The sequence below is a fragment of the Jaculus jaculus genome, chromosome 1 (genome assembly GCF_020740685.1).
Source record: "Jaculus jaculus isolate mJacJac1 chromosome 1, mJacJac1.mat.Y.cur, whole genome shotgun sequence".
Taxonomy (NCBI): Eukaryota; Metazoa; Chordata; class Mammalia; order Rodentia; family Dipodidae; genus Jaculus; species Jaculus jaculus.
Genome location: NC_059102.1, coordinates 1,350,803 through 1,494,981, shown reverse-complemented (window position 1 = coordinate 1,494,981; position 144,179 = coordinate 1,350,803). Strand labels below are relative to the sequence as shown.

General features: G+C 46.7%; 1 protein-coding gene and 1 pseudogene across 7 annotated transcripts; both read left to right on the top strand.

Moving 5' to 3' along the window:
* The first annotated feature begins 38,934 nt into the window (after window positions 1-38,934).
* Window positions 38,935-40,068, top strand: LOC123455300 (annotated as a pseudogene).
* A 4,161-nt stretch (window positions 40,069-44,229) lies between these two features.
* Window positions 44,230-120,408, top strand: LOC101612920 (PWWP domain-containing protein 2B). Of its 7 annotated transcripts, none has more exons than XM_045141668.1 (11): window positions 44,230-44,349; window positions 45,459-45,709; window positions 49,239-49,369; window positions 53,224-53,282; window positions 62,555-62,710; window positions 71,691-72,057; window positions 74,648-74,797; window positions 76,962-77,052; window positions 83,785-83,903; window positions 104,121-105,511; window positions 119,665-120,408. In XM_045141668.1, the coding sequence occupies exons 2-11, from the start codon at window positions 45,506-45,508 to the stop codon at window positions 119,676-119,678; spliced, it is 2,682 nt and encodes an 893-aa protein (XP_044997603.1). In that variant the 5' UTR covers window positions 44,230-44,349; window positions 45,459-45,505; the 3' UTR covers window positions 119,679-120,408. The 7 variants fall into 7 exon arrangements, with proteins under 7 accessions (XP_044997603.1, XP_044997607.1, XP_044997608.1 ...); XM_045141672.1 differs by lacking the exons at window positions 104,121-105,511; window positions 119,665-120,408 and adding exons at window positions 84,958-85,084; window positions 85,987-86,192; XM_045141673.1 differs by lacking the exons at window positions 104,121-105,511; window positions 119,665-120,408 and adding exons at window positions 84,958-85,084; window positions 85,581-85,646.
* Window positions 120,409-144,179: the final 23,771 nt, after the last annotated feature.

Here is a 144,179-nt window from a genome sequence, read left to right as displayed (position 1 = left end):
CTCTACAGCCCTGCTCTCTGCCAGACAAAGCAGGCGAGATATCACAAAGGCTCCCCTCTTTCAGGGAATTTACTGAACTGTACCATCACATTTAATAAACTATTTTCAAGGCAAAAAAAAAAAAAAATGTAGGGCTAGCCGAGGACATAGTGATGAAAACAAGACACTGGAGATGTCACCCACTAGGTTCAGGTGGAATGCAATATCAGAGGAACCTATGGAGGGTGCACTGCAGGGACCCAGGGATCCTCCAAATGAGAAGCAGCATAGGCCTGGCACCCAAGGAGCATGCCAATGGCAGCTGACTGCAGCTGCACATGGTAGCCCCATCTGTAGAAACCTCCCAGATCTCCTTTCTCAGCCATTCAGAAAGGCTAGATGGAGCAGTTCGGGACAGCCCATTCAGGAGAAGTGAGGCGAATTCCGCATCCAGGGGGCCTGGCAGTGGGATTGGGGTTGGTGTCCAGCCACGCCCTGTCATCACCTGCTGCTTGGGAAGCTTTATGTTTGTTGTAAAATGGAGTTCTTAATTACTTACAATCAGGGCCGGCTATTTTTTGAGACTGTTTATTTTTGCATGTTTTTTTTAAAAAACTTATTTATTTGCATGTTTGTGTTGTGTGAGTGTATGGGCACACTGCTGATGATGAATGCCAGGCTCATGCACCACTTTCCGTGTCTGGCTCTATGTGGGGGCTGGGGAACTGAAGCCTGGCCAGCAGGCTTTGCAGGCGCCCTTATCCATGAAGCTGGCCCTTCAGCCTCTCTTTTTCATGTTGTACAGACATTATTGGGACTTCAGATGTATGGGTGACTGATGGCTGGGGCAAAGCTCTGTCACTTAACCGCTATGAGGCCTAACCTCCCTAAGCTCGAGTCTCCATATCAGTAATCAAATAGCCTGCCCCAGATAAGCACCCACCTGGAGAAAGAAAGGCTTAGAGCACCTCACTACTAGTTAAGTGAACCAGTGCTCACCTGCCACCTTCCCATTTCTGTTCCTTTTTTTAAAATTATTTTTATTGACAACTTCCATAGTTGTAAACAACATCCCATGCTAATTCCCTCCCCCTAGTTTCCCCTTTGAAACTCCACTCTCCATCATATCCCCTCCCCTCTCAATCAGACTTTCTTTTATTCTGATGTCATGATCTTTTCTTCCTATTATGATGGTCTTGTATAGGTAGTGTGTCAGTCACTGTGAGGTCCATTTCTGTTCTTAAAAATCATGTTTTCTTACAAATGTCCTCCTGTCTCTGATGTGCTTTGGACTGTCTACAGAATTCCATAAATAAACAGAACAGGGGCTCACGATTCGCAGGTCCTCCTCTGGGCCAGGCTTTCCACACATCCTTGAGACTCACTTGCTCCCACCTCTGCTGCTGACCTTCCATTTGCTAGCTGCAGGCAGGAAGTGCAGGCGCAGAGTATGGAGTCCTGTGGCCATGCAGTCCAGACACAATCTCAAGACATGGCTCACCTAGGGTCTAGGTATGTATGGTAGAGTTGGGCCCAAGCCTCTTTGATGACAAAGCTGGTCCTTTCCCAAGCTGTCTTCAGGCATGTTCATGTAGGACGTCATGCAGGAGCCTCCACAATGAGAAACCATGCTATCACCCATGCCATTCAAAAGTAGACCTGGGCCTGGGTATAACTGTTGGTGGGATGCTTGCCTGGCATTCATAAAGCTTTGGATTCAGTTCCCAGCACTGCATAAACTGGGGTGTGGTGTCACATGCCTATATTCTCAGCCCTCAGAGATGGAGGTTGGAGGATCATAGTTCAATACCATCTTTGGTGACATATGAATTAGAGGTCAGCCTGGGCTTCCTGAGATCCTGTCTAAAAAATTAATAATAATAATTTTTGAAAAGCAAACCCTGATTTAAACTCCTCTGTCATATCTTCCTTTGTGGTGTTGTCTGGGTTCCAAGAGCTTTAGGTGTGCCAATGTGACTTCTCCAGAGACATTATCAGGTGGATGTGAGCCTATCTAGACCACGACTCCCTCAGAGAGCCTCGTGAGTCTCCATGCCCACCCAGCTATTGTGACACAACAGAGGTGACCAAAAGTTGACTGCTCTCTCAGGAGTACCCAATATCACCTTAAGTTAAAATCAAGCCGCAGGGGCTGGAGAGGTGGCTTAGTGGTTAAGGCGTTTGCCTGCAAAGCCAAAGGATCCCGGTTTGATTCTCCAGGACCCATGTAAGCCAGATGCACAAGGGGACACATGCATCTGGAGTTTGTTTGCAATGGCTAGAGGCCCATTCTCTCTCTCTCTCTCTCTCTCTCTCTCTCTCCCTCCTTCTTGCAAATAAATAAATGAGAGGAGGAGACTTCTGGTTAAGATGGTGGCATAGGTACTACGCCAAAGCAGCCTAGGGGGGAAAAAGACCAAAAAAACTCAGCAAAATACACACTTTAACTAAAAAGTGAAGTGTGTAGGAAATTGAAGCGGCAGCGGAGAAGTAGAAGAGATCCAGAGCATCCAGGGCCTACACAGGCCAGCAAAAGCGCCCCGGCAGCTCCGCCAACAGCAGCGGCGGCAGCGACAGTGAACCAAAAAGTCACCAAACTCGGCTCCAGCCACAGGAAAAGCCAGGTTCAGGGAGCTTCCACTCACACTGGAGTTCTCTGCAACTCAAGAAACATGAAGGGAGAGTGGCAGTGAGCAATGGAGGAGCAGACCATGAGGTAGAAGAAGACGTGGAACAGCGAGAGAACTAGAGCAGCTGCGGCTCCCTCCCCTCCCCCACCACCTGAGCCCAGCTTCAGCCAACAGAGCAGTGGTCCCGACACCGGCCACACCAACTTGAGCCAACAGTGGGACCCAAGCAGGAGAAGAGTCCAGCAGCAACATCATGCTTCCAGCACCAGTAATAGCGTCCACAGCAGCAGCAGATCCAGTAGCAGCAGCAGCGGCAGACCCAGCAGCAGCAGCTTCAGCAGCAGCGGTGGCTCCAGCAGTGGCAGCTACAGCAGAGCAGCAGAGGCAGCAACAGAGGCAGCAGCAGCAGTGGACCAGCAAAAGCAGCTTCAGCAGCAGTGGATACAGACCCAGCAGTGGCAGCTTTAGCAGCAGCAATTCCAGCAGCAGGTGTGCTGATCTGCAGTGCTACAGTTGCCAGGCTCAGTTTGCCCCACAGGAAAAGCCAGTGCCCAGCTCCAGAAATCAGAACAGCAGCCCAACGAACCAGCCAGCAACTTGACTGAGACCAAAATTATCCAAGGTAACTGGGATTGCACCAGGGAAGGGTCTCACTTGGTCACAAGCTGACTTGGATCCCTCAACAGACCAGAAATCTTAACCTCTTTGTTGATAGAGGATCTGGCTGTTATAATAACTATTCTTGCATACACACTTGGGGCTGTTTTGGATTGAATGTGTACAGTGTTTAGTTAACTTTTAGAATCTACCTGTATTTTATTCTACTCAGCCTTCTTGAATACACCCAAAGCAGGGAAACTCAACCCCTAGGAACACCTTTGTAGATACTCTGAGAGTCTTAAGAGCCACACCTAACATCTTAAGCTCCTACACTGAAAATATATAACATCAAATCAACTGATACAGCTAAGAATACCCAGCTAGCTAGAAAATCCAAGCATTAACTTAATCCAAGATGCAAAAATATATACATTATATTTTAAAGGGGAAAGTGTGGGGAGGAGGGAGGGAATTACCATAGGATATTTTTTTATAATCATGAAAAATGCTAATAAAAATTAAATATATATATATACATTATAATACAAGAAACACTAAAAAGCAAGACAATATAAATCCACCTAAAAGCATTAATGCATCAGAAATGACCTCCAGTGAGAATTAGTTAGAGGAAATGCCTGAGAAAGAGTTCAAAAGAATGATTGTAAATATGTTCAAAGAGGTCAAAGAACAAATCAAAGGAATCAAAGAAGAAATCAAAGAGGAAATCAAAAGAATCAAAGAGGAAATCAAAGAAGACGCAGGACACCAATTTAATGAAATAAAGAAGGCAATACAAGATATAGATAAGGAAATAGAAATAATAAAGAAAAACCAGTCTGAATTACTAGCAATGAAGAACACAGTTAATGAAATAAAAAACTCTGTAGAAAATCACAACAGTAGGATGGATGAAGGAGATGACAGAATATCTAAGCTAGAAGACTAGGTGGCAGATCTAATACAGTCCAACAAAGAGAAAGACAAACTTACAGAAAAGTATGAGTGGGAATTTCAAGATATTCGGGACACTATGAAAAGATCAAATATAAGAATTCAGGGCATAGTAGAAGGAGAAGAATTCCACTCCAAAGGCATAGTAGGCATCTTCAACAAAATCATAGAAAAAAATTTCCCCCAAATTGGGAAAGAGGTGCCAATGCAGATACAGGAAGCCTTTAGAACCCCAGCCAGACAAAACCTGGAAAGAACCTCTCCTCACCATATTATAATCAAACTTCCAAACACACACACCAAAGAAAAAATATTGAAAGCAGTTAGAGAGAAAAATCAAGTTACCTACAAAGGCAAGCCCATCAGGATTACAGCAGATTATTCCACACAAACTTCAAAAGCCAGAAGAGCTTGGAGTGATATATTCTGAAAGATAACAACTGTCAACCAAGGTTACTTTATCCTGCAAAGTTATCCATTCAAATAGATGGAGAAATAAGGACATTCCATGACAAAAGCAGGTTAAAGGAGTATTTGAAGACAAAACCAGCTCCATAGAAAATACTTGATAGAATCCTCCATGCTGAAGAAAAGGAAAAGCACACATATAAGGAACCTAGTAAAAACAAGCAATACTCAAATACTAGTTAACAGAAGAGAGCACAGGTATAACTGGAACCACACAAAAAAAATGGCAAACATAAATACACACCTTTCAATAATATCTCTTAATATCAATGGCCTCAATGCCCCAACCAAAAGACATAGGTTTGCAGACTGGGTTAAAAAGCAGGATCCTACAATTTGTTGTCTTCAAGAAACTCACCTTTCTACAAAGGATAGATATTATTTTAGGGTGAAAGATTGGAAGACGATGTTTCAAGCAACTCGGCCTAGAAAATAAGCAGAGGTTGCTATCCTAATATCTAACAAGGTAGACTTTAGTCCAACGTTAGTCAAGAAAGATAAGGAAGGTCACTTTATATTGATTAAGTGCACACTCCAACAAGAGGACATTACAATCCTAAACATATATGCACCTAACATGGGGGCTCCTAAATTCATCAAACAAACACTATTAGAACTAAGGTCACAGAAAACACCAAACACAGTGGTGGTGGGTGACTTTAACACCCCACTCTCATCAATTGACAGGTCATCCCAGGAAAACATAAACAGAGAGGCATCTAGACTAAATGAGGTCATAGAAGGAATGTACCTAACAGATATATACAGGACATTTTGTCCAAAGGCTGCAGAATATACATTCTTTTCAGCAGCGCCTGGAACATTCTCTAAAATAGACCACATATTAGGACACAAAGCAAATCTTAACAAATTCAGGAAACTTGAAATAATCCCTTGCATTCTATCTGACCACAATGGAATTAAACTACAAATCAGTAGCAAGGAAGGCTATAGGGCATACACAAAATCATGGAAAATAAACAATACACTACTAAATGATGAATGGGTCAATGAAGAAATCAAGAAGGAAATCAAAAAATTTATAGAGTCAAACAATAATGAGAACACAACATACCAAAATCTCTGGGACACAATGAAGGCAGTTCTAAGAGGTAAATTTATAGCCTTAAGTACCTATATTAAGAAATTAGAAAGGTCGCAAGTAAATGACCTAATGTGTCACCTTAAAGCCTTGGAAAAAGAAGAACAAGGCAAACCAAAAATCAGTATACGGGAAGAAATAATAAATATTAGGGCAGAAATCACTGAAATAGAAACAAACAAACAAACAAAAAATCCAAAGAATTAATGAAACAAAGAGTTGGTTCTTTGAAAGGATAAACAAGATTGATAAACCCTTAGCAAATCTGACCAAAAGAAAGAGAGAAGAGACACAAATTAATAAAATCAGAGATGAACAAGGTAACATCACAACAGATTCCAGAGAAATTCAAAAAATCATAGGGACATACTATAAAGGCATATACTCCACAAAGTATGAAAATCTGAAAGAAATGGATGATTTCCTTGATTTATATGACCTACCTAAATTAAATCAAAATGTGATTAATCACTTAAATAGACCTATAACAAACATGGAGATCTGAACAGTTATCAATAATCTCCCAGCTAAAAAACGCCCAGGCCCAGATGGATTCACTGCTGAATTTTACCAGACCTTTAAGGAAGAGCTAACACCATTGCTTCTTAAGCTTTTCCAGGAAATAGAAAAAGAAGGAATTCTACAAAACTCCGTCTATGAGGCCAGCATCACCCTGATACCAAAACCAGGCAAAGATAGAACAAAAAAAGAAAATGACAGACCAATCTCCCTCATGAACATAGATGCAAAAATTCTCAACAAAATATTGGCAAACAGAATACAAGGGTATATAAAAAATATCATTCATCCTGACCAAGTAGGCTTTATCCCAGAGATGCAGGGATGGTTCAATATACTCAAATCTATAAATGTAATACATTATATAAATGGGTTGAAGGACAAAAATCACATTATCATCTCATTGGACGCAGAGAAAGCGTTTGACAAAATGCAACATCCCTTCATGATAAAAGTCCTACAGAGACTGGCAATAGAAGGAACATATCTCAATATAATAAAGGCTATTTATGACAAGCCTATAGCCAACATATTCCTAAATGGGGAAAAACTGGAAGCTTTTCCACTAAAATCAGGAACAAGACAAGGGTGTCCACTGTCCCCACTTTTATTTAATATAGTTTTGGAAGTCTTAGCCATAGCAATAAGGCAAGAGACACACATAAAAGGAATACAAATTGGAAAGGAAGAGATCAAGTTATCATTATTTGCAGATGACATGATTCTATATATAAAGGACCCTAAAGACTCTACTAGCAAACTGTTAGAGCTGATCAAAACCTACAGCAATGTAGCAGGATACAAAATAAATACACAGAAGTCAGTAGCCTTCATATATGCTAACAACAAACACACAGAGGAGGAAATCAGAGAATCACTCCCATTCACAATTGCATCAAAAAAAAAAAATAAAGTACCTTGGAATAAACCTAACCAAGGAAGTAAAGAATCTCTACAATGAGAACTTTAAAACACTCAAGCAAGAAATTGCAGAAGACACTAGAAAGTGAAGAAACATCCCTTGTTCCTGGATTGGAAGAATCAATATTGTGAAAATGGCAATCTTACCTAAAGCAATCTACACATTTAATGCAATCCCTATCAAAATTCCAAAGGCTTTCTTCATGGAAATAGAAAAGCAATCCAAAAATTCATTTGGAATCACAAAAAACCTCGTATATCTAAAACAATACTGAGCAACAAAAATAAGGCTGGTGGTATCACTATACTGGATTATAACCTATACTACAGAGCCATAGTAAGAAAAACAGCATGGTACTGACACAAAAACAGACATGTAGATCAGTGGAACAGAATAGAGGACCCAGATGTGAGCCCAAGTAGCTATAGCCACCTGATATTTGATAAAAATGCCAAAAAGGCTCATTGGTGAAAAGACAGCCTCTTCATCAAATGGTGTTGGGAAAACTGGATATATATCTGCAGAAGGATAAAAATAGATTCTTCTCTCTTGCCATGCACAAGAATTAAGTCCAAATGGATTAAAGACCTTAACATCAGACCTGAAACTTTGAAACTGCTAGAGGTAAAAGTAGGGGAAACCCTTTAACATGTTGGTCTTGGCAAAGACTTTCTGAATACAACCCCAATTGCTCAGGCAATAAAACCACAGATTAATCACTGGGACCTCATGAAATTACAAAGATTTTACACTGCAAAGGCCACAGTGAGAAAAGCAAAGAGGCAACCTACAGAATGGGAAAAAAATCTTCGCCAGCTATATATCTGATAGAGGATTAATATCTAGAATATACAAAGAAATCAAAAGTTAAATAATATGGAATCATACAAGCCAATCAAAAAATGGGCTATGGAGCTAAATAGAGCATTCTCAAATGAAGAAATAGAAATGGCGTATAAGCATCTAAAAAAGTGTTCTACCTCACTAGTCATCAGGGAAATGCAGATTAAAACTACATTGAGGCCCTGGCACACCCATTCTGTCTGTCTCTCTGTCTCTTTCTCTGTCTGTCGCTCTCAAATAAACAAAGGAAAAAAAAAACTACATTGAGGGGGCTGGAGAGATGGCTTAGTGGTTAAGCGCTTGCCTGTGAAGCCTAAGGACCCTGGTTCGAGGCTCGGTTTCCCAGGTCCCACGTTAGCCAGATGCACAAGGGGGCGCACGCGTCTGGAGTTTGTTTGCAGAGGCTGGAAGCCCTGGCGCGCCCATTCTCTCTCTCTCTCCCTCTGTCTGTCTTTCTCTCTGTGTCTGTCGCTCTCAAATAAATAAATAAATAATAAAAAAAACCTACATTGAGATTCCATCTCACTACTGTTAGATTGGCCACCATCATGAAAACAAATGATCATAAATGTTGGTGGAGATGTGGAAAAACAGGAACCCTTCTACACTGCTGGTGGGAATGCAATCTGGCTCAGCCATTGTGGAAATCAGTGTGGAGTTTCCTAAAACACCTAAAGATTGATCTACCATATAACCCAGCAATAGCACTCCTAGGCATATATCCGAAGGACTCATTTCCTTAGAAGAACGTGCTCAACCATGTTTATTGCTTCTCAATTTATAATAGCTGGGAAATGGAACCAGCCTACATGTCCCTCAACTGATGAGTGGATAATGAAGATGTGGCACATTTATACAATGGAGTTCTACTCAGCGGTAAAGAAAAATGAAGTTATGAAATTTGCAGAAAAGTGGATGGACCTGGAAAGGATTATGCTAAGTAAGGTAACCCAGGCTCAGAAAGCCAAGTTCCACATGTTCTCTCTCATATGTGGATCCTAGCTACAGATGATTGGGCTTCTGTGTGAGAAGGAAAATACTTAGTAGCAGAGGCCAGTAAGTTAAAAAGGAGATATAAAGGGAAGAGAAAGGAAGGGAGGAGGGTACTTAATAGGTTAATATTGTATTTATGTAAGTACAATGATTGAGATGGGGAGGTAATGTGATGGAGAATGGAATTTCAAAGAGGGAAGTGGGGGGAGGGAATTACCTTGGGATATTTTTTTATAATCATGGAAAATGTTAATAAACATTTAAAATAAATAAATAAATGATACATATTTAAAAAAATTAAACTGCAAAATCTTCCTGGTAGCTTGCGAGGGTGAAGATCCCGTAGAGAAGAGAGACTAGGGAAAGGAAGCCTTCCTTCTCTCACCACCAGCCTCTCCTAGCTCCTGAAGCAGTTTTGTTCTGGAATCTTTAGAAAAGGGCTGACTAGATTCTCCTCCACATCATCTGGATTTGGCAGCCTGATCCTCTTTTCAGAACAGGCTTAGAGTCTCATTTGCTTTGGATACTATGAAACAAAGGCAAGTTCTGCAGCATACAAGTCTTTGGAGTGTTAAGGAAGTACTTTCCTATTTGGAGACATCCACCTGCCTGTTCTGGGGACACCCTAGTAGATGCTACCTGGGAAGGTTCAGACCTTTCCAGTTGTCATATTTGCCACTGATCCAGTATAGTTTTCTCCAGAAAGGTGATAACCCCAATGTCAAGGTCAGTGCCACAATGACTAATGATTTATGTGAAGCAGACAGCCATCCAACCTCCATCACCAGGTGGGAAGATGCTCATCTGGGCCAATGGAACACTCAGATCAGAGCTTGCCTGGGACAAAGGAACCTACCAGGGGAAATGCAGTCATCCTTGCTTGACCTGTCCTCAGGCACTCTGTCACAGTCAGGTTCGCATTGCTGGCAGAAATCACCCGACCAAGAGCAATTTGTGGGAAAAAAAAAAAAGGTTTATTTTGGCTTACAGACTTGAGGGGAAGCTCCATGATGGCAGGGGGGAATGATGGCATGAACACAGGGTGGACATCAACTCCTGGCCAACATCAGATGGACAACAGGAGAGTGTGCCAAACATTGTGACACTGGCCCCTGATCTTCTCACTGCAGCTCACCAGCCTGGAGGCTTTGCCCTCTGCCAGCTTTGCCAGTTCCAAGAGGACAATTCTGGAGACTCCAAAGGTAGAAGCTCTGTGATGGCAGGGGAAACGGCGGCATGAGCAGAGGGTGGACATCACCTCCTGACCAACATAAAGTGGACAACATCAGCAGGAGAGCATGCCAAACACTGGCAAGGGGAAACTAGCTGTAATACCCATAAGCCCACTCCCAACAATACACTGTCTCTAGGAGGCATTAGTTCCCAAATCTCCATCAGCTGGAAACCTAGCATTCAGAACAGCTAAGTTTACGGGGGACACCTGAAACAAACCACGACACACTCCATACATGTTCTCCTGGGTCATAGGTGTCATTATCCTTGATCAAGTTTTCTTAAGGCCCCAGAAAGGATCTCTGTGGAGACATCATTTTCACATTAAAAAAAATTTAGAGCCAGGTGTAGTGGCACACACCTTTACCACCAGCACTCATGAAGCAGAAGTAGGAGGATTGCCAGGAGTACAAAGCCACCCTGAGACTACATAGTGAATTTTGTGTCAGCCTGGGCTAAAGTAATACCCCACCTTGAGAAAACAATTTCTTTTTTTGGTCCAGGTGTGGTAGTGCAAGTCTTTAATCCCAGCACTTGGGAGGCATAGGTAGGAGGATCGCTGAGAGTTTGAGGCCACCTTGAAACTGTATAGTGGGTTCCAGGTCAGCCTGGACTAGAGTGAAACCCTACCTCGAAAAACCAAAAGAATTTAAAAAAATTTTTTTTAATTTGAGAGAGAGAGAGAACTGGCATGCCAGGTCCTCAGCCACTACAATCAAATGCCGGATGCTTGTGCCACCTAGTGGGCATGTGCAACTTTGCACTTGCTTCACCTTTGTATTTGGTCTATGTGGGATCTGGAGAATAGAACATGGCTCCTTAGGGTGAGCACTTTAACCACTAAGCAATCTCTCCATCCCTTTTTTAATTGTTTGGTTTTGGGATTTTTTTGCTTTGTTTGGTTTTGTTTTTGTTTTTCACGGTAGGGTCTCACTCTAGCCCAGGCTGACCTGGAATTCACTATGTAGTCTTAGGGTGGCCTTGAACTCATGGTGATCCTCCTACCTCTGCATCCAGAGTGCTGGAATTAAAGGCATGCACTACCACACCCAGCCCCTTTTTAAATTTTTTATGAGACTGAGAAGGAGGAGAGAATTGGTGAGCCAGGGCCTCTAGCCACTGCAATCAAATTCCAGACTGTGTGCCACCTTGTACACATGTGTGACCTTGTGTGTCTGGCTTATGTGGGTTCTGGGGAGCAAACCTGAGTCCTTAGGCCTCGCAGACAAGCACTTTAACCTCTAAGCCATCTCTCTGGCCCACATTTTGAAATCTTGATGTGGGGGCTGGGAAGATGATAGCTTAGTGGGTAAGAGTGCTTGATGTGCAAGCACAAGGACCTGAGGGGACCTGAGTTCAATCTCTAGCACTATGTAAAAAGCCAGGTGTGGATACTTATGCCTGTAGATCCAGTCCTGCAGAGGACAGAGACAGGAGAATCATTAGCACTCATTGGTCTGCCAATCTGACCAAAAGTGGTGGCTCCAGGTTCAGTGGATTCAGAGACTCATCTCAAAGGAAGCAGCACAGAAGAGCGATAGAAGGCAGCCAGCATTCTCCTTTAACCTCTGCGTGAGAGCACATGGGGTGCTTGCACATCTACATGCACACATGCATACACTGTGCACACACACACACACACACACACACACACACCATACATACACCATTCCACAACACCATAATACTACACAGAAATACAGAGAGAGAGAGAGAGGAGACTGATGTAGTGAGAGAATCTCCTGTTCTGCTGAGCTGGTCTGAGGATGGTTCCAGAGGCTCAGAGCTGGGGTCAGGTCACCAGCTCTTTTGCTGGTGCTGCAGCAACTGCCCTGCTACCCATTTCAGTGTGTATAAAACTAGGGTAATAATCCAGCTTCCTAGCACTGTGGAGATGATATTAAGCTTTGTCAGACATGCTCAGCATCTCACCTAATACTGCTCACTTGGTGCTCAGAGGCACTGGACAGAACATTCCCATTGCCATCTCCTCTTCATGTGAGATTCAAGTGACTGCAAAGCTCACAAATGTAAACTGTCTCATGATGCTTTTGAAACCCATGAGTGATCCAAGGGGGTTCGGGCTAGGCACAGGACTGAAGATGGTGATGTTGGAAGCCCTGTACATGAGTAGCTAATGCCCTGTTATGTACCTAACTAAGCTGCAACTTTCCTGTTATTATGGGAAGTGAGTGCATTCAAGAGGAAACATGTAACAGGTGAGTGTCCTGAAGTCCAGCAATAAAACACCCACTTGAGCAGCCATGCTTTTGTTCTGGTTGAGCTGGCCCTGGGCTTGTTGCCTGGACAGGACTCATGGGTAGGCAGAGAGAAGCTCGTCAAGGGCTAGTCTTGGGCAGCTTCAGTATACCTCAGTATTTGACGGCAGTGAGCAGTGGCAGCCGGCAGGTGGCACCATTCAGCGCTATAGCTTCTGTGCAGGCCTGGTAACTGGATCCTTAGCGCTCCAGCTGATATAGCTCTTGTGCAAGCCTAGGAAGTTGAGCTTCCTCAGCCCAGAGCAGCAGCCAATGATACAGCTCTAGGTCCTGGGACATCAGAGACCCTTGGTCCTAAAGAGTCGATGTGACCAGGACCTGCAGGTGCTCTCCTAGCTCTTGTATCCCTTCAACTCTAGTCTTGAGGTGTCTTGCGGTGGTTTCCGTAGCCCACCACTCCACCTCTTGCAGCTCGGCTCTGCCTCTTCTTCATGCAGCTGGGAACTTCTACAGCTCGGATGCTGGCTGCTCAGCTATTGCCACCAAAGCCCGTCACCATTTCAGTTCCACTGTCTCTGCTGCTGCTTTCTTCACATTACCAGCTCTGCCCACAGGACTGAAAGGAAGTTAGGAAAGATGGCTGGAGATAAGCTTCTTACTGGGCCTAGTGTCACACTGGAGACAGCACAGAGGGGTCTTCAGCCGGCTCACTAAGTGACCATATGCTTTCCAATCGCAGCACATGGCACATGCAAACATGGAGGTCTGCGTTTGCACCAATCTCAATGCACCTTATGTATCAGCTACTTTCTCATTGCTGGGACAAAAGACTGGATCAGAGGCAACTTACAGAAGGAAAAGGTTTTATTTCACTCACAGTTCCAGGTTACAGTCCATCACAGCACAGAAGATGGTGGGCGCTGGTCACATTCAGCACAGTGAGGAAATAGAGCAGAGCAATGAATGTTGTTCCTCAGCCAGCTCTCTCCTCTTTTTTTTTTTTTTCAATTTCATTTATTTATTTATTTACAAACAGAGAGAAATAGAAGAGAGGCAGAGAGAATAGGTGCACCAAGGCCTCCAGCTGCTGCAAATGAACTCCAGATGCATGTGCATCTGGCTTTATGTGGGTACTGGGGAACTGAACTTGAGTCATCGGCTTTGCAGGCAAGCGTCTTAACCATTTAGCCATCTCTCCAGCCCTCTCTCCTCCTTATACAGTTTAGGACCCCAGCCCATATAATGATGCTACCCACAGTTAGAGTCCTCCCACCTCAATGTAACCAGTACAATTCCTCAGAGGCATGCCTAGAGGCTAACCTAATCCCCATAGGTGATTCTAGATCCTGTCAAGTAGACATTCAACATGAACCATCATACCTCACATGTAAATGAATGTTTGTGTTTGCACCAATCATAACACTACCTCTTTAAAAACTTTTTAATTTCTGTAAAATTTATTCTGTATATTTAAATATACTCTGGAACAATATGAGATGATAATCAAAGTAACTGGACAAAATAAATAAATCTTATTGTTGCTACTTCAGCCCTTAACATTTTATTTTATTTTTAAAAATTTTTGTTGTTGTTTATTTTTATTTATTTATTTGAGAGCAACAGACAGAGAGAGAAAGAGACAATGGGTGCACCAGGGCTTCCAGCCACTGCAAAAGAACTTCAGATGCATGCACCCCCTTGTGCATTTCGCTACGTGGGTCCTGGGGAATCAAGCCTCAAACCAGGGTCCTTAGGCTTCACAGGCAAGCGCTTAACCACTAAGCCATCTCTCCAGCCCAACATTTTATTTTTTAATAGCAGCTTTGAATATATTGTTGAAAGTGAATAAACAGAGTTATTAGAAAGTAGGGATTCAATGGAGCTAAATAGAGAGTTCTCAAAGGAAGAAATACGAATGGCATATAAGCATCTAAAAAAATGTTCATCAGGGAAATGCAGATTAAAACTACATTGAGATTCCATCTCACTCCTGTCAGATTGGCCACCATCATGAAAACAAATGATCATAAATGTTGGCAGGGATGTGGAAAAAAAGGAACCCTTCTGCACTGCTGGTGGGAATGTAATCTGGTCCAGCCATTGTGGAAAACAGTGTGGAGGTTCCTAAAACAGCTAGAGATTGATCTACCATATGACCCAGCTATAGCACTCCTAGGCATATATCCAAAGGACTCATCTCATTTCCTTAGAAGTACATGCTCAACCATGTTTATTGCTGATCAATTTATAATAGCTGGGAAATGGAACCAGCCTAGATGTCCCTCAACAGATGAGTGGATAATGAAGATGTGGTACATTTATACAATGGAGTTCTACTCAGCGGTAAAGAAAAATGAAGTTATGAAATTTGCAGAAAAGTGGATGGACCTGGAAAGTATTATACTAAGTCAGGTAACCCAGGCCCAGAAAGCCAAGCGCCACATGTTCTCTCTCATATGTGGATCCTAGCTACAGATGACTGGGCTTCTGTGTGAGAATGAAAATACTTAGTAGCAGAGGCCAGTAAGTTGAAAAGGAGACATAAAGGGTGGAGAAAGGAAGGGAGGAGGATACTTAATAGGTTGATATTGTATATATGTAATTACAATGATTGTAACGGGGAGGTAATATGATGGAGAATGGAATTTTAAATGGGAAAGTGTGGGGGGAGGGAGGGAATTACCATGGGATATATTTTATAATCATGGAAAATGTTAATAAAAATTAAAAAAAAAAAAGAAAGAAAAGAAAAGAAAAAAAGAAGAAAGTAGGGATTCATAGTGCCGGACATCTACTCACTTATCTTCATCTGTTGCCCACAGTGGTAGAAAAACTTGATACTCATTTAACAATTGAAAGGACAGGGAAAGTACTTGGGAGAAGGCTGCAGAAGACTCCAAAAACAGGGTCAGCCTGCAAGCCACTTACAAAGGCAGGGGGCTGTGAAGAAGGAGGGAAAAGTAAAATAAAAATAAGAAGAAAAACCAAAACACACCAGTGAAGATACTCAACGGTGGACACGGCAAGCCTTATAATTGGCCAGCCAGGCCAAATGAGCCAACAGGTGCATAGTGGCACGACTATCATGGTGGAAAACAACTGCCCTCTAATTGGATGGAGGTCCATTCCATAGGAGGAAATACATCCCTGATACTGAAAACTTAAGACAGGGGTAGTCATGATCCCTAGGGGTATAACATCTGCTGCTGTCTGGCTAAATGTATATAATAAGCTTATAACTTCCCAGTAAGCACTTCTGTTAATGTTCATACCCTTATGTTAATGCTACTCTCACTTTTGGTAGAGAATCTTCTCATTTCAGATGGCAGTGACCTTGGGATGACTCAGAAGATATCATAGTGCTGGAAAGAAGTGACCAGAGTGCTCAGTACTGCAATATCTCTATCACACCTTCCAAGGCTCAGGTTCTAATGCTGAAGAGGCGGCAGAAAGAACGTAAGAGCCAAAGGAAGGGTAGGACTCCTTACAATGTGCTCACCCCAGAAATAAAATGGCCTGGATATCCATGACCTCTCAGTGCCTGACACTACCTACACAAGACCATCATAATAGGAGGAAAAGATCATGACATCAAAATAAAAGAGAGACTGATTGAGATGGGGAGGAAATATGAGGAGAATGGAGTTTCAAAGGGGAAGGGGAGGGAAGGGAGGGTATTATCATGGGATATTTTTTATGATCATGGATGCTGTTAATAAAAATTTGAAAAACAACCCACAACAACAAAAAACCCTCATTGTGTCTCTAGGAGTTAGTTTCACTACAGTGCTGAACTGTCTACTGTCCATAGGAAAACTTAAAAATACGAGGGATGCCAGGGACCTTTCATTACTAGTATTTTAAATTAAAGGTGTAGCTTTAAACATATTATTTCTCAGATATGCTAAGCCATGTAAGGCCCTATGACAATAAATTACAGGTACCCTGAAATTATTAAGTGAAAGAAGATTTGGTGAACACACTGTCTGAGTGCCTTAGCTAACCTCTTCAAGTAAAATGATAAAAGGTTTAAATTACAGCTTCAACATGTGCTCAGAAGAGTGATACAGTATCCTGGCAACATTGATAGCATCCCTTTATTACAAATGTAAAATGTGCACTTGACTGAATAAATAATTCTGGCTACAAGTGGGCCCATAGTTTATGTGCTCATGTTCAGTGGAGTAGGTCTGCAGTGCAGGCTGACTTTCACCATCCTTTCTGGCTCTTGGAAGTAAGTCAGGAGGGCACTTACCATGAGTGAAGACAATGAAGACAAAAGCAGGCAGCCAGTTCCTCATCACCCATCTAGTGTGATGAACTTCAAGAAGTGGACTTCTGGAAGCATGTTGGTTTCTGAGCCATGGCACATACGTGCCCAACTTTATCAAAATATGGGGGCTGGAGAGATGGCTTAGGTGCTTGCCTGTGAAGCCTATGGACCCACGTTCAATTTCCCAGAATCCACATAAGCCAGATGCACGTGATGGTGCATGTGTCTGAAGTTCATTTGCAGTGGCTAGAGGCCCTGGCACACCTACTCTCTATCTGCCTCTCTCTCACTCTCTCTCTCTTTTTCTGTCTCAAATAAATAAATAAAACTGTAGGGAGAAAGAAATATCACCAGTGAAGATACTTAACAGTGGACACTGCAAGCCTTATAATTGGCCAGCCAGGCCAAATGAGCCAATGGGTGCAATAGTGGCACATCTGTCATGGTGGAAACCAACTGCCCTCTAATTGGACTAGAGGCCTACTCCATGGGGGGGAATACATCCCTGATACTGAAAACTTAAAAGAGGGGTAGTCATGAGCCCTAGAGGTGTAACATCTGCTGATGTCTGGCAAAATGTATCAACTATGCTTATCAAACTGCTCAGTAAGCACTTCTCTTAATATTTATACCCTTATATTAACGCTACTCTCACTTTGGGTAGAGAATCTTCTCTTTTCAGATAGCAGTGACCTTGGGATGACTCATAGTCATAGTGCTGGAAAGAAGTGACTGGAGTACTGAGTAACTTCTCTATCATACCTTCCAAGGCTCAGGTTCTAATGCTGAAGAGGCTGCAGAAAGAATGTAAGAGCCAAAGGAAGGGTAGGACTCCTTACAACATGCTCCTCCAGACACAAAATGGCCTGGATATCCATGACCTCACTGTGCCTGACATTACCTACACAAGACCTTCATAAGAGGAGAAAAATAAAAGAGAGACTGACTGAGATGGGGAGGGGATAAGATGGAGAATGGAATTTCAAAGGGGAAAGTGTGGCGGGGAAGGGAGGTTATTACCATGGGATATATATATATTTTTTTAATTTTTATTTATTTATTTGAGAGCGACAGACACAGAGAGAAAGACAGGTAGAGGGAGAGAGAGAGAATGGGCGCGCCAGGGCTTCCAGCCTCTGCAAACGAACTCCAGACGTGTGCGCCCCCTTGTGCATCTGGCTAACGTGGGACCTGGGGAACCGAGCCTCGAACCAGGTTCCTTAGGCTTCACAGGCAAGCGCTTAACCGCTAAGCCATCTCTCCAGCCCACCATGGGATATTTTTTATAATCATGGAAAATGTTAATAAAAATTGAGAAAAAAAAAAACTGTAGCAAGCTGAGCATGTAGAAGTGAGCAGAATTCAAAAGAAACTACATAGTCCAAGATTCGAGTTATTGAGTAGCCAGTAAGACCTGGCCTAAAACATTGAATAGTCTCGAAATCATTGAAAACCCTCCTGTAGTCTATGGCTATTCCTCCCTGAAGGCGCCCGATCTCGTCTGAAGGCCTCCTGTTGGTACTGATGCCTCTACCAAATATGGCTTTACCAAGATTACTGCTGAAAACCCAATTCATAATCTTTTTACAATGTCCAGATTTCATATTATGCATCCAATTTTGTGTGCCAAGGAATGAGCAGTTTGTGGCTCTCCTTGTCTGGAATCACATCATACACTTCTTGCACTGAATAGCCTTAACATCTCTGGTGCTGATTAATTGTGTAGATTCTGAAGGTCATTCTTGCCTATACCCCTCAGGCAAAATTGAGGTATGCGGTGGGAGAGTTCTGCTGTCAGCATACCACAGGAAGCTGCCTCTGAAATTGCACACAGGCCCTGGAACTGAGGTCCAGCCAAGTCAACTTTCCAATTCGGACAGCATTTGGGGACCACCCATTAGCACCCCTTTACTGGTTTATGCTGCCATGATCACCACTATGAAACTGTTCCCCACCTCAAACCATTACCTCTTAGCACCAGTCAGAGGAGTCCCTGTGCTGGCTCCCCCTTAGACATAGGTGTCACCTAGAATTCACCAAGACCTGTAACCTTAAAAAGAACCCAGGTTTTATTTCCTGGGACCCACATAAGAGTGACATATGCGTTTAGAGTTTGTTTGCAGTGACCAAAGGCCCTAGCATGCCCATTCTCTCTCTGTCTCTGTCTCTCTTGTAAATAAATAAAAATTATTTTTTAAAAAATTGTGTATAATGTACAGTCCTGCTGGGGTTAGGTCTGCATCTTTAGGAGCAAGAGCAAGTAGCTATGACTATCTCAAGGCAATGTTCAAAACTGACACACTGGGATGAGGGTAGTCAGCCAGCAACAAGAGGGAGAGTCCAGCAGTTGCCAAAAAGGGAGTCTTATTACCCTCTCCACCAATACTGATTGACAGGAAATAAACATCAGCAGGTGTTTACAGTAAGAAGTTATCAAACTAATAGTGGTTTTATTTTTAGCAAAGTTTAACACCTGATCAGTGCCCAGGGAAGAGTAGGTCCTCTTCATCTATCTCTGTCTGACTCCACTACGTGCTGCCCACACCCATCTCCCTCCTCTCCCTGTCCTGGGCTCCTCATCTGTCTCTCTCTTACCCCGGCCAGCAGGGAGTTGAACAAGGACCGGAGGGGAAGTTAACCTGAATGGGAGAAGGCAAACAGACACAAGAAGGAGACCATGCTAGGTGTTTGTCAAGGCCTCACGATTTATTCAGGCAGACATAGCTTATATATAGAAGACAGAACTTTTTTGACAATGTTTAAAGCCTAAGATCAGTTTCACCAGGGTAGTATGTTAATCCCTCTGTCAGGCGCCCACTCCACCTAGGCTGTATACTAAACAGTGCCTTAGAATCAGGTGCTCACTCTGCCTAGGCTGTATACTAAACAATGCTTTAGGATCAGGAGCTTACTCTATCTAGGCTGTATACTAAACAATGCCTTAGGATCAGGAGCTTACCCTATCTAGGCTACATACTAAACAATGCCTTAGGATCAGGAGCTTACTCTATCTAGGCTGTATACTAAACAATGCTTTAGGATCAGGAGCTTACCCTATCTAGGCTACATACTAAACAATGCCTTAGGATCAGGAGCTTACTCTATCTAGGCTGTATACTAAATAAGGCCTTAGGATCAGGAGTTTACTCTATCTAGGCTGTATACTAAACAATGCTTTAGGATCAAGAGATTAGGAGATTAGAGATCACCCTTAGCTCCCAAGGTCAAAGAGCAGCTGCAGATCACGAGATCTCCTTTGTATTAAGAGATAAGAGAACACCCTTAGTTCCCAAGGTCAAAGAGCAGCTGCGGCTCCCAACCACCTTTAATCCCAGCACTCAGGATGCAGAGGTAGGGTAGGAGGATCACCTTAAATTTGAGGCCATCCTGAGGCTACATAGTGAATTCCAGGTCAGCCTGGGCCAGAGTGAGACCTACCTCAATCCCCCCCCCCCACCAAAAAAAAAGACTTGGACACGGGGCCTGGTAGATAGCTCATTAGGTAAGAGAAATTGCCCCAAAAGCATTTGGGCCTGAGTTGGATCTCCAGCACCCCTGTAAAAAACTGGCCATACACATCTGTAACCATCCGGAGGAGGAAGGCACAGAGAGGAGAGGCTTAATAGTCATCTAGACTGACTAAGGAACATGGAACTCCAGGTTTTGAAGTTCTGTGTCAAGGAAACAATGCAGAAGAGTGATTGAGGACATTGGATGTCTGCTAAGACCTCTGCACATATGCACATGTACATGCTTACACTATATATACATACATAAGCCACACACACATACTAAAAAATAAAGACTTGTCTCATTCTATCTGCCTCTTTCTCTCCTAAATAAAAATAAATAAATAAATAACTTTTTTTTTTTTTTTTTAATCCAGGTGTAGGTGATGCACACCTTGGATCCCAGCACTCAGGAGGCAGAGGTAGGAGGATCGCCATGAGTTCGAGGCCAACTTGAGACTACATAGTGAATTCCAGGTCAGCCTGAGCTAGAGCAAGACTCTACCTAAAAAAAATGAATAAATAAGTAACATTTTTAAATAAAAGGGCCAGAGAGATGATTTAGCAGTTAAGGTGCTTGCCTGCAAAACCAAAGGACCCATGTTCAAAGCTTTTCTATTTGTATGTAAATTAAACCCGGCCAGGTATGGTGGTGCATCCTTTTAATCGTAGCACTCCAGCACTCCAGGAGATAGAGGTAGGAGTATCACCATTCAAGTTCAAGGCCATCCTGAGACTACATAGTGAATTCTGGGTTAGCCTGGACTATAGTGAAACCCTACTTTGAAAAAATCAAAAAATAAAATAAAATAACCCAGCACTCGGGAGGCAGAGGTAGGAAGATCGCTGTGAGTTTGAGGCTACCCTGAGAATGCAGAGTGAATTCCAGGTGAGCCTGAGCTAGAGTAAGACTCTACCTCGAAAAGCCAAATAAATAAATAAACTAATGCTGGTTAAGTGGTGCCGCAGTGTCTCCAGCAGAGCCTGCAGACCAACCAATCCCAGCTTTCACTCTATTGCTTGTGTCTTTCTTTCCTTACCCCCACTTTCTTTGGTGGGGGGTTATTTTCTTTTTCCTTTGAGGTAGGCCCTTGCTCTAGTTCAGGCTAACCTGGAATTCACTAATCTCAGGTTGGCCTTGAACTCACAGAGGGATGAAAGGTGTGCACCACCATACCTGGCTCTTTTTTCCTGCTAACCCTTGAGTTGCCCCAACAGAGCATAGCCATGCTCATTGCAACAGTTGGTGCCAGTACAGGGACTCAAGGACCCTGGACCCAGAGACCTGAAGGGAAACTTCCAAGAAATCAGTCTTGAGGTTGCTCTCCAGTAATGTGCCACACACAGTAAGAAATGAAAGAAATGAGGAGGGCACAGTTTAGAGTCATGCGTAAAATATAGGACAAGCTCAATCAGAGGGTAAGGAAAAACTTAACAAGCTCATGTGCTTTCTGCTTTAAAGGGAAAATGACATGGAATTCTACAGATATAAAATTTTGGTCACTTTAATTTTTCATTATATTTTTGATATACCAACTTAAAGTGTGAATGTGTGTGAATGTGAATATTTTAATAACATATTAAAAAGCCTTATAAGTACAGATTCATAAACATAAGTACTCCTAATTTTTTAAAACCTATAAAAAGGTTATCTTTAGATTTACTGTGTTTCATGAAATCATAAATGTTACTTGCTTGAATGCTATACTACTAATTAGAGTCTTCAGGTGAATATTTCATCAGACTATAAAGTTTGATATTAGATGCATAAATTTTGATCATTTTCTTTCTTTCTTTTTTTATTTTTTCTAGGTAGGGTCTCATTCTAGTCTAGACTGACCTGGAATTCACTCTGTAGTCTCAGGGTGGCCTTGAACTCACAGCCGTCCTCCTACCTTTGTCTCCCGAGTGCTGGAACTAAAGGCATGTGCCACCATGCCTGGTTGATTTTGATCATTTTCTTCCAAAACAGGTTTTACAATAATTGTATTTAATTTTTCAATGATCATAGCTAATAAAAATATTAAATATCCCTAATATACATTAAAGGTTCTTTAGTTAGATTGATTACAAGGGTTATCTTTTTCAGGATTGATGTACAAGTAATAAATGTGAAGTATTATTTTATAAGCTTGTTGGGAATTTTTATGTTAAATGTTTTTTTCACAATGGAGATTTTAAAACATACAATTCCAGAAAACAATGACACTCAGGATTTGAGTGGGCCAATTTGGGTATAGTAGTAAAGATAATATACATATGCTACATGTGTATAATATATATATCTTGTGTGTGTGTGGCAAAGTTTTATTGGGTAGTAAGAAAAAAGAGGAAAGCTGGCATGCCAGGTCTGCATCCCAGAGTTTAGGATCTCAAGATGCAGCCCATATCTGTTGGGAGTGTCAGCTTTTATTGGAAATAACCACATGATGTTTATAGTAAAAGTAGGATGGGGAGTTAAACCACAAAATTACATACTGCTAAACAAGGGGGGGGACTATTACAAGTCACAAGGTTACATAGGTCATATAGGCAGAATTTAGGCAAGAAACATTCTATGTAATCACAAAGATCTCTAGAAACAAAGAGATACAGGGAGATCATGGTACTTTGCATAGAGTGATCATCCCATTCCTTAGGCAACAGTAAACATCTGCATTGCATAGAGGGATCATCCCCTTCCTTTCACATTCCATTTTCTATTTTCCCCTCTGATATGACACTAAGTCAAATCCTTGACTCGTAAATAACAGTGTCTGGAGGGTTTTCATCTAAGGGGTGTATTGTGTCTGCAATACCATGAGTTTAACAGAATTTATTCTATTCTTTATATATCTACTTAGAGCATTGATAATGCAGGGTCCTATGGTAAGGCTTAAGAGCAGTACTATTAGGGGCCAGCAATAGATAAAAGACAAGGGAAGTTAGCCATGGAGACCAACTGAACAGAGACTGAAACCAATTCCTAGTGGCTTGTCTTTGATGTTCTCCTTCTTTGAGATTTTCTCTAACTAAAGCCAGTGTATTTCAGATCATTCCAGACTGCATACAAGCAACAAGTTTTACCTAAAGCCATACATAGGTCCCCTGGTTCCAATGTCCCAGTACAGTGTCTCTTGATCCGAACTCTATCCGCAAGCTGAAAGGGACTGGGACAAACAGGGTATGTCTGAAAAGCAGCCTTGATTGTTGGAACAAAGACTGCTGGACTCTTTGTAAGACTTGGATAGAAAGAAGCCTTTCATTAGTAAAGACAGTTATCTGTTCAAGACCCATCCTGGGCAGGTTGGAGGGAGAGGTTCCATACATAATTTTAAATGGAGTAATTCCTTTTACATAAGGGGTACACCTGGCCCTTCACAGCGAAAGGGAAGGAGTCCCACCTATCCTTCGCTGGTCTCTAGGGTTAATTTAGTTAGTTTCCTTCAAGGTTCGATTTATCCTTTCTTCCTGTCCTGAAATTTGGGGATCTTAGGCACAATGTAATATTATATAATATCAAATTTATTTACAAATAAATGATCATGTAGATCAATGATCATGTAGATCATGTCAGTACAGGTTCCTTCTAAAGGCTGAGAATACAAGGATTGAGACAATGACTTATTTCTGTTTTATGCTCTCCTTGGGTAATTGACATATTTTAATAAATATATTTGCCTATAGAGACTAACCATTAAAAAATGTTTTATTAACTGGGTGTGGTGTTGCATGCCTTTAATCCCAGCACTTGGGAGGCAGAGGTAGGAGGATCTCCATGAGTTCGAGGCCACCCTGAGATTACATAGTGAATTTCATGTGAGATTGGGCTAGAGTGAGACCCTACCTTGAAAAACAAACAAAACAGTTTTGTAGTAAGAATGCCAACAACAGGTCTGGAGAGATGGCTTAGCAGTTAAATGCTTGCCTGTGAAGCCTAAGGACCAGGGTTCGAGGCTAGATTCCCCAGGACCCACATTAGCCAGGTGCACAAGGGGTCGCACACGTCTGGAGTTCGTTTGCAGTGGCTGGAAGCCCTGACACACCCATTCTCTCTCTCTGCCTCCTCTCTGTCTGTCACTCTCAAGTAAATAATTAAAAATAAACAAAAAATATACTTAAGAATGCCAACATGTTATAACTACCCTGTTTGGGGGATCACTTAAATGTTATGAAGAAAATTTGGTCTTTGTGACTAGGGATATCTGTGTGTGTGTGTGCGTGCATGCGAGCGTGTGTAATGTATATAGTCTATATTGCTGATATGGTAATATTGACTTGTAAGTGAGTACTCATAAATTTAAAAAAATAGTAAGTTATCTTAAATCTTAGTTTAAGACATTATTCAAGAGATCCTGATACTAAGCTAGCACTAGGGTAATTAAAGACCCTCTAAATTAGGATGGCCAGCTTTTAATGTTGAATGGCCTCCAGAGGGAACTCTCAAAGTAACTAAGATTATAGGCAGAGATAAATGTGATATTCTCCTACCCTTAAAAAAAAAAGTAGGACTTCCGGTTAAGATGGCAGCATAGGTACCACGCCAAAGCAGCCTGGGGGGGGAAAGACCAAAAAAACTCAGCAAAATACACACTTTTACTAAAAAGTGAGGTGTATAGGAAATTGAAGCGGCAGCGGAGAAGTAGAAGAGATCCAGAGCATCCAGAGCCCGCACAGGCCGGCAAAAGCAGCCCCGGCAGCTCCGCCAACCGCGGCGGTGGCAGAGCAACAGAAAGCGGCCAGACTCGGCTCCAGCCGCAGGAAAAGCCAGGTGCAGGAGCTTTCCTTCACACCGCGCTCTCCGCAACTCAGGAAACATGAAGGGAGAGCAGCAATGAGCAACAGAGGAGCAGACCACGAGGTAGAAGAACACATGGAACAGTGAGAGAACCAGAGCAACTGCGGCTCCCTCCCCTCCTCCACTGCCTGATCCCAGCTCCAGTGAACAGAGCAGTGGTCCCATGACCCGACCACACCAACTTGAGCCGACAGCGGGACCCAAGCAGGAGCAGAGTTTGGCAGCAACATCAGTGGCTCTGGAACTGATAACAGCAGTAACAACTCCTGTCGTGGCAGCAGCAGCAGATCCAGGAGCGGCAGCAGTGGCAGATCCCGCAGCAGTAGCTTCAGTGGCAGCAGTGGCAGTGGACACAGCAGCAGCTTAAGCAGCAGGGCTGGCTCCAGCAGTGGCAGCTACAGCAGCAGCAGAGGCAGCAGCAGAGGTGGGCTAAGCAGCAGGAGCTTTAGCAGGAGCGGCTACGGACCCAGCAGTGGCAGCGTTAGCAGCAGGAGTTCCAGCAGCAGGTGTACTGATCTGCAGTGCTTGAGTTGCCAGGCTCGGTTTGCCCCACAGGAAAAGCGAGTGCCCAGCACCAGAAATCAGAACAGCAGCCCAACGACCCAGCCAGCAACTTGACTGAGACCAAAATCATCCAAGGTAACTGGGATTGCACCAGGGAAGGGTCTCACTTGGTTGCAAGCTGACATGGATCCCTCAACAGACTAGAAATCTTAACCTGTTTGTTCATAGAGGATCTGGTTGTTATAATAACTACTCTTGCGTACATACTTACGGCTGTTTTTGATTGAACGTGTACAGTGTTTAGTTAACTTTTAGAATCTACCTGTATTTTATTCCACTCAGCCTGCTTGAATACTCCCATAGCAGGGAAACTCAACCCCTAGGAACATCATTGTAGACTCTCTGAGAGTCTTAAGAGCCACACCTAACACCTTAAGCTCCTACCCTGAAAATATATAACATCAAATCAATTGATACAGCTAAGAATACCCAGCTAGCCAGAAAATCCAAGCATTAACTTAATTCAAGATACAAAAATATATACATTATAACACAAGAAACACTAAAAAGCAAGACGATATAAATCCACCTAAAAGTATTAATGCATCAGAAATGTCCTCCAGTGAGAATGAGTTAGAGGAAATGCCTGAGAAAGAGTTCAAAAGAATGATTATAAATATGTTCAAAGAGGTCAAAGAACAAATCAAAAGAATCAAAGAAGAAATCAAAGAGGAAATCAAAGGAATCAAAGAAGACGCAGGACACCAATTTAATGAAATAAAGAAGGCAATACAAGATATAGATAAGGAAATAGAAATAATAAAGAAAAACCAGTCTGAATTACTAGCAATGAAGAACACAGTTAATGAAATAAAAAAACTCTGTAGAAAATCTCACCAGTAGGATGGATGAGGGAGAGGACAGAATATCTAAGCTAGAAGACCAGGTGGCAGATCTAATACAGTCCAACAAAGAGAAAGACAAACTTATAGAAAAGTATGAGTGGGAATTTCAAGATATTCGGGACACTATGAAAAGATCAAATATAAGAATTCAGGGCATAGTAGAAGGAGAAGAATTCCACTCCAAAGGCATAGTAGGCATCTTCAACAAAATCATAGAAGAAAATTTCCCCCAAATTGGGAAAGAGGTGCCAATGCAGATACAGGAAGCCTTTAGAACCCCAGCCAGATAAAACCTGGAAAGAACCTCTCCTCACCATATTATAATCAAACTTCCAAACACACACACACCAAAGAAAAAATATTGAAAGCAGTTAGAGAGAAAAATCAAGGTACCTACAAAGGCAAGCCCATCAGGATTACAGCAGATTATTCCACACAAACTTCAAAAGCCAGAAGGGCTTGGAGTGATATATTCAAAGTTCTGAAAGATAACAACTGTCAACCAAGGTTACTTTATCCTGCAAAGTTATCCATTCAAATAAAAGGAGAAATAAGGACATTCCATGACAAAAGTAGGTTAAAGGAGTATTTGAAGACAAAACCAGCTCCATAGAAAATATTGATAGAATCCTCCATGCTGAAGAAAAGGAAAAGCACACATATAAGTAACCTAGTAAAAACAAGCAATACTCAAATACTAGTTAACAGAAGAGAGCAAGGATAGAACCGGAACCACACACACAAAAAAAAGGCAAACATAAATACACACTTTTCAATAATATCTCTTAATATCAACGGCCTCAATGCACCAACTAAAAGACATAGGTTTGCAGACTGGGTTAAAAAGCAGGATCCTACAATTTGTTGACTCCAAGAAACTCACCTTTCTACAAAGGATAGACATTATCTTAGGGTGAAAGGTTGGAAGACGGTGTATCAAGCAAATGGGCCTAAAAAACAAGCAGAGGTTGTGCTACAGTCCAGTTCGCATTGCTGGTAGAAATCACCCAACCGAGAGCAGCTTCTGGGAAAAAGAGATTTATTTTGGCTTACAGGCTCGAGGGGAAGTTTCACGATGGCAGGGGAAAACAATGGCATGAGCAGAGGGTGGACATCACCCCGTGGCCAACATAAGGTGGGACACAGCAACAAGAGGGTGTGCCAAACACTGGCAAGGGGAAACTGGCATTAATACCCATAATCCCGCCCCCAACAATACACTCCCTCCAGGAGGCAATAATTCCCAAATATCCATCAGCTGGGAACCTACCATTCAGAACACCTAAGTTTATGGGGGACACCTGAATCAAACCACCACAGGTTGCTATCCTAATATCGGACAAGGTAGACTTTAGTCCAACGTTAGTCAAGAAAGATAAAGGAAGGTCACTTTATATTGATTAAGGGGACACTCCAATAGGAGGACATTACAATGCTAAACATATATGCACCTAACATGGGGACTCCCAAATTCGTCAACCAAACACTATTAGAACTAAGGTCACAGATAACACCAAACATAGTGGTGGTGGGTGACTTTAACACCCCACTCTCATCAATTGACAGGTCATCCCAGGAAAAAATAAACAGAGAGGCATCTAGACTAAATGAGGTCATAGAAGGAAAGCACCTAACAGATATATACAGGACATTTACTCCAAAGGCAGCACAATATACATTCTTTTCAGCAGCACATGGAACAATTTCTAAAATAGACCATATATTAGGACACAAAGCAAATCTTAACAAATTCAGGAAACTTGAAATAATCCCTTGCATTCTATCTGACCACAATGGAATTAAACTACAAATCAGTAGCAAGAAAGGCTATAGAGCATACACAAAATCATGGAAACTAAACAATACACTACTAAATGATGAATGGGTCAATGAAGAAATCAAGAAGGAAATCAAAAAATTTATAGAGTCAAACAATAATGAGAACACAACATACCAAAATCTCTGGGACACAATGAAGGCAGTTCTAAGAGGTAAATTTATAGCCTTAAGTGCCTATATTAAGAAATTAGAGAGGTCGCAAGTAAATGACCTAATGCGTCACCTTAAAGACTTGGAAAAAGAAGAACAAGGTAAACCAAAAATCAGTATACGGGAAGAAATAATAAATATTAGGGCAGAAATCACTGAAATGGAAACAAACAGACAAAAAAATCCAAAGAATTAATGAAACAAAGAGTTGGTTCTTTGAAAGGATAAACAAGATTGATAAACCCTTAGCAAATCTGACCAAAAGAAAGAGAGAAGAGACACAAATTAATAAAATCAGAGATGAACAAGGCAACATCATAACAGATTCCAGAGAAATTCAAAAAATCATAGGGACATACTATAAAGGCATATACTCCACAAAGTATGAAAATCTGAAAGAAATGGATGATTCCCTTGATTTATATGACCTACCTAAATTAAATCAAAATGAGATTAATCACTTAAATAGACCTATAACAAACATGGAAATCTGAACACTTATCAATAATCTCCCAGCTAAAAAAAGCCCAGGCCCAGATGGATTCACTGCTGAATTTTACCAGACCTTTAAGGAAGAGCTAACACCATTGCTTCTTAAGCTTTTCCAGGAAATAGAAAAAGAAGGAATTCTACCAAACTCCTTCTATGAGGCCAGCATCACCCTGATACCAAAACCAGGCAAAGATAGAACAAAAAAAGAAAATTACAGACCAATCTCCCTCATGAACATAGATGCAAAAATTCTCAACAAAATGTTGGCAAACAGAATACAAGAGTATATCAAAAAGATCATTCACCCTGACCAAGTAGGCTTTATCCCAGAGATGCAGGGATGGTTCAACATACTCAAATCTATAAATGTAATACATTATATAAATGGGTTGAAGGAGAAAAATCACATGATCATCTCATTAGATGCAGAGAAAACATTTGACAAAATCCAACATCCCTTCATGATGAAAGTCCTACAGAGACTGGCAATAGAAGGAACATATCTCAATATAATAAGGGCTATTTATGACAAGCCTACAGCCAACATATTCCTAAATGGGGAAAAACTGGAAGCTTTTCCACTAAAATCAAGAACAAGACAAGGGTGTCCACTGTCCCCACTTTTATTTAATATAGTTTTGGAAGTCTTAGCCATAGCAATAAGGCAAGAGACACACATAAAAGGAATACAAATTGGAAAGGAAGAGATCAAGTTATCATTATTTGCAGATGACATGATTCTATATATAAAGGACCCTAAAGACTCTACTAGCAAACTGTTAGAGCTGATCAAAACCTACAGCAATGTAGCAGGATACAAAATAAATACACAGAAGTCAGTAGCCTTCATATATGCTAACAACAAACATACAGAGGAGGAAATCAGAGAATCACTCCCATTCACAATTGCATCAAAAAAAATAAAGTACCTTGGAATAAACCTAACCAAGGAAGTAAAGAATCTATACAATGAGAACTTTAAAACATTCAAGCAAGAAATTGCAGAAGACACTAGAAAGTGGAGAAACATCCCTTGTTCCTGGATTGGAAGAATCAATATTGTGAAAATGGTACTCTTACCTAAAGCAATCTACACATTTAATGCAATCCCTATCAAAATTCCAAAGGCTTTCTTCATGGAATTAGAAAAAGCAATCCAAAAATTCATTTGGAATCACAAAAAACCTCAAATATCTAAAATAATACTGAGCAACAAAAATAAGGCTGGTGGTATCACCATACCGGATTTTAACCTATACTACAGAGCCATAGTAACAAAAACAGCATGGTACTGGCACAAAAACAGACATGTAGATCAGTGGAAGAGAATAGAGGACGCAGATGTAAGCCCAAGTAGCTATAGCCACCTGATATTTGATAAAAATGCCAAAAATACTCATTGGAGAAAAGGCAGCCTCTTCAGCAAATGGTGTTTTGAAAACTGGATATGTATCTGCAGAAGGATGAAAATAGATTCTTCTCTCTCGCCATGCACAAGAATTAAGTCCAAATGGATTAAAGACCTTAATATCAGACCTGAAACTCTGAAACTGCTAGAGGAAAAAGTAGGGGAAACACTTCAACATATTGGTCTTGGCAAAGACTTTCTGAATACAATCCCAATTGCTCAGGCAATAAAACCACAGATTAATCACTGGGACCTCATGAAATTACAAAGATTTTGCACTTGAAAGGACACAGTGAAAAAAGCAAAGAGGTCACCTACAGAATTGGAAAAGTCTTCGCCAGCTATATATCTGATAGAGGATTAATATCTAGGATATACAAAGAACTCAAAAAGTTAAATAATAAGGAATCAAACAAGCCAATCATAAAATGGGGTATGGAGCTAAATAGAGCATTCTCAAAGGAAGAAATACAAATGGCTTATAAGCATCTAAAAAAATGTTCTGCGTCACTAGTCATCAGGGAAATGCAGATTAAAACTGCCTTGAGATTCCATCTCACTCCTGTTAGATTGGCCACCATCATGAAAACAAATGATCATAAATGTTGGTGGGGATGTGGAAAAACAGGAACTCTTCTACACTGCTGGTGGGAATGCAATCTGGTCCAGCCATTGTGGAAAACAGTGTGGAGGTTCCTAAAACAGCTAAAGATTGATCTACCATATGACCCAGCTATAGCATTCCTAGGCATATATCCAAAGGACTCATCTCATTTCCTTAGAAGTACGTGCTCTACCATGTTTATTGCTGCTCAATTTATAATAGCTGGGAAATGGAAGCAGCCTAGATGTCCCTCAACTGATGAGTGGATAATGAAGATGTGGCACATTTATACAATGGAGTTCTACTCAGCGGTAAAGAAAAATGAAGTTATGAAATTTGCAGAAAAGTGGATGGACCTGGAAAGGATTATTCTAAGTGAGGTAACCCAGGCCCAGAAAGCCAAGTGCCACATGTCCTCTCTCATATGTGGATCCTAGCTGATGATTGGGCTTCTGCGTGAGAAGGAAAATGCTTGGTAGCAGAGGCCAGTAAGTTAAAAAGGAGACATAAAGGGAAGAGAAAGGAAGGGAGGAGGGTACTTAATAGGTTGATATTGTATATATGTAAGTACAATGATTGTAATGGGGTGGTAATATGATGGAGAATGGAATTTCAAAGGGGAAAGTGTCGGCGTGGGGAGGGAGGGAATTACCATGGGAATTTTTTTTTATAATCATGGAAAATGTTAATAAAAATTTAAAAATTTTAAAAAAAAGTATCTGGGCATGGTGGCACACGCCTTGAATCCCAGCACTCAGGAGGATCGCTGTGAGTTTGAGGCCACCCTGGGAGGACATAGTGAATTCCAGGTCAGCCTGAGCAAGGGTGAGACCCTACTTCGAATAAAAAAATAAATGATGAAATAAATAAATGAAAAAAAGTAAAATAGTGAGGTCAAGGAGCTGACCTGGAACCCTGAGAAAAATTCAAAACTCTCCCTGGAACAGTCAGACCAAAGGCTCAAGGCCAGAGAGCCTCCTCCACCACCGCCACCACACATACACCTGCCTCCACATACACTCTCCAGTAAATTGGGATGAGGGGCTGGCTGGCAGGGCCTGGGAATGGCTAGGCCCAAGTCCATGGTATGAGATACACTGTTGTTTGGCTGCTGGGAGTTCCGTCGCTCCACAGCCTGACACTGGGAAGGGGTTGAGTTGTCCCTCAACAAACCAGGGTGAAAGTCATGCTGCAAATTTATGCAAAGGCCTCTGAGCCTCATGTGGATAAGATACTAGATCTGAGGGGGTTTTCACACTGAAGCTGATTCTGGCTTTATGCTAATGCCAGGAGTGACAACCTTTGTTCTTCCATGGCTTTTGGCTATGACATAAATGTTGTATCTGTTTCAAAGTTTGTTTTGTCTCCCATTATTTTTCTTTGGCAAAATGTAGTGGAAAAGAAGCTGAAAGCTGGACTGATGCACTAAGTCACCGTGAGAGTTAACTGTTCAGGAGTTGAACTTACTTCTGTCAGTAGCTGAAAGAATCCCAAAGAGAGAACTGTTCAAGGGGGATCCAGAGGAATGATAAGAGAGGACAGTTTAGACTAAAATAGGGAAAAACAGCTCATAGTTAGGGTGACCCGACTACATGATCCATATGCATGTTGATTCATGGATATGTTTTGAAAAATTGTTTTGAATCATACAGGCTGCACAAGCTAACTGTCACATCCTGCTTCTGTAAACCAGCTGCCCATTTGCTCACTCACCCCTCCCCTCGGCTATGAACATTATAAAATGAAAGTAAAACCTCAGTTTAACACCAAAGTAGCTTTGGGGAGCGATCCCAACTCCGGGAAATTAACTCTTCTATTTTCACTCATGCTGGCATTGGAGTGATCTTTTCAGAAAGGTTCTGCAACAAAAACGTAAAGATTTAAGTGTTTATATATTGTTGGTTTTAACCTGTTTTCATGTTTTTAAAATGTGTTACAAAAAAGTCTCATGTAAATATGTTATCTTAAATACAAGCGTTAGATTATGCCCTAGTGTTTAAAAATAAAAATGTTTTAATGCTTTTAAGAATTTATTTCATTACTGGACGTGGTGGCACACGCCTTTAATCCAGCACTCAGGGAGGCAGAGGTAGGAGGATTGCCGTGAGTTTGAGGCCACCCTGAGACTCTATAGTGAATTCCAGGTCAGCCTGGGCTAGAGTGAGACCCTACCTTGACAAAAAACAAAAAACAAAAAAAAACAAAAAAAAATGTATTTCATGGGACTGAGGAAATGGCTTAGTGGTTAAGGCATTTGCTTACGAAGCCTAAGGACCCTGGTTTGATTCCCCAGGACCCATGTAAGCCAGATGCACAAGGGGCACATGCATCTAGAACTCGCTTGCAACGGCTAGAGGCCCTGGCATGTCCATTCTCTCTTTCTATCTGCCTCTTCCTCTAGCTCTCAAATAAATAAATAAATGAAATATTTAAAAAAATTAAAAACATATTTCATAGCCTGGCATGGAGGCGCACACCTTTAATCCCAGCACTCTGGAGGTAGAGGTGGGAGGAACGCTGTGAGTTTGAGACCACCCTGAGACTACATAGTGAATTCTAGGTCAGCCTGGGCTAGAGTGAGACCTTACCTTGAAAAACCAAAAAGAAAAAAAAATGTATTTCATAATATCTGTTCTCAAACCAACAGGTAATATAGCCCGTATGTGTATACTGGTAAATATTACAAAAACAAGTCTAGTTGTCACTTTTCCTTAATTACATTTATAAAGAAGTTTTTGGTGACATAAACTTTAAATATACATACTAAAATTGTTTAATTCTGAGCTAGAGAGATTGCTTAGTGGTTAAGGCATTTGCCTGTGAAGCCAAAGGACTCAGGTTCGATTCCCTAGGGCCCACGTAAGCCAGATGCACAAGGTGGCTCATGGGTCTGGAGTTTGTTTACAATAGCTGAAGGCTGTGGCATGCCCATACTCACTCTCTCTCTCTCTCTCCCACATATACACACACACATACACACACACATCTATCTCCTGTCTATCTCTTTTTCTCTCAAATAAATAAAATGAAATAAATAAAAATGTTTAATTCTAAGTTTTTCTGCTAAGGATGTTTCTCTGTAGAATTTTAATGACAGAATGGTCAAATCCTTGCTAGATTACACCAATAAGCTTACATCTCTGTCAATTGATAATGACATAAATCAATTATGTGCATTTTTTCTTAACAGTCCTATAAAAATGATTAACACAAGTGGTGTGTGAGATGCAGAGACGGCTTAGCGGTTAAGGCAGCAAAACTTACCTATTTTTTTGTTTTTGTTTTTTGAGGTAGGGTCTCACTCTAGCCCAGACTGACCTGGAATTAACTATGTAGTCTCAGGATGGCCTCAAACTCATAGCAATCCTCCTACCTCTGCCTCCTGAGAGCTGGGGTTAAAGGCATGCGCCACCACACCCAGCTCTAAAATATTTTTTTAATAAAAGGAGATAAGATTTAAAAAATGAAACCCAGGGCTGGAGAGATGGTTTAGCAGTTAAGCGCTTGCCTGTGAAGCCTAAGGACCCCGGTTCGAGGCTCGGTTCCCCAGGTCCCACGTTAGCCAGATGCACAAGGGGGCGCAGGTGTCTGGAGTTCGTTTGCAGAGGCTGGAAGCCCTGGCGCGCCCATTCTCTCTCTCTCCCTCTATCTGTCTTTCTCTCTGTGTCTGTCACTCTCAAATAAATAAATAAAACATTTAAAAAAAATTAAAAAAAAAATGAAACCCAGATCTTCTCAGCTTAATTAAGCTCAAGCCTAGAAAAAGCTCCTAAATCTTGCTTATTCCATCATTTAAATAACTTATTGTGAGAAACTGACCATTCTTCTACCTCTCCTAGTCAAATGCCTGTATGTCTAACACGCTGTGATGCTTAATCTTCTGTTCTGTCCTCTCTTCTTGTTCTTGCTTACACTTGGTAGACTGTTATGTGCTGCTTAAAGATGTTATATGCTGCCCGTGAGTTCAGCAAAGAGTTCCCTATTTTGGATCCAAACAAATTTTAAATCAATATGTGTTTCCCAATGACTCCTCATAGATCATTCTGGACCTGTGATAAATGAGAGCAGGGGCTGGAGAGATGGGTCAGTGGTTAAGGTGCTTGCCTGAAAAGCCTAATGACCCAGGTTCAACTCTCCAGTACCCATGTAAACCCAGATGCACAAAGAGGTGCATGCATCTGGAGTTCATTTGCAGCAGCTAGAGGCCCTGGTGCACCTATTCTGTCTCTCTGTCTCTATCTCTGCTACTTGCAAATGAACAAATGATGTTTTAAAAATAATCAGGACAAGGGAGACACTAATCTGAATTTTCTTTTTGCCCTTAGTTACCTAAAGTCATCTCAGTTAGACATTCTCACTAGACAAAAAGGTCAAGTGGGTAAACTAAGTAAAAGTATTTGATCAGGTTACAGACTCCTTAAGTAGGAAAATCATCAGGCTTACCTGGAGAGTATACCAGACTAGAAACAAGAAATTTGGCTCATGGTTTCTGAAGAAAGAAGACTCCAAAGTCATCACTATTCTAATTAAAAACTCTATAAACCAGGCATGGTGGTGCATGCCTTTAATTCCAGCACCTGGAAGGCAGAGGTAAGAGGGTTGCTGTGAGTTCAAGGCCAGCCTGAGATTACAAGAGTGAGTACCAAGTCAGCTTGGGCTAAGGTGAGATCCTACCTAGAAGGAAAAAAAAAAAAAAACTTCATTAAACTAATGTGTTCTGGATCGAAAATTTAGTTCTAACAGGGGCTTTAAAATTTCCAACAAAAAGGCTGGAGAGATTGCTCAGTAGTTAAGATACTTGCCTACAAAGCCTAATGACCTGTATTCAAATCCCCCGTACCCACATGAAGCCAGATACACAAAATAATGTATGTGTCTGGAGTCTATTTGCAGTGGCTGGAGGCCTTGAAATACCTATTTCCTTTGTCTATCTCTCTTCTATCTCTGCTTGCAAATTAAAAAAAAAACAAACAACTTTTTATTTTTTATTTTTTCTTCTCAATTTTTATTAACATTTTCCATGATTATAAAAAATATCCCATAGTAATACCCTCCCTCCCCCCGCAACTTTCCCCTTTGAAATTCCATTCTCCTATCAAAAAAAACTTTTTTAATTGCCAACAAAAATTGGGTAAAATAAAACATTTAGATAGATAAAATATGTCTACTTGATGTCAAGGTTAAAATTTTACTGATGTTAATTTGCTCATGATTTAAGGGTTATGAAAACTGGCTTAATATATTTAGGTACTCAGCCAAGTTAGTTATGTTCCTCTATTTCTCAAGGTTTTTACGATTGGAGAAACTGAGTCTTAAGATAAAGGCTCACTTGTTATCGTTTAATTTCCTAAGATTCTCATGCCTGAAAACATTGTGGCTTTACAGATAGGTCCTGTTTTCTTTATGCTAATCCTATCAAATAGTCATTAGTAGGTCTATCATTTAAGTTTAAATAATTTAATTTCAGTCATTGTGACATTTTCCCTCCTGTTAAGTAAATTATGTTGGGATAGTTTGCCTAAGCTTTATCTACTTTAAGTCATGGGTAAAACATAAAATTGCTTTATGTTAAACAAAATCTCTAGTATACATTAGATTAATGGCTATGCAAGATTAAGCCAAAAATATTGTTGGTCCAAAAACATTTTCTCTTTTCAAAACACATTTGTCAAGGGTTGTATTAATGCTCAGCTGTTCTAGTTCAAAAATAACTTACATGTAATCCAATGGTTTTAGTCAAGACTTTGCTTAAGTAATTGTTTCATTTCTGCTATCTCAAGTTCATTGATTATAGGTAAATTGATTCTTAGGGTACGTCCCCTGCTCCAGGATAAAGCCTCAAATTCACAAGATCTTCATCAGAACAAGATGATCTCAAGGTCGACTGTTCTGATTCCAGCCTTCCCGGGGCAGTTGGCGCCCACACAGGTGTCCAGACTCATCCAAGTTGTTTTCAAACACCGGCGCCAAGAATTTATGCTATCTTCCTTGTCGTTTTCTGACACATTCTAAGTCAAGTTAATTAGTTTAAATCTGTTAAGAGCATTGTTCTCAGGACTGGTAACAAGTTCGGCCTATACTTATAGTTGTTAGATACTTGAAGGATAAGGCATGCCTGCTTTCTATGCTTCATATATGACCTACACTGGCACAGGACAACAAACTTCTATGTCAGGCAAAATGAGTTTAAGCTTTTATGCCATTCTTTGGATTTGTTTCACTAATCAGATGTGCTATATATCTACACCCTTCAAAGTCACAAGGCTCTGGGGAAAATGAAACCTGAGTCTTATCAGGGCGTCCAGGTGCCCGGCTGGGGGAAGGAAGCAGCCTCACTCCTGCCAGTCTGGAGGCAAGATCTAGGCTTGCTGCCACCTCCGGGGTCCAGGGGCCCTTAGTCATGCCTGACAGCTCAAGCCTGCTTAAACCTCCAGTGGCCCAGGGCCTTCAACCATGTCAACCGATTATAAATGGATCCCTACAGGTAAACAAGGCCTTTTGTATGGCTCTTCACTCTCCTGAACTTCCAGGTCCCTGCTTTGGTAAGCCCCCCATGTGGGCTCTCTATCCCCTCCTGCTTTCCACAGGGCAGGAGTTCTCTGTACTTTTCTTCCCTTAATCTAATAAAGTCTCTTAAGCTTTACCCTCTGGTTTATAGATTTAATTCTTTAAATTCATAAGACAGGGATTTGGGGTGCCCTAAATTTATTGGTTCATTGGCATTGACAGAGAGCTTCAAAACTCCTGTAATGCTAGGATTTTTACTCTTGCTACTAAAAATATACTGCTGTTTTTCAGTCAGATATAGATGGGTTTGAGGAACAACCTCTGGCTTAGAATTGGTCTTCATGGCTTGCATCTAAGAAATAAACAAGGGGGAGATGTAGAGAGCCACAACCAATAGGAGCCACTGACATAGCCTAGCCACGTCTGTCTCCAGCTGAACTGGCAGAGATGGGAGCGGGGCACAGCCCCTGCTTAACTCCTCCTCTTAGATTGCTTGTATGGGCCTGACCTTGTGCAGAAGACAGTTTGTGCAGAAACAGTCTGTAGCTGCCTCATTCCTGCCTTGTCTGATCTTGCACCTCCACCCAATCCCATGCTTTAAAAAATATATTTGATAAAGTTGTTGCCAGAGCTTTTCTGCTTGCTAAATTAAACCAGTGCTGGTTAGGTGATACTGCAATGTCTCCAGTGCAGCCTGCAGACCACCCAATCCAAGTTTTCACTCTGTAACTTGTGTCTGTCTTTCCTTCCAATCCTTGAGCTGCTTCTAACAGGTCATAGCCGTGCTGGTCGCAGCATTGGTACACTGAATTTCCCTGGGTTACTGAGATGAGCTCAGCCCTTTAGATAATCAGAAAAGTTCATAAGCATCCATCATATTCCCTTTTACATGCAGCCTAGGCTGGTCTCAAATGAACTATGTATCCAAGGCTAGCTTTAAACCCCTGATCCTACTGCTTCTAACTCCCAAGTAGGATTACACTCATGCACCACACTTCCCTTTAGCAGTGTCTACAGCTCAAGCCCTGAGCATCTAGCAGAACCTGGCAAGATGCCATCAGCATCTCAGCAAAGCCTGGTCTTCAGTGAACCTCAGGGCTCCACCCCATGCAATTCTGAAGAGATACATAACAGCGTGAGTCAACAGCAAACAAGTTCAGCTTAGCTGGAATGAGAATGGTGGAACAGCCCAGAAATTAACCAATTGAGCAAAGTTTAGAATAATCATGTTTAGGATTCTTAAAGAGAACAAAGAGAAATAAAGTATCCATGAAAATTAAAGAGATTATAAAGCAAAAACTGGAATGAAGTAAGAAATGGGTATTTAAAAAGGGAAATCAGAAGTGTAAAATGAGGTCATTTAAAAAGCTCAATAGAGGCAGAGCCGAAAATGGGAGCCGAGTGCAGCGTCTGAACCGTACACCGATCTCCTCTCCGCGCTCTCTCTCCACCTCGCTCTCGCCGCCTGCCCACCTTCCTTCCCACCGGCCCACGGCCACCCAGAACGCCTTCCACCATGGCCACCTCAGCAAGTTCCAACTTGAACAAAGGCATCAAGCAGATGTACATGGCCCTGCCTCAAGGCGAGAAAGTCCAAGCCATGTATGTCTGGATCGATGGTACCGGAGAAGGGCTGCGCTGCAAGACCCGCACCCTGGACTGTGAGCCCAAGTGTGTAGAAGAGTTGCCGGAATGGAATTTTAATGGCTCTAGCACTTTCCAGTCTGAAGGCTCCAACAGTGACATGTACCTCCTCCCAGTTGCCATGTTCCGTGACCCTTTCCGCAAGGATCCCAACAAGCTGGTGTTCTGTGAAGTTTTCAAGTATAATCGGAAGCCTGCCGAAACCAATTTAAGGCACACCTGTAAGCGGATCATGGACATGGTCAGCAACCAGCACCCCTGGTTTGGAATGGAGCAGGAAGACACTCTCATGGGGACGGATGGGCACCCCTTTGGTTGGCCTTCCAATGGCTTCCCTGGGCCCCAAGGCCCATATTACTGTGGCGTGGGAGCTGACAAAGCCTATGGCAGAGACATCGTGGAGGCTCACTACCTGGCCTGCTTGTATGCCGGAGTCAAAATCACAGGAACAAATGCAGAGGTCATGCCTGCCCAGTGGGAATTCCAAATTGGACCCTGTGAAGGAATCCGCATGGGAGATCACCTGTGGGTGGCCCGCTTTATCTTACATCGTGTATGTGAAGACTTTGGCATGATTGCAACCTTTGACCCTAAGCCCATTCCTGGGAACTAGAACGGCGCAGGCTGCCATACCAACTTCAGCACAAAGGCCATGCGGGAGGAGAATGGCCTGAAGTACATTGAGGAGGCCATTGAGAAACTCAGCAAGTGGCACCAGTACCACATCCGTGCCTACGATCCCAAGGGAGGCCTGGACAATGCCCGCCGCCTGACTGGCTTCCACGAGACCTCCAACATCAACGACTTTTCCGCCGGTGTTGCCAACCGCAGCACCAGCATCCGCATTCCCTGGTCTGTTGGCCAGGAGAAGAGGGGTTATTTCGAAGACCGGCGCCCTTCTGCCAACTGCGACCCCTTTGCAGTGACAGAGGCCATCATCCGTACGTGTCTTCTCAACGAGACCGGCGACGAGCCCTTCCAGTACAAAAACTAAGGGGACTATGCTTCCAGCGACTGAGCCCTTCCCAGCTCTTCATCCCACTGCAACTCTCCCTCTCCCTAGTGTCTTAATTATCCTCATTACTCAAAAGTGGGATTTCAAGGTCTTTGTATTCCTCATGCCCAGTGAACCTTGCTTTTCCTTGGTCAGGATAGAGGGGTCAAGTTTTTAATCTCCATGTACCCGGCCCCCGTTTTCTTCCTTTCTAATGTGTGGGTGGGGGCAGGGAAAGGTGGTGACGCTTCTCTCTGGAGGTGAGCTTGTTTGGTAGATGTCACCTCCGCACAAAGCAGCGTGTGAAGGAGGGGAGAACTTCCTCTAAAGGACAGCTGGAAAGGCAGGCCTGACTACTTAGGATGGCATGTCTCCTTCAATTCTTAAGATTAAACCAACTCTCACTAGTGGAGGTTAGGAGAAGAGCAAGAACTGGGGGTTAGTTTACCTCTTGTGTTTCTCTTGCTTGGAGCCACCCACACCCTTCACAAACAGCAGCTCAGCGACAACAGATGGCTGTCCTACCTTAAGAGAAGAAAAGTTCTTTACTGCTTGGTCCTCCATTTATAACACGAAGCAAAAGTAATATTTTTATATTTAAATGTAAAAACAAAAAATTATATAAGGGTTGTGGATATGTGTGTTTTTCTAAAGAAAACAAACATCCTGGTCACTGAGTGCCAAATGTGAGGTAAATTATTTGGTTCAAGGGTCCCCTTTGTAAGTAAAGGAAGTAGCAGTGGGGAGCATAGTACTAGAAAAATTGGTTATTTGGGACTGTTCCTCATTTTACCAGGATTTCCCTGCCCATTTTTTGCAGGCGATAGGTACACATTAGTTGCAGTCTCTGAGCCCCGTGTCTAACTCTAAAAGACACACACGCACTTGTCCACACGTGGGTTTAGAAGTATGAGTTGGCTGGTCAACTTTGTTACTGACAAGGGGGTGTTGGGGTTATTTTTTGGTGGGATTTTAGCATGTCACTAAAGCAGGCCTTTTGATATATTAAATTTTTTAAAGCAAAACAAGTTTTAGATTTTAATCAGATTTGTAGGGTTTCTAAGTCTAGTTTTACAGAATTGCCTGTTTGCTTCAACTGTCTTTCCACTTGCTTCTTGGCGGAGCTGGGGACAGACCTGGAGTTAAAACACTTGTAATTTTGTATTCTAGTGTCTTGTTCTCCCAGCAAAATGTTCTTGTTTGTTAAAATTCCTAGGGAGTAGTCTTTCCTATCATAATAAACTCGCTCCGCCCCGTCAAAAAAAAAAAAACTCAATAGAAGAAACCAACTGCAACTGAGTGGAGGTGTTTCAGTGAGCTGGAGAACAATCCACAAGAATACAGAATGCTAACGCTCTGGATGGGGACTTAGGAGCAACACTGAGCACTAAGCGCCTTCCACTAACTTCAGTCAAGGTTAGCATGCAGACATGCAATGAGACAACCAGTAAGTCAGGAAGGGCAGGAGCGCAGAGTATAGATCTCACCAAGCACGCCATACAGGCTGCACCCAGACACTGAAGCAAGATCCCAGAGAAGCAAGAATCAAGAGCATATTTCTTCTTTCCAGTGGCTGTTGGGCTGCCAGCAGACTTCTTAGCAGCAGCCAGCAAGTAAGTCCTTTAAAAATCTGATAGGAAATAGCTGCCAACATGGAACACTGCACCAGCTAAACAGTCATTTGAGAATTAGATCAAAATAAAGACCACATATTCACAAACTTAAGAAGAATAGCCCAGAAACACTCGCCAAGAGAACTACTAAACAGAAGCATTTTAGTTGGACAATGAGTAAGCATTGAAAACCGCAAGATAAGCTCCTACCTATATTTGACTATTGAACACAAGAACTTGAGGCATTAGGAAAAGTGGTTGGAAAATGAAGTTTTATTAGATATACTGTTGCTGAGACCCCATTTTTTCCCCTTGGAGCACTCTCCACTCTGTCGCCTTGCTCTGGTCCCAGAGACTGACCCTCGGCTCTACCATGCCTGGCACTGGTTACTGCTCAGCCTTATCATTCCCCAGGGTGATCCCATGCCTTCCCCACACAGGGCAAAGTGACTAACCCCCCCCCCCCAAGCCTATGCCATCATTTTTTTTTTTCTAATTAAGAGGAGCTGACAGGGTTGGGCATGATGCTGCACGCTTTTATTCCCAGCACTGGGGAGGCAGAGGTAGGAGGATCTCTGTGAGTTTGAGGCCACCCTGAGACTACATAATGAATTCCAGGTCAGTCTGGGTTAGAGTGACACTCTATTTTGAAACCAACACCTCCACAAAAAAGAATAAAATAAGAGGAGCTGACAGAGGGAGAAGCTCAGGGCTAGGTGAATTGTCCCAAGGCCTTAAGATCTGCTGAACCTGGGTAACTAACATGAACCTTAGTCCCCTGCCTATCAGAATGCTCTTGACAATCACACTGTGCCTGTCAATTCTCTGTAGAAAGCCTGAAAGATGCCCCTTTGATGGTATGAATGGCCAGACAGGAATGCCCTGTCCTCTTGACCTCTCAAAGCTTCTATAAACAACTCTTGGCCACAATCTTTTCCAATCTGTAACCACAGAACTCAACGTTCAAGGAAGTACAATTGCTTACACTTTTGCATGTGGGTGGGACACTGTAAGAAAGTCCTGCGATGGCAGACCACCTAGCCACACCCATGTATGGTTGGACCACTAGACCCCTGTTATGCCCAGTTCTCGGCACCCCCAGTGACCACCAAGGAGAACCAAACACGTATGCAAGGGCAAGGAGCTTTACTTGGGGCTTAAGCTCGGTCTCTTGACTTCACCAATGCAGTGGATCGTACAAGATCCCTGAGTAGTGGGAGGGTAGGGTTTTTATAGGGATTTGAACACAGAAGAATGGGGTGGGTACATGAGTGGTTGATTTAAATAGCGTATTCTTCTGGTTGGCTTAGGATTTTGATAGGCAAAGTTGACAGGCTGGGGCTAGGAGAATTGAACTTACTATGACTACAGGAATGTATGGTGTAATCAGTTTCCAGTTAAGTGTTAAACTCAGCCTTACTGGAAGATAAAAACTTAGACCTTGCTGGGAAACAGAAACTTAGGCCTACTGAGGACTCTGAAGCCTGTCATGGCATCCATCTGGTTCCTGAGTCCTTCAACCCCCATGTCTCTCTTAGGTGTAAGCAACTTCATCCCTACTTGTTTAAGGATATTTTCTTACAACCTACCCTCCATCCACCAATCCTCCCTTCTGGTGTAAGTCATTTACTAGTAAACTAATCCAATTTTTTGAGTCAAGCCTAACAGACTGGCCTTTTTTTTTTTAATGAGGGGGGGGGGAGGGAGAGAATTGGCATACCAGGGCCTAGAGCCACTGTAATCAAATTCCAGACACCCGTGCAACCTTGTCCACATGTGAGACCTTGTGTGTCTGGCTTATGTGGGACTTACGGGGTAGAACATGAACCCTTAGGCTTCACAGGCAAGTGCCTTACTGACTAAATTAACTCTCCTGCCCTCCAATAAGTTTTTGTTGTTGCTCTGGTCATCCACTTTAGTTCCTTTTTATACTCCCAGCATGGTTCTTGCTTTCACTTAAACGTGTTCTCCAAGATTATTTTGGCATGTACGCTTCCTGGCTTCATTATAGGAACCTCCCCAGGCCAGTCTGTTTCCAGAGGCTGCGCTTGGATTTGTTCACGTATTATTCATTAAAAACCTTGGCACTCACTGAACACCGGAACCCAGACGTTCCCCACTCCGTCCGTCGTCCCCCCCCCCCCCGCCGCGTCCCCCTTTGAGATCTGGGCTGAGCTTCAGGCACCTTTGGGTCTGGTCTTAGGCAGGATCGGGTTCACCCAGCCGGGTACCCACTCCCTCCCTTTCTCCTTCCTGGGGTAAGGAGTGGTTTGGTGGGGTGTGGCCCTGGCTGACAGCCTCCCAGAATCCCGTGCAGGTTTCTCAGTGGGCCGCCGCATCCGCCGAGTTTCGTTGCTCGGGACCATCCTCGAGCCTAGGGAGCTGCGGAACCGGGTCACTGCGTGCACCGGGGTCCGGAAGGACAGCGTGGAGTCAGCCCCCGCCCCACGCGCGCCGTCCGCTCCAACGCGCCCCGCATCCCAACCCGCGCCCGGAGCGCATCCTAAGCGGCGTGCGCATGCGCCCCACATCCCCGCCCCAATCCTCGCTGAACACCCGCAGGCTTCCGTGGCGTCTCCATGGCGACCTCGTGGTACGGGTGTCCATTGTCCCGCAGTGCCCGCGCCTCTGGACGGCCGGCAGCCGGCGAGTCGGAGGCAGGCTGCAGGTGGGCGGCACGCGGGGATGCAGACCTCGGGGCTGAGGGTGGGCTCCGGATGATGGGCGGAGCCTCGGGGTTGCGGGCGGGGTGTCGGGGGCGGGAGGTTGGCTGTGGACTGTCACCCTGTGTGGCCCGTCCGGGCCACCCCAGTCAGGTGTGACAAGCCAGGCTAAGTCGGCCGGAATATGCCGTCTCCCACCCACCGTGCAGACCTGGGCTCTCCATTCGTTGGGTGCCCTTGGGGCACCTCCTTAACCAGAAAATTCTCCTCCCTAAAGAGTGAGGCCAACACACGTGTCAGTCATAGGGCTGACCATCGGGCAGTGCAGAGATGGACTCCTGTAAGCCCATACGCATTACAGTCTTTGAGCTTCGTTTTTGCAAAGTACACGTGAGGACGTGTGCCTTTCTGGATGGCTTCAAAGACCGGAGCTGTGTTGAACAAAAACATTGCTGGACGTTAAGAAGAAGGATTCTCCTTGAACGGGTTTCCCCAGTGCCCACATACGTGCGCATGCTTGTGCCGGCCTGATATGGCCTGGATTAAAATAGGAATGGATGGCTGGCTTCTAGACTGAGCTCAGGGTCTTGGCTGCAGCAAGTGGCACTGAACCACAGTGGGAATAGGAAACAGGCTTCCCAAGGCCCCTCCCCCATTTTACAGTTGGTTTTCAGACTTTAAAATGAATGCCCTGATCTGTTTTTTAATACCTAACATAACTGTTCTTATGAGCATCATTTTGTTTTCCAGGAATTGAAAGTCAAATCTTAGCCAGCTGTGGTTGTGTGTGTTTTCCTGCAATCCCCACACTTAGTATGTGGAGGCAGGAAGAGTTCAAAGCCAGCCTCAGCTGCAGTGAATTGGTGACCAACCTGGACAACAAAAGACCATTTCTTGTTTGTTTATTTAAGTTAAATTTTGTAACTGTTACACACCACAAGGAAAGAATTTTAATGTGAACTTTCTTGTGTTCCAATGTTTTACAAATTTAAGTGTCAAAATCATAATGTTTTTAGCAAATTAAGCCACTGCATATATGCGGCAGCTAGTTCCCTCTCTGTATGGATGGATCAATGTGACTCCTGGTTGCTAGGACACCCTTTCCCGTTTCCAGGTGACTCCAGACCAAGGAGGATGAGAGGTGCCACTTGAGGGCAACAGATGGAGGCCAGCAGCACCTACACAGAGGCCTCACAGGCCACCGATGAGGAGGAGGATGCTGGTGTAGCCGGGAGCTTGCCTGCCTCCCCTTCGGAAGAGAATCACAGGCATTTTGAGAACATCTTTTCTTGCTCACCAATTTTAGACTTGAGTCAGAGAGGCCTATACCATCTGGGAGAGTTCTTTAAAATTCCCAGCCTTCAAGTAAGTGTCCTGTTCCCCTGGGGTGTTGCACACAAGCACCTGTGGACAACAGCGAGAGATTTAGTGTTGCACTCTTGTGAGGAGAGGTGAATTATGGAATGAGACTAAAGAAGGGTTAATCGGGTTTTTGCAGGCTGATCATAACAAAGAGTGATTGAGAGCCAGGCATGGTGGTGCAAGCCTTTAATCCCAGCACTCGGGAGGCAGAGGTGGGAGGATCATGTGAGCTCGAGGCCACCTGAGACTACATAGTGAATTCCAGGTCAGCCCGAGTTAGAGCGAGACCCTACCTTGGAAAACAAAACAAAACAAAGCAAAGCAAAGCAAAGCAAAGCAAAACAAAAACAAAACAAAACAAAACAAAACAAAAAAAGAAAGAGCAATTGAGATGCAGTGCCAGGCGATGCAGAGACAGGGCATCTATTAGGATGGTGTAATCCTCTGCCCTGCAGGGTGTCCTTCTCCATGGGAAGGTCTCAGGCTCAGAACAGCCTGGGTAGACACAACTACTTACGTGCCCTGGGACTCTGAGGAATGCACACATCTTTCTAAAGTCTCCAGGTGATGTTGAAACAGAGTTTCTCTCACTGTCTTCGACTTTACTGGTCTTACACACTACTTTTATTTGTGCCAGGCCCTTCTGTAGGGGAGTCCCTAGTGAATGCTTTCATATTCCTGTGCTTCCTGCTGTAAGGTTCCTGTAAAGTTTGGCATTAATGACAGAGAGGGAAAAGGGTGCTGGCACTGCCCTTGTGTCTCAGAATTTCCTGAAGTCTCACTGGACTGCATCTGGAGTCTGAAAGTGATGATATTGACTTGTCATCAAAAAGGGAGGGATGACACGTGCAGACTGTCTGGAAGGAGGGTGGCGCTTGCATCACTGAAGCCTGCTGTTTCTACCTGCCTGTTTTTCTGCCAGGACCAGCTCTAGTCTAGCTCTTTCTTCTATCCTCCCTTCTTTCTTTCCTTCCTTCTTTTCTTTCTTTCTTCCTTCCTTTTCACTTTTGTTTTGTTTTACTGTTTTGGGGAGACAGGGTCTTGCTTTGTGGCCCAGTGTAGCCTCAAACTCACAATCCTCCTGGCCTGAACAGGCTGTTTCTTTAAATTAGTGCCCACCTTCAGGAGTGCAGTACTAGCTACCGAAACCCACCCCTTGGGGCTCCAGTAATTCCCATGTCACTTATAAAGAAGCAGATGTTGTCAGCTCCAAATCCAGCTGGGTTGATGTTCTTGTTGCCTTTGCTCTCATGGAAGGAAGAAATTCCAAAGTCCTTCTGTTTTAACAAACTCTTCATAACTCTCAGTACCTTTTAGAGGACAGGTGTCTGTGAATTTATTGCAGAGACAAAGGCACTAACTACTCAGAGTTGTAGACGGTTGGAGGTCATAGGCTGCGTTTTGCAGCCATGCAGCAGTCAGTCCCTGAAGTGGTAAACTGCACGTTGGGAACACTGATGTTCAGAGTACAGGGAAAGAGCTCCTCTTCCCATTGCACACCTGGGCAGAAGAGCACCACAACACATGCTCCACCAGCTCCAGATGCAGAGCAGACCCTGCCTTGCTAGGTGTGTCAGGAAAGGAGAAGATTTATCATCCCTGAAATTCATTTTCCTGCGGTCAGAAGGATTTGCAGTTTCCAACCTGAGCACCAGAGTTGGCTCACTGTAAGAGGAAAAAGAACGAGCCTGAACAGTTAAAGTCTCGCTGCAGCAGAGGGCCACTGGTCACCATCGAGGCATGTGTGCTCACACACATCTGTGGGAGAGCATACACCCTCACGTGTCTGGAGACAGTCATGCATGCAGATGGAGGCATATGTGTACATGTGCATGGGAGTATGCATTCTCAGGGACCTGTAGTTGCATATGTGTGTGATGGTGTATGAATTCTTGGGTACATGTCTGATGCTGTCCCTTGGCAAGGGTGGATACAGATATAAATAAAGACAATAATGTTGGTAGGTACAGCATGTAAAAGCAACATTAATGAAGTTATTTTAAAATTTGTGTATAATCCAGCCATGCTATGGCATGCCTTTAATCCCAGCACATGAGAGCAGGATCACTATGAGTTCGAGATCAGCCTGAGACTACATAGTGAATTCCAGGTCAGACTGGGCTAGAGCAAGAACCTACCTCGCAAAACAATGAAAACAATATGTCTCTATATCTATGTATAGATATAGATATATGTATGTATGTATGTCATGTTCCATCTTTCCCAAATTTTTTTTTTAATTTTTAAATTTTTGTTGACATTTTCCATGATTATAAAAAAAATCCCATGGTAATTCCCTCCCTCCCCACCCCCACACTTTCCCCTTTGAAATTCCATTCTCCATCATATTACCTCCCCATTACAATCATTGTACTTACATATATACAATATCAACCTACTAAGTAACCTCTTCCCTTCCTTTCTCTTCCCTTTATGTCTCCTTTTTAACTTACTGGCCCCAAAAATATTAAATAGAAAATTTCAGAATAATTCATGTTTTAATAACTTACAATTCTATCATATTAGTTATTGATAATGTCCTACTGTGCCCATTTTATTCATTAATCCTCATCGTGGGTGTGAATAGATAAGAAAACAGTGTGTGCCTGATTCTGTTTATAGTTTTGGGGTATCTACTGGAGGCTTGGATTGTTACCCTAGGGAATGGGGACAAATGTGTACACAGGGCTCGGATCAGGCCACAGGCATTGGTCTCCTACCTTGTCTCATGAATGATGGTGACCTGAAGTGACACCAGGCCATGTGGCCAGGCGTGGCTCTTCCTGCTTGCTCACTGGTCTGATGAGAGTGTGTAGCCCCATGGGCCAGGAAGGAGGAAAATGAGGTTTTTAAAAATATATATATATATATCTGAGAGGGAGAAAGAAGCAGAGAGAGAGAGAATGGGCACGCCAGGACCTCCAGCCACTGCAAACGAACTCCAGAGGCATGCGCCCCCTTGTGCATCTGGCTTATATGGGTCTGGAGAATGGAACTCTGAACCTTTTGCTTTGCAGGCAAATGCCTTAACCACTAAGCCATCTCTCTAGCCCCAAGGAAAATGAGTTTTAAACCACGGATTTAAGTTTGGTATTGTAGAGTATTTAATAAAGTCAAGTAGGGAAAGCCGGGCATGTTGGCACATGCCTTTAATCCCAGCACTCGGAAGGCAGAGGTAGGAGGATCACCATGAGTTGGAGGCCACCGTGCGACTACATAGTTAATTCCAGGTCAGCCTGGACCAGAGTGTGACCCTACCTCAAAAAACCAAAAAATAAAAATTAAAGAAAGGAGTGAAGTAGTAGGGAATGTTCAGGAAGTCCAGCTCTGAAAGAGTCTCTTCTTTTCTTTATTTCTGATTCTTGGGTCTACTGTTCAAATTCATTAGGAACAACAACAAAAAAAATTAAATTGGCATATTGTTAGGGCTGTTTTATAGACCTTTGGAAATGCTTTTGGGTGTTTCCTTTGTAAACCTTCATTTAATCTTTAATTTGGCTGACCACATCTATGGTTCCCCCTCCTGTGGAAGCAATTGTACCTGCAGAGGAATGCACTCTCTAGGATTCCCAAGGACTTCTTCCAGATGCTGCCCAACCTGACCTGGCTGGACCTGCGCTATAACCAAATCAGAACACTTCCTTCTGGAATTGGCTTACACAAGTAAGTTGTGTCTGTATCTCTATGTTTTCCGATGTGATCTTGTACACAGGCAATCATCTTAACTTTGACTCTTGACATGTGCATTTTTATCTTAAAAAGAAGCCAGGGACTTTTTTATTGACAGTTTTTATACATGTATATAATGCATTTTGTTCATAATCCCCTCCCTTTACCTTCTTTTTCGCCACTTCCTGCTCACTTCTATTGAATCCCTTCTTTCCAATTTATCCTTCTACTTTGATGTCCTTTTTAACTTTTGGGGTGTGTGTAACCACTGAGTTTAATTAAAGTAGCATACATGAGCATGGGTAGGCACACCATTCACCACAGCATGCACAACTTACTAGTGGCTAAAGAAAATGCTCTGCTGGGCGTGATGTCACATACCTTTAATCCCACCACTTGGGAGGCAGAGGTAGGAGGATCGCCAGGAGTTTGAGGCCATCCTGAGATTACATAGTGAATTCTAGGTCAGCCTGGACTAGAGTGGGACCCTACCTTGAAAAACAAACAAAGAAAATGTCTCCCCCTCCCCCAGCAATATTAACTACCAATAACTCCTCAGGAGATATAGGGGTTGCATGCCCTTCTCCACTAACCTAGGAGGTTTGTAGAGGTAGCTCAGTGGTTCCATGAGTGACTGTCCCAGGCTTCTCTAACAGTGACTGTCATGGGCCTCTTTGGCACAGTCCAAGGTGACAGTAACCACAGTATCTTTGCTGGACAGTCCAAGCTGTTTCTGTGGCCACAGGTTCCTCCCAGAGTCTGCTGTGGGCAGCTGCCTAAAGGTCACACAACTCCAGTGAACTCACTGTGGCCATGCAGCTGCTAATCAGCCTCGTGGAAACCTTGTTTGATATTGATAAATTCTCCTCCTTTGGGGAAGCTGAGAATTCTCAGCCAAGCAGCATGAATTATTCTGCTACATCCCTGCCTCTTGGATTTCCAGAGTTTCCTCAAACTCCAGTTTTACCCAACCTTGACAGCCACACTTCCACCTGGGCCCCACCCCAGTTGCCAGACACGTCACCTCCTTCTCCAAGCCCATTCTCCATGCATGTCTTCCTATGCCAGTGTTATTTCAGTGTTTGTCCACACTCACTTCACTCTATTCTCTTGCCTCCCTGCACCTGGGCAGAAGGAAGAGGGCAGGCAAAGATCCTGGGGCAGGCATGTACCTGTCAGGTGCCAGGTTCAACAAAGACACCCATGTGATAAAGGAGAGCCAGGGCTATGGTAAGAGATGCAGCTGAAGAGAGTTGTCAGAGCTTGGGGCCATGTTCTCATCTTCAAAATTTGCTTTGAAAGAACTGGGAAGTCACAAGAGAGGCTGAGTGGAAAGGGGTGGACTTGAACTTAGCCCAGGAGCACCCACCACACAGCAGAGGCTATAGGGTGAAGGAAGAAGGAGGGGGATAGCTGGGAAGCCTGAGGTAGGCCTAGGGGGAATAGAGAGGTGGTAGGATTGGAGTAGACATGGGCTGGAGAAGAGGTTATATTAGTCTAAAGAGCTAAAGCACATTAATTAGAAATTTAAGTAATTATGGGCTCATTAAAAGACATGGTTAAAAAGCATAATTAAAATAATGGCAGTATCAGCATCTCCCAACCCCACGCAGGGTTTTGATCTGTGAACATGCATGCTTGCAGAACACTCTGCAGTCAACGGGCCAGTGTGGTACACAGATTTATGCAGATGCTTATCAGTGATGTGTGACAGCCAGTGGACGAACTTGGATTGCTGGACAGAACATGAGGGGTTAACACTTGAGCAGTCATCTCAAATGTATTTTAGTAAATTATTATCATACAATGCAGCAAAGTCCCCTGTATGCTTTCAATTTAGTATTTGGTAAATATTCCCCCCATCACCAAGAAGAATCCCCTTGGCTTTGGTGTTGGAGAAGCCCAGGATATGTGGCAGAGTCGGCTGTGTCTATAGCCTGGTTCTCGTCACAGGGACCAGGAAGGTGCATTCCTGCTGGCTGTTTCCTTATGAGCAGATTTAAAGGGTGCTACAGCAGAACTGACCAGCTGAGTCAGCAAGGGTGAAATGATCCATCTTTATACACGTCAAGAAAAGTTTGTTCACAAAGCTTCAAATTAGGGCTGGAGAGATGGCTTAGCAGTTAAGTGCTTGCCTGTGAAGCCTAAGGACCCTGGTTCGAGGCTTAATTCCCCAGGACCCATGTAAGCACAAGGAGACACACGTGTCTGGAGGCCCTGGAGCGCCCATTCTCTCTTTCTCTTTCTCTCTCTCTGTCTCTGCCTCTCTCTCTCTCTCAAATAAATAAAATAAAAATAAATTTTTCTTAAAAAAGCTTCAAATTAGTCCTGGATATGGTGTTTCATGGCTGTAATCTCACCACTTGGAAGGCAAAGGCAAGAGTAGGGCTGTGAGTTTGTGGCTAGGCTGGTCTCTACAAGATGTTTCAGGTCAGCCAGGAAAACAGTGTGATATCCTGTCTCAGACAATAAAGACTACAAAAAAAAAAAAAAAAAAAAAGAAAAATTGCTAGCCATGATGGCAGCACTCAGGAGGCAGAGGTAGAAGGATTACTGTGAATTCAAGGCCAACCTGGGGCTACAAAGTGAGTTCCAGGTCAGCTTAGACTAGAATCAGACCCTGTCTTGAAAAAAAAAAACAAAAACACAACCCACAGACAAGAAAAAAAAATCTTCAATTAACGAGGAAATCCAAGAATGTAATGCCATGGTGGCCAAGAAAGCCAGCAGGGAGAGCTTGCTTCCAGGGGGCATACCCTGCTGTGGCAGCAGGGTCTTCTCCACAGTGCCAGGCAGTGGTACATGGCTACCTGCTTGCTCCTTGCCTCAACATGCCTGCTCTCTGCTGCAAAGCAGCCAGTGAGGTGAGCCTTGATTCCTCTTAAAGAGGGCTTGGGCATTTGTGTGCAACAGAGGTTTCCTACACACCCACCGTAAAATACCAAGATTGCCCATGGCACATTTCAAGAAAAGCAGGCATGCAGCAAGGTCACAGTGGGAAGACAGACATGGAAACCGAGGGTAGGGATTTGCATTAGCGTTCTCTAGAGGAACAGAACTGATAGTATTAATTCTATCGCAAAGGGAATTTATTGGATTAGCTCACAGCAGTCCACCAGTAGCAGTCTCAGGCTTGACAGCTGGATTAGCAGTCCTAATCCAACACTGAAACAGTGTTGAAGCAGCTGGTCTTCAGTCCATGTTGGAAGGCTGAGAAAACTGGTTCCAATGTCGGTGGAGGACAGCAGAACAGGACAGACTCACGTACAAGTGAAGCACTCACCAGCAGCCAGGCGGGAGGAAGGGCCCTTTCTCCCAGAGCTTGCTTGCTTAAAGCTCCCCCCCTCAGTCCCCCCCCCTGACGGCTGCCCACCCTGGGGGAAGGCCTTCCTCCTTTAGTCAGTTCTTCTTGGAAACAACCTCAGAGACCCAGCCAAAAGCAATGTCTGTGGATTCCTAATCTAATCAAGTTGACAACAGAATTAACTATCACCAGGGCTCTTGCCTGAGCCTATATTGGCCCCCCAGGTCCCCAGCCATGTTTGAACACGTTAGTGGTTTTCACATCTGGGCTTCTGGGCTTCTGGTGGGGAAAGGCAGCTATCTGCTGACTCAGTGACAGGGCATGGGATAGTCTTGCCTCTAAGACCTGCCTGCCCCAGAGGTCAGTAGTCAAAACTGAGAGAGGCTTATCTGGGCTATGGACTCAGTGCATCTGCTAATAGTGTACGTGTGTGTAGGACATCCACACTGTAAGGGAAGAAGTATGAGGTTTGTCTGTATATTTTAGGGGGATTGTCATTTAATTTTCTGCTTTTTAAATTATTTTGTTTCATTTTGTTTTAAAGGCACTTGAAAACTTTGCTTTTAGAAAGAAATCCTATCAAAATATTACCTGTGCAATTGGGTGAGTGTTAATAAAATTACAGATAATTTTTTAAATGCTGTCTTCAGAGTTATTGGATCTTGTAAGGTAAGTATCAGTCATGATAGAGGCCAGAAGGCACTGAGGTGTTTAAATTCCCTCTCCCTTAGTTCTTAAGAGAGAAGCTCTTAGCACTATAACACGTGTTGTACATTGAGACAAGGCAGGCTGGCGTTGTTCAGGGACCTTTGCATGCAGCAGCAGCAGCCTGAAGGAACCTGGTATCGCCTCCCCATGTCATTGTGGCCCCTGTGGACTGCCAGCATGTGGCTTTGCTTTCCCTGGGAGCCAGGCCACTTAAGTGTTCCTAGCCACATTGTTTCAGTGTCCTGCTTTGGACTTGATAAGTTGAGTCATGCCACCACACCGTGGTGCTCTGCTTTCTTGGCTCACCATATGCTCCTGAGGTTTCCCTGTGCCTGTGTGTGAGGTGGTTTGCCATCTGTGTGCATTCTTGCTGCTATAAATGAGGAGGATCCTGCTACATGGCTGTAGGTGTTTATTAGCTTTAGCAGTTTGCTGGTAGAGTCTTTAGGGTCCTTTATATATGGAATCATGTCATCTGCAAATAATGATAATTTGATCTCTTCCTTTCCAATTTGTACCCCTTTTATGTGCGTCCCTTGCCTTATTGCTATGGCTAATACTTCCAGTATTATATTAAATAAAAATGGGGACAGTGGACACCCTTGTCTTGTTCCTGATTTTAGTAAAAAAGCTTCCAGTTTTTCACCACTTAGTAATATGTTGGCTGTAGGCTTGTCATAAATAGCCTTTATTATATTGAGATATGATCCTTCTATTCCTAGTCTCTGTAGGACTTTTATCATGAAGGGATGTTGGACTTTGTCAAATGCTTTCTCTGTGTCTAATGAGATGATCATATGATTTTTGTCTTTCAGTCTGAATTTTACATTCTTTTTTTTTTTTTTTTTTTTTTTGGTTTTTCGAGGTAGGGTCTCACTCTGGTCCAGGCTGACCTGGAATTAACTCTGTAGTCTCAGGGTGGCCTTGAATTCACGGCGATCCTCCTACCTCTGCCTCCCGAGTGCTGGGATTAAAGGCGTGCGCCACCACACCCGGCGAATTTTACATTCTTAATCAAGTTAAGATAGTTTCACAGTCCCAAGTCTCTTCGAAATTTAAGATTTTTTTTAAATCTGTGAGTCTGTAAAAATCAAACAAGTTAAATGCTTTAAATATATAAAGGCATAGAGTAAACATTTTAAACTGGTATAAGGCATAGCAAGCAGTGATTAGAGCAATGTAAACTTAACCACCATCAAACAAACATAAAACTTTTGTAGTTTAAGTTTAATATATAACCAGAGACTGACAGTCTGTAGATTTTCTCATTCTGTCCCTCCAGCTGGGCAGAGTAGTCAGGGAACACTTTTATTCCAGGCCATCAGTGTGTTTTATGGTAGCCCTTGTACAGTTTTGGTATATCTAAAACATCTTTGGGTTTTCACTGTAAACCACAGACTATCTTTTAAAGGCTCTTCAGGGTCATCATGCCCTGTTTCATGTCACATCTCAGCTGTGGCTCCTGGAACCATGTGTGTACTTTATGACCACTTTACATATTTTTTATGCTTTTAATACTAATACCAGGTGTGTAGGACACAGTCATATTTTTAATTTAGGAATGAAATAAATGGTAACCTGGAAAAGCATGGTTTGTTTTGTTTTTTTTTTAGTTAACGCTTCAAAAGAGTTTGTATTTTTAAGAGTCTTTTTCAATATCATTTTTATTGTTTTAATGTAAAGCAACTGGGCCATCTTTTTTAAGATTGTTAATGTGTTTGACAGTAGCAGCTTCAATAATTTAAAACCAGTTTTGGTGCCTGTAATTTTAACTTGTTTGAGGGTTTTCAACTTATAGTCTTAAATCTCTTAATCTAATATCTTTAGCTAAGTACATCAGTTCATTAAAAATTTAACCTTGATCAAACTTTTTGGGCCTGGAAAGCAGACCACAGCCAGCCCTTATGTTGTTAGCTCAGTTCCAACGAAGTTTTTTGTAGTCTTTCCTTTCCCTTAGAAAGCTTATAAGTCAAGCCTCGAAGTTTAATACATTTTGTACTTAGCATTTTTAAACTCTCATCAGAATAGTTCATAAAACTTGGCTTACTGTTCCAGAAGGTATCTTCAGTTACAAGCACCAAGTCCATGTCTGTTGCTGCAAAACAAAAGTTCTAAAAGACCCAAATCCACATGGTCATCTCATCCCACTTCTGGTACAAATTTCTGTAGTAGACAATTTTAGGTTTGTTAAGATGAACTTTTAGACCAGGCAAGGTTATAGAGGAAGGGATTTATTGAAGTTTACAGATTTAGGGGAAGTTTTATAATGGTAGAAGAATCTGGCCCTGTTTTTACAGGTCCAAGCAAAGAGAGAGAAGCCATAAGTCAAACAACACACTTCAGGAACCCTAGGTATAACTAGGTACTCTGTATATCTTGAAATTGGAATTTTAAGCCCACCACCAAAACTTAGGGCTGGACCCTAAGATCTACCCAGTGACATTATCTCCAGCCAGGTGGCCACAGATCCAAACTACAAACTAATAAAACACTGAATATATATTTCGGGCTATTTATTTAAAGTACCACAGTTAGGAAATCATTACCCTCTTTAAGTATATTTATTTTTTTATTTGAGAAAGAGAGAGTAAAATGAAATTAAGAAAGAGAAAGTGAGTGAGTGTGGGTGTGCCAGGACCTTCTACCACTGCAAACAAACTCTAGACACATGTGCCACTTGTCCATCTGGCTTTATATGGGTACTGAAGAATCAAATCTGAGCCATCAATATTTGCAAGCAAAAGCCTTTAGCTGCCAGACCAACTCTCTAGCCCTATATCTGTTTTTTTCTAGCATGGGTTTGCAACTGCAGTTTTGCTCTGACCTCTACCCTAGCTACACCTACATGTTTTAACCTGTAGATTTTGATTGTACAGCTCAGAATATCTGGCATGATTGACCAGTGGACTATCTTGGAGTATTGTATATGTTATTTTCCCCAGTGCTATAACCCTGCAAGAGCAGATGAATAGCGGGATTTATTTTGGCTCATGGTTTAAGACTCCATCATGACAGAGTTCATGATGACAGAAGCATGCAGCCAGGACTCCTCACTCTTTATGGAACCGGATGCAGAGAGCTGGGATGCTGACACCCAGCTAGCCTTCTACTTTCCCTTTTAATCAAGTGAGGACCCAAGTCTATGGGTTGGCACCACTCACGTTGAGGATGGGTCTTCTCTCCCCAGCTGAACCCTCTGAAATACCGTTACAGACACACATGGTTGACCTTGAATATTAACCATCAGTGTGATACTGAATTTACACACTGGAGACTCTTCAACTAGCTTTCACTGGTGAGCTGTATTTTGCCATTTAAAAGGCAGAGACTGTTGCATGTGGTGGCACATGCCGCTTTTAATCCCAGCACTCAGGAGGCAGGTAGAGGAGTGCCGTGAGTTTGAGGCCTGAAACTAGATAGTGAATTCCAGGTCAGCCTGAGCTAGACTGAGACACTACCTGGAAAAAAAACAAACAAACAAACAAACAAAAAAGGCAGAGACTGTCAGACTTGATAAAAAACAAAACAAAACAGGTTGTCAATATTAAAATAATATGGACATCCTTCCAATTTTTTTAACTATATTTATTTATTTACATGTGGGGTGGGGCATGCTGGGGCCTTTTGCTGCTGCAAACAAACACCAGATGCTCGTGCTACATTTTGCATCCAGTTGATGTGGGTGGCTTGAGAATTGAACCTGGATCATCAGGCTTTGCAAGCAAGTGCCTTTAATTGCTGAGCCACCTTCCTAGCACTCCCCCTTTGCTAAATTTATTTTTTTTGCAATAAACATATTCAAATGCTTTTCTTTTCAATTTTTGTTTTTTGTTCATTTTATTTGAGACAGGAACTCACTCTTGTAGCCTAGGCTGGCCTCAAACTTACTGCGATCCTCCTACCTCAACCTCCAGAGTGTCTGGAGTATAGGTATGAACCACCACATCTGGCTTCAAATCCTCATCTTATAAAATGCGATCATCAGCCTAACCTGGTGGGAGAGGCCTGCACTCCAGTCTACTTTGGAGATTGAGGCTCAAGGATTGCAAGTTTAAAGCCTGCCTGGGTTACAAAGTGGGTTCAAGGCCAGCCAAGGTAACACAGCATAAGACCTTGACTAAATACAAAAAATGTATTAAGAGGACTAAAGATTAGCAAAGTGCTTGCCTGGGCTGGAGTGATGGCTTAGTGGTTAAGCGCTTGCCTGTGAAGCCTAAGGACCCTGATTCAAGGTTCGATTCCCCAGGACCCATGTTAGCCAGATGCACAAGGGGGCACACGTGTCTGGAGTTCATTTGTAGTGGCTGGAAGCCCTGGTGCGCCCATTCTTTCTCTCTCTGTCTATCTGCCTCTTTCTCTCTCTGTCACTCTCAAATAAATAAATAAAAACGAATTAAAAAAAAAAACCAGAACACAACTGTATACTTCTGACTCCTTGTGTATTAAAAGTGCAAGTGGCTGGAGTGCCCACAGACTGAAGGGTTCCATGCCAGCACATAGCAGGCCTGAGAGTGGGGTGGCTTGGCCCCAAATGCCCAGTGGTAGTGCTCAGTGCCATTCTAAGATGATGTACATTTTTAAGAAGACAGACAACTGTCCCCAGCTCTCCTGTGTCTTTTTTCCCTTCATTACCAATTGACTATGAAGCCTATCTAGTTATTTTTTCAAGTATTGTACCTTTAGCTGTATGGTTTTCATGTATTTAAATAGTAATTTCCACTTTGCTGCTGATTGTGCTCCCCTCCCATCATCGCTGCAGTTGGCACACATCCTTCTTCATGGCCTTGGGCACAGTTATCATGTACTTTATGTTCTTATCTGTCTGTTGGATCACCTCCATGCTAGTCTCCATGGCTTACCTTCTACCTCCCCTTACTCTCAAACATGGGTCACCTTTTCCTAATTCATTCATATATCTATGGCTTTGGATTGTGTCCTAGACATTGTAATAGACACATTGTAGAGATTATAAACTCTGTCAAAAGAAAATAATGAAGCTCACAGGACAAACAGTTCAAACCCTCTCAGGCAGTGGCTAGCAGGCAGGTAGGTATCTGTCCAGTCTTTCAGCCTTGGCCTGTTGGTGGAGCCTCCCATGCACTCCTGATTCAGGGCCCTACAGAGATTTGCATGTGGCGTTTGCATACAGAACAAGAGGCCTCACTCTGCAGTTCTGTTGTTGGAATATTCTACCTTAACTCTTTAGTTGCTATGATAGCTCTGTACTCTATACTGGCCCTTTACCAGGCAGAAATCCTAATAGCAAACTCATGTGGTTCCCTTCTCTTCTGGATGCTGTGCTCCCTCCCTGGGTTCAGTTAACCTTCTCCTCACAAACATGGTTGTGCTTCTACATTCTGCCCAAAGTCTAGTCACCTACAGGAGAGTCAGTGTGGGTGGAGGAGCTCTGACATGTCCAGAGGGAGCCCCTCCTTGTCCTCTTTTGTCTTATTTTGGCCTTAGCCTGGAGGCTTCATGAGGATCCATGCTTTACCATGGTCAGGTTGAATGAAGTGAGCTTATCTGCATGGTCTGTCACTTTCTCCTGCTCTCGGTGGCAGTGTTGTCCTGTTGCTCTTGCCTGTGATAGACTCACAGGCACCTGTCTGCAGTTCCTCTCATGTCCACCCTCTGCAGTACTCTGCACTTCTCCACACGCATGCTCACTAAGGCTTCTACCTGACTGCACTCTTCACTTCAGCATCTTGCTGTACTGTTGTTCAGTCTTCTGGTGGCGACTTGATCCACTTTGTCTTATTCTAATGTCACTGACCTCTGTTTTCCATCATTTTGAAGGATATTTCAGCTTAGTGTGCATTTTTTTTATGTTTTCTTTTTAAAAAATTTTTATTAGCATTTTCCATGATTATAAAAAAAATCCCATGGTAATTCCCTCCCTCCCCCCTTAGTATGCATTTTTTATATTACACACACACACACACACACACACACACACACACACACACATATATATATATATATATATATATATATATATATATATATATATATGTATTTTTTTTTTTTTTTTGAAGCAGGGTCTCACCTTATCCCAGGCTGACTTGGAACTCACTCTGTAGTGCAGGCTGACCTCAAACTCATGGTGATCCTCCTACCTCAGCATCCCTACTACTGGGATTAAATGCATGTGCCACCATGCCTAGAAGGGTGTTTTTTTTTTTTTTTTGTACTTTAAAATACCTTTTTATTGTTATGGTCATTAAAAAGTCAGTCTCAAAAAAAAAAAAAAAAGTCAGTCTCCCTGTTTCTCTTTTGAAGTAGTAGGCCTCTTTTGTGCTATCACAGTTTCTCTGCATTTTACTCTTAACCCTCTGTGTTGTGTCTTTATTGATCTTGTTTGGGGTTCAATGAGTTTCCTTTTTTTTTAAGTTGAAGCTGAGCGTGGTGGCACATGCCTTTAATCCCAGCACTCAGGAGGCAGAGGTAGGAGGATCTCCGTGAGTTTGAGGCCACCCTGAGATTACATAGTGAATTTCAGGTCATCCTGGGCTAGAGTGAAACCCTACCTCTAAACAAACAAACAAACAAACAAAAAGTTGATGGAGGGCTGGAGGGATGGTTTAGTGGTTAAGGTGCTTGCCTGCAAAGCCAAAAAGATCCCAGTTGGATTCCTCAGGACCCACATAAGCCAGATGCACAAGGTGGTGCATGTATCTGGAGTACATTTGCAATGGCAGGAGGCCCTGGCATGCTCATTCATTTTCTTGATATCTGGCTCTTTCTCGCTCTCACTCCCTCTCAAATAAATAAATAAATTGTTGCCAACCTTCATTCATACACACAATGTCACTGAGCTTCTTGATATCTTTAGTCAGATCCAGGGATCTCTTCTCTCTTTCCTGAGATTGTTTGGTTCCATTCTTTCCCATTATCTTTTCCTCTACTTTTACAAGAAAAATTCTTTATTTTTTATTTGAGAGAGAGAGAGAATGGGCACACCAGGGCCTTCAGCCACTGCAAATGAACTCTAGACATACGTGCCACCTTGTACAGCTGGCTTACATAGGTCCTGGAGAATCGAACCCGGGTCCTTTGGTTTTGCAGCAAGCTCCTTAACTACTAAGCCATCTCTCCATCCCTTCCTCTTCTTTTAAGTCCACAGACTATGTTCTGCCATGTCTAGTCTGCTATTATTTCTGCCATTATCTATTCAATTTCATGATTTTTTTTAGCTGGGCTTGGGGGATATAGGGCTGATCCCTAAGTCAGTTTTAGAAGTGTTGGTTCAGATCACCCATTTCTGCCCATATTGGTTTTGGGGTGCCCTTGTTCTGCCTGTGTTTTTGAAAATCTTTTGCTGTACATGGACTGCTTTTTTAAAGAAGGCTACCTTTCAGTACTTTGAACTTGTGGCCCCACTTTTTTTAGGCCACATGTTCCCTGACAGGAAATCAGCTGTTAGTCTCATTGTTTCCTGGTGTCACAAACTGGTTTCTGGGAGTCTTCCTTTTCCCCTTTCAGTATTTTTCCCTGGGATATACGTCTCTGTGAAGATCTGGCTTATCTTCCTTGGGGCTTATTAGGGTTCACAAATGTTTAACTGCTTACTTCTAGCTTGTAAGTGTAGGCTTCCTCCTTGCTCCTACTGTTACTTATTAGGTGTGCTAGCCGACTTGATGTTCTTCCTGGGGCCTCAATCACTTCGGTTGTTTCTTGAGCCCAGACTGTGTGATTTTATCACTTCATCATCAGTCACCAACTGTTTCCTACTGTGTACCTCATACCTGCTGTTGAGCCAGCCCTCTGCTGAACTTTTTGTTATTGTTGTTGTTTTGAGGTAGGGTCTCACTCCCACAAAGGCTGACCTAGAATTAACTATGTAATCTCAGGGTGGCCTTGAACGGCAATCCACCTGCCTCTGCCTCCCAAGTGCTGGGATTAAAGGTGTGTGCCACCATGTCTGGCTTTTCCTCTGCTGAATTTTTACTTCAGTTTTGTAGTTTTCAACTCTGGAAATGTTGAGCAATACATACATACATACATACATACATATATATATATATATAATGACACACATACATATACATACATATATAGTATATATAATTTTTAATTTTTAAATTTTATTTATTGAGAGAAAGAGAACGAGGGAGGAAGAAAGGACAGAGAGAGAGAGAGAGAATGGGTGCACCAGGTCCTCTAGCCACTGCAAAGAAACTCCAGATGTATGTGCCACCTTGTGTATCTGGCTTACATGGGAATCAAACCTGGGTCCTTAAGCTTCCCAGACAAGTGCCTTAACTGCTAAGCCTTCTCTCCAGCCTACATCTTATAAATTTTGTTTTTGTTGGCATTCCTTATTATATTTTCCTCTAATAATGTAAGTATATTTTTCTTTTCTTGAATATTTTCATAATGGCTGTTTAAAGCCGTTATATGCTCACCCTGGCATCTGGGCTGGCTCAAGACCATTTCTATCATTGGTTATCTCCTGAGCACAGGGCACAGTTTCCTGTTCTTTTTGTGTCTTGGAGTTTTATATTATAAATGGGCATTTTAGGAATAGCTGCTTGCTGCTATGAATTTTACTTGTTTGTTTTCTTTTTGAGCTAGCTTGGTCTTCCTCTGTCTTTAAAGTAAACCTCATCGCATCTTCCTCTACTGGTAAACATCTAGACTAGCTCTATGTCTTTGCTGTTACGGTTAATGCAGTAATAAACATGTCTGTAAGGAAAAATGAAATTATAACAATTTCTGGAGAAGTAGATGGATAAAGGGATTTGGAAGTAATAAGTAAGATAGCCCAGCTCAGAAAGACAAAAGTCATATTTTCTCTTTCACAAAAAGACCTAGCTTTTAGTTTAAACTGGGTTTGAATGTGGGTATAGGCTACAATACTAGAAAGGAGACCACAAAAGGGGAAAAGAGGTGTTGAGAAAAGGGGAGGGCAGTGGAACACATATGACATGAAAGTGATAAGGGGGCTGCTGAGGTATGTGGAAGGGCACAAGGGGGGCATAGAGGTAGGGGAGAAGAAGAGGGAGAATGAACAAAAAAAATTGTGTTTGAAAATTCCACAATATTGCAAAACAAAGAGAGCAAACTTCAGATGCCTATCATTTCCTTTACTGTGAATTGGAAAGTTGCTGTCTCCCATCCAGTGGGAAGAGCCTGCACACAGTACTGAGGCTTCCCCTCCACTACAGGGCATGTCACCACGTTGAAGGCGTTGAACTTGAGACACTGCCCTCTGGAATTCCCTCCCCAGCTGATCGTGCAGAAAGGCCTGGCAGCCATCCTAACCTTCCTGCGCATCTGTTTCATGGAGCAAACTTTCCCTCAAGACATGGATCTGCCAAAAGGTTTGTACACAATCGTTGATGCCAGACTACCTAAAAGCTTGAGTGAGAGCTGCTCAGAGCAGATGGTGTTTGTCTTCTGGTGATGTGTGGAGACTCGTACCTTGTTTGTCCTCTGCTGAGCTCACATGCTAAGTATGCGGTCTCCACTCTGGCCCAAGTACCATGCCTTGCCATGGCTCAGTTCTTGGGTGTACCTCCTTGTCAGGTAGGTCTGAGTGGACATGATGAAGGTTTGTTGGGATACGAAGGAGTGGCCATTGCCTCTGAGCCACCTGCACAGAGCTGCTTCAGGGGGTCTAGTGCTGTGTACTAGGTGTGTCCCATTTCTACCTAGGTAGCAGAAAACAGCATAGTAACAACATGCATGTGGTCCATTACTGGTGGGTACTCACTAAATCATTCTATGTTATCAACACCTTGACCACCCAGATAGTTTCCTTTTTTTTATTGAAAATTTCCATAATTGTGGACAATAACCCATGGTAATTCCCTTCCTCCCATCACTTTCCCCTTTGAAACTCCACTGTCCATCATATCCCCCCACCCCCATTAATCAGTCCCTTTTATTTTGAATATTTTATTTTTATTTATTTATTTGAGAGAGAGAGAGATACAGAAGTAGGCAGGTAGACAGAGAGAATGGGAACACCAGAGCTTCCAGCCACTGCAAACCAACTGCAGACACGTGCACCCCCTTGTGCATCAGGCTAACGTGGGTCCTGGGGAATCGAGCCTCAAACTGGGATCCTTAGGCTTCACAGGCAAGTGCTTAACCACTAAACCATCTCTCTAGTCCAGTCTCTTTTATTTTAATGTCACGATCTTTTCCTCCTCTTATGATGGTCTTGTGTAGGTAGTGTGAGGCACTGTGAGGTCATGGACATCCAGGCCATTTTGTGTCTGGAGGAGCACGTTGTAAGGAGTCCTACCCTTCCTTTGGCTCTCACATTCCTGCTGCCATCTCTTCTGCAATGGACCCTGAGCCTTGGAAAGTGTGATAGAGAGGTTTCAGTGCTGAGCACTCCTCTGTCACTTCTCAGCACTAGGTTGCCTTCTGAATCATCCCAAGGTTACTGCATCTGAAAAGAGAAGCTTCTCTAACCAAAAGTGAGAGTAGTATTAATATATGGGTATGAACATTAAGAGAAGTGCTTACTGGGCAGTTTGGTGAGCATAGCATGTACATTTAGCAAGACACCAGCAGATGTTACACCCCTAGGGCTCGTGACTACCCCGTCGTAGGTTTTCAGTATCAGGGATGTATTATCTCCCATGGAGTGGGCCTCTAGTCTAATTAGAGAGCAGATGGTTTCCTCTATAATAGACATGTCACTATTGCACCCATTGCCTCATTTGGCCTGGCTGGCCAAATTTAAGGCTTGCAGTGTCCACTGTTGTGTATCTTCACTGGTGATTTCTCTCTCTCCCATTGAACTGCATGCAGCATAACTTTTTCCAGCTTTCTATCAACTGGTCTATATGAAGGAGGTTTTCAGCTCAGCTCCAGCAGATTTCTCAGTGACCTTGTAGCCCAAGTATGTGGAGTCTTCAGCAATATGGTTTTACCATCTATTCCTGATGGGAAACCAAGAGCCTTGGCAATGGCCTGTAATGTTTTGGGGACATCAGTGATCTTACTCACAAACAACTCATTGGAAGGTATCCCATCCCTGGCACTGAAATTTTTCTAACAACAATTTATGACTTCTATGTGTTCCATTATCCAAAAAAGTAGGTTTCCATATGACCTATTTATCCTCTTAGATTTTGATTAGCCCTCCCTCCACCTTTTTTAAAAATTTTTTATTTTTTATTCTGTTTCTTCCCCTGGCCTCACTTAGGCCTTTCTGTTGTGGAATGTCCTTATTTCTCTATCAATTTGGATAGATAGCTTTGCAGGATAAAGTAATCTTGGTTGACAGTTGTTATCCTTCAGACCTTAGAATACATCATTCTAAGCCCTTCTGGCTTTTAAATTTTGTGTTGAGTAATCTGCTGTGATCCTGATGGGCTTGCCTTTGTATGTGACGTGATTTTTCTCTCTAACTGCTTTCAATGTATTTTCTCTGGTTTGTGTGTTTGTAGTTTAATTATAATATGCTGGTGAGAGGTTCTTTCCTGATTTTGTCTGTTTGGCATTCTATAGGCTTCCTGTATCGATATTGGCATCACTTTCCCTACTTGGGGGAAGTTTTCTTCTATGATTTTGTTGAAAATAACTGTTATGCCTTTGGAATGAATTTCTTCTCCTTCTACTATACCCTGAAATCTTATGTTTGATCTCTTCATAGTGTCCTGAATATCTTGAAATTCCCATTCATGCCTTCCTATTAGTTTGTCTTTCTCTTTGTTGGCCTGTATTAGATCTGCCATCTGGTCTTCTAGTTTAGATATTCTGTCCTCTTCTTCATCCATTTTACTGGTGAGACTTTCTACAGAGTTACCTACCTGATTTACTCTGGTTTTCATTTCTAGTATTTCTGATTGGTATATTTTTTATTATTTCTATTTCCTTACTCATGTTTTATATGGAGCTCCTTATTTCATTAAGTTGGTTTCCTGTGTTTTCTTGGGATTTGTTCAGGAGTTGGTTTTCTTCTTTGATTTCTTCTTTGAACATAGATATAATCATTTTAATATTTATTTATTTATTTGAGAGAGAGAGAGATAATGGGTGCTCCAGAGCCTCCAGCCACTGAAAACAAACTCCAGATGTGTGTGCCCCCTTGTGCATCTGGCTTACATGGGTCCTGGAGAATAGAACCAGGATCTTCTGGCTTTGCTGGCAAATACCTTAACTGCTAAGCCATCTCTCCAGCCCTAATCTTTTTTTTTTTTTTTTTTTTTGTGAAATCTTTGTCAGGCATTTCATCTAAAGCAGTCTCACTGGATGTTATTTCTTATGGATTTATAATTTTTGGTGGGATTGTATTGTCTTGATTTCTCATGTTTCTTATATTACAATATAGAGATTTTTGCATCATGAGTTAATTTGATAGCTAGGCTTTCTGATAGTCTGCAATGTTCTTAGCTATGTAAATATGACTTTATAGATCTTCAGTGTAGGAGTTTAAGGTGCCAGGTATAGCACTTATACTCCAAGAGAAACTACAGAAGTGACCCTAGGTGTTGAGTTTGCCTGCTATTCAAGTATTGTAGTAAACTGGGTGAAGAAAATTACTGGCAGATTCTAAACTTCAATTGGGCAATATAGACATTCAATCAAAACCAGCACAGAGTATTTATACAAGCGTGGGGATTAAACTAAACAGATAATCTAGTAAAGCCAAAGTCCCTAAGGGTGTGCCCCACACCCTTAATCCTGTCAACTAGGAGGTTGAGATTTCTAGGCTGATATGGGTTCCAAGTCAGCCTGAGGGTAGTTAGTCCTTGCCCCCAATAATGACAGAAGAAAAAGATAAAGGCCCTAAAACTCAGGGAGCACCAAAGGCAATAATAGTCAACATCAAAATACAGTTTATGTGAGAGAGGTAAAGCCAACCAAGAATATATCATTCAAGTGTCGTACATAACCTTTCCTGACATGGAAAGAGAGATAAGCACTTCCAGTGCAAGCCCATGTGTCTGGCTTTGTATAAAGTAGGCCCTGTTACCTTTTGGGATGGCTTCCAAGCTCACCAATGCTGAGTGTCCACCTTGATCCCTCTCAGCGCTGGGCGGCTGGGCATGAATGAGTTCTCTGGATGTGCATGGCCCTGATGGTTGGGGCATGGGAGACTTTGAAGGGTGCTGGAGTTGTACCAGGGCTGCTCATCTGGTCTCCTTTGTATCTCCTTCAGCAGCTGTTCAGCTGGTCTCTGCAGTCTTCCCTTTCGGGTTTCTTGCCTTTGCGAGGAGGGTGATGCGAGTGAAAAATCCCCTCCCTTTGCTCCTGCCGCTCTGCGCTCCTAGACGGGTGTGCTTGCGGATCGGGGCCTCTGGTGCCTCGGCAGGATTCTGGCTGGTTTCCTCCTTTCTGGAAGATCTTGGTCTCTCCCATGTCTATGCTGTGGTTGATAATAACTTATACACCTTCACTTCTCAATGAAAGTGTGCATTTTGCTGTGTTTCTGTTTATTTCTCTCCCTAGGCTGCTTTGGTGTGGCTAGTGTGCCACCATCTTACCTGGAAGTCCTAGATAGTTTCTAATGTTCATGATGCATTGTGATTTTGAATGAGCCTTGAGATTATCCTTAGAAAAAGTAAAATTAGAGATAACAGAGAATTGTAATGAATGATCACCAAAGAAATTGTTATTCTTAAATATTAACTTCAAAATGTCTAAACTATTACTTTAGTCATTGCTGCAGTGACTCCTTTCAAGTTTTAGAGCAGGTGACACTTCTGTAGTAAAGGGTTTTACACTTTAGTAGGGATAAAAAGAGGGTTCCTTTTTAGTATACATCATACCTTGTGAGTGGAAATTGTTAGCTTTTGTTTTCTGTTTCCTTTTGGTCTAATCAAGATAAGTTCCTGAGTACCTTCAAGGAAGTCCTTGAGGTCTTTCTCATCCTATGGGAAGTGGGGGCCCAGGATGTTTTCTGGTGGAAGAGCAGAGATGGATGGGTCTGAGGAGGACAAGGAAGAAGGAGAATGCTTCTCTGCGCACAGGCAGTGTCTTGAAGCCAGGCGGGAAAACCACCAGGCAAATCCCAGCCTATCAGGAGGCTGAAGCAGGAGGATCACAAATTCAAGGCCAACCTAGAGAGAACCTGTCTCAGAATGAAGTAAGAAGAGACAGGGAGATAGAGCTCAATGGTAGAATGTTTGGGTGGCATGCAGGAAGTCCTGGGTTCAATTCTTAGCAGGAAAAGGGGGAGAGGAGGGAAGGATATAGAAGGGAAGATGGAGAGGAGAAAAAATGAATTAGTTTTTGTCCTTGTAAAGGGTCTTAGTTTGGGTCTCCAGAATTAGCACTGATATAGAGAGTCCAGGGTCAGTCATTGACTTGGAAAAAAGTGACCAGAAAGCACCATGGAGAATGACATGGGGAACTGGGGTGGTGAGGAATGCTTCATGTCAGTCAGATCTACACTTTCACAAATGCCCAAGGAACTCCTACACAGAAGGCTTGTAGAGCACTGGTGCAAAGCCCATCCCCAAGGGTTCCTGTACCCTGGCACAGGGCACATGGATGGATGAACAGGCTTTTGAGAGGCTGCAGTGACTTCAGAAGCTGTCAGAAGGAAAGCTGTGACAATGATAGGTTATTGAAGGAAGCCATTGACTGGCAGAATGGCATACAATGGATGCCTGGCAGGAGCAGGGGTTCGCATGAGCCTGTGTACTGCTGAAGAGAGGCTGGAGTGGGAGTCTGAACACAGAAACTCTTGCATTGTGTGAGGACAGGGTGAGTGCAGGGTCTTAGGCAGTAGCTGGGGACTCATGTTTGAGTACAACTGATAGACCCCAAAGAGGAACATTCTGAAAGACTTTCTGCTCTCAAAAGAGAGAAAGCCATGACAGATAATTTGAGGATCTGTTCCAGATTGGAGAAGTCTAAAGGCATAGGAAGTTGAATGTACCACACAATTCCAGACTGGATCCCAGGCCAGCAAACCACACAAGGGGGATCACTGGGACAAATGGCAAAATCTTGGTAGTTCTGTGGTGAGATGGCACAAGGGAAGTCATGACCTGAGGGAGGTGAGGCAAGATGTCTGGAAGTCCTGCTGTGCTGTGTCTTAGACAGGCAGGCTGAGGGAGGGAGGGCATGCCAGTGTGGAGCTGAGTTGACAGCCTGGCATCTGGGAGAAAGGCTGAGTTCTGTTTTTTTTTTTTTTACAACTTTTTCCTAAATTTGTAGTTATTTCAAAAGCACATCAAATGATTGGTCAAAATAAAGGATTTTCTGAAGATTAAGGTTTTCCAGCCTTTAATCCCAGTACTTGGGAGGCAGAGGTAGGTGGGTCGCTGTGAGTTTGAGGCCACCCTGAGATTACATAGTGAATTCCAGGTTAGCCTGGTCTAGAAAGCAAGATTGCCTCAAAAAACAAAAGCTATATATCTATATCTATATCTATATCTATATCTATATCTATATCTATATCTATATCTATATCTATATCTATATCTATATCTATCTATCTATCTATCTATCTATCTATCTATCTATCTATCTATTCCCTATATTAGTATTTGTTCTGCATGAAGTCATTTTCCAATAGTCCTGTGCTATTAGCATCTTGCCCTTGAATTGAGTAGAGGAAGAGGAACTGTTTTAGTGGTCCATCCTGCTTAGTAAATTTCTCAGAAATTTTAGAGTTTTGTCTCTGATCCTATGTCAATTGTCTAACCAACTGACCAAACAAACATACATGTTTCTAGTTATTAGAAATAATGCAGGGAGATTCACAACCAATTAGGACTTCTTAAAGCATGTCTTTGTTAATTTTGTATGCTATTTTTCTTTAAAACCATCATCCACCCTGAATATATGGCAGCACTTGGTAGTAGGTATATAGTGTGGTGGCTGGGGACACGATGTTCACTGTGGCACTTGGTCCTACATATCGGCTCTAGGTCTAGGGAGGGGATTGTAGACTCCTGGAGCGATGCTGGGCTATACACAGCAGTGACTGCTTGGTGATCCTCGGCATTTGAAGTCCCCTCCCTAACACTGTGCTTACAGAACATCTGCTAAAGAGCAAAAAATTGTAAGCCACTAGTGATAGGGAAAGTATTCTTTAAAACTTAGTATTTTAGTGTGAAGTTGATGTTTAAGTTCATCAGTGCTCTTTATTGACATCCTTCCTCCTCACCAAGGTTCAGGGAAGACTGCATCTGCTGAAATGTTACAGATACATAACTGGCTTCAAAAAAAATTGGCATGTGGTTAAACAAGTTAGACTTGTAAGACTGAAAAGGACTGTAAAGTCATCAAACTGCTTAACACTAAGGTCAGGGGCTCGGAATGTAGTTCACTTGGTAGAATGCTTACTTAGCTTTGGGTTCAGTCCTCAGTACTACATAAACCATGCATACTAGGGGCTGGAGGGATGGCTTAGCAGTTAAGGCTTTGGCTGCAGAGACAAACGATCAAGGTTTGATTCCCCAGGACCCACATAAGCCAGATGCACAAGGTGGTGCATGTGTCTGGAGTTCTTTTGCAGGAGCTGACAGTGTGCCCATTTTCTCTCAATCTGCCCCCTCAAATAAATAAATGAAAGTAAAAAAAAAAATTTTTTTTTTAAATTTTTCGAGGTAGGGTTTCACTCTAGCCCAGGCTGATCTGAATTCACTGCTTAGTCTCAGGCTGGCCTCAAAATCACGGCACTCTTCCTACCTCTGCCTCCTAAGTGCTGGGGATTAAAGGCTTGTACCACCACACCCAGATAAACCTTTTTTTTTCCCCTTAAAAAACTATGCATACTGGCATGCACTTATAATCCCAAACTTGGGTGACAAAGGCAGGAGGACTCAAAGTTCAAGGTCATTTTCAGCTCAGCTGTATAGCTTCTTCAAGGCCAACCTGGGCTACATGACACCCTGTCTCAAAAAAAAAAAAATGCACTTAAGGTCAACAGGTACAAGACAGTGGAGTGGGACAATTTACTCTCTATATTTGGTCAGGTCTGCAGCCTGTGTCCCAGCTGCACTGGGTGCAATAGTGAGTACACTGTGGGCCAATATTCTCTCAATCTTTTATATATAAGTAAAGTCCTTAAGAGTCATGCCAGATGTGCTGGCACACACTTTTAGTCCCAGCACTCAGGAGGCTGAGGTTGGAGGATTGCCATGAGTTCAAGACTATCCTGGAGCTACAGAGTGAGCTCCAAGTCAGTCTGGGCTAGTGTGAGACCCTGACTTAAAAAAAAAAAGAGTCAACCAAAGCATTGCAGTAGGGCTAGAGAGATGAATCAGTGATTAAAGGGTGCTTGCTTGCACAGCTGGCCTGTCCAGCTTCAGTTCCTTAGCACCCATGTAAATGTAGATGCACAACGTGGCACACGCATCTGAAGTTAAGTTTGTTTGAAGTGACAAGAGGCCCTGGCATGCCCGTACTCTCTACCTTCCTCTTTCTTCCTCTCTCTTTCTCTCTCAAAATAAAATATTTTTTAAACAAAAGCATTGCCATAACAGGCTCACTATTAATTGATAAGCAAGATTGAAAAGATTTGAAGGAGAGCAGAAAAGTCCATAAATGTGGTAAGATAACTTTATGCATACAAAACAGTAAACAATAAATTACCCCAAGTACAAGAGCTGTGTAGGTGAGGGCTCTTCAAACAGCATGTGTGACCCCTGCCTGGCAGTTGTCATGATCAGTGGCAGTGTGTGGGGCACAGGTGAGCCCTGTTGGCATAACTCCTAGTTAACACTGGGCAGAGAGGACTCTCTCCCACATTCCAGTTGTCTCAACAAAGGCCATGGCACTAGTAGCTGGTCTTGGAAGTCAGTGTTGATATGTAGGCTACTGTATTTGTTTGTTACTTTTCTCACTGCGGTGACCAACTACCCAACTGACAACATAAGGAAGGTTGAAGAGGGTTATTTTGGCTCATAGTTTGTAGATTCAGTCCATCACGGCAGGGGAGGCATGGCAACAGGAGCTTGAGGCAGCTGGTCATATTGTGTCCACTGTGAGGAAGCAGAGGGTGATGAATCTGGTACCCAACTCACTTTCTCCTTTTTTTTTTTTTTTTTCGAAGTAGGGTCTCACTGTAGCTCAGGCTGACTTGGAATTCACCATGTCTTCTCAGGGTGGCCCTGAACTCAATGTAATCCTCCTACCTCTGCCGCCTGAGTGCTGGGATTAAAGGCATGTGCTCCCACACCCGGCTTCTTTCTCCTTTTTATTCAGTCTGAGACCTTGGCCCGTGGAATGGTGCTGCCCCCAGAGTGGGTTTTCCCTCCTCAGTTGAGCCTTTCTGAAATACTGTCACAGGCATGCCTAGAAGTGTGTCTCCTGGGTGATTTCAAGTCTCACATTGACAGTGAAGATGAGCCATCACAACCATTAAAATGTTTTCTCCACCAGAATCATACGTGACAGCAGTGAGGAAGATGAGCCTGCGTGACCTGTCATACCCTGTGCTGGCTAAACCCCAGGATAGCACATCAAGTGCAAGAGCCCTCACATCCCCAAATACGGGTGAAAAGGCCACTACTTTGTTCCCACCTGTTGAGAAACTGGACCTGAGTGAGTTCCAGATGTCCAGTGACAGCTCAGAGTACTGGCCAGACCAGGAGGAGATCAAGCGCTTCTGGAAGTTGAGGCAGGAGATTGTGGAGAACCAGAAGGAAGAAGTTCCAGAGAACAAGTTGCTAGCTGTTGAGCTGCCTCCAAACCTCAGGGCAGCCCTGAGCACCAAGGAGGAGTGCCTAATGCCAGAACCTGAGCTCAGGTAAGATGGCAAAGGCTGACCTTCGACCTTGCTGGTTTTCACAGAGTTGTAAACCTATTTTGTAATTATCTTTTAAGACATGAGGGCCACACTTTAAAATATTTTATTTGTTATTATTATTATTATTATTATTTGAGAGAGGGGGGCAGATACAGAGAGAATGGGCATGCCAGGCCCTTCAAATACTACAAGCAATGTCCAGTTGTATGTGCTACATTGTGAATCTGGCTTACATGGATCCTGGCCACTAAGCCATCTCTCCAGCCTGAGGTCCACACTTTCAAATGGCCCTCTGTACTACAGTTATTTATGGTCTTGACTCCTAGCCCTAGGTGCAGGACCAAGGTTGACTGGTGTCACAGACTGGAATCAGCAGAGTGGCTATGTGGAAGAAACTTGGCTACAGTGCAACATGGTGTAGTGTGATGTGTGTGCACATCAGTGCACTGTGCACAGTGTTGTGGTACATGCGTGGAGAGTATGTATAGTGTGTGCAGATAGACAAAAATTTAGGGGGAAGGAATGGGAATCTTGTATAATAGTAAGAGAGAGTCTAGATCACACTCATCATGTCATCACATCTAGGAGTGAGTCTAGATCACACTCACCATATCACCACATCCACAAGTGAGTCTAGATCACACTCATCATGTCACCACATCCAGGAATGAGTCTAGATCACACTCATGTTACCGCATCCAGGAGTAAATCTAGGTCACAGTCATCATGTCTCCACATTCAGGAGTGGATCTAGATCATAGTCATCATGTCACCACATTCAGGAGTGAGTCTAGATCACACTCATCATGTCACCACATCCAGGAGTGAGTCTAGATCAGTCATCATGTCATCACATCTAGGAGTGAGTCTAGATCACACTCACCATATCACCACATCCACAAGTGAGTCTAGATCGCACTCATCATGTCACCACATCCAGGAATGAGTCTAGATCACACTCATATTACCACATCTAGGAGTAAATCTAGGTCACAGTCATCATGTCTCCACATTCAGGAGTGGATCTAGATCATAGTCATCATGTCACCACATTCAGGAGTGAGTCTAGATCACACTCATCATGTCATCACATCCAGGAGTGAGTATAGATCAGTCATCATGTCATCACATCTAGGAGTGACTCTAGATCACACTCATGTCACCACATCCAATAGTGAATCTAGATCACACTCATCATGTCACTACATCCAGAAGTGAGTCTAGATCACATTCATCATGTCACCATATCCAGGAGTGACTCTAGATCACACTCATGTCACCGCATCTAGGAGTGAGTCTAGATCACCTTCATCATGTCACCACATCCAAAAGTGAGTCTAGATCACCTTCATCATGTCACCACATCCAGGAGTGAGTCTAGATCACCTTCATCATGTCACCACATCCAGGAGTGAGTCTACATCTCAATCATTATGTCATCCCATGCAGGTGTGAGTCTAGATCACACTCATCATGTCACTACATCCAGGAGGGAGTCTAGGTCACATTCATCAGGTCACCGCATCCAGGAGTGAGTCTCGATCACACTCGTTGTATCACCACATCCAGGAGTGAGTATAGATCACACTCATGTTATTCCATGCGGGAGTGAGTCTAGATCATATTCATCATGTCACCACATCCAGGAGTGAGACTAGATCACACTTGTCATGTCACCACATCCAGGAGGCAACAATGGGCTCTTGGTGATGAGTCTCAGAGCTGATGGTGGTCTGTGGGTTAAAATTGCACCAGGGTCATTTGGGAAGACATCCACAGGCCTGGGGCAGTCTGAAGATGGTCAGAGGCCTATAAAGAGGGCATTGGGAAAGTGTGTCACTGACCTTTCAGCTGCCCATAGGCTTGAACATTTAAATAATATCCACACCAAGAAGGCTTACTGACAGAGCACGCTGAAGATGTGCTGGTGTACATGCCGTAGCTATAGGAATATTTTCTGTGTGCGGTCATGTGCTGGGGGACTGGCAATACTCCACCCTGCTCTTCAGAAACCTCTTCCCTCCTTTACTTTCCTGATGAATAGTAACAAGGACTTACTCGTCAAGCAGGTCAGGGCATGCTCATGAGTCCCATTTATAAGTTTGTCACTGTGTCTGACTTAGGTATCATACTTCAGCACTGGGAGACTTACTGGGTAGCTTGGGAGGTTGGGACAAGGCCTTGGCCACTATGGCCATCTCCTAAGAACTGTTTAAGGATGCCTTTTCCTACAGACATCTAGTTAGTAGCTAGTGAACAGTGGTAGTTGTGCAGGGGATGGTGTCCTGCCACAGTCCATTTATTTCCACAGTTTCCTAAATTTGGCATGGATCAGCACTGGGGCTTCCTGCGATTGGCTATAGCTGGTAACCAGTGACCATTTGAGTGTGCTTGTGTTTCATCAGGACTGTGTTACAGATTTTTGTTGGGGAGATGTTCTTTTGGTTTGGGTTTATTGAAATGGACTCACACTGTAGCCCAGGCTACTCTGTGTTTTCATTTGGAAGTATTGAAACACTGCACTTGATGTAAGTGTGAATGATCACCACATGGCTATGTTAAATTTTTAACAAAAACATTGTGATTTTAGAGATAAGGCCTCCTCCTGCAAGGGCATCATCTTGCCAGACCTCTCCTCAACATCCCAAACCAGACTTCAAACAAAAAAGCTGGAGGAGAGTCATATGGCAGCCCTCAGGGAACTGGAGGAGAAGCAGTTACTGATGGAACAGAAAAGGAGGTGCGTTTCTATAGGGGATGGGGGCTCCCTATGACCAGCTGTGCTGGCTGGATTTTGTCGCCAGAATCAGAGGAAGACTGGTGGACTTCCTTCCTTCCGGCTAGGGTGGGTCTGCTTCCCTGCTCTGGAATCCCTCCCTGCACTCTCCAGTGGCTTGTAGCTTTCTAAAGGGCCTAGTTTCTTGCTTCCAGCAGGAGGCCACCTCCTCGAAGAGCTGGCCTGGACTTGTGTGGTCACCACAGCCATCCTGTGAGTGGCCTTTTCCCCGCACCTGCCTGACTTTTACCTGCACCCCACTTTCTTGAATGCTTCATTTCCTTGTTTCTTCCTCCTGTCCTGCCCATCTCTGGCCTGCTGTCTGTAACTCAGAAATGCTATTCAGGAGTAACTGTGAGTCCATGTTCTTGTTGCTGGCACAGTGATGCACTTCCCCACTGCTGGGCTCATGTTGGCCAGCTTGTCACCCACCTGTCCCCAGTGTCTGTTCTGTTCTTCTGTCCAGTTCTGCTGACCACCCACCTGTGCCCCACTCTGGATCCCCAGAGATTGGCCAACATAGACTACATTCACAGTATCCTTGGAATCCTCCCCTTGTGGTTGGCTTTGGCCAGTGGGGGCTTCAACATGCAGAAGCGGGGGGTGGTGATGGGAAAGGCAGTAGCAGACTGTGTCCCTGGCTCTTCCTCAAGCATCCTGGGGCAGGCCTGTCCCCCATGATGCCCTGGACTTCTGCTTCTGTCCATTCTCATTCTGTTCTACCGTCACCCTTTCCCTGGGGTGCCTGGTTTCTGGGGTGACTGGACATGCCAAGTAGGTGCCTATCCTCCCTATAGCTTCCCCCCCTCTCCCATCAGAATCCTGGCTGTTAATAAACCTCCTGAAGTTGGAAGTCTGCCTCTGTTTCTCTGAGATGTGGCTCAACGGGCACACTGGTGCCATCTTGCAGTAGCAAGTTCTCACCATTGTGGAATACCTTGAATACAAAGCAGGCAAAATTTCCCCATTGCCCTGCTGCAGTGAGCACCTGTGCTCCCTCCATGAGCAGCCATATTTATCTGTACTGGGTATACCCAGGGTCTCCTTGGTGTCCCCAGCTAGGAGCATCTCCTGCCTTCTCTTGAGAGGTGAGCAGGTCCCTCCTGTGATGGAGAGGTGGCAAACTAAATGGAGCTCCTTGTGTAGGAGTTGAGTGGAGGGTAAGGGGTCTGCCTGTGCTTTGTGGCTGGGGTCTAGGATGGACTAAAGAGAGGGCAGGCTGGGCGTGGAGGCACATGCCTTTAATCCCAGCACTCGGGAGGCAGAGGTAGGAGGATTGCCTTGAGTTCGAGGCCACCTGGAGACTACATAGTTAATTCCAGGCCAGCCTGGAGCAGAGTGAGACCCTACCTGAAAAAAAGAGAAAAGAAAAAAAAAGAGGGGGGAGAAAGGGCAGGACATGAACTTACTTGGAGGAGGCACTGAGGCACCAGCCATGCCCCCTATGGAAAATCTGGGAGGACCCTATCAGTTTTAAGTTTCTTACATAAGAGGCGGGGCCAATACCAAAAAAGAGTGGAGAAAACCCAGGCTCAGGAAGGGTGAGTGTGGGGCAGTGCTTAGGTGTCCTGAGGAGGGCCACAGAAAGAGCCTGATCTTTCACAGGAGTGGGGGTACCAGCCACTGGAGTTAGTTCAGACTGGCAGATGAGCTCAGCGTGGCAGAGGCCTTGTTCCATCCCTGTCGCACTTCACAGTATGGAAACTCACCCTTCCCTTAGAGGATGGCAAAATATGAAGCCCTCCAGCTGGGTGCCAGGCTTTCAAACCTCTCTTGGACAGGTGCTCAAAGGCCTGCAACCTCTCTGGGGAGGGTGGTACCTTTGCCTCAGGCTCTGGGCCTTCAGGTTTGGGGGAGCTCCAGCGCCTCAGCCAACAGCAAGTAGCACACCATGACATGCAGAGGGCCTCAGTTGGAACCCAAAGCTCCTGGCTCTGCTCAGAGTGTATGAGAGAATCCCAAATGGTGGCAAGGGAAGAAAAGCAGGCCTGACCAACTCTGTCTCTGTAGGGACAGGTGAATGGAAGAAGGCCGTGTGATCCTGGGCAGAACAGACAGAAAGCCTGGCAAGCCCTCCTCACAGCAGCTTGCAGCTTGTGACATTAATGTAACCACATTTCTTCTCCAGAGACAAAAAAGCTCTGCAGGCATGGAAAGAGCAGACCCAGATGATGAGGAAGAAGGCACTCAGTAAACTCCAGCCTTGGCACAGGGGCATGGTACGTGGACATGCAGGGAGGTGGGATGGGTAGGGCGGTGCTTGCACATGGGTCTGAGATAGCGCTGTCAGTCACTTTCGCTGCCCATGGCCCTATTCAGATGGGCTTGCAACTGAGTTCCCTGCTTGCAGGCTTCGACCTTGGGGGCTATCTTAGCTCACTGAATGTAGGTTCCATCTGAAGGATTAGGGGTTCCAAAATGGAAGGGGAAGGAGTTAAGGGAGAAAGATTGAAAATCAGAATTACACACCTCTGAGGCCCAGCTGTGTTTGCAGGTAACTCTGCACACTTAGCCCAGCTCTGGGGAGCTAGTGAGTCACCTTGAGACCCAAAAAGCAGTGGCCTTGCAATCTGTCCCTAACTCCAGGGTCTCCAGATCTCAGTTGTATAGCATGGGGTACTCAGGGCACAGCACCCCCTTCTGAAGCCCTTCCAATCCACTTGGAGGCCTGATCCAGCAGGCACAGGTGGCAGCACGTCCTGGAGAGCTGGGTGTGCCTGGAACCTCGGCACTTTGCCCACATAGGCAGGTGCTTCTTAGCTTGGTCACAGGCATGTCTTCACTTCTTTCTTTTAATAGGCCTCTGTGTCCGTCACTGGGAAAGGTCCTCTTGGCCTTGTCCAGGCTGCTCCTACCCATCAGGGAGCACCCGTGCGGGCCTGTGGATCACTTCAGCATGCTCAGCTCAAACCTTTTTTTTTTTCTTTTTTGAAAACGCTAGCTAATTTTAGACTTTACTGGAAGGTTCTAACATCAGTGATTCTGTAGACCCCTCACTCCTATTGCTGATGCTGATGTCTTCCCAAACCTCAGAGCAGGACTCAGAAGAGGCATGCATAGAGGTGCAATACAAGTACCCAAAGGAAGACTGCCCTTCGCCAGCTTCTCCACAGACACCTCGATGACACAAAGTCCTTATGTCTTCTCACGGGCCCTGCTGGTAGTGCTTTTGTCTCCTTAGTTTGTGACCTAATGCCTTTGAGTGGCCCTGGTAACAGTTCTCTCCCTTTTTTGTGACCTGATGCCTTGGAGAAGCGCTGGAGTTCATCTGGATTTGTTTGTTGCTTCTTGGCATTAGTTGGAGGTTTGCATTTGGAGCAGAAATACTCAGAAAGCAATTTTGTATCTTTCTCTGTACATTGGGTTCATGGTGTGCTCCTCCTTGATCCCTTTTTGGGTGGTATGTTTGTCCCCTGCAGTCATGCAGACCTCCCCTCCATAGCCAACCAAGGCCTTATGACAGACCTGCAGCCCACACTGATTTTTATCAGTACCCTTTGTCAGCAGATCTGTAGCAGGACTACTGATGGTGGCCTATCAGGAAGCTTTGTCACCAAGTCCAACTTATCTAAAGCTGCAGCCACTGCTGGTGTCTTACCGGGGCCCTTTGTCACTGATGTCTGCTGGGGCTTGTCTGCGGCAGATCCAGTTGCTGATATCCTTCCAGGGCATCGTCATCAAGTTCATCTTTCTCCACCTAACATTCCTCAAGTTGCCTTTGTCCATCCAAACCAAAACAATGATTTGTTACCTTAAGGGAAAAAAATGAACCTTTTGCCATAGATGAATGTCCCAGTAGAATGATGAAATATATAAGGTAGTGTTCTCCAGGCTGTGGTGTAACTGGGGTCTTGAGGCCCTGCCTGGTGGTGTGGATCCACTCCTCTGACCAGTAGAGATCGTGATGGCTCTGCCACCGAAGTCCTGGCTGTTCGTGTTCTCCAGATGAAGGAGTGTACACCCCTGTTACCTCAGTCACATGGACTCCCTTTTTTAAAAATATTTTTATTTATTTGAGAGTGACAGAGAGAGAAAGAGGCAGAGAGAGAGAGAGAGAGAGAGAGAGAGAGAGAGAGAATGGGCGTGCCAGGGCCTCCAGCCACTGCAAACAAACTCCAGATACGTGCGCCCCCTTGTGCATCTGGCTAACGTGGGTCCTGGGGAATTGAGCCTCGAACCGGGGTCCTTAGGCTTCTCAGGCAAGCGCTTAACCACTAAGCCATCTCTCCAGCCTTGGACTCCCTTTTTTAGAAGCAGACTAAAACAGGTTGTTCCTCAAGTCCTAGACCCTATGAGAGTCTTCCTGTGAGTGTTTGCTCTTTGTCGTTGGAATGATGTCAGGATCATAGCAGCTTTCAAGAGCAGCCTGCTGAGATGCATGCCTTGCTGCTTCACTCATCCTGTGGACTGCATGTGACCTGGTCACTGTGCTCATAATACTGCCTTTTTCCTGGTCCAACATGGCTCTGTTATCTGCATTGAGTATAAGGTTATAGACAGGATTCCACATTCTTTGTTTACTTCATACCATGCCCAACTTTCACTTTTGCCAGCATTTTTTCCCTACTTTCCCCAGTTTTCTCCATCTATATAAAACATTAAACATATCTATATTATGTCATTTCCAAGAATCAAAATATGTGCATAAAACTGGGGTGTAGGTCAGTGGTAGAGTGCTGGCATGCACAAAACCCTGGTTCCATCCTCAGCACTGAAAACATGTGCTCAGTTAGACTTATGTATGTTTTCAGAGCTTGTTATAGTACAAAATAATAAATACCATTTGAATAGGTGGAGATGGCTCGATCCTTAAGAGCTCAATTAGGACTGACTTCTAGGAGCCTGAAGAAGGGCCTGTGGGCCACAAAGCACAGGTTGCAGGATCTGCAGAAGCTGCTCCTCTGAAGGACTGCTCCAGGCTTCTGGCCTTGTGGGAGTATGGCCAGGGAGGGTGCCAAGCAGTCTCAGTGTGTGCTTCTGATGTCTGTAAAAAGTGTGCTTGCTTCTTAAGAAAGAAAAAAAAAAAAACAAAAACAGAATTTCCTAGAGGCTCATATGCTGTGAGATGGACCCATGCAGTCAGTTTACAAGTCTCACCTATGGGAGCTGCTGCAGCAGTAGGGGCACATAAGAACACTGTAGCAGTGGAGGCCAAGAGTGGCAACAGGTGCCCTAGATTAGAGGGCAATCAGTTGCTGGTTGTATTAGTCAGGGTTCTCTAGAGGAACAGAAGTGATAGAATGAATTGTCTTAAGAGGGAATTTATTGGATTAGTTTATGGCAGTCCATCAATAGCAGTTTGCAGGCCTGAGAGTCAAGGAACCTGGTAGCTGCTCAGTCCACGAGGCTGGATGCCTCAGCAGTCCCAATCTAGCACTGAAGGCCTGGAGGTGTCCTGGAAAGCTGCTGGTCTCCATTCCATCCTGGTCTTCAGTCTGTACTGGTCTTCAGTCCACGCTGGTCTTCAGTCCCTGCTGGTCTTAAGTCCACCCTAGTCTTCAGTCCACCCTGGTCTTCAGTCCACTCTGGTCTTCAGTTCACCCTGGTCTTCAGTCCACACTGGTCTTCAGTCCACTCTGGTCTTCAGTTCACCCTGGTCTTCAGTCCACCCTGGTCTTCAGTCCACGCTGGTCTTCAGTCCACGCTGGTCTTCAGTCCACGCTGGTCTTCAGTCCACTCTGGTCTTCAGTTCACCCTGGTCTTCAGTCCACACTGGTCTTCAGTCCACCCTGGTCTTCAGTCCACACTGGTCTTCAGTCCATCCTGGTCTTCATTCCACCCTGGTCTCCAGTCCATGCTGGTCTTCATTCCGCCCTGGTCTCCAGTCCACACTGGCCTTCAGTCCACGCTGGAAGGTAGCAAACAGCAGCCAGGTGGAAGGAAGGATTATTTTCTCCCAGAACTTCCTTAGATCAATTCCCCGGTTGTTGCAGGAACAACCAGCTCCTCCTCCTAGCCCTGTGCCCACCTCAACATAGGAAAAAGACTTTGTATGTCTCCACATACTATAATCAAAGTTCAGAAATAGATGAAATATTCATAAATGATTTGGACATCTAATATATTAAAAGTGGCTGAAAACTGATATGAAGACATCTAAGACCAATACAGAAATGGGCAAAGGTGTTGACAGACACCTTGTGAGAGGGACTGCAAATGCCACCATTGTCATGACATACAGAGATGCCCACCTATTGAGCAGAGCAGTGTGTGCTGTGAATGGTCTCTGCAAAGGTAGTGGTCACTCACTGCCACAACCACCAGCAGCTTCCTGGAGGGGGTGTGTATGCCATGGTATGGCGTGCTGTGTGGCATATGCACATGCATGTGCCCATGCGGTGCCCCTTGCGCTTACCTGTGGCAGGGTGTGCTCACCTGCAGTGGCCAAAACGGGACGTGAGGTGTCCTGCTCTGTTGTTCTTCTACTCATTCTTATTTGAGCCAGCATCTCTTATTGATCCTGGAGCAAGTGAGCGCCAGAGAGTTTCAAGTTTCTGCTCCCTCGTGAGGCTGTAGACATGTGTACTGACACCAAGTTGTTTATATTGGTTCTGGCTATCAAATGGGAGCTGTATCTCAGGCTTGCACAGGAAGTGCTCTTAGCTGCTGAGCCATTGCTCCAGCCCCAGGAAGGTTCATCTTGCATAGAGAAAGGCCATCCAGCCAGCAAGCACTTGCGAACAAAGGTGCATGGTTGTGTATTTCAGTATCAATCGTAGAAACAAACACAAGAACAGAACTAGGGTTGTACATCCATCCTAGGGGCTCTTACAGTTAGCAGGCCCAGAAGATAGAGGCTCCTAGCCTGTGCTGGCTCCTGCAGTAGAGCAGAAGGACACAAGAGGGCGCTGAGGTGCTGTACATGGCCTGGACACTGCTCAGATGGGGCCAATGCTCCAGGAATGGTCACTGTGACCAAGCCTGGGTTGTTACAGTGAGCTTGCAGGGTACCTGCCTGCTCTTTCTATGTCCCTCTGATCCAGAAGTGTGTAGGTTTCATCCTATTTTCATGTTAGTGGAGGCTCTGGCTAAGAAAAGATTTCCATGACTAGATACTGGGTGGGATTCTGGGTCCACTAACCTCTTCAAAAAGACTTTCAGTTTTCTAAGTAACTCTAAAACCAGCAGCTTTGCCCATTACCTTCCAGTCCATTGTGTGGGTCTCCACTGCAATTAGGTGTTTGACATGCCTGTATGAAGCTGGGAGAGCTCCTCCCAGCCACCAACACACCTTTGCCAGTTTTCCCAGGCTTCACAGTCAACTGTTGATTCTTTTTGCTCTTGGAGGACTGGATATTTGGATGCATTTTGCTTGTCTGTGTTTTGCAGTAATAGTAAAGTATGTCTTTGTGGGCTTCTTTCTAAGTAGATACTTTTAATATTTAAAACAAATAGGGGCTGAGAAGATTGCTCAGTGGTTAAAGATGCTTTCTTGTAAAGCCTGCTGACCCAGATTTGATTCTCCAGAACCCATGTAAAGCCAGACACACAAAAGTGGTACATGTATATGGTGATCACTTGTAAGATACTGTGGCATGCTCATGTATACACATGCACACACAAACACAAGTAAAAATGAAGAACATTTTTAAAAATTAGTCTGATTTTAAGAGAAGAACTAACCACCTAGATTTAGTATCATGATTTATTTTTCTGTTGGAAATTCTTTGGAGACTTCTGACTCACTGAAGTATGCTCCCTTTCATAGTCAGCAACTAGGCTGATTCTGCCGTGTGCCAGCCCTGTGCACTGCCAGGGTAGGGGTGGCTATAGGAGAAGGGTGCAGTGGCTCCTGTCCCCCAGATGCCCCTTCCTGGATGCAAGACCCTTCCAAATGCTAGACATGGATGCAGCTAACTGACTATGTGTATAGATGAGGTCCTGGAAAGCCACTCAGGGAAGGGTACAGGTCAGACCATGCCCAACAGTCTGGGTTGAGCTCTAAGTGGATCCTTGCACACTCACCACTGAAGCAGCCCTGGCAGGAGGTTTACCTGCCCCAGGTTTCATGCCTTCCACACTCACTGCTTTTAATCACCTACGAATTCTGACAGTTCTTCAATAGAGACGTGCATGAACACATATGACCACTCATGCACATGTGCACACAGACCAGAAGCTCCCAAGTCCTGGGTTGGCCTGGCTCTCCCTTACCCACTGAAGGCAGCAGGGAGCAGCAGTGACCACATAGCTCTTGTTGCCTTTACCAACATGTTATACCCAGGCCTACCTCCTGGGTATAGACTGCCCAAATCCTCCATGGGTCTCTGAAACAACAGACACTGATAGAGTTGCCATCTAACAGCCCTACAGGAAGCTGTCTTCTGCAGCAGAGGGTGTGGGAGTGAAATAGAAATGGGGACTGTCTAGTCTCAGTTTTGATTTTTAGAATCATTAGAACCAAGTTCCCTCACCTCTGATGTCAGGATGCCACAGGGAAGCTCAGGTTCTATAAAGTAGCCTGGAGGAGGCCTGACCATCCCTAAGCTCTTGCAGTTAAGCACAGGCCAGATGGTGCCCAGCAGGCTGGAGACAGAGTTTTGGGGTGACCAGCCTGGAGCAGCAGGGGTGGCTGTAACCCAGAGGTGGCTAGGGTCGGTCAGCGAGGCTTTGGAGGGAGGCAGAAGAGGTCAGAAGGCTCATTTTCATAGTGACTTTTCTGTCTGCCCGAGTGTCGTGGTCAGCTATAGCAACCTTGAGCTTACCCAGGGTCCTGCACTCTGCACCTTGCCCACCCCAGTCTCTGAGCAGTTTGGTGCCTCTGAGAGAAGTCCAGACTGAGACTTGAGGGTGGAGTGACCACTGACTGAGGTCCAGCACAATGACAGCATTCCCTCTTGACTGTCACTCATTTAGCTCTCAGGGTGAAGAGCTAATACACTTGATGGATTATCCTGTGGGAAGAGCAACTTTTTCTGGACTCCTGGAAACATATTTTTACATTGTCCTAGGTGGCATCAAAAATCCCCTTCATCACGGATCCAACAGACTCCGGGAAGATCTCAGCACATCCTCATGGAAAAATGAAACACCGAAGAGAGAGGTCAAAGAAAATGAGTGCAGGAATGAGGTTGGTCCTGTCCCAGAGCTTAGGGCTCCCCAGCCAGCTCAGTCCCACTCACTCATCAAGGCTTGTACTCACCCACCACGACAGACTGAGTGCCATCATCAGCTTTGCTGTGGGCTTTGGGGATCGGAGGGGGGATAGGGTCAACTAGAAAGAATAGTCTCTGCCCTTGGGCTCCTGTGGTCAACCCCTGCCAGGCAGTCACCAGTACTCAGAAGGTACTTGCCACTTTTCTGCCCCAGCTTGTCCCATGCCTAAACTCAGCTCTCAGGAATATGCCCAGCCTTCCTACCATGGGTACTAGGCATGGCTTCTAAGGGCATGGCAAGAGAAGGATCATGGAAGAGAGGCAGGAGGTCACAGTAGGGGTCTGTTCATGGGTACTTTAGGATTTTCTGATCTAGGATTGCAACTCTGGTCAGGGGGTAGCCTTTGTCATGAGATACCAGGCCAGCTCACTGGCTTATCCTGAGCTCAGGAGAGCACTGGGAATGAGGTGCCAGCCAAGACTGATATGGGGGTGGGGTAAGTGAGAACCCTTAGGACAGCATCGAGGCAACATGGGGTTGCAGAGCATGTGGCAGAGGGCTGACTGGAGTTGGAAAGGTGACATTCAGCCACGGCTGGGATCTTCCCATGGTCTATCAGGGAAAGACATTTAATTTACAGTCAGAGTAGAGCTACCCAGAGTTAGATCCCAATGCTTCATGTTTAAAATCCCAGGCCTCTGAGATTTCTGATTTTAGAGGGTTAGTAAGCCTGTTTTTCCTATAAAAACTGAGACATGCTGCTCTCCAGGTGCCCAGGGGACAGGCACATGAACTTGAGAATGTGGAAGTATTGACTGTGGCCCTGGTGGTTTAGAACTACCAGGAGGGAGTGGGAGACTCCAGCCCCCTGCTCAGCATCTGTAGGGAAAGGCAGGGAGCCACGTGGCAGCCACATGGAGCCTCCGGATGGTGTGTGGGCTTCAGAGAAAAGGCACTCTCACTCTGGTGGAAATGGGGACTGCTAGTTTAGGTCATGTATCCAAGCAGCCAACTGCCCTGTGTCCCAGTGTCTCGCCATTGCTGGGGCTGGAGGAGAAGATCAGGCACCATGTGAGGCAGAGCCGTGCACACAGGAGCTTCCTGGGCACTGACCCACTGCGGGGCATGAAGGTGGCCAAGCAAGACCTGGATACTGTGAGTATTGGTGGCCAACTTAGGAGTGTTTTCCTAGGTGGAAGGGAACTCTGGGCTCTGGCAGAACATGCACCCTCTAACACTGTGTTACCGTGTCTGTATTGTGGGAATCACTAAATCACTCTTGGCCAGAGGACATGGAAGTGTCCCTATGGTACTGACTCTACAGGACTTCATTGGACTAGCATTGCAACTTGGGGCCTGTGGGGACAGAAATGGCGATCACGACTTGGACTGCTCTGCTTGGTCTGTTGGGTCCTTTCTTGAGGCTTTGCACCAAGCAGAGCAGGCTGGGACCCAGGGCTGCCTGGGAGGGAGACAGAGCTCCATGCGGGGCTTGGAGAGCTGCCTGGGTGGTGGCTGTACAGTAGCATATCTGTGAAAGGAAGGTTGAAACTCACAAGAATCTTAAGTATTTTCATCATGGAGCTCCCAAATAGAGCTGGACCCCCAAGCCCCTCCTAGATGCTTACCTAACCATATTCCCATCTCACAGCTAGCCACTACCAACAGCGCCCACCATGTGCCTACTTATTCCTACTTCTGAGATAACATGGCTAGGAAGAGGCCCTTCCTGCCCTGGAAGGAGAGTGCAGCCTGCCCAGCCAGTGGAAGGAAGCAGTAATTTCTGGACACCCATATCCCCATCTCCTCCTGGGTCCCTAGGCTCCCATCTGCCTACGTGCTCTCACACAGCCGCTTGACCCTGAAAAATGTTACTTCATGCTCAGCCTTTCTCAGGTCTATGGAATGACTTCTGCCCACCAGGAAGTTGGCTGTGGAGGGGAGTGCCTCAGTCGGCCTGCTCAGAGTCAGCATCTGGTCTGAGGTCTCCCATGGGAGATAAGGTTTGACTAGGAGCCTTGCCTGTTTCACTTATATCCCTCCCCTTCTCCCCAAAGACCAAGAAGCCGCAGGATGAAATACGGAAATTGAAACTGGATTTGGCCTTGAAAAAAGATCACTCATTTGCAACTTTCACCAGAAGCCTTTTACTTCACCCCCCAGCATCACAGCTTCAAAATATATTTTTTCATAAAAAACACTAGGAAACAGGTATTGGCAACAGTGATGACAAGCATCTCCCACCTTAAGGCGCCACAGTCTCCTATATGGCACAGGGCCTCTCTCCCTGCTGCTCCACAGGCAGAGGTTTGGAGATAGACCTGAGGTCCTTTCTTGAGGCTGTAAAGGGCTTGGCTTCATTAAAAGAAGGAATATAGTCAATAAGCCTTGTCACTCTCACTTCCGTCACCAAGTTTCTGCTGGTGCAGTTGACGTATAAGCCACAGAGGTTTTCTAGTGTTCGTTGACCCAGTGGGACGGGGACTACTGATGAAGTCTTTGTCTACACAGTGCTGGGGCTGGGCACCCATGTTACCCTGTGTTCACCCTTTGCCCTGCACATGGGCAGTAATGCCTGTTCCAGGGCATGCCTCTGTCCCACAGGGTACCTCCCTCCTTACATGTATGTGTTAATATTACATATATGTGTTAATATCTTCATGCTGACTCTTCCCCCCAAGATCCTGCCATGCACTGCATGGCTCCAGTTCTGACGGCTGTGAAATGTGCCAGGCACTGGTATCTAGGACACTGGGAATAGGACCACTCAGCCTTTCTGTCTCTTGTGTTTGTTTTGGTGAAAACTGGCCACTCCTGACTGGACTTGTGACCCCTGGATCCTTGGAGTGTGTGGGTAGAGGACCCCCCTCTTGAATCTGGAGGTAACCCCTCTCCTGGTGGACTCAGGGTATCTGAGTGGAGGTAGCCTCTGTCCCTAGTGAACTGGAGTGTCTGGCGGGGCACCCCTCTTTTGGTAATTTGGGGTGTCTGGGTAGGCACTGCTTTCCTGGGTCCTGCCCTGCTACTGTCTTCTCTTTTCCCAAATATAGCTGTGAAGGAACACATCTCCAGGGAGCATAGGCCCTTTTTGTGGGTTCTTAGTTTCAGCCTTGTAAGTAAAATAATTTAAAAACAGACTGAGAAGGAAGCTTGAGGACCATTTGACTAGAGTTTGAGGGGGGAAAAAAAAAAACAGAGCAGGCAAACTGTAAATCTTTCTACCTGCTGAGAGGTGGGGAGATGGATGAGGGAGAGAGAAGGGCTTTTTGAGTTTGAGATCAGTCTATGAGCAGATGCTTCGGACAGAGTGGGGGAGGGAGGAACACCCAGAGTACTTGGGCAAGCAGGCTGAGGATTTGGGTTAGTACCCAGGAAGGGGACAGAAAGGGAGATAAGAAGCTAAGGCTACTTCGATTAGAACTCAGAAAAGCAGGCAGGCTTGGCAGTAATAATTTACAAGCAACTGTATATAGGGAGGGACTTCTGGGAGTATAAATACATTCTTATATCATTAAGGAAATGATTGTTCTTCCCATCTCCTTAGCATGTCTTTAGGTACATCAGCTTTTCTAAGGTGGTCTTCTCGCCAGGTGATTGATAGACAGATCCAATGGGATGAATTCTCAAAGATGGGTATAATAGTATGTCCTTAAGATGTTTCTCATTTTTCATCATTAGGTATGAATTAACTTTATTTACATATGTGTTCATACTAAAATATTTTTATATTTATAAGATGAGTTGAAAAGAAATAGCCTTTAGGGCTGGAGAGATGGGTTAGCAGTTAAGGTGCATGCCTGCAAAGCCTAAGGACTCAGGTTCAACTCTCCAGGTCCCATGTAAGCTGGATGCACATGGTGGTGCATATATCTGGAGTTCATTTGCAATGGCTAGAGGCCCTGGTATGCCCATTCTCTCTCTCTTCCTTTAATAAATAAAATCCTTTTTTAAAAAGGAGAAAATAAAAGGAAAAGAAACAGCCTTCAATTCTTTACTATTTTCAGGCAATATATCACTGTGTAGTCCAGGCTGGTCTAAAACTTGAGATCTTCTTGCCTATGCTTCCCAAGTACTAAAAATACAGGTGTGTACCACTAGACCCTCACTTCCATAATAACACCCCCCTTTTTTTTCAAGTAGGCTTGAGTTCAAGAGCCTTTTAATTTTTTTTTTTTTTACTTTTTTTTGGTTTTTGAGGTAGGGTCTCTCACTCTAGCTCAGGCTGACCTGGATTTCACTATGTCTTCTCAGGCTGGCCTCGAACTTATGGTGATCCTCCTACCTCTGCCTCCCAAGTGCTGGGATTAAAGGTGTGCGCCACCATGCCAGGCCAAGGCTCTTTTATTTTTAACTTTTTATTGACAACTTCCATACCATGATCAAAATCTGTCTTTTTTTTCAAATTTTTATTAACAACTTCCATGATTATAAAGAATATCCCATGGTAATACCTCCCTCCCCCTACTTTCCCCTTTGAAACTCCATTCTCCATCATATCCCCTCCCCATGTCAGTCAGTCTCTCTTTTATTTTGATGTCATCATCTTTTCCTCCTATTATGATGGTCTTGTGTAGGTAGTGTCAGGCACTGTGAGGTCATGGATATCCAGGCCATTTTGTGTCTGGAGAAGCACATTATAAGGAGTCCTATCCTTCCTTTGGCTCTTACATTCTTTCCACCACCTCTTCCCCATTAGACCCTGAGCCTTGGAAGGTGTGATAGATACTGCAGTGCTGAGCACTCCTGTCACTTCTTCTCAGCACCATGATGTCTTCTGAGACATCCCAAGGTCACTGCCATCTGAAATGAGAAGATTCTCTAACCAAAAGTGAGAGTAGCATTAATATATGGGTATAAACATTAAGAGAAGTGCTTACTGGGCAGTTTGATAAGCATAGTATATACATTTAACCAGACAGCAGCAGATGTTACAACGCTAGGGCTCATGACTAACCCTGTTTTAAGTTTTCAGTATCAGGGATGTATTCCCTCCCATGGAGCAGGCCTCCAGTTAAATTAGAGGGCAGTTGGTTTTCACCATGACAGATGTGCCACTGTTGCGCCCATTGGCTCATTTGGCCTGGCTGGCCAAATATAAGGCTTGCAGTGTCCACTGTTGAGTATCTTCACTGGTGATTTTTCTTTCTCCCATTGAACTGCATACAGAATGGCTTCTTCTAGCTTTCTGTCAGCTGGTCTACATGGAGGAGGTTATCAGCTCAGTTCCAACAGGATTTCTCAGTGGACTTGCAGCCCAAGTATATGGAGTCTTCAGCAATAGGGTCTTACCATCTATTTCCAGTGGGAAACCAAGGGCCTCGGAAATGGCCTATCATGTTTTGGGGGCCTCAGGGACTTCCCTGGCCAACAACTCACTGGAAAGTTCTTTTTTTCCCTTAACATAGGGTCTCATATAACCCAAGCCAGTCCTGAATTCCTGATCTTTGTACTTCAGTCTCAGCACTTGGATGGCTGGCAGGCACCATCTCCAGGGAGTGTGGCACAGGGCCAACCCTACCACTGGAGCTTCTCCCCTGGCCCAAGAGTATGCCTTCATGGTCTTGTGTTTTGGGAGTTTAGTGTGTCATGACCCCACCCAGAGTCAGAGACATGACTCAGATCTTATTCCTTTAACCAAAAATCATGTCACATGGTAGATTAAAGAGAAGAAAAATCAAACATAACCCTATAAAGTAATCATGCCTAACCAGGATGAACCGGCTTTCCCTTAATGGGCAAAACCCTGTCACCTCCACCTCCCTTTCATACGGTATTTCAAATGGTAAAGTGTGTATGTGTGTGTGTGGGGGGGGGGGGGGATTGTGATCTTTCCCTTTAGTGAAAAGTTGATTTGTTAATAGGAAAAAGGGAGGTGAGTTCCCAAGTAATCATGGGGGCGGGGCCATCCTCCATGGCCTCCTAGTGTGCTAAGTGCCTGGCTAGCTACCTGACGAGCAAAGCTAACGTGGGGATTGGTCCATCTGGATTTTCTGGGATGTCTTCCTTCTCTGGCCAGCTACCTTGGGACCGAGTGTATGGTGGGGGGGGGGGGGGGCAGAGAGCCATAGCTGGGCCAACTTAGGAACCAGCAGTAGTGCCCAGTCCTTGGAATTGTTGAATGGTTGGCAGACAGTCCAGAGGACCTGATGACGGTAGCCACCAACCCTGGGCCACCCTTACAGGTAGCTTCCTTGAGGCAGGATGAGCCATGGACAGAGAACACCCACAGGATAAAAAAGGGAAAGGTCAGGCTGGAGAGATGGCTAAGTGGTTAAGACACTTGCCTGTGAAGCCTAAGCAATTCTCAAGTACCCACATAAACCAGATGCACATGGTGGCGTATGAATCAGGAGTTGTTGTTTACAGTGACTGGAGGCCCTGGTATGCCCTTGTTCTTCCCCGCTCAAATAAAAAAATGAAAAAAATTGTAAAGAAAGGGCAAGGTCAAGGGACCCAGAGAAGGATCTGTTTCTTTCCTGACCTTGGGGACACCATGCCAGGTCATGGTAGGGGCCGGCTGAGGACACTATCTCCAGAGAACAAATGGTCTAGCACAAGGGTCTATGCCTCCTTCCCTGACCAGGACAGCCTGGCTCCCATGGCTGCTCTGTCCCATAGTGAGCATGGGTGGGGGAGCTTCTCCACACCCAAGAGGGCAGCTAGCTAGGGCAAGAGTTCGCCAGGTATCAGGACATAGAAGCAAGTCCCAGTGGGCTCTGGGGTGCATGGATAGAGATGGAATGCGAGCAAACCTACAGTGGGGGTTCTGAGTAGATGTGGACCCCAAAGGGACCTGTGTCATGACCAAAGATGCCTTGTTCTTGAGGCACTGGTGATGTCTACAGGTGCTAGATCTGTCTGTGGCTCTTCGGACTGGTCCTGTAGATGATTTTTTGTTCCTCAGGTATAGCAGGTGCGGAAATGGGCAGAGTCCACTAGGGGCAGGGCAGGCCATGAGCCTGCATCTTCTGGGTTGGGAAAGACCTGTGCCTGGCTGTGAAGAGCTGTTGAGGGCCTGGGGAAGCCCATGGCCAGAAAGGAAGCTGAGAGGAAGTGCCTTGTCCTAGGCCGAGGACTTCCATATAGGAGCCAGCAGGTGGGCTGCAAGGAACCAAGGGCTATCCTCCCTTGAGCTATGACCCTCCCACACCTAGCTTTCTCTGAAAGCCCTGAGGCTACTGCCTGCAGGACCCATAGCTTGCTATGGAGAAAAAGGTAGGCTCTGAGACTAGCTCCTCCTGGCTGGTGACAAGGGAGACCTAGAAGAGCCACTTCCAAGGTCAGCCAGCTCTGGCCAAGACCAGCCACCTCTCTGCAGCCTTGGGTTTTATAGACAAATCTGTGGCCACCAGGAGGCAGCTTAGGGACCCCTGGCTGGGCTGGCATAATATCACTGTTCCCATTTGACAGAGGAGCTTACTGAGGCACAGAGGGAGTGGGCATAAGGCAAAACAGAAAGGGAAAATTCAGGGTCTTGGTCATCCTTTCCCAGATGCAAAGATGAAATTTTGTGGGAATCTCAAACTTCTATTATGGTAAATCACCCTAACCTCTATGAGCCTTTGTAACCCAGGGCTTCACCTTATCAGCTACAATCCTACCCTCAGCACCAGGAACCACCCAGACTCTTATTTATTTTTATTTTGGTTTTTCAAGGTAGGGTCTCAGTCTAACCCAGGTTGACCTGGAATTCTCTATGTAGTCTCAGGCTGGCCTCAAATTCACGGCGATCCTCCTACCTCAGCCTGTTAAAGGCATGCCTTTGCCATGCCAGGCGACTCTCTCTTACGAAGCCCACATGGCCGGGCATGGTGGCACACGCCTTTAATCCCAGTACTCGGGAGGCAGAGGTAGGAGGATCGCCATGAGTTCAAGGCCACCCTGAGACTATATAATGAATTCCAGGTCAGCCTGGGCGAGAGTGAGATCCTAGCTTGAAAAAAAAAAAAAAGAAGAAGAAGAAGAAGCCCATACACATGGTTGGGTGTGTCTTAGTGCCTTTCTACTAACTCTTCCCCTCCCCTTGATATTAAATCTCTTAATAAATTCCAACTCGCTTCACAGGCACTCATCCTGAAATTCTTCTCTGTGGTGCAGTCAAGAATGCCACCTTCACCTGAGTGCAGGTCAGGCTGTTGGAGGTGGCAGCATGGGGCAGTCTTCTGTCTGTACCTCACTGCTGCTGGAAGGCAGACCCCATGGGCAGAGGTCTGTGAAGTCTGGCCCAGAGTTCATGCCCATAGTGGTGTTTTGCTAGTTTCTACTGTCAGCTGCCCTTGAGGCATCCCTCGGGGAGAGCCTAGGATTGTCCTCCAGTGGGGGTAAGCATGCTGCAGGCAGCTTCTGCTGGAGGTCTGATAGAACAGAGCCAGCTACAGATCCAAACTCCAAGGGCTTTGGTTGGAACAGCACAAAATGGGCCCCTACTGAAATTGGAATTTTGGAGTTCCTTACTAATACACCAGTAAATTTAGGGTACCCCAGATTCTTATGAATTTAAATAATTACAATCCATAGACCAGAGGGTAAGGATTAGAGAGACATTATTAGATTAAGAGAGGAAAGAGAAGTGCAGAGAGCTCCTGCTGTGTGGAGGGCAGTGATAGAGGGTTTGTGGGGGGTCCAGGAAAGTCCTTGTACCCAGACTCTTAGTTTGTGTCTGCTTTTAATCAGATAATTGGATAAAATAAGACTGAGGGCTGGAGAGATGGCTTAGAAGTTGAGGTGCTTGCCTGAAAAGCCCAAGGACCCAGGTTCTATCCCCCAGGACCCACATAAGCCAGATGCACAAGGGGTGCACACATCTAGAGTTCATTTGCAGAGGCTGGAGGCCCTAATGTGCCCATTCAATATCTGCCTCTTTCTCTTTCAAATAAATAAAGTTAAAATATTTAAAAAATAAGACCGAGAAGGATAATTATATTTAGGGAAGTACAAAATCAAGAAAAGGAAAACATACATCCTACCTGGTCTGAGAGCCTGCATGGTGGACCTGGAAGGAGAGAGGAAGGAAAAGAAAGTACAGAGCTCCTGCCATGGGAAGGACAGGAGGGGTAGAGAGCCCGTGTGTGAGAGTAAGCGGGGTGGGGGTGTCTCCTTGTTTCAGTCCAGCTGGGCCAAGATGAGGGAACCTTACCAGAACTTCAAAGTTCAGGAACCAGCCAAGAGAGCTTGCCTTCCCGTAGTAAACATATTTATAACCTTATGGTGTTGGGCCCTACCTGTTGGCTCAGGCGAGAGACAGCCGATTAATTGGTCTGGGCTAAAGGCTGGCTCAGGAAGAGGCCAGCCATGACACCAAGTTCTGGGGGCTGAACTTGACCAACTTGACAGGATTAGATTTAAATTTTAGAATAGGGGACTTCCCAAGAGGGGCTTGTTTGTGGAAGTAAAATCATCCTTTGATCTCTAACAAAGTAGAGACTGCATGGATAAGCCCAAAGACATTTCTGCTTCTACTTTCAAGGGTCCAGTCGCCCTCAACTACCTAACAAAGGCACCTCACTCCCTCTCAGCAGAAGAGGGTAGAGAGCCCACATGAGAATAGGGGTGCAGAGACCCTCTCTGTCTCAGCCCAGCCGGAAGCTTACCAGCACTGAGAGTTGAGGAGCCAGTCAAGAGACAGTGTGTCCCCTGGAACACTTCTGTTTATAACCTTATGGTGGTGGGTTTGGTCTGGGATAGGGGCTGGCTCAAGAAGGGGCCAGCCATGATACCAAGTTCTAGGGGCTGAACTTTTAACCAACCACACTGTCAGGATTAGATTTAAATTCTAGGAAAGGGGAACTCCCTCCCAGGAGGGGATGTGGTTGTTTGTGGAAAAACAGATCTAGGGAACTCCTTTGGTTATGAGATAAGGAGAAGTAAGCTTCTCTGATCTCTAGCAAATCAGAGACAGGGCAGACAAGGACATTCCTGCCTTTACTTTTGGGGGCCCAGTCACCCTAACTGCCTCACTGCCCCGGAGAATGCTACAAGCCTGTCACCCAGGCCAACCTCAGAAAAGCATGGACTCTAAAGCTGGGGAGGCCTAATGTGCTCCAGCGCCTCGCTCTGCACATGGCTGCCCAGTGAACCAGCCTCTAGGCCCTGCATCTCACTTGCTTCATCCTGACCTGCCCTGGCACAAGGCCTGCCACAGGTACCTGGGTTCCAGTGTAGGGCCTACCCCTCTGGCCTTTGGGAAACCCTGGTCTCGGATCTGGGCTGTGCAAGGTCTCCATTCAGACTAGGTCCCCATGATTCCGTCTCAGGAGAGTCAGTTGTGTCAAAGCCAGGCCCTGCTGAGGGCCAACAGGACTGGTGAGGCAGAGGAAAGGCCAGGTATGCATGTGCATTTTATGTCAGTAGCTGCCTGGTCAGATGACCCTGGGACAGGCCATGGCAGCATTTTCAGGCATGGGATGGGGGAGGGGACTGTGCATCTCCCCATAGTTATGTAGTTTGGTCAGCAAGACTCAGAAGGGCAGCGCTGCACCTAGTGCCTGCAAAAAGATGAGTCACTCTGCAAGACAGTGTTGGGCACAAGACTGGTGGAAAATGGGGGTCAGGCAGCTCTGGAGGGTGAATTCTGGGGACCGTCCAGAGCTGCTGCTGCCTTCCTCCCCTTCCAGCTATATGAAGAAATTCTTGGTCAGCCCCTTGGCTCCTCCTCCTCCTCAGCCACACCCTTTCAAGCCTGTGGCCTTCCCCATCCTGTCAGCTCCTGGTCACCAGGCTGAAAGAGCCTCCTGAGAGCTTGGTAGCTTTTTGTCCTCTGCATCATCACCTACCCCCAAAGTCCATCTGACCAGCATGGCAGCCCTGCCAGACAACAGCCCATGTCTTCCACATATCTAGAGGAGGTAACTACAGCTTTGGGAGTAAAGGCTTGGGTGGGGGGCGGGTAAGGATTTTGTGGGCAATGTCTAGAGACCTAGGGAGGGGTCTCCTTTGGGAGGGCACCCACAGAATTGTCTAGCTCCAAGCAGTGATGCATACAGCATAGGGTATGATCCAAGGATCTCATATCAGGATAGCCAGCTGAAGCAGAGGCGAGGAGCACACAGGCCTGCTGCCCAACCCAGGAGCAAAAATGAGGGGCAGGTGGGGGAGGCACCCAGGACAACTGGGACCTAGGAGACAGCCGGGGCCACTTTCAACCAGGGACTCTGGAAACTTCCCTATCCAACTAGAGACTGGGAGGAGCCTTTCAGAGCAGTGGGTGGAGCTGGGACGGTGGTGGTAAGGCTGGGAAAGGCCACCATTCAAATGGCAAAGCCATCTCCTTGCCCACTTCCTAACAGAGAACAAGTTTTTTAAAATGGCTTCCAAGTCGGTTTAAAAGTAGAGTAAGTGCCTGGCAGGCAGAAAGAGGTGCAGGCAAAATGCCCTTGCGCTGTCCTCCTCAGCTCTGAGACTGCCAGGTGCAGGCTAGGCCCCTACCTCTTCTCTTGTGTGCCAATTGGACTTCATGACATCTCATTCTGCCCAGATCCCCAATAAATCCTCAGGTATATCACTTTCCTGAGACACCTCACAGTTATCAAGATGTCCCTTCCTTACACAACAGGTCAACATCTTAAAATGTGTCCCTATGTCCACATCAGAGTTTGGCATCTAGCACACTCCCCATACAGCAAGCTGGGCCCCTGGGGAGGGCGCCTGCCTGTTCAAGCAGCTTTCCCGATTGATTGCCTCTTCACGCATAGCGTCCTATTGACAGGTGCCTGGTGCCAACTATTCAGCTCTCACCGCCCCCCCCACCCAGGTCTGTCCTCAGTGACTTAGGCACCTCAGGCATGGAAGGACAGGGGCTCAGTTGGCACCTGGGCCGAGGACAGCCTCCCAGCAGCCCATACCTGGACTGGCTGGGAGGGGTCATTGCAGCCTGCATTTCTGCTCCAAAGTCCACCTCAGCTAGCTCTGGGAGGGGGCTTGGGTAGAAGACATTCAGAAAAGCGCCCAAAACCCCTGGGCTGCCGCCCCCGCCCTTCCCTGTGCTCCCTCTCCCGCTCCCGGGCCGGGAGACTCGAAGCTGACGGAGGGCGAGGTCCAGCAGCGGCTTCAATTGTCCCTGGCCAATGGTGGTGGACCCATAGCAGGTCAGAGCAGGGCAAGAACCCTACTAGGGCTCAGAGGGGCGGAGCCCAGTAGGGCAGTGATTGGGACAATCCCGCTGCCCCTCCCCGCGCCTCTGGTGTTGGGTTCAGGGGGTGCTAGCCAGGCTTAGGGGCCTGGATCGCCCAGGGACGTGGTCACTGCAATAGGCCTGACCCTTGGGAGACGAGGCAGTCACCGGGGTAGGAGAACTGTACATAAACGCTAGCGCTCGTGGAAGCCCGCAGATGTACCGGTGGCGGTGTCCTCTGGGCGCAGCGACCTCCCATTGCTCCCCAGCCTGACCCCCTCCGGGAGCCAGGCTGAGCGCGCCGGGGTGGGGGGGGGGGCACGGTCGCTCTCGCGGAAGCTGTTCTTTTCACTGTACACCGAGGAAGGTGCGCTGCAACGCCTCGGCCCCCGCGACCTGGGAGGTTTGGATGGAAGTATCCCCCACGCCAGCCCTGGTACCACGACACTCCAGAGCGGCCCCGAAACGGGCGCGCGCCCTCTAGTCGCCCCGGGAGGCGCGGAGCGCAGCAGGCTGGCCCTGTGCCCCGCCTCTCCCCGCGCGGCGAGGACACTAGGCCGCTGTAGGGCCCACCAGTACCCCTCAGCGCCCCGAGTTTCCCCTGCCAGGCCTGACTGGCTTTCTGCGCACGCTGCCGGGGACTGCCTCTCCCAAGTGTCCAGTGGTCACCGGAGCCGGGCATAAGGGACGCTGCAGGGGTCCCCGGGCACACATCCGAGGCAGGGGGACCCCGGGGTGCAGGACGGGAGGGGTCCCGGGCCGTACCGAGGGAAGGGAGTGGCCCTGGAATCAGACCAGGAAGGAGAGGCCCGGGGTGTGACCTACAGCACAGGGGTGGGGGCGGGACACCGGCTAGGGAGTGTCCCCGCCGCCCCCCGGGCTGCGGGCTTGCAGGGCCTCCTGGGTTAGGGAACGCTCGGGGCCAACGTGGCGGTGAGATTAGGGAGCCCTACTCCCCGCCCGGGGCCCAGGCCATGCCCTCGCCGCCCGGGCCGCAGGGCAGTCGCGGGCCGCCGGGCGCACGCCGCGCACCGCCAGCCCCGAGTCGTCCGGCGTCCGGGAGCCGAGCCCGGGGCCGCGCGTCCCGGCCGGGCCGGCGGCGGCGGGCAGAGAGCTTTGTGACGTCAGGCGGCGTCACGCGGGGCTGACCCGGCGGCGGCGGCGGCGGCGGCGGGCGGGGGCCTCTGGAGGCGGCGGGAGCATGGAGCCGCGGGCCGGCTGCCGGCTGCCGGTGCGGGTGGAACAGGTCGTCAACGGCGCGCTGGTGGTCACCGTCAGCTGCGGCGAGCGCAGCTTTGCCGGGATCCTGCTGGACTGCACGAAAAAGTGAGCGTGGCGGGGTCGCGGGCCCGGGACCCTCGGAGTCCCCGGGGCACTCGCCCGCCCAGGACCGGGTGCCGGCTCGGGGCGGCGCGGCGAGGCGCCCGCTTTCGGTTTCCGCCGGGCCGGGGTTTCGAGGCCCGCGAGCCGGCCGCTGGTCGGGTGCGAAAGTGGCTTTCTCCCGAAGTCGCCGCGACTTTCGGGACGGGAGAGCGCGCGGCCCGAGGAGGGGCTGCGGTGCGGGCCGGGAGCTCGGGCAGCCGCGCCTGCAAACTCCGCACATCTGCCGTAATTAACGCACTTTTCTTTGTTCAGACACACTGTTGAATTCGGCGTTTTGCAGAATTGTGATCCATTCCCGAGGGGCAGTTGCTTTGGGGCTTCACCTGTCACTCTAGGGGTTGGGGCGGGGGCTTGTCTCTCTCGCGGGTCCCCGAGGCTTGTGGGAGTGGCCCGAGGCGAGCAGTGCGCTGTGCAGAAACACCGCTGCGGGTCCGGCAACCTCGCCTGGGAGTGGAAGATCCAAGTTATGGGGCCAGTGTCCCTGCTGGAGGGTCGTAGTGGGCTGGGGCCCAAGACCACCTGTGCACCCCTGCAGGGGCTCCTGCAGCCCAGAGCAGCCTCCCAAACACGGTGTCACATGGCAGTGAGCTGTCACTGTCGGATAAATGATTAGGCATTAATCAGGCTGCGACTCTGTTCCTGCTGGGCTTTATTGTGCAAGTGGGAGGAGGGAAAGGCTCTGCTTTCAAAGACCCAACTTTTTCCTTCCCAAAGCCCGGATTTCAACGGGGGGGGGGGGTTGCACAAAGCGGGGGCCTTCTTTCCTTAACAGTTACCCTGCTGACATTGTGTCTTCATTAGATGTGCCAGAAGCCATTTATGCACAAGTCATGTGACTTAACATATGGCCTCCTGTGTGACGGGTGCCCCTCTCATGTTGGTTACCACGAGAAATGCCTGCAGGATGGTGTGACACTCAGAGGCTGCAGAATAGCCACCTGGGAACTGCCAAGGAGCCCCTCCCCCACTGATGACTGCCCTTCCCTTCCTAGGCAGGTTGGGTTTGGTCCTGGGCCTGCAGGGCTGCCCCCAGTAATACCCGTGTATCCTGCTCTGGCCTTTCCTTCCTGGAGAGCGAATCTGAGGCAGATGCCTCCTACTTCACTGGCCCCTGGGCTCCTGAGGTTAAACTGAGGCAGTTCCGGCTTGTCTCTGGGTATATCTGCAGAGGTGGTGGGCTCCTCACCCTGGGGCCCATGGCTAACCTGCAGATCCACATCCCATATATGGGGAAAAAAAAAAAAAAGCAGGTTGCAAGGAGCCCAGGCATGTGAACTGGCAGCTATAGGCTGTGTGGGCGTCAGTGCTGTGGGCAGCCATGTTCCACTGTAGGCTAGAGGCTAGGCCTCCTCTTCTGACTTTAATGACACCCGTGTCCTTGAAGGGAACCTGCAGATAAAGTCCTGCCTTCTCTGTCCCTCAGGATCTCTAAGACTTGGCCCTGAAACTGCCTCTGCTTCTACCCACCCTGGTCTTTCTTTCCTGTGGATCATCCCTGGTTTCTGCTTCCAAAGCTACTGTTGTACAGCCCTGCTTGTCAGACAGGACTGAGGGAAGCTTACAGACTGCCTGGATGTTATGGACAACAGAGCTCTGCCTTCAATCTGGAGGTTTCATATGCTGACCTGCTCTCCCAGGGTGCTGGCAGTGTAGGCATCAGAGCAGCTCCCCTATTTTGGATACAGATCCAGTAACCTGCCTGCCTCATGTAGTTTCTGATCACTGTTATGTCCCCCTTGCTGGATTGTAACTCACCTGGATGACCCCATTCACACAGGCTCCTAGTGGGAGGAGCTGAGACTGAATCCAGCCTCCACCAGCATTTATTGTGGAGCCAGTTTGGGAGATGGCATTTTCTCCCTTTGTTCTCTTCCCTGTTTGCAGAGGGCCCAGGAGCACTAGAGGGCTGGGCCCAGATCTTCCCCTAGCTGTCTGGTACAGTGCCCAGTGCCTCCTTGCATCTGCATCTTGAATCTGTGGCTGGGCTGCTGTGCAAGCTCTCTGCTGCTCCGGCTGCCTGCATGTCAGAGCATTCTGGTACATTCAGCTGCTTTGAGCCAAGGAGTGGGCTGAGCCCACCCCATGCTGCCTCCAGGTCCCTATTTACCAGCAAATTTGAGGATTCTTTCTTGGAACGGGGATTCCTGATGCAAGCCATGTGTGAAGAGCTGGGCTGGGCATTGTTCTGTGGCTGATGTGGATGTGGATCTGTACTGTAATTAGGACCTCAGGTGTCATGGCCCTGGCTGAGGGATGGCCTGAGGACAGCAGAGGAGCTTGGATGGTAAAGAGCTGGCCTCACCAGCTAGGCCTGCTGACTCATGGTCTCAACCCTCTACCTCTAAGCTATTGCATCGTCAACTTACCCAGCTAGGAGCTGCCCATGATGCATTATCACACTAACCCTCTTCCCATCTGCTGGGAAGATCACAGAGACATCCTCTGTGATCAGGACCCCAGCTACTCTGCCTGTCCCCAAGATGAATAGCAAGCACCATGTTCTGTTCTGGAATATACTATCTAGGCTGGAGGCTCAGCTACTGGTGGGTACTCCTGGGACAAGTCCCTCAATGACCACGAATGAACTGGACACAAGAGTTGCAGTAGTACTAAGAGGTCCTCCCTGCCTCTCAGCAGCTGGAGGAACCCAGGTGTCTTATGCATCACAGCTGGGGACCTGGGGCAATGCCCAACAGTGCTGGTCTGGGGGTGGCTTTGTGGAGCTGTAGGAGTCTCCATGCAGTGTGCATGGCCATGACATGGGGCCTCACCTGAACTTCTAGGGGAGCCCCAGGGCTTAGGCAGAGATGGTGCTTATGAATCCATGATGCTGGGGACCCTACCCACTCTCCCTGGGAGATCTGAAGTCAGTGCTCAGGGTTTTCGGGCAGGTCTCCTTACATGCTCTGGGGAAGGGGCTACTCTGATATCTAGGTGTAGCTTGTCCTGCTAATCTGCTCACTCTGACTCCTGGAGCAGAGACTTCTGTGTACTCAGCAGGCTTGAGCAGCCCACCCTGTTTCCTGCAGGTCCTTCCTACTCCTGGTACTGTACAGATTTGGTCCTCCTGCTCACTATCTGCAGAAAGGCCACAGGAACTTTCTAAACCAAACCCTCGTGAAGAGCCCAAGGTGGGGCCTGGGGTGTTTGGACTTGGGCCTTCCTGGGGCTGCGAGCTCCTGGCAACAGGACTGTGTGGAGAAGTTTCCATGGGCTCCCGCCCAGCTTTGCACATCCGCATGCCTCTGATCTGATCCAGGAGCATGTTGACTCAGCCCTCAGGCAGCAACAAGCACGGCTTCTGCCACCAGGAACTGGTGGAGGAGGGTCTCAGGTAGACGTGTGGTGGGTGCAACTGGGTAACCTGCAGCCCTGTGGACCCTGGGTCTGCCTGCAGATCAGGGAAGCCAGATGGAGGTGACTGCAGGCAAGGGGCAGCTCAGGGTGCTGGCAGATGGCCAAGGGCTGTGCTCTTCCTGTCTGTGGGCCAGCCTCAGCCAAGCTGCTTTGGGTGGTAGTTGAGCCAGACATGCAGGTGAGTCTCTGGGGATGTGGCTCATCCACTGCTGTCCTGCTGAAGCCAGGCTTCCGAGTCCTCTGCGTTCTGTTATGGGTGGGAAGATTCAGTGGCCCTGGAGTCCTGAGTCTCTGTCCACTTTGGGACAGTATAACTTGCTGTTGTTCTTTCTTTTTAAAACAAACAAACATTTTATTAGCTAGGCATGGTGGTGCATGCCTTTAATCCCAGCACTTGGGAGGCAGAGGTAGGAGGATCACTGTGAGTTTGAGGCTACCCTGAGACTGCATAGTGAATTCCAGGTCAGCCTGAGCTAGAGTGAAATCCTACCTCAAAAAACAAAACAAAACAAAAAATTTATTTATTTATTTATTTCAGGGAGAGAGGAAGAGAATGCATGAGCACCAGGGGCTCAGCCACTGCAAACAAACTCCAGACGCGTGCACCTTGTACATCTGGTTTATGTGGTTTCTGGGGAATCAAACCTGGGTCCTTAGGTTTCCCAGGCAAGCGCCTTGACCACTAAGCTATCTCTCCAGCCCCCTAACTTGCTTTTGGATGTGCTTTTCTTCCTCTTAGAGCCTTATGGGCTTCTCAATCCTGCCTCCGTTTCCCTAGCTTTTCCTGAAAGCTGAGGTTCTTTGTCCTGCCCTCAAGGATACTATATTGAGATTTGCTTCTGGCTCCACCCAGTTTTCTGCAGAAATGCTGGCTCCCACCTTGGCGAGTCATTCCTTATCCCTACCCTCATGTCTCCTCTCTACTCAAAGTTAGCCTTCCCCACCCAAAGCTGTATCCACTTGACAAGACCTCACCTCGTCCTCTCACTTCAGTGGGCTGTGCCAACCCAGAGGGTCCTCTGTGTTTGAAACTGGCCAACTTAGGTCACAATATGGCCTCGCTTGAGACTGTTGAGCCTTGGGAGCTGTAGGCTGCTGCACACTACTATGGGCCCCAGGCCGGAACAGTGTTTGGCTATTCTTCCCAAGAAAGGTGACCTGTGCCATGACCATCTCCATCCCTGGAGGGCAGTGGACCCTGATATTATGGGACTGTTCACCTGGGGCAAGCTCAGCTTCATTGTCCTGTATGTGAAGTGGGCTGCTAAAAGGTTGAGGGAGTCAACATTTCTGCAGGGGCCCTCTGCTTTGAGCTTTGCCAGCCTGGGGTGATCTGCTGTTTACCCACTAGGCAGGCCTTGGGTGTGGCCCAAGCAGAAGCAGGGCGGCAGCTCCAGGAAGGAAGAATGGCTGCCTGCTGCCAGGGCCATGGTTGTTTCTGTCTGGCCAGCTTCTCTGGTCCCTGAACTGTGAGAAGGGACCAGCCCAACCTGTGTTGGTGTGTGGGGCCCTTGACCCATATCAGGCTCTGGATTTTATTTTATTTTATGTTACTTTTTCAAGGTAGAATTTCACTCTAGCACAGGCTGACCTGGAATTCATCATGTAGTCTCAGGGTGGCCACAAATTCACGGTGATCCTCCTACCTCTGCCTCCTGAATGTTGGGATTGAAGGCGTGCACCACCACGCCCGGCTCTGGGTCCTGGCTTTGTAACTGAGTGCTGTGTGTCCATCTTCAGTATTCATAGCTCCCCTGGGGGAGCTGGGCCTTGAAGCTGAGCCCGTGAAATGCCCTCAGCTGCAGCACCTATCAGGAGGCCAAGCAATGGGCAGAAGAGGACTAGAAGGAAGAAGGACTGGAGGGAACCCCTAGTCATGGCTTGGGTGGCTATGGAAACTGGCAGGAAGTAGACTTTGGAGAAGGAATCTTGATATCTGGTCTCTGATCTGCCCTGCCTTTCAGTCCAGCTGCCAGTTCTTCCATGCAGCCTTATGGCCTTTTCCCTAGCCCTGTTGCCTGGCCAGGGCACTGTGGTCTCCAGTCTCTGAAGAGAGTTTTTTTTAAAAAAAATTATTGTTACTTATTTATTTGAGAGAGGGAAAGAGGCAGTGTGTGTGTGTGTGTGTGTGTGTGTGCGTGTGTGTGTGGGGGGAGAGAGAGAATGGGCACACCCCTGCAAACAAACACCAGATGCATGTGGCACCTTGTGCATCTGGCTTACGTGGGTACTGGGGAATGAAACTGAGGTCCTTTGTCTTTGCAGGCAAGTGCCTTAAATGCTAAGCCATCTCTCTACCCCTGAAGAGACTTGCTTGCCCTCTAGACCTTTCTCAGGGACATCTGAGCTTTGCACCAAGGCTGGTTGCTGATTGCCCATCACCCTTTTAGGAACACTGATTCCCCCTGGGACAGGTGTCCCAACTTCCCCTTTGTCCTGCCAACACCTCCTTACCTGAGGACCCATGGTAAACACAGAAGACAGGGTCTAGTAGTGGCAGGAGAGCTGATGACCCTTCTTCCTGGGGCCATGAACCATTTGGGGTCCACTGTGGGACTCTGGGACTTTGGAAGGTTGCAGAGCTCCTAGGGTTTTGGTTTTGTCCCTTAGTCTATGGAAGGTGGAGGCTATGGCACACATGGTTCCCACCCTGCACACACAGACACAAGTTAGACACCTGAGACCAGAGTGATCCAGGAGATACTTTGAGGGCCCAGGAGTCTTGCATGGGAGTTCCCAGCAAGCTGAGCCCCCAGCTTCTCTTGGAAAGGAGGGAAGGGAAAGAATAAAGCTTAATGAGCAAGGGTCTGTGTTCTATAGGGCTGACCAGAGTAGCTAGAGTCCCTTTTAGGCCAGGCCATGTCTCAGCACTCAGATGTTCTCAAACTTCCTGGGATCGTTCCAGCCATGAGTTTCCCTTTGTGCTCATGAACTGAGATTTCAATACTTTGTGGCTTTGTGGGGTGGGATATGTTCAGTGGTTAAGGCATTTGCTTGCAATGTCTGATGACCAGGGTTTGACCAGTACTCATGTAAAGCCAGATGCACAAAGTGGCACATATATCTATAGTTCGTTTGCAGTGGCAAGAGGCCCTGTCATACCCATTCCCCACCCCCCGATCTTTCTCTCTGTATTTGCAAATAAATAAGTATTTTTTTAAAACAAAGTAGCCTACAAGCCATGTGTCTTGGGACATGCCCAGGAGCCTGTGCACCTGTTTAAGGCAGATCCAATATCCTGGACAGGAGTCTGGCAGCATCCAGACCTGATGGAGCTAGCCAGAAAGCAGGAGCTGCTAGAGTTGTGCCCTCATTGTCCTTACTCTCTGTCCTCTCTGCCAGGTCTGGCCTGTTTGGGCTTTCTCCATCCACTCTGCTGCCTCTGGTTGATGATGCCGCTGCCATCAGCTGTGATGGTCAGATTCCTGAGGAAGGAGGCCGGGAGACAATGCAGCTAGGGACAAGCCCACTGCCTCCATCACACAAGGACAAGCCCCCTGAGAAGGACCAGCCAACCAAGACAACAGGTCCTGAGCCACCTCCACCCCTTGTGCCTCCACTGTCTGCTGGTAGCCTGCCTCCCTTCCCTCCATACTTTGAAGGAGCCCCCTTCCCTCACCCACTGTGGCTAAGGAACACCTACCAGCAGTGGGTACCACAGCCTCCACCCAGAACCATCAAGAGGACCCGGAGACGACTGTCCCGTAACCGTGACCCAGGCAGGCTCATTCTGAGCACTATCCGCCTGCGGCCACGCCAAGTGCTATGTGAGAAATGTAAGAGCACCGTGAGTCCCCAGGAGGTCAGCCCCAGCCCCCTGACCACCCCCAGGGCTCGCCGGAGGCTAGGTAGTGGCCCAGACACGGAGCCCCGCAGGCCAGAGGAGCCTGAGGACAATGACCCCATGGCTGCTGCCACAACAAGGAGGAGCAAGAGGGAGAGGCGGGAGGACGACAGGACTCTGGGAGAGCAGGTCCCTCGGAGCCCTGTCATCAAGATCTCCTACAGTACACCCCAGGGTAAGGGCAAGGTGGTCAAGATCCCTTCCAGAGTGCATGGATCTCTGGAGCCCTTCTGTCCTCAGCAAGCTCTGCAGAATGGTGGCCAGGACTCTGAGGCACTGAGGGACGTGGAGCCCAAGGGCAGCGGAGACCGGCCGCCCAGCTGGCCTTCAGCCTCCATCCCCAAGCTGAAACTGACTCGTCCTGTGCCTCCCATCTCAGACCTGCCACCTCCCAAGATTCGCCTGAAGCCCCAACCTCCTGGGGACGGCAAGCGTGAGCCCTTGTACCGGGCAGAGCTGGTGGAAGAGGTGAATGGGTGTCCTCGAGGCCCCCGGGCTGGCTCACCTGCCCCATGTGCTGATGGCTCTACCCACAGGCTGGAGGACTGTGGAAGCTCTGGTGAAGATGATGGCCTTAAGAGGTTTCCTCATGGGAAACAAGGACATAACAGCTTGGCTTTACTTGTCAATTGCCCTGAAAGGAGAACAAATTTCAGCAGTGAATCTATGTGCAGCAGTGATAGCCTGGATGAATCAAAATCCTCAGGTTCTGAAGTGACATCTCCAGACATGGGGGACCTGTCTTCGGGCAACGGTACCTCTGCACCTTCCTCCTCCAGTGATGCACGCCAGATAGTCCCTCCCCTCACGGTCAGGCTGCACACACAGAGCGTCTCTCAGTGCGTGACCGAAGACGGAAGGACGGTGGCCGTGGGGGACATCGTGTGGGGTAAGATTCATGGTTTTCCTTGGTGGCCCGCGCGTGTTCTTGACATCAGCCTTGGCCAGAAGGAGGACGGAGAGCCCTCTTGGCAAGAAGCAAAAGTCTCGTGGTTTGGGTCTCCAACTACGTCATTCTTGTCTATTTCAAAACTCTCCCCTTTCTCTGAATTTTTCAAACTGAGATTTAATCGTAAGAAGAAGGGGATGTATCGGAAAGCCATCACTGAGGCTGCAAATGCCACACGACATGTGGCCCCTGAAATCAGGGAGCTCTTGACCCAGTTTGAAACATAACTTTGGTTCCAGGACCAGGTGAGTGTTACGATGCTGGGCCATAGCTATCCTTGAGCTAGCCACCCTGAGCTTGCATCTGCATTCAGGAACCAGGGTAGCTAGCTGTGTGGCTGGCTGCTATGAAGGGCCATCTTAAATATTGTCACCTGAACTCACTTCCCACTCACATCCCAGAAGAGATGCTTTAAAGAGGCCAGTTATCAGCCTCTTGTTTGTGGGAGTCTGAGTTTTGCAGTTGTTTTTCAAAGGCAGCTCCATTGATAGCATGACTCTTCTGCTAGGATTTTAGAGATGAGGGGTGCAGTTTGACCTTGGGGAAGGTAGAGTCCAGGGAGGGCCCAAGTCTTCTGTCTCTATGAGGGAGCTTCCTTCACTCTTCCTGAACCTTGGAGTAGTCTCAGGGCTCCTGCTGTCGGGATGCATGTCCTGCTGGCCATCTGTCTGATAGAAAGAAGAGAAGTGAGGAGAGCTAAACTTTCAGTGTGCCTACCTCAGCTTCCCAGGCTGGCCTCAGGTCTGCCCTCCTGCTCAGTACTCCTGTTTTCTTCCTCAGCTTCAGGTCAGATGTGGTCCTTCCTGAGTGACTCCATGTGGTGGCCGGATGCTCCCAGATCCTGGGGGGGGGGGGGGCTGCTTGGCAACCAGCTCCTGGGGGCAGTATTACTGCCCACTCTAGAGAACTGTAGTTCAGCAGCCAGTCCTCAGATGGAAGCTTTGGGGTCAGGGGAATCGCAGCATATGTAGTGAAGGAGTGTGTCACCATGTGGGCTTGTGTTAGCCACCATGTGAGCAGAATTAAGGCATCTTTGTGGTGTATCTGTGGCCACCATGTGGGGTGTCTAGACATGTAATGGGGGTTGTGATTGGCCTAATGGTGATACTCCTTGTCTTCCTCCCCTGCTGGCCCCAGGAAGCCTCTACTATTCTTCCTGGATGCTTGGCTTAACATATCACAGAGCCTTGCTGGCCAAGGGACTACCTCAGCTGGAATTGACTTGGTCTTGGTAACCTTCAGTGATTTGTCTGCCCAGGCAACCTGCTCATTCCACCAGCTTGGCATCACAGTTTCTTGGGTGATAGTCTTTCAGGCTTTAACAGAGTTAATATCTGGTTAGAGTAGGGGCCAGGATCACCTCTCAAGACTGTTCATTGCCCTGCCATGTGCTTTGGAAGTCCCAGAAGAGGAAGCAGTGCTGAGGGGCCAGTCCCAAAGCATCCCTGGGGCCCAGACTCTGATCTGGCCTCTTCCCTCTCTGCTGATTGGATATACAGATATGAACAAGCTTCTCTTCCTCAGCACAACTAACTAGTAGGTTAAGAGGTTGGGGGAGGGCTTTGTGTGAAATGTGACAGGTCAATAGGAAGTGGCTTCTGTATGTCTCAACCAGGGCACCCATGGGGAGAGTATCAGGCTGGGTAAACAGTAAAAGAAAGGTCAAATAACTTTCCCAGCCCTCCCCCCACCTGCCATGGCCAGTGGGACCTCAGCTACAGCTATACCCTGCTGGCTTGGAGCATCATTCACTTGGTTCTGCCTCACTGGGTGCCCCTCCCTTGTCCAGGCCCTCTGCTCAGCAGCTGGTAATCACTCTGGCAGTATAGGGGCTGAGGACCTCCCTCCCTCCACATGCCCCAGTTGTGTACCACAAGCCCATCTCCTGAAAAGGAATGGAGATCAACTCAGTGCTCATAATGTGGCCTTCAGTTCCAGTCACAGTGACCCATGCATGAGCTCTGGAGGCCCATTGAGGCCCAGGCTGCTCCTTGGAGAATGTAGCCTTGTTGGCTCCACATTATCCCTGTTTATCCGGAAGCAGAGGGAAAAAAATCTCACCTGACTGGTTTGTCTGCCCCATGGTCCTGGGCTGTGCCTGGACCAGCATGTACCCAGCAGCCTTTGGCCTTCTGGGGAGTTTGGGGCGCTGTCTCCCTGTAGTAGTCAAGTCTCCATGACACTTGCCTAATTGTGTTTTCATTTTGTGTGCTAAAAGCTAAAGGTGGAGAGTGAGGTTCCTGCCTGCTGGCAGGTCACATGCTTAGCCACGGTCAGAGCTGGTGTCTGCTGCCTGGTCTTCTTCCTGTGTGTATTGGGGTGGGGGAGTGAGGGGTCTCCTGGAGGACAAGTTTGCTTTGAAGTATCCATAGTGCTGTTGGGGATAGCCCCTCTAGCCTGCTCAATGAGGGGAGCCTGGGGACCTGGCTGTGCCTGAGAAAAGGATGTGAAATGTTGATGGGGCCCCAGAGAGGAATAGGACTGCTGTCACCTGGGAAGCTACCCAGGTTAGAGCTCAGGCTGAGAGGCCTGCCAGGGAAAGTCGTCTTCCAGGTCTGGCATACTCACTGTCTATGGCTGGTCCAGGGTTGCCATGCAGCTACCTAGGTGGGTATGGTGGGGACAGCAGCTCCTCAAGGTTTGTGGCTGCCTGTCCTATCCCCCCATGTTTTGGAAACAGTCACAGCAAGCGTAGTCTGGTCTTCTGTCTTCCAGGGTCACCTAGCTCAACATCCCATAATTGGGAGACCATTTACCCACCTTGAGCCCAGCTGAGGGGCTCACTGTGTACATCCTGAAGATCAGATCATGGAGATTGGCAGGGTGTGGTGTCACCTGTCTGTGTTTGTCAGACTCACTGGAAAATAAGTATGGGGGAGGACTTCTCCAAGTGACTCTGACCCAGGTTCACAGAGACCCAGTTTCCTTGTCTGTCACCAGGGTAAGCATAGCACATGTCTTATGGATGAGTAAGGGGCACATTTGACTTCTGTACCCCTCCCAAGCTAAACCAGGGGCTGTTTCCCAGGCTCCTGTGTGAAGTTGCCAGCTCTTAAGGGTTCCTATGTGTGAGAGCAGGGCACGTCCTCGTCTGGAAAGGGTAGACGTCTGCTTCAGCCAGGGGCTGCTTAGGCTCTGCTGCCTAGCTTGGTCTCTTCGGCTTCAGCGCCTGCTCATAGTCCATCTCCCAAATTAGCTGGCCTGTGCCTAGGAGGGGCTGGTGGGAGCCCTCAATCAGGACTTCCTTTTTTCTCAGTCCATAGTTGGTCCTGTCTTCCTCCTCTGCCTAGTAGGTCCCCCACCCACCCAAGTGCCCCACTGGATATAGGGATAACAGGGTAAGCAGCAAGTGAGAGGTCATGGGAAATGCCTGTGAATCAGAGTTCCCCCAGTTAGTGTATAATCACTCACAGGCCAAGAAGGAATAGACAAGGGCACCAGGAGCAGAACGTGTGGTGAAACTAGAACCTGGACTGGGGTCTGTGGAGACCTCCTGGAGGCAGCAACTTGAGCAAGATTAGGAAACGGGATGTAGAGGGTTATGGGAGACAGCTCCAGGGTAGGTTCTATTTCAGGTCGCTAGACTCTGGGAGCAAGGGTAAGTGCAGGACAGAACGGAGAGCAGTGAATAGATGATTTGTGCGGAAGCAACGTTGCTTCGAAGGCCAGTGATGGGGCTGGGGCTGGGGAACTGCACAGTGTGCAGTGTTAGCTGCTGGGACTGAAGGTGCTGCTGTCCCTACCCGAGGCCTGGCTGGAGGTGTCTTGGGTGGAAAGCTCAGAGCTCAAACACATAGGTTTGGGGGTGATGGGTAGATCTGGCTTCAGCATGACCTGGATGAGGACAGTGACCAGGAGATGGAATGTGGGAAGTGGGACCCTGCAGTGGCTGCTGGGGGAGGAGGCTTCAGAGCCTCAGCAAGGTGGTGGGGGGGGGGGGTAAGAAGAAGAAAGAGAGTGGCAGTGTGGTGGCAAAAAGAGGGTCCAAGGGAGTGTAGGCTGGCCACCTCTGGGAAAAGGCGGTTGGCCAGGACTAGAGGGGAGACCTTGGGGCTGACAGTGATGGGAAGGGGCCTTGTCCATTCCACATGCCTGCATGGCAGACGGGAAGATGAGAAATACCAGGTTGAAGGCTGCCCAATTCTACCTGGGGTCTTGCCAGAAAGTCACGGTGCATCTGTCCAGATATCCTTGAAGTCACAGGGGCTGATGGGGCCTCTCCTTTGCTGCTCTGGGAGCCCAGGCCCCTCCTGGGAAGAGCCTTGGAGCTGGCAGGAGGCCAGCGCACTGTGCCGGCTGCTGCGTGGGCTGGGAGCCATAGCACCTCCCTGCAGGGTGGACAAGATACCATCTCAGGGCCTAGCCTCCAGGAACGGGGGAGACATCACAGAACCCCGACATAGGAGGCAGACATAGGAGGGTCCAGCCTCCTGGGAACCCAGCCCCCAACCCTATTATCCAGGATGCAGAGCTTGGAACTTTCCCTGGGTGCACAATGCTCCCTCCCCCAACAGCTCCATGCCGGGGATGTTCTGCTTTTGCCAGGCTGTCAGGCTCCCATGATCTGTCTGTCCTTTCTGTGGCCACAGTAACAAACTGCCATGCACTGGGGCCTGGAAACACTTATTCATATGTCTTTGGTGTCAAGATGTCTGAAACTAAGATATGAGACAGGCCGTGCCCCCTCTGTAGGCTGGGTAGTAGTGCGGACATTGCCCCCAACCCTCCTGGTAGCCACATCCCTCCAGTCTGCCTCAGTAGTCTGTGGCTTCCCCTCTTCAGTGTGGGATCACCAGCTGCCTTTCTTTTTTTATTGTGGTATTTATATGTACAAGTATGTACTGCATGTGTGTGTGCATGTTTATGAGTGTGAAGCTACACATGTGCATGAGCGTGTTGAGGACAAAAGTCAACATTGGGTGACTTCCTCAGTCACATCCCACCTTATTTTGTAAACAGGTCTTTCTGGAACCCAGAGCTCACTGATTCAGCTAGACTTCCTAGCTGTGAGCCCCAGGGGCCCTTGTCTCTGCTTCCCCCTTGCTAGGGGGACATGCGTGCACCATGATGCTGGAGCTTTACATGGTTCTGGGGCCTAAACTTAGGCTGCTGTCATGCTTGCCCGACAGGCACTTTACCCACTTGAGCTATCTCCCTAGCCATACAGGCTGTCTTTCTAACAAGCACACAGTATAAACTTCTGGGCCCACCTGCATAGCTCAGTATGATCTAATCATTTCAGATATCTTTCATTTAGTTACATCTGTATCAGTATAGCATAGGAAGCAGCACTTCCAGGTTCCATGGGTCCTAAGCCCAAGCCTGGCGCACCATTTGCTCCTCTCTCATCCCCCTCAGTAAACATTACTCATGTACCACTTGAGCACCCACTTGCACTGGATCTATGCCCAGACTGGTTCGGGCCAGGGCCTCAGGGGCAGCTGAGAGACAAGGTGAACTTTTGCTGCCCCTAGGCTCAGTACTAACCTAATTCTGCAATAGCACCTTCCAAGAGACATAAGATTTGTACAGTGATGGAGGGGGCCATAGTTCCAGAAGGACCTACACCAGCCAGGAAGGCAGCAAAGCAGCCCATCCTGAGAGCATTATGGCTTCATGGCATTGATCTGGGAAAATAGTTACTGGTTGGGTGTGGGTCAGCATCACAGGGGCTGGTGCACTGCGCTGCCTGGACAGGAAGGAAAGCATGGCCCAGACTCCAGTGTGCTATGTGCAGTATCTCTGAGCTGAGCATTCCAAGCCAGCCCCCTCTTTCTTTCAGCACCTCTGCTCCTGGGGACGAGTTGTCAGCATTCCCTTCAGGGAATTCAGGTCCTCAGGAAGGTTGTAATTATTTTGTTCCAGAAGGAAATCTATAATTCTAAGTCTGCTGTGGGGGCTTATGTCGTCCCACTCCCTGGCTCCTTAACGCCTGTCCCTGCTTCTGCTGCCGCTGGGAATCAGGTGGGAACCTGCAAGCAGGCAGGGCAGTGCCAGGGAGACAACAGGGTCCAGCAGGAGTTCTGGTGTCCTGACCACTGTGAGTCTCACCCAGGCTCATCGGAACCTTTGCTGCCAAGTGTAGCCCGCTGTCTGTAGATGCCCTGATGTCTAGAAGAGTGCTCGGCTGGGCGTTTGGTTGGTTCCTCAATCTCCACCCTCAGCTCCAAATATTGGTCTCTGAAACCCCCTTGCCTCAGATTAATCTTGTAGACCCTGCCTCAGGCCATCTAACAAGAAGCTTTTTGCTTTTTTCTGATTACCAGGGTCCTGATGTGAGACTCTCCCTCAACCTCTCTATGAAGATTTCCAGAGTTCCTTCCCAGTGACTGTCCACACAGACAGTGGATTCTGGGGCTTCCCCTGATCTCTGTGGAGTTGACCATGTTATCCCCATCCACCACACTTCCTGTACTGCCTCCCCAACTCTCAGTGACTCTTTAGGGAGGCCTGGCCACCTCACATGTATGTAAGCTTCTCAGAGAATGGTAGGACACAGGGCAGATGTCCACTGGACCACAAGCTCTGTTTCAACCCAGTGCCCCATAACATGATAGTGTTGTCAGCATGTCCCACTGCTTAGAGCTACCAGTGTTCCTCTGCTACCCAGACTGCTCACTCTTGGTCCCTTGTCCCATCAGCCCCAGGTCTATGGTGATCACAGCATTTGGCCCTGCTTCCTGCCACACCCATCACCTCCTTCTGGTGCTCTGTACATTTTCTGACCCAGGCCTGGAATCTTCCTCTTACAAGAGTTCCTCTCTGAAAGTCCATGCCCGGATGCAAGACTGTTTCACACTCCCAGTTTGTTTTCTGAGTTGTTTCTTGGCTTTTGTTGACAGAGCTTGAACAGGCTATTTTTCTTTTCTTACACCTAAAGCTCTGACTCTTAATGATACTAACACAGTTACTAGTTGTACACATGTAAAGATGCATTGCTTTTAATAATGTGTGTTATACATGTGACATTGATTGTATTACAACATAGTAGTTTTAGGATATAAAGCCATGGGTGTCACCCACCAGGAGGGCTCACAAGAAAGTTGCCTTGATGCTAACACAGTCATCTAGGAGACTCTGAAGACTGTTTTGTCTGGGGTTCTGACCCTGTACCCTGTGAAATTTGTATCACAGTCCCACATTCCTCTATCTCAGCATCTTTGAGACAATTCCTCTCTGAGTCATGTCGTGACAAAAAGATGAAAATATGGATTTATTTCCTTTTACTTTCCATTTTTAGAGGCTCCTTGGCCTTAAAATCTCGCTGTGTTCTGTTGTGTTTTAGCATTTCCATGGCTCCCCTGCCCTTCCTGAGACTCCCATCCTACAGAGCCTATGTCCTGTTTTGGATGGTTTGTCCCTCTGTTTCAGCACCAGCAGCATTGTGAACACCAGCCCCTGAAGCCTGAGCAGCGCTGCAGGCCCACACAGACCCTCTCAGAGACCACCTGCTTCTTCCTTGCAAGCAGAGCCTTCTGTGGATTCTGAGCTCTGTTCTTCTCTGAGGAAAGCCTGAGGGTGTGAGCCTCCGGCCTTCTCCCAGTGGGGGAGATACAGTCAAGGCAGGTTTCTGGGAAGGCCTGGTGTCCTAGGGGTTCAGCAGCCTAGAGCAGCTGAGCTGGTTCTGCAGTGCTGAGCACAGCTGGGGAGGGGCCAGCCTTGTGGAAGTAGGAGAGGGGAAGGTGTTTTTGAAAGCTACTGCTATGGGGTACCGAGAGGGTCATGGCTGGGCCTGTCATCTCCTCCCCAAGGCCTGCTGTACATTTTCCCAATATGGGTGCTCACTGACGGCGGTTGTTGCCGTAGTTGTTGTCATCGTCGTCGTGTGTTTGAGGCTTCTTAAAGACATTCCCAAAGGTCATGCTGTGTGCTGCTCTGGCTGGAGGGAAGGACATAGCTTTAATTGTCTCCTGGGGTCGTGCTTCTCTACAGCAAAGCCTTGCCTTGTTCTGGGCCCCTTTCAGACCCAAGTGCTTATCAGAGGGGAAGGAAGAGTGGTTTCAAGGCATTTTGCCGCTCCTTCCCACTGTGAGAGCACCTGCCACTAAGTGCACAGAAGCTGGCCTGACCTTGCATGCAGCCCCAAGGTCATTCAGAGATTTGAGCCAGACCCCCTGGCCAGGGTGATTATCCCTACCAAGATGGGCTTCAGCCTAGCCGTCGGTCATCCCATGGGGTCAAGGTGGGTTACAATGGTGTCCACAGGGCCTTGCTGAGCCACCTTAGCACCAAGAGGACTGTGTGGTATAGCCACCAGCCAACTGCACATATGCCAGTGCTAAGGAGCCTAACAGGTGAGGGATGGGGTAAGCCTGTTGCCATTTCTCAATGTACACATGGAGGCACATACAAACGTGTACGTCAGCAGGCTCAAGATGCACACGTGCATGTATGTGCGCAGGCTCAAGACACACACGTGTATGTATGTGCGCAGGCTCGAGACGCACACATGCAGGCCCTCACTGCACAAAGTGGAGTATGGAGTAGGTGATGCTGCCAGGGCACCCAGAACCACATGCTTTCTGGTCCACATTGCTGCTTCTGGGGGTGTGTGGGTTGAACAGTGTCTCCCTAAGATAGACTCAAAACCTCACCATGGCCCCTGTCGTCTTACCTGGAAACAGACTCAAGTAATCTAGTTCAGATGAAGTCATCCTGGCATAGGTGAGCCCCAGTCCAGTGCCTTGTGCCAGCATAGGAAGAGAATGGACTCAGGTAGACAGGGGAATGGGGAGGCCACATGAAAACAAGGCCTTTCCTGGGCTGTTTGGTAAAGGTCAGGCTCTGCAATCCACTGGTCTAGAGTATGGGTGCCCTGTGGGGACACATGAAGGGGTGATGTCTGTGTTGTCCTGTGGAGCACCCAGCCCACTCTTTGAGGATGAGGCATACCCGTGGGTGGACTGTGTTATGCTGGATCAGACCACTGTGACTGAACCTCCAAAGAATGGGAGGCACAGGGCACAGGAAGTGAGGCACAACCTGCACACCTGAAAGGTCACTGTGCAAGCAGGCTATAGTCTCATCTGAGAAGACCTGAGAGTGCCACCAAGCAGGGGAGGCTCTTGAGTTTGCTTCTGTTTGCTGCAATTTCACTGAGTAGGACTTTTTTTGATTGAGATGTTTGTTTTGGCTTAGTCTATTTTTTCTTTTGCTTTTTTTTTGAGGTAGGGTTTTACTCTAGTCCAGGCTGACCTGGAATTAACTATGTAGTCTCAGGGTAGCCTCGAATTTATGGTGATCCTCCTACCTCTGCCTCCCAAGTGCTGGGATTAAAGGCATGCGCCACCACGCCCGACTTATTTTTTTCTTTCTTTTCTTGTTTTGGAAACAGGGTCTCACACTCTGTAGTGGCCTAGAATTCACTATGTATACCAGGATGGCCCTGACCTGACAGCTACCCTACTGTGTCAGCCTCAGCCACCCCTCTGCTGGGATTGTAGACCTGCACCACTAGACCTAGCTGGGTTGGGGTCTTGACCTGTGTAGACATTTGCAGGTACAGGACCCTTTGCTTACTTCTTTTTGTTTTTCCTGACAACTCCCATGATTGTAAACAATATCCCATGGTGTCCTCACTCTCCCCACTTGCCCCTTTGAAACTCCACTCTCTATCATATCCCTCCCCCTCTCAATCAGTCTCTTTTATTTTGATGTCATGATCTTTTCCTCCTATTATGCTGGTCTTGTGTAGGTAGTATCAGGTACTAAGAGGTCATGGATATCCAGGCCATTTTGTGTCTGGAGGAGTGTGTTGTAAGGAGTCCTACCCTTCCTTTGGCTCCTACATTCTTTCTGCCACCTCTTCTGCAATGGACCCTGAGCCTTGGAAGGTGTGTGTTGCAGTCAGGTTCACAATGATGGTAGAAATCATCCAGCTAAGAGCAGCTTGTGGGGAAAAGAGGTTTATTTTTTCTTACAGGCTCAAGGAGAAGCTCCACGATGGGAGAGAGAACATGGCATGAGCAGAGAGTGGACATCACCCCATGACCTACACAAGGTGGACAACAGGAACAGTAGAGTGTGCCAAACACTGGAATAGGGAAACTGGCTATAACACCCATAAACCCACCCACAACAATATACTACTTCCAGAAGGTTTTAATTCTCAAATCTCCATCAGCTGGGAACCTAGCATTCAGAACAACTAATTTTATGGGGGATGACTGAATCAAACCACCACAATGTGATTGAGATATTTCAGTGCTAAGCACTCCTCTGTCACTTCTTCTCAGCACCAAGGTGCCTTCTGAGTCATCCCAAGGTCACTGCCATCTGAAAAGAGAACATCTCTAACCAAAAGTGAAGGAGCATTACTTTATGGGTATGGACATTAAGAGAAGTGCTTACTGTGCAGTTTGGTGAACATAGATATACATTTAGCCAGACAGCAGCAGACGTTACACCCTTAGGACTCATAACTACCCCTGTTGTAGGTTTTCAGTATCAGGCATGTATTCCCTCCCATGGAGCAGGCCTATAGTCAAATTAGAAAGTGGTTGGTTTCCCCATAATAGACGTGCCACTATTGCACCTATTGGCTCATTTGACCAGGCTGGCCAAAATTTAAGGCTTGCAGTATCCACTCTTGGGTATCTTCATTGGTAATTTCTCTCTCTCCCATAGAACTGCATGCAGTGTGGCTTTTTCCAGCTTTCTGTCAGCTGGTCTACAGGAAGGAGGTTTTTAGCTCAGCTCCAGCAGGATTTCTCAGTGACCATGCAGCCCAAGTGTGTGGAGTCTTCAGCAATAGAGTCTTACCATCTAGTCCTGGTGGGAAACCAAGGGACTTGACAATGGCCTGTAATGTTTTGGGGGCATCAGGGACCTCCCTGGTCAACAACTCACTGGAAGGTATCCCATCCCTGGCACTGAAAATTTTCTAGTAACAATCTATGGCTCCCATGTGTTCCATTGTCCAAAATGGTAGGTTTCCATATGACTTCTTTTATCTTCTTAGATATTTTTCTTTTCAAATTTTTTTAGTAACAACTTCTATGATTATAAATAATATCCCATGGTAATGCCCTCCCTCTCCCCACTTTCTCCTTTGAAACTCCATTCTCCATCATATCCCCCCACTCTCAATCAGTCTCTCTTTTATTTTGATGTCATGATCTTTTTCTCCTGTCTTGATGGTCTTATACAAGTAGTGTCAGACACTGTGAGGTCACGGATATCCAGGCCATTTTGTGTCTGGGGGGAGCACATTGTAAGGAGTCCTACCCTTCCTTTGGCTCTTACATTCTTTCCGCCACCTCTTCCACAATAGACCCTGAGCCTTGGAAGGTGTGATAGAGATAATGCAGTGCTGAGCACTCCTGTCACTTCTTTCCAGCAACATGATGCCTTCTGAGTCATCCCAAGGTCACTGCCGTCTGAAAAGAGAAGATTCTCTACCAAAAGTAAGACTAGCATTAATATAAGGGTATGAACATTAAGAGAAGTGCTTACTGGGCAGTTTGATAAGCATAGTATATGCATTTAGCCAGACAGCAGCAGATGTTACACCCCTAGGGTTCATGACTACCCCTGTTTTAAATTTTCAGTATCAGGGATATATTCCCTCCCATGGAGCAGGCCTCCAGTCCAATTAGAGGACAGTTAGTTTCCACCATGACAGACGTGCCACTGTTGCACTCGTTGTCTCATTTGGCCTGGCTGGCAAAGTTTATGGCTTGCGGTGTCCACTGTTGAGTATCTTCACTGGTGATTTCTCTCTCCTTCATTGAACTCCATGCAGAATGGCTTCTTCCAGCTTTCTGTCAGCTGATCTACATGGAGGAGGTTATCAGCTCAGTTCCAACAGGATTTATCAGTGGCCTTGCAGCCCAAGTATGCGGAGTCTTCAGCAATAGGGTCTTACCATCTATTCCTGGTGGGAAACCATGGGCCTCAACAATGGCCTATAATGTTTTGGGGGCATCAGGGACCTTCCTGGCCAACAACTCAGTGGAAGGTATCCCACCCCTGGCACTGAAAAATTTCTAGCAACAATCTGCTGCTCCTGTGTGTTCCATTTTCCAAAAAAGTTGGATTCCATGTCATTTATTTATATCCTCTTAGATTTTTTAAATATTTATTTATTTATTTATTTATTTTCACAATTTTTATTAACATTTTCCATGATTATAAGAAATATCCCTGAGCCGGGCGTAGTGGTGCATGCCTTTAAACTCAGCACTTGGGAGGCAGAGGTAGGAGGATCGCCATGAGTTCGAGGCCACCCTGAGACTCCATAGTGAATTCCAGGTCAGCCTGAGCTACAGTGAGACCCTACCTCAGGAAAAAAAAAAAAAAAAAGAAAAGAAATATCCCATGGTAATACCCTCCCCTCCCCCTGCACTTTCTCCTTTGAAATTCCATTCTCTTAGATTTTGATTAGCCCTCCCTCCACCTTTCCTTTACTCAATCTCTTCACCTGACCTTACTTGGGCCTTTTCACCTACATTAATCTGTTCTTGTACTTAAATATATACAATACCATCCTATTAAGTCCTACCTCTCTCCTTTTCCCAAACTTTACATGTTCTCTCTCAATCATACAAATGATTGGACTTCTGTGTGAGTATGAAGAAAACTCAGTAGCAGAGGCTAGTCTGCTTGCTTCTTAACTCTTTCTTAGACATAAATATTGCTGTGTGGACTTTGAAATGTACCCATGGTCTTCCTCAACCCTTCTGCCCAGGGTCTGCTTCATCCCCCAAGAACCCAATAGGTACCATTTACCCCTGCCTACTTGACTAGAAGCCTCATGTTAGGAGATCTGGGGTGACCATACCACAAACAGGTTTTTTTTTTAGCAGAATACCAGCCTGACTCTCCCAGCTAGCCTATCTTTCTAGGAAGGAACTAGGCAATCACCAGTATGAATGGCAATGTGCTGGCAGGACTGGCTACAGTTGAAGGTTCACTGGGCCAATGTAGGCAGCAAGAGCCACAGCCCCACCAGGGGTCCTGTAGGACTCTCTGGGCAGTGGAAAAGCTTTGATTCCTACTTCACCTCATAGGAAGACATCCATGAAGGCACTTGCATCCATTACATTTTGTTTGTATTTGTGTTGTATATGATGCCTTTCTTAAGTCCACTGGTGCTGTGAAGTGTAAGGTGGTGAAGGCCATCCCCATGTTTATATTAGTGTTGCATATGATGCCCTTCTTAAGTCCACTGGAGCTGTGAAGTGTAAGGTGGTGAAGGCCATCCCCATGTTTGTATTAGTGTTGCATATGATGCCCTTCTTAAGTCTACTGGAGCTGTGAAGTGTAAGGTGGTGAAGGCCATCTTCATGTTTGTATTAGTGTTGCATATGATGCCCTTCTTAAGTCCACTGGAGCTGTGAAGTGTAAGGTGATGAAGGCCATCACTATGTTTTTTTTTTCCAGGTTCTTGATCTTTTGATTTGATGCTACATATGGACTCTTTCCTATACAAGATGGAGATTCTGTATTCTTCAAGTCTTTCTTCCTCAGCTACATGTGCAGACCTCACTTGCCAAATGAAATTCAGGATTTGTGTGGATAACTGTAGCCAGCCATGCAGGTCATGTAGAACTCTGCTCTCTGCAGTTAGGCATGTCCCCACTTCCTCTCTGATTAGCTTCATTGTCCTGCCACTTGCTCTTATGCATCTCTGAAGAGAGTTATATATGCTTTAGACATGTTATAATCTGTTGAGCTTTTATTGCTGCATCAACACCCTTGTCTGAAACACTGCAGCTTAGCACAGCAAAGTCTTGTTTGGCCTCTGGTCGGTCTGTGCCCACTAGGATGGTAACAGTGACCAGGCCGGAGCTGCAGAATGTACTAAGTGCTAGAACATCTGGCACTGATGTCACCCCATGCAACTAAGACCCTCCACTTTCTCCAGGCATGCTTATATCGTGGGCACAAAAGATGTGGGACCAAGAGAGGTGGGACCATGGTGAGGTCTTGTGGGAAAGCTGAGCAGCTTTGGGGTCCTTGTAGAGCCATAGAGACTCAGTGGAAGATTCTGAAGACTCATAGGAAGCACTGGTCTGGTGCTAGGACCCTCTAGGCTCTTGTTATCTGCATTTGACCTCATGATAACCTCTACCCTTTCTGCTTCCCCTAAGGTCACCGACGTTGAGGGTGCAGCTGCTGTCCTGGAACTTCTGACTTCCATCTGAAGGGCCTCAGGAGTCTTCTGGCTGGTGTGTGCAGAAATATGCTGGGCACAGTGTTCAGCCTGGTGGTATGAGGTCCCCAGAGAAGCAGGTGTGTGCAGGAAGGGGCCAAACCCAGGGCACTTGACTTCTCTCATCTGAATGTATCTGTTCCTGTGATTCAGGCTGCAGCATTCATGGCTGGAAATGGCTTGGAGCTCGGGACATGCTTGCTGCTTTGTGCTCCAGCAGCCTCCAGGCTTGGGCATCACCAAGCAGAAGCAGGGCCCACCACCCAAGCTGACTGGCTGCTGGTGCCACACAGCATCCTTCTGGGCCTGGCCTTAGCTGCTCAACTTGAGCCATTCTGCAGGCTTGAGAAAACCACATTGCACCTGCGAGATTTCCCCTTCCCATGCCCTTGGACATGGGCTCTCTGTGCACTTGAGAGTTGGAACCCACTTGTGTCTGCCCCATGTTCCTCTCAGAGTATGGGTCCCTTGGGTGACCAGCCTGACCTGCAAGGCCACCTTGTCCAGAGATGCTGCTACTTCACCAGTACTGTGAGGGGGAGGAAGGGAAAGACCAACTCTGCCCCTTTCCTCTCTATCACTTTAAAAACCAAAAAGCAAAGAGAAAGAAAAGGAAGCTGAGTCTTCTGCTCCTTTGTTTAAATAAGAAGAAGAATAAACAGAAATCTGTGTTGAGACTCTTCCTGGGCAGCCCCAAAGTTGCCCTGCACCTCCTCTGCCTGCTCCAGGAGGCTGGAGTCCCCTGAGAAGGTGGTAGGGCTATAGCCACTTGTGCCAAGGAGGCATGGTGCCTATGATATCCCAGGTCATCATGTGAATGCCACACTTCACTCTAGGAGGGCTGCAGTTCCAGCCCTTCCTGCCTCAGGCCTCCCTCCCGGTTTTGTGTCCACCTTTGAATTCCTCTTGCACAGGGTCAAGGGGTGTGTGTGTGTGTGTGTGTGTGTGTGTTTCCTCTATTGGCAAAGTCTTCTATCTCCAGTTTCTTTTTCCTTTTGCTTCAGAGCCAAGGGACATCCTGAGACCATGTCTTGGCTTGTTCCTGGCTCAGCTGGACAATCTGGGTTCTGAGAACACCAGTATCCTCAGGAGGAACTGTGGGTAGAGGCACCAGATGCCTCCAAGGTCTTTTCTAGGCACAAGTCAGGTGGTCTGACTTGTAACCATCACTTCCTAGCCTAATGACTTCTCTCACATCCCTGAGGTTCTGAGCCTGCTCCTGGCAACAAGGGAAGGGAATAAGTTTTAAATCCTTTGTAGCAGGTAGAGTCCTAAACAGTTTCCCTGACTTAAGCCCCCAAGGAGGAAGTGATACCAGCCACTCAACCCTGAAACCTTTCAGGGCCCAACAGTCCTGAGAACCTTTGCAAATACACAGGTCTAAGTGATGACCTTCTTGAGAGAGGGGACTCTGAAGGAGCCTTGCTTCTGTAGACATGAGGCTAGGAGGGGAGGACTGGGAAGTCACCCACAGCTCTTCCCTGGGTGTGGCCTCCCACCCCTGCCCTGAGGTCCTTCCAAGAAGGCAGGGCTTTCAGTGCTGGAAGTGGCCAGGGGGGCCATTCCTGCTGCTCTTGTCACACCGTGCCGACCCTGACCCTGAATGGCTGCACTTCCTCCCAGCTGCTCCACAAGAAGGCACAAGCTGAAGGAATTCTTGTTTCCTGTTAGCTCAGGCCAAACGGACCCTACCAATCGGGGGCCTGGAAGAGAGGCTAACATCTTTTTTTCTAGGAGGCCTGCTCTGCTCGGCAGAGGTGAGGGATGGACATACTGCTCAGAAGCAAACACAGCCAAGTAGACTGTACATCTGGGTACGTCTGTGAGCCTTGCATCTTCAGGAATATCAGGCTAGGGTGAGCCAGTGGCACATGTCCCAGGCCCTGAAATAGGGATGGGGCGGTCTTTCCCTTCCTAAGGATTGAAGAAACAGTCCAGCATAGTATATGAGCACTGCATCTTTGGGTCCTCTATGGCAGCTCAGAGAGGGCTGTCCCTGCCCTCTGCTCATGGCTGTCCATAGCACCCATATTCCTGAACCACAAGTGGCCAGCAAGGCCTGAGTGAGAAGGACAAGGAGTTCCCTGTGTACCTGATTCTATGCATCTCCTTTTAGCCCAGCCTTCTGGTAAGGTGTTGCTCTAGGGCCTAGGTTTGGACTTGCTATGGGAGGCACTGGGAGCCAAGAGCGTCTGCCACTGGACAGCTTTCAGCTGCACATGTTCTCCACTGGGTCAGAGGATCTGACACAAATCCTACATCAGATGAGTTTGACCACAGCTTCCAGAATTGTGGCTTCTGGGCCTCAAAGGAAGGGCTTGGACACTGTCCACGCATATGTGAAAAGGCTCTGCACACTCTTTGTCCTGGTGACCCTCCACCTTGAGAGGCTCTGGCTCAAGGACAGCCTGGTAGATGACTTCAGAGCAGTTAGCTATGGGAACCTCATCCTAGAGAGCCCCGAGGCTACAATGACAGGTCCCTGGGCTGAGGGACGTCCCTGGAGCACTCACCCTGCGGTGGGCAAGAGGCATTGCTTTTGCAGATCTGCATGTCCAGAGCACCCCAGAGTGCTGAGGAGTTCTGTGGGACTAAAACAAGCAGCTTCCAAGCTTTGGGCTTCATGAAAGCACCTCTTACTTCCTAGGCAGCATTTCTTAGCCAGGGGTCCCTCTAGCCATCTAATCCTATGACACATAATCCTGCTCCAGGACATGCTTATCCTGCCTGGCTTGGGGCCTGTCACCTGCCCACACAGGGTCAGTGCCCCTTCCAGCTGCCCACTGACTCAGAGACCCAGAGTGCCATCACCCTCGGGATGAGTGGTCATGCCAGAGTCCTGGAGTCCTAAACTGGGCTATGCCCTCTGCCACCCACCTGCAGCCCGAGGACAGCAGCTACCCTTGGGCATGATGAGGTAAACGTAATGCCTGGCAGATCCAGATTGAATGAAAAGTCTCTTTAAGCAGCATATTAGCTATGCTTTCTTCTCAGCCAGATTTCATGGCAGCACATAGGAGGCTGGGGATCGGGGCAGCAGAATCCCCACCCCCATCTGGGCTCACAACCCCTGGGTGTCCTAATGATGCCTAGCTCTATACAACTCCTCTGGGTGACCACCATTCCTTGTCCCAGTGACCCCTGGAGAGCCCTCACCCAACAGCTGCATTCTGAGTGGCTCATGTCCCACATTGGCCCTGGAGCACTCAGCACAGCAGACTCCCTGCTTGGTAAGTAGTGGGCAGACCACTTCTAATGATCCTCACTGCCCGGCCAGCCTGGGAGCCATGCTGTGCTCTGGCTTCATGAGGCTGACCCACTGTGGCCTCCAAGTCCTGTTACCACCATTCCCATCGAACACCCAGAGGGGCCAACCAAGGCAAACAGGTTCTACCTTTCTCTGATCCAAGGGAGGAGTGACTGTATGAAGGGGTTGATGGAGCTAGTTCCTGGGGTCTCAGACTCTGGAGTGCAGAATGATATAGCCAGTGAGTTTTGGTACACAGCAAGCCAGAGGGAGTTGGTGCTGGTACCCCTCCTGCCTCCTATGGACCAACCCTCCTCCCGCAAGAGCTGATCCACTCGTGTTTCTAGGGGTGAGCTGCCTGGCCCCAGACATCCACCCCAGGGTCCCATTGGAGAAGTTCCTGCCCCTTCATCTTCAAAGGCAAGTAGATATCAAGGTTAATATGGCTGTCTTTGTAGCCAGATGAGGTGGGGGAGGTAGTACCTGCCCAGTACAATGACACCCTAAAATCAAGGTTCACCCCACTGGTCCCATGGAGTTCTTCCCATAAGCAGCCGTGATCCAACACTGCTTTGCAACCAGGCTCTCTCACTCTGATGTACCCTCTCTCCACCAGGTCTGGCCAGCAGTCATTTGTGGAGGCCAGCTGTTATTGCTCAGATATGACAGGCTGAATGGGGGAGGACACAGGACCTAGCCAAGCATGCATAGGGACTCTGTGTTCTATCCTTTTTCCTATTCCCCAGCCTGATTCCCTTCCCTTTAACCACCCCCAACCTAGTCTCTACCACCCTAGCACCTCTATACCTCCCGGTTGCAGATAGGACCTGTCCTTACTTGCCTACTGGGATAGCCCTGGTGGCTATGGGTGCTGAGCCTGTGGCCTGGCAATATGAAGCAGTGTCAAGCAGAACTTCTAGCCCTAGGACTGCCTATTCCGCCTTCCCTCCCTGCTCTGGCTTTGCCCTGTACTCTCTCAGCCTCCTTAGCTGACCCTGTGGGCATGCACCCCCTGTGGCCCCAGAGTTCATCCCTCCCAGATCTCCAGTGGCTGGGGAGGAAAGGTTAGGTGGGAGGGACCAAGGGTAGGGTCCTCCCCATGGGCTGAGCACTTTGCTGCACAGTGGACTCCATGTCAGGCCAGAGGGCTTATGTTTCTCAGCTGAAGCGACAGGCCTGGACTTTCCCAGCTGACCTGCCTGTCTGCCGAGTGGAAGCCGCTTATCCTGGATACATCTACTCCTGGTGGTGCCACCCCCACATGGCCAGAGCTCCACAGGCCTCAACTTTTCTATCGGGCCTCTTTTTCTCTGATTATAAGAAAATTGGTCTTAGTGATAGAAAATTAGTAAGATTAAGAAAAGACTCAGGCATGGTGGCATGCACCTTTAATCCCAGCAATTGGGAGGGAGAAGTAGGAGGATCGCTATGAGTTCAAGGCCAGCCTAGGACTAGAGTGAGTGTCAGGTCAGCCTGAGTTAGAGTGAGACCCTGCGTCGAGAAACCAGAAGAAAAAAAAAAAGGCCAGGCATGGAGTACATAGCAAATTCCAGGTCACATAGTGAATGCCTGGGCTAAAATGAGACCATACGTAGGAAAAAAAGAAAAGAAAAGATGAAAGTCTGCGGACTCCACCCACTGTGGACCTCCTGCTCTTTCTAGTGAGTTTTCTGGGCAGTCAGCGGTTTGCTTTGCAGACTTGGCCTTATGCCACTAGGAAGCTTGGCCCAGCTCTCTCCTCCATGGCTCCCTGTGCCTTTGGCCCCTCCTTGCTCTGGTCCTGGGGTGCTGACAGCTTCCCAGTGCTTGAGGAACATCTTGCCCCTCTGGATACTGAGGTCTGGCTGGGGTTGACTCCTTCAGGAGTTTCCCCCACCCTCATGGTTAGGAGTGAAAAGGAAAGAAGTAAGACACAGGCAGGTTGATGGACAGATCGAGCCTATTGCTGACAGAATAACTGCCATCTGCTCAGAAGGGTTAAGCTGTTTGGTGCCCCAGAAACCCAAGGAAGCTTCCAGAGCTGACCAATGCCCAGCCAGAAGGAGGGGGCATGGCTAGAAGGGGAGCTTCTCACAGGTATGATCCAGGACTAACCCCTTCCCCACAGCTTCCATGGGTTTGAGGAAGAGTCAGTGCCCCTCCTGGCTCCTGCCCTGGACTATAGCTGTGGCTGTCAACAGGCACAGCTCCCTTCCTGCTGCCCCCCCTTCCCAGGCGCCAACCAGCCTCTGCCCCAGCTGATTTATTTTTAGCTCCTGCCCCTCCCTGCCTTGACACTGCCAAAGGCTTGGCACAGAGATCTGCAGAAGCCCCGCCCTAGTAGGAGACAGGGAGCTTCCCTGTGATTCTCTGGAGGTACCAGGACTGTGGGGGCTCCCATTAATATGGAGTGTTAGGGGTTTAGAAATAGAGTTCTTGAACTCTAAACCCTTAGTTTATGTCTACTTTTTGTTTTTTTGTTTTTCAAGGTAGGTTCTCACTCTGGTCCAGGCTGACCTGGAATTAACTATGTAGTCTCAAGGTGGCCTCAAACTTTCGGTGATCCTCCTACCTCTGCCTCCCAAGTGCTGGGATTAAAGGCATGTGCCAGCACACCCAGCTATGACTACTTTTAACCAAAGAATTGGATAAACTAAGACTATGTAGGATAATTATTATATTTATTTAGGGAAGTACAAAACCAAGGGAAGAAAAATGAATACACCCACATGGTCTTGAGAGCCTGTGTGGGTCTAAAAGAAGCGTGGAAAGGTGATTTAGAGAAAAAAAGAGAAAGTACAGAGAGCTCCTGTCACGTGGAAGGCGGGTGGGGGGGGGCGGTTAGAGAGCCCTTGTGGGAGGAAGTGGAGGATTTACCAGAACCTCTAAGTTCAGGAGCCCGCACAGAAAGGCTTGCCTTTCCCTTGGGGTAATGGGCTCTACCTTCCAGCTCAGGTGAGCCAGGGTGAGAGTTGATTGGTCTGAGTTAGGGGCTGGTTCATGAAGAGGCCAGCTGTCACACTGAACTAGGGGCTGAACTTGACTAGCCACAATGTCGGAATTAGATTTAAATTCTAGGAAAGGGGACATCCCTTCCAGGAGGGCCTCAGATTGTTTGTGGAAAAACAAATCTAGGGAGAGATAAGAAGACTGCAAGGATAGGCCCAAAGACATTGCTGCTTTTTACTTTCAGGAGCCCCAGAGTCACCCTAAACTAACAAAGCTAGCTCACTCCCTCTCATTCTCTGCTCTCTGGAAAAGACACTCTTAACTGCCGTTAGAGGAAAGAGGACGATGATGGTCAATCTTTAACTGCTTCCAGCTGAACGGGGTTGTAGAGTAATTACAGTTAGAGTCTCTTCCAGACGGAAGACTATCTAAGGGACCCCAAAAGTGTATTGATGAAGTACAGGAGGCCAGTCCTGGAAGAAAATGTTGGGGAGAAAGAATAAGAGCAAGGAATTGAGGGGAGGTGGGCACACAGAAAACTAATCACCTTTAGGATTTCCTAGGTGTGGTTAAGGGGAGCACAGAGGTGTCTACAGCTGGAGGTAGTGGGGGCTGGAACTGGAGTGACCATGCTGAGGGAGCCACACAGACCAGAAACAGGTCTAAAGTGGATCTTGCTGATTGTAGGGACAAGGCTAGGTGGGAAGTAAAAACTAGAACCATGTAGGTCTGAGTATGGACATCAGAGAGGTGTATCCAATAGAGGGGACAAGGGTCATAGTGATGCCTGTGAGAGACACAATGAGGTTTGTTGGCATGGCAGGAGATAGGGCCAAAGTTCTAGGAGCCCTGTAAGGAGGAGCCAGGGTTGGGGCAGTCAGAGCTGGGCTTCCCAGGGATACTGGAGCCCTGTATGAAAACTGGGGCTATTCACCATACCCATGGGCAGTGTAACAGGAAAGCTGAGTCCTCATAGAAGACACAGTTTGGGGAGACTGTGAGGGGCACACACAGGTGTGATTTGGGATAGATTTGTGCAAGTGACACAACTTATCCAGAAGGTCTCTGTGAAGTCATGGAAGGTGTGGAGCAGTAAGGCCAGAGCGAAGTCGCTGATACTGGTGATGAAGAAACCAGCCCATGGGCCTGCTCAAGATCTGGTGGCCACTTGCCACTGCGAACCATCCTGATGACTCATTTATGTGTGTGTCGGTGGCAGGGGTTGTGGGGGGCTGGTTGATTAGTTTTCAAGTAAGCAGTCCCAAGCAGACCAATACCAAGGACCAGGGACCCCGTTAGAGCCCTCTTATCTCAAGCCCTTTTTTCCTGTGTGTGTGTGTGTGTGTGTGTGTGTGTGGTGTGGTTGGTGTATGGGGTATGTGATGCAATGCACACTCCATGAGTTCATGTTCTGAGGCCAGAGGAAAATATTCAGTGTACTCTTGTCACTCATCCTCGTATGTCCTTGAGATGGGAGTCTCTACTTCAACTGGAGCTACTGTCCATCAGTGAGCTCCAGTGATTCTCTGGTCTCTGGTCTCCATGGACTTGGCTTACAGGGGTGTGTGGCCATGCCCAGCTTTTTACAAGGGCTCTGAAAAGTTGAACTTAGTGGTCTCTAGCCTGAGAGACTCTCATACTTAAGTGACAAGCACTCTTTTTTTAAAAAAATTATTTATTTATTATTAGAGAGGGAGAAAGAGAGTGAGAATGGGCACTCCAAGTCCTCTAGCCACTGCAAAGGAACTCCAGATGCATGCACCATGTGCATCTGGCTTACGTGGAACCTGGAGAATCGAACCTGGGTCCTTAGGCTTCAAAGGCATGTGCCTCAACAACTAAGCCAGCTCTCCAGCCCATGGCAAGCACTCTTAAGCTGAGTCATTTCCCTAGCATGACATAAACCTTTATTTTAAATTTTTTTTTATTGACAACTTCCATAATTGTAGACAACAACTCATGGTAATCCCTCCGTTCCCCCATTTTCCCCTTTGAAACTCCACTTTCCATCATATCCCCTCCCCCTTTCAATCAGTCTCTCTCTCTCTCTCTTTTTTTTTTTTTTTTTTTTTTTGGTTTTTCGAGGTAGGGTCTCACTCTAGTCCAGGCTAACTTAGAATTCACTATGTATTCTCAGGGTGGCCTTGAACTCATGGTGGTCCTTCCTACCTCTGCCTCCCAAGTGCTGGAATTAAAGGTGTGCGCCACCACACCCGGCTAGTCTCTCTTTTATTTTGATGTCATCATCTTTTTCTGTTATTATGATGGTCTTATGTAGGTAGTGTCAGGCACTGTGGGTCATGGATATCCAGGCCATTTTGTGTCTGGAGGAGCATGTTGTAAGGAGTCCTACCCTTCCTTCGGCTCTTAAATTCTTTCCGCCACTTCTTCCACAGTGGACCCTGAGCCTTGGAAGGTGTGATAGAGATATTGCAGTGCTGAGCACTCCTCTGTCACTTCTTCCCAGCACCATGATGCCTTCTGAGTTATCCCAAGGTCACTGCCATCTGAAAAGAGAAGCTTCTCGAACCAAAAGTGAGAATAGCATTAACATATGGTGTTGCAGTCCGGCACGCATTGCTGGTAGAAATCACCCAACTAAGAGCAGCTTCTGGGAAAAAGAGTTTTATTTTGGCTTACAGGCTTGAGGGGAAGCTCCACAATGGCAGGGGAAAATGATGGCATGAGCAGAGGGTGGACATCACCCTCTGGCCAATATAAGGTGGACCATAGCAACAGGCAAGTGTGCCAAACACTGGCATGGGGAAACTGGCTTTAATACCCATAAGCCCACTCCAACAATACACTCCCTCCAGGAGGCATTAATTCCCAAATCTCCATCAGCTGGGGAGCTAGCATTTACAACACCTAAGTTTATGGGGGACACCTGAATCAAACCACCATATTCCACCCCTGGCCCCCATAAACTGATATCCATACATGATGTAAAATACAATGTATTCAGTCTGACTTTAAAAGTCCCCATAGTTTTTATCAATTCCAATGAGGTTCATACATCCCCATAGTTCAAGATCTTTTAACTGAGCCGTAATACCAAAAAATAACCTCAAAAAACCCATAATGGCACAGAATAAATACACTGCAATAGATGGCATTGGGCATAGCAAAGAAACATTCAACCAATACAAGATTTAAAACAACCAGGGCAAACATCAAACTGTAGCTTCAAGTCCAACAACTCTAGCCAGTGACAAATCTTCAAATCCAATAACTCTCACCAGCAACAAGACTCTGGCATTCCAATTCCGCCCCTCCAGCTAGGCTACTCACAGTCCTGGAAAACTTCATCAGGGCCGGCAGCTCCTCGGCAGCCATCTCATGGTCCTGGCATCTCCACTGGGTCTCCACTGCAAGCCACGGTTCATCTTCATGGCCCCATGGGGTCTCTATGCAGGCAACCAGCAAACCTGCTTCACACTGCCCATGGCCATTTCCAAAACACAAGACCGTGTTGCAAACTCAATGACCCTCTTTCCAGCATTTCTTATACTCCACAATACCAGGTAGGGTGCCAATTTGTTAATCCAAGGGGGAATAAAGCAGACTTTGAAGAATAGGACACTCCTTGAGCACCCAGGCCCCTTCAAAAGAGTCTACATTCTTCTTGTTGCCCCAGCGCAGGTCAGCTAGCCCAGTCTCAAAGGTTGTAATCTCTCAGTTGCAGCTGAAAGGGCAACAGTTCACCCAAAGATTTTTCTTTCTGTGCCATATCCCTCTGCACACACCAGTTCATTTCTATGCAAAGCAACCCTGCACAACTTCTCAGGACATGGGCACAAGAGCAAGCTTCTCACACAAACTGCTAGCCCAGTCCAAGCACAGCTCTTTCTCACCCTTATGAGCCAAACCTCACAGTCCATAGTTCTGACCAGAATAGTCCATTGAGCTGTACTTACAGCACTGCAAGGCATCTCTTAGGCCAAAGTTTCAACTCCTTCCACTTTCCTCTTGAAAATCAGCTCCAAAAAGGCTGAAGCCACATAGTCAGGTGTCTAGCAGCAATCCCACTCATCGGTACCACTTTACTGTTGCAGTCCGGCACGCATTGTTGGTAGAAATCACCCAACCAAGAGCAGCTTCTGGGAAAAAGAGTTTTATTTTGGCTTACAGGCTTGAGGGGAAGCTCCACGATGGCAGGGGAAAATGATGGCATGAGCAGAGGGTGGACATCACCCCCTGTCCAATATAAGGTGGACCATAGCAACAGGCGAGTGTGCCAAACACTGGCATGGGGAAACTGGCTTTAATACCCATAAGCCCACCCCAACAATACACTCCCTCCAGGAGGCATTAATTCCCAAATCTCCATCAGCTGGGGAGCTAGCATTCACAACACCTAAGTTTATGGGGGACACCTGAATCAAACCACCACATATGGGTATGAACATTAAGGGACATGCTTACTGGGCAGTTTGGTGAGCACAGTATATACATTTAGTCAGACACCAGCAGACATTACACCTCTAGGGCTCATGACTACCCCTGTTGTTGGTTTTCAGTATCAGGCATGTATTCCCTCCCATGGAGCAGACCTCCAGTCAAATTAGAGAGTGGTTGGTTTAACCCATAACAGACATGCTACTATTGCACCTGTTGCCTCATTTGGCCTGGCTGGCCAAATTTAAGCCTTGAAGTGTCCACTGTTGAGTATCTCCACTGGTGATTTCTCTCTCCCCCATTGAACTGTATGAAGCATAGCCTTTTCCAGCTTTCTGTCAGCTGGTCTATATAAAGGAGGTTTTTAGCTCAGCTCCAGCAGGATTTCTCAGTGACCTTGCAGCCCAAGTATGTGGAGTCTTCCGCAATAGGGTCTTACCATCTAGTCCTGGTGGGAAACCAAGGGCCTTGGCAATGGCCTGTAATGTTTTGGGGGCATCAGAGACCTCCCTGACCAACAACTCACTGGCAGGTTGCCTTTCTTGCATGTACCTGGCCTCCTATGCCTCTGTTTGAGGGCCAGGCTACATGTCCTCATCTTTTGCAGGAAGCAGGAAGGTCCACTGCATGACACCCGTCTCATTCATCCCAGTACACAACAGCCCCGACATGGCCTCCCTTTGTCTGTAATTTTGTTACATGTGGCTTGGTAGGAAGGAGAGCACAGTACTGCCCGCCACACAGCAACTGTTGTCTCACGCCTTGTTCCATGAAGTTCCTGCTGACTGGCGACAGGCCTGTGAACGTGTCTCTTCCTGGTTTGTCAGTGGCCCGCCTCGCACATTGTGCATTTCCCCCTGAAATGTTTAATGTGGGTTAAATCTAGCTTCAAGCCCATCAGGTTTAAAGCAGACTAAGTATTTAGCCTCTTAGTGAACTGCACTTGGCCCTAGGGTTTTTAAATGCAGAAGGGAACAACCCTAGTGAGCTACATATCATAGCAGAAACAGGGCTGATCTTTCCTGAGAATATGTGCCTCCCCCTCTGGGGCTTTGTGGCTGGGTTAGTATTTACTGGGACTAGAAATTTTTTATCCACCAAGGCAGCATCTAGAGGGTTAGGCAGGTGTTAAATATTGATGCAGAAACTTAAGATACCTTGTATTTTTCCAGAGTTAAGCTTTTTGTTTAATTACTGTGATTGTAATGGCTGAAATTAAATCATGTGTGCATTTGGAAAGGCAGACATTAAGAAAGATTTCAGATTCTCATATCTGGGAACCAAACATGTCAGGTATGTATGTCAGAGAGTGAAGCCTTTTGCTGATTCTAGGCATGTACATGCATGTGTGAGAGAGAGCTATGCTAAGGTGATGGTTCCTTCTCCCTACGCTCCCCCTCACAGTCTAACCCCTTAAGTGCTCACTATGCTATAGCTACCATAGCCATGGGGTTCCCATCTGTGGTGGCTCCACAATGTCCAGCCCTACTCCCCAATGCAGAGATGTGTTCCCAAGGGTAAAGACTGGGGGTCAGCTGGTGAGGGGCTTGCTGGCCTCACCCAGGGCCTCTTTCCTCAGGCTCCTGCATTGCTTCCAGATGGGCCTTTGGAAGTGAGGGATCTTCACAGTAGATTATAAAAATTAATAGGGTTGACTTTTAGAAATTTTTTTAAATCTGTGAGTCTGGTATGTACATGTTTATATTGTGTGGGGCACACATGTGTGTACATGAGGCCAGAGGACAAGCTCTGGTATTCTTCCTCAGAAATTATTCCAGCTTTTGTGAAACAGTCTCTTGTCCTGGAGCTTGCCAATTAGGCTAGTTAGTTCCAGGGTCCTATTGTCTCTGACTTCCCAGTGCTGACATTATGGGACCATGCCACCATGTCTAGCATTGTTTATGGGTTCTGGGGATCAAATTCAAGTCCTTATGCTCATAAGGCAAGCATCTTACCCACCAGACTATCACCTCAGCTCCTGTAATTTATAGAAAGTTGGCCAATAGAACCAAGGGTCCCAGGTACTATCCATTGTTCTGTAGTATTCATTCATCATTAGCAGTGGTGTGACATCTGGCATCAGTGATGAGCCAGTATGAGCCCTATCAGTGCACATGCCAACTCACATGAGGTTGCACTCTTGGCTCTGTGAGCTCCATCGGTTTTAACCAACACACACCATGTCTGTTATTGGCGCACCATATAGAAGTCTGCCCATAAATCCTACCCATCCATTGTTTCAAATTAACAAACACAGGGCTACAAAGGATTCCAGTTACAGTGAAATTTACACGCAAGATCATGACATCAGAATAAAAGAGAAACTGATTGAGATGGGGAGGGGATATGATGGAGAATTGAGTTTCAGAAGAGAAGGTGGGGGGAGGGAGGGTATTACCATGGGATTTTTTTATAATCATGGAAGTTGTTAATAAAAAAATTTGTGAGGTAACTCAGGCCCAGAAAGCCAAGCACCACATGTTCTCCCTCATATGTGGATCCTAGCTACAGATGATTGGGCTTCTTCATGAGAAGGAAAAAACTCAGTGGCAGAGGCCAGTAAGTTAAAAAGGAGATATAAAGGGAAGAGAAAGGAAGGGAGGAGGGTACTTAATAGGTTGGTATTGTATATATGTAAGTACAATGATTGAGATGGGGAGGTAATATGATGGAGAATGGAATTTCAAAGGGGAAAGTGGTGGGGGGAGGGTATTACCATGGGATATTTTTTATAATCATGGAAAATGTTAATAAAAATTGAGAAAAAAGGGCTGGAGAGATGGTTTAGCGGTTAAGCGCTTGCCTGTGAAGCCTAAGGACCCCGGTTCGAGGCTCGGTTCCCCAGGTCCCACGTTAGCCAGATGCACAAGGGGGCGCACACGTCTGGAGTTCGTTTGCAGTGGCTGGAAGTCCTGGCGCGCCCATTCTCTCTCTCTCCCTATATCTGTCTTTCTCTCTGTCTGTCGCTCTCAAATAAATAAAAAAAAAATTGAGAAAAAAATTTGAAAATAAAAAATACAATACCACAAGCATGTAGAATGGCTATGTGACAAATAGTCCCTGTGGTGGGAATGGATAGCGCTTGAAATTTTTGTGACAACTGTAAAGTAAGGTGAACATATTTGTGTTTTGTACTGGAGACAGAGTCCCAGGACTGCCAATATTCTCATGGCAAGAAATGCTTATCTGAGTGAGAGCTCTGTAAATACAAAGACTTTGTTTTTTCTTGTCCGAGTTCACTGTCCCCGTGAATTAAGGATCACTACTCTAGAAGCGCATTGAAATCTTGTAAATCAGAACAAATGCCACAGAGATTTAAAATGTTTTCAAACCACGTGCTGCGTTTGATACTTCCACTGTCATAGGCAGCCTGCCCAGCAGCACACAGTGAACTCCGTGGTCTGCCCTGAGAGAAACTGGGCCAATTAGAAGTTGATTAAGCGCTTCAGAAAGGGAGTGATTAAACCCCACCGACACAACAGACACAATGGCTGCATTTCAGTGTCTTCCCATGACTGGAGAGTCAGGGCCTGAAAGCTGGGAGAAGCCAAGGGAGAAAGGTAGCTGCCCAGGTCCCTGGCTATAGGCTGGAGGCCTAAGAAGTTAGCTACCATCATCATTACCATTGTCATCCCCACCGTCACCAACACTTTCATCTGCATCACTGTCAGTACCATCATCATTATCATCACCTTCATCAATACCTTCATCATCATCAATAACATCATCATCACTTTCATCATCAGTTCCTTGATCATTTCCACCATCACCATGGCCTGTCACCAATGTCATCATCACTTGTATCATTATCACCATCACCTTTCTCACATCATGATGGTTGTCATGGTCACTATCATTGCTGGCACCCACACTCACCAGGTTCCTTGGGCACTGCCTTAAGTGACACTCATGAGAGTGCTGGGCCTGTGCTGTATGCTTTTAGAGGACCACTCATGTGCCACACGACAGACAAGCCAGGCAGATAGGGGTGTGCCTGTGCCCGGCTTTTGAGTGAGCCCTGCATCTAGGGAAGGGTGCTGTGTGAATTGACACACATACTCAGAGGAGGGAGAATGCCTGTGAGAGGAGGAGGAACTTGAGGGACAACAGCCTTGGCAGTGTCATCCTGGGACTCTTGCCAGCACTGAATGACATTGTCCTCATGGTGAGCTTCATTCAATCCAGGTAGCTGCTCAGGGTCTCTGCTTGCTACCCTCTTAGGCCTTCTCCTATTCCTGCTTTTCCATTGCTACCCAATCAGCCTATTTTCTGCCCTTGTTTAAATCTTCTTCCTCCAAGAACCACAGATATCTCATCTCCTATAGATCCTAGAACTCAGGAATAACTGGAGCTGGCGATTGGCATTCATAGTAGAAGGGGTTCAGTTGTTAAGTGTCTTTACCACTTCTCTGGTGACCCCTTCCCCTCCACAAAGGGGCCTAGCTCTAGGCTGAGAGGGAGAGCTGTGGAAAGTATATGTTGAAGACCATTATGGTGAGAAGATGGGTTCTGCTACCTGCCCCACTCCAGTCTTCCAAGGCTCCCGTTTTGAGCCTTGTATCCCTCCCTGGAGTCCAGGGTTCCCTAAGGACATTCTTGTGCCCCACTGAGAGGCCCAAGAACAGGCTCTGAAATGCTCTGTACCCTATAGCCTAGTGGCCATGGAGCTGTGTGGGCACTCCCCTCTGTATACCCTGGGTCCCCTTTGTTCCTCCTGACCCTGACTAGCCTCCATTAGCACACAGACACCTGGACCCATGTCCAAAGGTGTTTGGGGCCAGAGTCTTGGGAGACAGTCCCTCAGTTGGTCCTAGCAGAAGCCAAGACATTTCCAGGCCTGGGAATGAGGCTCTGTTTGGGCCCTCACCAAGGCTTTCAACTCCTTCCTGTATGTGTTGGAACTCCAGCTTTCCATCCTCATCCTGCCCTTTCTGGGTGGGCTGTGCTCTGGTCTCACATCATTCTTGTTCCTTCCACAACTGCTTTATGCCACAGGCACTGCAGACCTGGGGGTCCTGAGCTGGAGAAGGGCAGACTGGCCAGGGACATGCTTCTGATGCTGCGTGCTCTGGCAGAGGGTGACAAGGGACACCACATGCCCACCCTTTGACTGGTGACAGGTACCGCTATCTGACACCCAGCACTTGCCCTAGGCCTCTCTAGGCTCTGCAGTGACATGGTGGTGACAGCGTTTCCCAGGAAACCACAGGTAGCTGCCAGGCCTACTTGCCTGTGCCCCTTGGGGCTGCAGCAGGTGCAAGCAGGGAGGAGGGAAGGTGTGTGTCTGTATGGTGTGAGAGTGGGAAATATGGGGGACATGCATGTGTGTGCATGCATGAGAATACCCATGTGAGTGTGTAGTACTGTGTGTGGAGCATAAAAGTGAGGCTGTGTGCTTGATGTCTTCATGGGGCATGTGTCTGCAGTGGTCTGTCTGTCTGTCTGTCTATATGGGGGATTAAGTGCATCTCTGTGCCTATCCATGTGGGTGTATCTTTTTATGTCTGTATTGGTACATCTATGTATGTCTATATGCAAGGATATATTTGAGCATATCTCTCTGCTCTCCTCTTCCCTCTCTCTCTCTCTCTCTCTCTCTCTCTCTCTGTGTGTGTGTGTATGTGTGTATGTGTGTATGTGTGTGTATTGGGCCTCTCTGTGAGTCATGTGTTATGAGTGTGTCTCAGCAAGCCTAAGGCTCCCTGACAGCAGCCTCACCTACCCATCTCCAAGATTGTTGTCAGCCAGCAGTGCCCTGCCCCATGTCTGGTCTTTAGGTAAACCACCTTTAGCGAACAACAGTGGGGGCCAGCATGGTCACTGGGGAGTCCAGTCCTGGCTCAGGGCCTTGAGGGTGGTGTGACCCTACAGGAATGGCTGGCTCACAGGTGTCCTCTCTGACTACCTCTTTCTTTGTTCAGTCTCCTCCTGTGAGGAAGTGTCCCCCTCCCTGATTGGGACAGGACAGTATGTAAGAGAAGTATGGGCCTGAAGGAGTAGCCACTGCCAGGGAAGACTGGAAGTTCTGTCCAAGGGATGTCTGAGGAGTCAGTGTGGAGCCTTAGAGGGTAGAAGGAAGAGCAGGGGTGCAGGGTACAGGGAGCTGAAGAGAAGGAGGGAAATGGAGGGAGAGAGGGGGAGCTGGAGAGAGGACAGAGGGGGGTCGCTTTCTGTCTGGGGTTGCAGTTTGCACAGGCCACAGGGGAAGTAGGGCTCTTCCTTTCCCTCCCACCCAGCCATGCTCTCTTCATCAGAAAATGAAAAGGCTGTCTGAGGGCAGAAATATGGAGGTAAGTTTAGAGCCTGTACTCAGTCCTGCCTGGTGGTAGCTGCACAAGAACCAGAGCTTCCAGTTGTAGGGTCATCCCAAGCAGGGCTACAGTATAGACAATGGCTGATACCCAAGAAGACAGGCCAGAGCAGTCTATGAGAGGACAGGGACTGACCAGAGTAGAAGTGACCACCCACTTGCTGTCCAGAGACCCAACAACCAGGTGCCCTGTGGATGTCTTTGCCCCAAGCTAGACCAGAGAAGAGAGTGGTGCCCTCATTCTGCTCCTCCTCCATGGCCCAGACCTCAGTAGATGTAGCCCAGCCAAGTAGCCTGTGCTCTCAGCATATGGAGGGGGTGCAGAGCAGAAGAGCAAGAATAAGAGGGTCCAGTCTTTGCCAGGTCTGGACCCCAGACTACAGAGTCATTGATGTACACCCCCAACACACACGCCAAACCCCACATCTTGGCTTGGGCTGCTCTGAGGAGCTCAGGGTACCAAAAGGGTACAGGCAGTGTCCCTAGAGAGGCTCACGCACAACCAGTTGTCTAGCTAGCTAATAGGCCCAGCAGAGGTGGAAATGCCTGCCCCACCCCCACCCAGTGGGGCACGGGGCCTAGCCAGACTAAGTGACAAGCAGGGCAGACAGCAGTCGGTGACAGGGTCGATTAGGCTTCTCATACCCTGCGACTGCGACTGTGGACTGCTGACCGCCCTGCCACTCTCCCCTCCCCCACCACTCTGTTCCTAAGCCCATGGGGAAAGGTCTGATGTATATGAGTCCCCGAGAGTGGCAAATTTGGAAGTTTGATTCAATATATAGATTTTCCTTTTTGCTAATTGGAATATGTCTGTCTTGGAAGTGAATGTAAGAGTTAAAACAAGCAGAATCTGCACAGTTAAGCTGAGTGTGGGGACACAGACCTATGATCTTGCACTCGGGAAGCAGGGCAGGAGGCTCACTGGATCACCATGGGTTCAACACCAGCCTGGGATACAGAATGAAACTCTTTCAAAAGCAATTAAAGATTTTGCATAGTTAACATCTAAACATTTTCTCCCTTTAAGTTTATATTGGATTAAAGACAAAAGAGGAACCAACTTGATGCTGACAGGGTGAGCAGGCCTGTCCATGTGGATGAGTGGTACCACCCTAAACCCCTATATCCTTCAGCTGCTTCTTGCTGCCCCAGCATGCTACCATGCTCCAGGAGAAGCTGAAAGAACCAGGCTAAGGAACAATCTGTCTTTTTTTTTAAAATATATTTTTATTTATTTATTTGAGAGAGACAGAGTCAGACAGGAGAGGGAAGGAGAGAGAGAATGTGCACGCCAGGGCCTCAAGCCACTGTTAACTAACTCCAGACACATGCACCATCTTGTGCATTTTGCTTACGTGGGTCCTGGGGCATCCAACCTAGGTCCTTTGGCTTTGCAGGCAAGTGCCTTATCCACTAAGCCATCTCTTCAGCCCAGAACAATTTCTTGCTTAAAGTGCTCAGCCAGAAAGAAGCTGTGGCTTCCACCCAGGGAGCCTTCCCTGGGAAGGAAGCCCACTTGACTGTTTCCACCTTCAGCTCTGGAACCTGTCTGTGCTTCTGGAAGCCTGGCTTTGTGCATTTGCTATGGACATCTTGGATACCACTTGGCAGAGGAGCTGCTAAACTAGGTGGTAGCTGATGAGGGCAGGGAGGCTACTCTCCTAGGATGAGTGTCTGGAGGTGCTCTTGTGGATGTGGTTTGGGACTCTGGCAGTATCCTGCCTGTGTCCCCAGCATGAACACCTTGAGCAACCTGGAAGCAGGACTTGATCAGACACAGCCAGTGGTGGGCACCATGGCTGACCTCCTCCACAATTCCTAGGACCCACTGAGAAGGGCTTTATGGTCGCCTTCAGCATTCCCAGCTACCACAAAGCACTCTAGACTGGAAAGCTAATGAACAATAGGAACACACTGCTCTGACTCAGGAGGTTCGATCCATGATGGAGCCCTGGATGATGCTCTGTCTGGTGAGGCTGCTGTGGCTTCCAGAAAGCATGATCTCACTGGTCCTCTTTGCTGACACAGTCAGGAAGGCAGGCAGCAGAGCCCAGTGACCTGCTTGCATCACAAAGGCCCCACCTCCCAGTAACATTACCTGGGGGTCAGGGTGCAGCAGGAGTTTGGAGGGCGCCAGCAGTAGCTGTGATGGTTGACTCCACTGACCCACCATGCTCAGGATTTGGCCAGTAGTCTACAGGGTGCTACGTGGCCCCTTTAAGAGGGAAGACCCAAACCGGGCATGGTGGCCCATGCCTTTAATCCCAGCACTCGGAAGGCAGAGGTAGGAGGATCACCGTGAGTTCAAGGCCACCCTGAGACTACATAGTGAATTCCAGGTCAGCCTGGGCTAGAGTAAAACCCTACCTTGAAAAACAAACAAACAAAAAAAAAAAAAAAAAAAGGAGGGAAGACCCAGGGTAGCCCAGTAGCAAAGTCAGCTAAATCCTGGCCATCCTGGCCATCCTGGCCATCCAGGCCATCCCAGCCATGGAGTTATGGGAAGGTGCTTTGAATGGATTCTGAGATGGTTGCATCCATTATGTGACTTTTTCCATCACCAGGGCTTCCCAGGCACTGGGATATCCCCTTAGCCAGCTAATGTGCTGTAGCCACTGGAAACATCTTGAGCAAGTAACTCCATGGCCCTCAAAGGGAAAACAAGGGTTCAGCAAGCCTCTGGTTTAGCCTTAATGGCAAGAAACCCTAAGAGCCCTGTTGCAGTCCGGTTCGCATTGTTGTTAGAAATCACCCAACCAAGAGTAGCTTCTGGGAAAGAGATTTATTTTGGCTTACAGGCTCGAGGGGAAGCTCCACGATGGCAGGGGAAATCGATGGCATGAGCAGAGGGTGGACATCACCCCCTGGCCAACATAAGGTGGGACACAGCAACAGGAGGGTGTGGCAAACACTGGCATGGTGAAACTGGCTATAAAGCCCATAAGCCCGCCCCCAACAATACACTCCCTCCAGGAGGCATTAATTCCCAAATATCCATCAGCTGGGAACCTAGCATTCAGAACACCTAAGTTTATGGGGGACACCTGAATCAAACCACCACAAGCCCTTTGGGGTTTGAATCCAAGGGAATGTCCCCAAGAAGTATAGAGCCTGTCATGCCCTCCAGTGCCTCCTACTCACGCAAACACAAGCCACAAGTCCAGGGCACCTGAAAAACAGAGAAGGTGGGTGAAAATGTTATCCCAATTCATCCCAAAGGATCATCCATGGCCAGGTCACATTTGAGTGGGGGACCAAGGCCAAGGGACTTCCAGCTTCCCCTTGAGGTCCTTGTCTGCTCTGTCACCTCTCGTGTGTCTGCCACCTCTTAGCCATAGCCTCAGGGGCAGAGCATTGGTGGCAGTCAGACAGTATAGGGTTGGCCTGGGATATCAAGCTGCTCTCCTCTGAGCCCCACTGGGCAGCTAGTCATCCTGGCTGTCTAACCCTGCCCCATTTCCCAGGACCCTTCTGACACACCTGTGAGTAGGCAAGGTTGGAGAAAGTCAGGGTGCAGCCCTGACTTGAAATCGCCTCATCAGCACCTCCCAGACTCCTGTATGGGGGCATCATGCTTGAGGACAGCCTCCATGTTCAAAGCTAAGGACCTGCCTGTATCTGATCAGCTTGTTCATTTCAGGATAGGCTCACCACACTGAAAATGCAGAGCCTCTTGCTGGAACCTGGGACAGATAGATGTCTGTGAGTGTAACCCTGAAGCACAGCATTCCTAGAAGTTCAGGCCCAAGCCTGTCCTTAGCATTGGTTAGTGCCCCCATGTCCTCCTTATTCTGCTGTTATTATGACAAAACTACCAGCTAGTCCTCATATGTTATTAAATATATATATATATAAGAAGCTGGGCATGGTGGCTCACGTGTTTAATCCTAGCACTTGGGAGGCAAAGGTAGGAAGATTGCCATGAGTTCGAGGCTACCCTGAGAATACATAATGAATTCCAGGTCAGTCTGGGCTAGAGACCCTACCTCAGAAAACAAAACAACAACAAAAAGATGTGTATTGTGTATGTGTGTACATACATACATACATACACCATACATACATACACATATGTATGTATATGGAAAATTCTAAGAACAAAATAAAAATTATTCACAATCACACCTATGAAAATCAATTTACCACTTTTGGAGACACAAACATTCTCTCTCTCTCTCTCTCTCTAATGTATATGTGTGAAAGCAATTATAACAAATTTGAATGTGACATCATGTCCCACTTCAAGCACTAGAGTTTGCTTGAAACAAACAGGGCTTGTATGTGGGGAACACAGTATACACTGATGGTTCCTAAGTGTCAGTCGATTGGTTCTGTTATTTTGTGCTGATAGACCGGCACTGTGGGAGAGTGGTGCCCTGGCAGAGTGTATGGGCGCTTCCTGGTTCTAGGTGAGGTCATTTCCAAGGCTACCACATGGGCTACTAAGAGATACAGGGGCTCTGAATACCACATGGATTACTAAGGGACACAGGGGCTCTGAAAAGGCTGGTGGGCTGGCGATGTAGCTCAGTTGCTAGAGTGCTCGCTTCGCATACACAAAGCCCTGTGCTTGATGCCCAGCACCATATAAACAGGAAATGGTAGTGCATGCCTGTAATCCCAGCACTTGGGAGCTGGAGGCAGGAGGATCGGGAGCTGCAAGGTCATCCTCTGGCTACGTAGCCAGTTGAAGGCCAACCTGGGATATACATGACCTTGTCTCACAAAAGGGAGGGAGAGAAGGAGGAAAGAAAAGGAAAGCATTTAGAAATGCGTGCAGAGAAAATTTTATCTAAAACTCAAAGTAAATGGCAAGCATGGTGTTGAAATTTAAACCATGACATTTTCCTTTCTTTTTCGTAACATTAAGAATGACATATGCTCTGTGAAGAAATCACAGGAAAATGTCAGCTAAGTAGAAAGGACTACTGCCCCCATCCTCCCACACTGTCCTCTCTAGTCCTATCCCTGCCACTCCTCTCTGTCTGGGGGGGGGGAGGTGCAGTATGGCAGCTTCGGGCTTTCTCCTTTACTGGTCACTGGCCTCGACACGGCTTGAGTTCCCTGAGCCTCGGCCTCGCAGAAGAGGCCTGAAGCTGCTTTAACTGCTAAACCATTTCTCCAGCCCTTGTTCAATCTTTTTTTTTCAAGGTAGGGTCTTACTGTAGCCCAGACTGACCTGGAATTCACTCTGTAATCTCATGGTGGCCTTGAACTCATGGTGATCCTCCTACATCTGCCTCCTGAGTGTTGGGATTAAAGGTGTGTGCCACCATGGCTTTTTTTTTTTTTTTTAAGGGAAGATGGGTTTATTTCAGTTCAGTTTGAGGGGATACAGCTCACCATGGCAGCAGTAGCGTGAGGCAGCTGGTCACATTGCTTCTGCAGTCAGGAAGCAGAGAGCAATGAGTGTTGGTGCTCTGCTCAATTTCTTCTTCCTCTCTCTCTTTTGCTTTTTTTTAATTTTTATTTTTTTGTGGGGTTTTGGCATTTTTTATTGACAACTTCCATACTTTCAGACAATAAACCATGATAATTCCCTCCTCTCCCCTACTTTCCTCTTCACAACATCCTTCTCCATCATATTCCCTCCTTTTCTCTGTTAGTCTATCTTTTATTTTGATGTCATTATCTTTTCCTCCTATAATGAGGATATTGTGAAGGTAGTACTAGGCACTGCGAAGTCATGGATATTGAGGCCAGTTTCTGTCTGAACAATTTCATTGTAAACAGTCTTACCCTTATTTTGGCTCTTACATTCTTTCCACCTCCTCTTCCGCAATGTACCCTAAGCCTTGGAGGGTGTGAATTGTTCAATCTTAAAACAACAGCAAAAATTCTGCACATCTTGAAGACATGGTTCTAAGTGAAATAAGCCAGAATGATAAGTACTGTGTGAATCTACTTCTAGAGGGTCCCTAGAATTGTCACATTTGAAGGGGGGGGAGATAGAGAGAGGGATGATGGGCCGGGGCTGGAGTGGGGAAAGGGAGAGCAGTGTTGAATGAATACAGATTTCAGATTTGCAAGAAAGAATTCTGGAGATGGCTGATAGTGGTGATGGGCTAGAGGTGCAGCTCACTGATAGAGCACTTGCCTAGTGTGCATGAGACCCTGGGCTCAATAATGCCTGGTATAACACATGAGCACATGCACAGCAGAGCTTTCTGTTGCTGGGACAAAACACCTGGTCAGGAGCAGCTTATGGAAAGAAAAAGTTTATTTGGGCTTACAGTTTTGAGTTTCATCATGGAGGGGAAACATGGCAGGAAAACCTCCACACCAGCAGGGGAGGAGTAGAAAGAGATGAATGGCACTGTTCACAATTAGGTGGGTCTTTCCACTTCAATCTAATCTAGAAAATCTTTAGATACCAAGAGATTTGTTTCCATGGCAATTCTAAATTTTGTCAAATTGACAGAGATTAATGGTCACAATAACTTTTTCTTGTCACATTAGAACTTGTTTCTGGGGACATTGGGAAGATGGCTCAGTGGATGAACTATGTGCTGCACAAACACGAGGCCCTAAGTTCATATCCCCAGCACTCACAGTGGCCCACTTGTGATCCCAGTGCTTGGGAGGCAGAGACAGGGGAGCCTCAAGGCAAGCTGACTAACTAAACTAGCTGAGAAGCTGAGCTCTGGGTTCACAGTAAGAGACTCCATCTCAGTAAATAAGGTGCAACGTGATGGGAGGACACTGGGCATCAATTTGTGACCTACATGCCTGCGACCGGCAGACACATAAGCACACACAAGGTAAAAGGTAATTTGGTGGGGCTGAAGAGGTGGCTCGGCGGTTAAGGGGCCTGCCTGCATGGCTTAATGACCCCCAGGTTCTATTCCTGAGTGACCACGCTAGCCAGATGCATGAAGTGGTGCATGCATCTGGGGTTGAGTTCATTTGCAGTGGCTAGAGGCCCTGATGAACCTATTTTCCTTCTCTCTCCCTCCCCCTTTCTCTCTCTCCCTCTTTCTCTCTGCTTGAAAACAAATAAAATTTTAGAAAGGTAATTTGAACTTTAGGAATATTTTAATATGCTTGCCAATTCTAAGGAGGTAACTAAGTGTACTTACAAGCCTCAGGTAAGTTATCAACTTCAGCACATTACAGAAACTGCTCTTCTGTAGCCAGGACAGATGGTCATTTTAGAGGAACGCGGCAGCGCTCAGGCTGATTCTCAGGAGCCCTGTGTGCTACGGCTTTATTTGGTCACATTGAATTTGCAAAGCAGGGCTGTTATAAGAAAACGTTTTATAAAAAAGTAAAATTATGCATTTTGAAGCTCTGAGCACCACTGAGCTGTATACTTACAGTAAAGGTGGGAAGGTTTCTGTGCAAATCATCTGTATGCTGCCCACCCGCTGCTCAAAACTATGTCTAACCCTATTTACCAGTTCATCTATGTTTTTCCAGAATTGCATGGTGATATTGACCCAGAAGCCCCTAAGTGAAGGCTGAGCTCATCCAGGCTGCATACTGGGCCACTGGTCAGGTAGGCATGACTGCAGCCGAGTGGGAGCAGTGTGAGATGGAGCGTGGATGAACGCTGACATTGAACCCG

Excerpts from the sequence above, each read along its gene's own strand:
- LOC101612920 (XM_045141668.1), top strand. The coding sequence starts at position 45,506 with ATGGAGGCCAGCAGCACCTACACAGAGGCCTCACAGGCCACCGATGAG. Across the intron at positions 53,283-62,554 it reads AATATTACCTGTGCAATTGG|GGCATGTCACCACGTTGAAG; the intron begins GTGAGTGTTAAT and ends CCTCCACTACAG. Across the intron at positions 77,053-83,784 it reads AGCCTTGGCACAGGGGCATG|GTGGCATCAAAAATCCCCTT; the intron begins GTACGTGGACAT and ends ACATTGTCCTAG.